Genomic DNA, 141,063 nt, shown 5'->3' with positions numbered 1-141,063 from the left:
AAAGTTTAATGTGTTCTATTTTCGCATAGCAAAACAAAGTTGATCACAAATTTCTTGATTGACAGGTGTCTCGTCCAATCAGTGATAAGCACGTCATTCTCAAAATATACCTACCTTTTCCGTTTTTTTCTGAATTGTCGTTGTGTTTTATGAATTATTTTGTTTTCTGAATTGTTATTTTGTTTTCTAAATTGTCGTTGTGTTTTCTGAATTGTTATTTTGTTTTTGTATTTGTGATTTGTTTTGCACCTCTCGGCCACCATATTACGAGATGTCTGTAGCCTACATACTATGTTATGATTGTACTGTACAATACAATCGTTGCTAAGTCTGCAGAACACTTTACCTCAGAGCGATCGCCCAGCAAACACAGAACATTCTAACAACGTTTTAACAACATGGCCAAAAGGTTGCTATAACTACGTTGTGTGGTGAAGGTTGTTAGAGCGTTGTCACAACGTTGACATTTAACCACCGTTGTAGGGCCATTGCTTAAAGGAGAACTCCGGTCAATTTTAACATTGAGCTAATTTTTTTGTAAATTTGGAGTGCTGTCAGTACAGAGAACAACGACAAAAATCGGTGTTGCCTACACCGTGTTATCCTCTTTTTTAAATTTGCACCCTGTTGACTTCAACGGGGCAAGTTTTAAACCTGCTATTAGCCTCTTAACATCCTTGATGTGTCATTACAAGTGCCCAGCCATGTGAGTGATTCCTTCAGAGTGAACATGGGTGAATCTGACAGGGTGCAAATTTTAAAAAGAGGATAACACGGTGTAGGCAACACAGATTTTTGTCGTTGTTCTCTGTACTGACAGCACTCCAAATTTACACAAAAATGAGCTCAATGTTAAAATTGACCGGAGTTCTCCTTTAAGGTTGTGCACTGCCAACGGTGTCTTGACAACCACTGGACTACATATGTACTTGTCACTGCCCTGAAGCGCGAAAATCAGCCTTTTAAATTTGAACCGCCGGTTGGGCTCATTGACTGTGTTGTCTCATTCTTCATCGAGCAAGGTGAGTATTGCGTTCAATTTAACGTTACCTCAGCTAAATAAGATCCCTAATTATTCAAACACAACCTACAACTTCATTTCTAATGTGACTAATGTAGCCTCGCTCGCACTGATTAGTTTTTCATTTGATTTGTCTGCTATTTAGTGTCATTCGTTTCTTTGCTCCTCTGGATTTGTTGATGTTTCCTGGACTGATTCCGGTTACCGACCTTTGTCAACGGGCTTTCGACTACTGTCTGCCATGTACAGAACCCGGTTTTGCTTATTAAATGTTCTGATCTTTGCTTTTTATGTTTTATTTATTATACTTAGAAGAAATTTGTATATTCGTAAACATTTTTTTTCTTTATTTTTTTCACAAATGTATGACTTTTGGAAGTGGAATTTGATTACCATATGCAGTTTTAATAAACTTGAATTAACGTAACCTTCTGTCATTTTTACTCTTCAAACTTGCAGGTGTTGATTATAATTAGGCTAATTTACTGATATCCCCATTAAATAATAATAAGGATAAACAATATTTTAAAAAAACTATATAATTATCTAACATCTGACTAATTAAAAATTAACCTCAAAACATAAAATGCTAAATGGGGGATATCTATAGGCCTATATCTAGCATAAAAACAAAAAATTGTCAGAAGGTCATCTCTCAGTTGCTGAATGTCGCGCAACAACATTATGGAAGGCGAACGGGGTCCAAAGTCTTTTTTTTTTTTACTGATATCTTAAGTGCTAGAGTAAATTAATAAATGTTACATTGTAAATTAAGTAAATGCTATATTCCATATTATAAATTATAATTTATTTATATGGGTTATTGAATGTTTGTTTAAAGTTATTGGCCTATCATTTTCAAAAGCATATAACGTACACAGCATAGGATATATTTATAACTGAACACACACACACACACACACACACACACACATAACTTTATTCACTTTCACATAATGATGTTTTTGTAATTTGATGTTCAACCCAAAACCTTTTATTATCTTTTTTCTTTTTTTTTTTTTCTTTTTTTGTCAGAGCTGTTGTGTAAACAAATTAAAATAAAAGTCAAATAAGACAGCAGGTTAAACTACAGTGGGTACGGAAAGTATTCAGACCCCTTTACATTTTTCACTCTTTGTTATATTCAAGTTCATTTAAGTCATTTAAGGTCTTTTTTTTTCCTCATTATTGTACACACAGCACCCCACATTGACAGGAAAACACAGAATTGTTGACATTTTTGCACATTTATTAAAAAAGAAAAACTGAAATATCACATGGTCCTAAGTATTCAGACCCTTTGCTGTGACACTCATATATTTAACTGCTGTCCATTTCTTCTGATCATCCTTGAGATGGTTCTACACCTTCATTTGAGTCCAGCTGTGTTTGATTATACTGATTGGACTTGATTAGGAAAGCCACACACCTGTCTATATAAGACCTTACAGCTCACAGTGCATGTCAGAGCAAATGAGAATCATGAGGTCAAAGGAACTGCCTGAAGAGCTCAGAGACAGAATTGTGGCAAGGCACAGATCTGGCCAAGGTTACAAAAACATTTCTGCTGCACTTAAGGTTCCTAAGAGCACAGTGGCCTCCATAATCCTTAAATAGAAGACGTTTGGGACGACCAGAACCCTTCCTAGAGCTGGCCGTCCGGCCAAACTGAGCTATCGGGGGAGAAGAGCCTTGGTGAGAGAGGTGAAGAAGAACCCAAAGATCACTGTGGCTGAGCTCCAGAGATGCAGTCGGGAGATGGGAGAAAGTTGTAGTAAGTCAACCATCACTGCAGCCATCCACCAGTCGGGGCTTTATGGCAGAGTGGCCCGACGGAAGCCTCTCCTCAGTGCAAGACACATGAAAGCACACCTGAAGGACTCCAAGATGGTGATAAATAAGATTCTCTGGTCTGATGAGACCAAGATAGAACTTTCTGGCCTTAATTCTAAGCGGTATGTGTGGAGAAAACCAGGCACTGCTCATCACCTGTCCAATACAGTCTCAACAGTGAAGCATGGTGGTGGCAGCATCATGCTGTGGGGGTGTTTTTCAGCTGCAGGGACAGGACGACTGGTTGCAATCGAGGGAAAGATGAATGCGGCCAAGTACAGGGATATCCTGGACGAAAACCTTCTCCAGAGTGCTCTGGACCTCAGACTGGGCCGAAGGTTCACCTTCCAACAAGACAATGACCCTAAGCACACAGCTAAAATAACAAAGGAGTGGCTTCACAACAAGTGACTGTTCTTGAATGGCCCAGCCAGAGCCCTGACTTAAACCCAATTGAGCATCTCTGGAGAGACCTGAAAATGGCTGTCCACCAACGTTTACCATCCAACCTGACAGAACTGGAGAGGATCTGCAAGGAGGAATGGCAGAGGATACCTAAATCCAGGTGTGAAAAACTTGTTGCATCTTTCCCAAAAAGACTCATGGCTGTATTAGATCAAAAGGGTGCTTCTACTAAATACTGAGCAAAGGGTCTGAATACTTAGGGCCATGTGACATTTCAGTTTTTCTTTTTTAATAAAAGTGCAAAAATGTCAACAATTCTGTGTTTTTCTGTCAATATGGGGTGCTGTGTGTACAATAATGAGGGAAAAAAATGAACTTAAATGATTTTAGCAAATAGTATGAGTGAGTTTAATTTGTTGATTGATCGATCGTTAATGTATATTTAATGCACTGCACTGCTGTGGTTAATATAACAACACTCTCCCAAGTCCCAACAGCATAATATTACTTTTAAATCTTTTAAGACCAATTCCTAGTCAAATTAGAATCATATCTTAGTTTTATATAACACTTGTGATGGTATTTTCTACAGATATGCTCAGACGTGCAGTCTACATTAGAGCGGAAGCACTAGGAACGCCCACAAGCGACTTCACTGTACAGAGACTAGCGACATGCAGTGACAAAATAGCTGGCGGTGTGAACGGGGCTTCAGAGCCATAAGCTGTTGGCTTTTCTACCTTGAGAAAGAACGTTAAACGAACAACTTAAAAGGGCATGACAAATCATGACATAACACTGACATCACTCACAACGTACCAATGCATTATCCCTCATGAACAAATATAACAGGCTTGTTTGAGATGAGCAAAATCTGCGCAGAACCGATCACCGGTGATCACCGCGAGATGCATGCCGGTTAGAAATGTGTCCGACTGCGCTGCCCTACTAAGGCAAAAGACCTTAACTCACCAGAGTGTGAAACTGAGAAAAATGACTTTAAAGTTATCTTAATGTCCTGGCAATTGAGTTATAGGTATAATATTGTAATTTTCACATGTTGTAGTGTATACCTTTATTAACCCATCTACAAAAAAATGTTGAACTCAAATTTGACCTTTGACCCTTTTTCGGAAGTTACTGTATTCTGCCTTAGCATTGGCCACAAAATGACAATTGGTCATACCAAGGCAAAAGACCTTAACTTCTATTTTATAGCCAATGTTATGCTTAAAATGTAAGCAATATTAAAATTGGACTCACTATGATAAAAAATGGCTTTACATGTATCAACAAGAAGTTAAAGTAGTGAGAGTTGGAAAAGTATGAATGGTTTTAATTAACATGAATTTCATAAAACAAAGTTGATTAACATCACTAAAGTATAAAAGATGTGGAACATGCAACGTTTTTAAAAAAAAAAACTGACTCTAAAACTGAAGAGTGTGTGTGTGTGTGTGTGTGTGTGTGTGTGTGAGAGAGAGAGAGTTCGATCGCGCCCGCGCCTCTCTCTCTCTCTCTTTCTCACGCATGCACGCACGCACGCACGCACACACACACACACACTTCAGTTTTAGAGTCGGTAGCAAGTTTTAAAAACTCGTGGTGGATGTAATGGATTTGCCTTCTCGTCGGTTGTTTGACATGGATTTTAACCAAGGTTCAACAAAAGGTAGGCTCTAAATTATTCCTGTTGCTGGTGTATAATGGGTGTCATTGCGGCTCCAACCAACCAACTCGCGTAGTTTTAAGTCAGTGGACTGTCATTGGCAGGCGAGAGCTAGCTAGAAGCATATTTTATTTCAGTTGTACATGTAGCTTTGTATTACGGGCTGTGAATTAAGATATCATACAAGCCTGCTCTATTCAGCGCTTGTTACTGGATAAATTGTTGATTATGGCTCGAAAAGTGTTTGTGTCTAGTTTGTGAAGTAGTATCGCTAGCTTAAGGCTACCACTAGCTCTTATTGGATGTTAAAGATTCAAAGCCATCTGCACCATCATTTTCCCCCGAGAGTATGCCATTCTTCAAACCTAACAAAAGCAATCACTGTGAAAAATTTACGTGTGTGTCTGAGGTGATTTAATTGCTACATCATAACCCTGTAACTCCAGCGCGGCAATACTTTGATGGTCGGTTAGAAGGCAGAGTGTCGTAACTTCACAGCAGTGCACCCGTAACTTCATTCGAGTGTTCAGGAGCAGCGAGAAACGAAGGCATAAAGCCGTAACTGACGTTACGGGCTTCTACCATAGTTTCCCCTTGGCTTTTTGAAGTTACGGCAAAAACATAATCTTATTCCACCCAAAAAACAATCGAATTGAAACTTGATGTTTGTCTACATGATAAAACTTATGTTTATTGTCCTAAAAATTACAATAACTCATTTTCGCCAAAAATTGAAGTTACGACCTTTTGCCTTAGTGCGGCAGTGCGGTCCACCTTGCTCTGATGTCATGCTGACGTATGTCAAAAATCTCTCGCGAGCGCAAGGCGCACGTGTCGGATTCTGCCGTCAGGCGCAGTTGCTCTCAACCGACTGCGCTGATCAAAAGCATGATGGGAAACAACTTGCTGATGACACAGCTTAATGCTCATTGGTTTAAACAACAGTGATGTGATGCTCTCTTTTAAAATGTTTGATTTTAAAACTCTAAAATATGTTTTATGTGTATACGTACGTTATGTGTGAATATTCCAAAACTATCTGAGAGCGCGATCTCTATGGGTTATGCAATGTAATTTATAAATATATATATATATATGTATATGTATATGTATATATAAACACATATGTCTGTAGCCTATTAAAGAAAACATGATTGATAAACATGTATTTGGAATGGAATTAAATAACAAGTAGCCTCCCTACTTTGGATGTCTTGTTCATTATATTTATTTTCATATAAAAGCAACAGAACTTAAATTACACACTGTGCACGAGCGTGAATCCTGTGAATCCCGCGATATTCATCTTTGATCTCGCATGCAGGTCAGGTGTCAGATCCACTGCGAGAAGAGAGAACTGTCCTGGATGACAGAAATGTCAAGGATACTTCCTTGGCAGGACTGGTCCTTCCAAGTCACTTCCTTCAGAGGCTAGGTGAGGCTCCTCTTTAGCATTCGGAGAACACATAAATGGAACAGGCTAGCAAGTGCACGTCAGTGCGTCATTACGTCAGTGAAAATGAAAAACAGAGCGTTGCTATGGACGCAGTTCTGTTCACTCAGGCAATATAATAGTTTTTAAATCAATGAACTCCTTTTTAATCATATTGATTATTTGACTGTTAAGTGTGTTTAAACAGTGCGGGTCAATTTGACCCATAACATAATGGATGTACTTTTACAACAATTGTTTAGAACACGTAAAACTGTGCCGCGTTATCACAACAATGAATTCGACATACAGTAACATCTATGATAACCAACTTAGTATTAAACCTTACTTTTCTTGCGGTTAATTCATTTTAATGAAATAAAAGTGTGATGAGGTTCAAGAGTCAGGAAGGAAGAAGACAGGGATCGGCATGACTGGGACTCGTACTTTATTAAAATAAAACAAAACAAACAAAAGTCGCACACAACGCACATTCACCGTGGCAACCGCGATGGCACACAGTTCAAAAATGAGAGCTCGGATCCACCGGTTTTCTTTCTCTGCGTCCAATTTTCTCTCCAGTCTCTCTCTCGTTACAGCTCGCGGCTTATAAGCGGTCTCTCCACGCCGATCACTGCAATAAGACACAGGTGTTCGTCATTTGCACTTGACCTACTTGCCTCCCGCTCGTCTCTTCTCTCTCCCATTACAGACCGCGCTGAACCACGCCCCCCTCGCCACAAAAAGCATGTCATTATAAAAATAAAACTTAACCTCATCCATGAACATGATTTTTTGATTCATGATTCTGATTTACATCCACGGTGGAGTTTAAAACGACAGTTCCCATCATTCCACGCTCCTTCACATCGTCATCAAGCTACGCCGTTGTTGTTGTTTGGAATGTAGCGCCCTCTAGCGGCAAAAAATTATTGCATATTGTACCTTTAAAGAGAGACAGCCTTTTTTACACATAAATTTGTGAACTTCTGTTAGTGAAAATCTGTTAGTAAACTTTAAAATGTGTAAAGTGATACAGGGATTGTTACAATTTTTAGCCTATAGTTGACCATGTCAAATGTAATAGATCATGATTAATCTCACATAGCAGTGCAGAATAAGTAATGAAGAAATTATAAGAACTCTTAACAAAATCTTGCTTGTGTGGGAGCCATTCATTTTACATTCTTTCTGGCGCACCCTGTATTCACATATCTCATGATGGTGTTTATCTGGATCTAATTCACAGCAATGATATGACTCACAGAAACTTAATTTTGAGAAATCATTAATCAGAATGGCATTCCCTTACACTCAGACAGTGAGGCTTCTGGCTTTTCCTCATAGATCTGAAGCACTCAGACCTAACCGTGACCTCTCCTGACTCCTTGTTTGAAACTGTGATTAACATAGAGGTTAGGGTATTGCATTTCAGAAACACAAAATATTCATGACGTTAACCTATCACTCTGCTAACATTATTAACATTGCTTCCTCACTGTAATAACTTTTGGCTAGTAAAGAGCCAAGGAGCTAGCATGTATAATTTTTTTGTAAACTCAAAACAGAGGCTTGTTAACTTACCTTCGTAGTTGTTTATATAGCTGGACACATACAGTTTAAAACCTTTGTCCATTTTTGATGTTGGTGTCTTCGATGTGGCCTGGATGATCCGATGTACATCATTTGCCGTCATACTCGGCAGGTCCTGCAGCGATCGCGTAAAAAACGACATAGCTACAGCAAACGTTAACGTGAACCGGAAGTACTAAAGCTGGCTGAGGAGTCCGGAAGCATCAGAACGGAAGTGCGTGGCATTTAGCCTATTAAACGCAATACTCACGTATCCTCCTTGCTCGATGAAGAATGAGACAACACAATGGGCCCAACGGGCGGTTGAAATTTAAAAGGCTGATTTTCGCGCTTCAGGGCAGTGACAAGTACATATGTAGTCTAGTGGTTGTCAAGACACCATTGGCACAACCTTAAGCAATGGCCCTACAACGGTAGTTTAATGTCAACGTTGTGACAACGCTCTAACAACCTTCACCACACAACGTAGTTATAGCAACCTTTTGGCCATGTTGTTAAAACGTTGTTAGAAGGTTGGATACGTTGTGCCAACATTCTGTGTTTGCTGGGTAAGCTCTAACCTGTTAACATGCTCTAACCTGTGCAGTGCAAAATATGAAAAGACAATGCAGAAAAGCAGAGCGCATGTGGCGGAAGACAAAACTTGTAGTCCATTATAACATCTACAAAGACAGCCTTCATGCTTTCAATATGGAACTAGGCAAAGCTAGACAGACTTTCTTCTCAAATATTATAAACAGCAATTTAAACAACACACGCACTCTTTTTGCTACTGTAGAGAGACTGACAAACCCCCCAAGCCAGATTCCCAGTGAAATGCTCTCAGACAGCAAGTGCAGTGAGTTTGCCTCTTTCTTCTCTGAGAAAATCAACAATATCAGAAAGGTGATCAGCACATCCTTGAGTTGCACTGGGGTCAGACAGATCAGACCACCTGAGAAAGTAGTTACTATGTCTGACTTCAAAGAAATTGATGGCACAATTTTGGACCGTACAGCACCTTAAAACATCAACATGTGCTCTTGACACACTTCCCACATCATTTTTCAAAAGTGTGTTTAACAGTTTAGAAGCAGATCTTCTAGACGTGGTAAATACCTCACTTCTCTCTGGGAGTTTTCCAAACTCCCTGAAAACTGCAGTTGTCAAGCCCCTCCTGAAAAAGAGCAATCTGGATAAGACCATATTAAGCAACTATAGACCGATCTCAAATCTTCCTTTCATAGGCAAGATCATTGAAAAAGTTGTCTTCAATCAGCTGAATAAATTCTTATGCTCGAATGGATACTTTGACAATTTTCAATCTGGTTTCCGACCACATCACAGCACAGAGACAGCGCTCATAAAGATAATAAATGATATTCGCTTAAATACTGATTCAGGCAAATTATCGGTGCTGGTACTACTCGACCTCAGTGCTGCATTTGACACTGTTGATCATAACATACTTCTGGACAGGCTGGAAAACTGGGTGGGGCTTTCTGGGATAGTCCTAAAATGGTTCAGGTCATACTTAGATGGGAGAGGTTATTATGTGAGTATAGGAGACCATAGGTCTGAGTGGACATCCATGACATGCGGAGTCCCTCAAGGCTCAATTCTTGCGCCACTCCTGTTCAACCTGTATATGCTTCCAATGAGCCAAATAATGAGAAAGAACCAAATTGCTTACCACAGTTATGCAGACGACACACAGATTTACTTAGCCCTATCGCCTAACGACTACAGCCCCATTGACTCCCTGTACCAGTGCATTGATGAAGTCAACAGTTGGATGTGTCAAAACTTTCTTCAATTAAACAAAGACAAAACTGAAGTCATTGCGTTTGGAAACAAAGATGAAGTTCTCAAGGTGAACGCATACCTTCACTCTAGGGGTCAAACAACTAAAAATCAAGTCAGGAATCTTGGTGTGACACTAGAGTCAGACCTTAGTTTCAGTAGTCATATCAAAGCGATAACAAAATCAGCATACTATCATCTAAAAAATATTGCAAGAATTAGATGCTTTGTTTCCAGACAAGACTTAGAGAAACTTGTTCATGCTTTCATCACCAGCAGGGTGGATTACTGTAATGGACTCCTCACTGGCCTTCCCAAAAAGACCATAAGACAGTTGCAGCTCATACAGAACGCTGCCGCCAGGATTCTGAGCAGAACCAGAAAATATGAACACATCACACCAGTCCTCAGGTCTTTACACTGGCTCCCAGTTAGATTTAGGATTGATTTTAAAGTATTATTACTGGTATATAAATCATTCAATGGCCTAGGACCTCAATACATTGCAGATATGCTCACTGAATATAAACCCAACAGATCACTCAGATCATTAGGATCATATCAGCTAGAAATACCAAGGGTTCACTCTAAGCATGGCGAGTCCGCTTTTAGCTATTATGCTGGAACGCTTCCAGAAGAGATCAGATGTGCTCCTACTGTAGTCACATTCAAATCCAGACTCAAAACACATCTGTTTAGCTATGCATTTAATGAATGAGCACTGTGCCAATGTTCGTCCGACTGTTTGAACTGTACTGTATTTTCTGTATAAACTGTTTTAATTATTCTTATTCTTTTTATTATTTTAATTTCTTCTATGTAAAGCACTTTGAATTGCCACTGTGTATGAAATGTGCTATATAAATAAACTTGCCTTGCCTTGCCTAACCTGTTTTACACAGGTGAATGTCTTTGGGTTTGGAGATACAAGTAATGGAACCTGGCATCATTACTTTGCCAAATCTCACACACTCACTTTAAAGGCGGCCCTCATAAAGGAGACATTGAAAACAAAACAATGCATCAACTTCAGCACAGAAACAAGATTTCAATATATAAAGGGTATTGATAAAGAAAACTGTTCTTACATTTAATGAAGGATTTGAGGATGGATTAAGTACTAAGATTGCAACACAAATTAGGGTAAGTGTACCCATTAAGCCCACCAAAATCTAAGTCTAGGTTTTTTTCATAGATATTGACATAGTTTATAAGAAAAATTATTTGTTAAAATGCAAGATTAATCTCTCATTTGAAATTGTATTAATTAGTTGATAAACATTTTCGAATATAAAATTAAGATAATTTAGGAATAAAGTCAGAAGTCTGGCATGGGCTTAATTGGTACTTTTGGCACCATTTAAGCCCGCATGTGTTCCAAATAAGCCCACATCATCATTGATTCACAAAATATAAAAAAATGTAATGATTTTAAAGAAGTAAAACATCAATATATTTATTTAGTGACAGGGAAGTATTAAAAAAAATAATTTTGCTAATGTTTGATTAGAGCCCTGGGTATGATGGGTTGGTGTTAGTGGCCGGTGGTCTGGAGCTTTAAGTCGGCTTGACTGGAGTTGTAGCTGGAGTCAAGCTGGAAGTTTGACCGGGTGTATCTCGGGAGCCAAGCCGAGTAAGGGCTCCATACTCTGGGCTTAGGGGGGCCTCCTAGTGGGCACCCCACACAGGGAGTCTGGAGCCTTAAGCCGGCTTGGCTCCCGAGTTATGCCTGGTAAAAGGTGGAAGTTAAACATGGTGTATCTCGGGAAGGAAGCTGAGTTGGGGCTCCAGACTCTGGGGTTTCAGAGGGTCTCCTAGTGGGCCCCCCACACCGGGAGTATGCAGCCTTAGGTCGGCTTGACTCCGAGGACTGTGGAGAATATAGGGTCCCTCTGGGAGCTCTCCATGCCCGGAATATCAAGCCTTAACTCAGCTTGGCTCCCGAATTATGCCCAGTTATACATAAAGGACTTTAGGACAAAACGGGCTCTATCTCATTTGAATGAATGTGTGTAATTTGTGTGTAAGTAAGGTAAGGGTAAAAGGTTGGTAAGATAAAAGCACACAAAGACACGTTATCATTAAACACTTTCAGAAAATGAATCAGTTTGCAATTAGAGGGATTCCTCACTGAAACACATAAGGTGGGCTTAAATGGTTACACAGTGAGTAATGGTGAAAAAAGACAATGTTTTCCTTTAAAAATGTAAGATATGTTTACAAATACATGCATGGAGCTTAAATATACTGTGGACTAAGTATCATAGTAATTTTCATTGTGCCCACATTGAGAAATGTTAAGTTTTTTTCATTCAAGGTTAGCTTGTGTTGGCTCTAGTTTGCATGCGTTTTGTGGCACTGTACCATTTAAGCCCATCTTTAAAAAAAGTTAATTTATAAAAGAAATCTTCTCTACAAAACAATTTATGATGTATTTATTAGTAAATTAATGTAAAATGAATCACAAAACATTTATTGTTTGCAGTTCACATGCTTAATTCTTTGGCAGTCTATCTTTCTGTAAGGCTAATGGTTTGACCTAGAGATTAGCTTTGAACGCAAGCTAATAAAACTCATCTTTCAATTTAAAAGAAAATGATATAAAATGATGAAGTACTATTTGTTCATACACAAAAAACAATACATTTATCTCTTATTTTACATAATATCAATGTAATTTCCAAAGAAATGGCTGAAAATTGCAGAAATGTGTTGATTTCTGAAGGGTACAGAAACACCAAAGTTTTGGGGTGACTTTGTGTGAGGTCCCCTGAGACAGCATGCACATGGTTGGGGCTAACTCAACATTGCCAAATGTGATTGGTATGCAATAAAAAATGTCAGGGAAGTAACAAATCACTGGATTGGTTAAAATAATAAGCAGCATAAAATATTATTTTCTCTTTTTTTTATTTGACTTCAGAGTTGAAAGTGGGCTTAAAGGGTACATGGGCTTAATGGGTACACTTACCCTAATGTTAAAATAAATAAATAAATTTCAATGTCTTTAATATAAATGTTGGCTTACAATGGCAATGTTTTGAGAGCTGTAGAATGTCCTACTCTTTATTGTACTTACTGTACACATTGTAAACATATATGTTGTTAATGTACTAATATATAAGACATCTGGAATGTTAAAGTTTATGTGGATCACTATCTTGTATTATAAAAAATAAATAAATAAAATTAAAAGGTTGAGACTTGGCATGCATGCATTTTGCGGAAGAACATTGTTTTGTTTGTGCTTAGGCTTGCATAAGGGCGGATGAATCCGGTTTTCCTATTGCTCATAAAACATTCCCTATAGGCTTAAGAGATATAACCAGTTTAGATGGAAAGGATCTCAAGGTGACTAGCTGAAGATGTTACTGTAGCTTTACCCATTAATAGACACGGTACTAACTTGGGAATAAATTCCAGCACAGCGCTACAAATAACCCTTCACAATGCTTTAAAATGAATTCTGTTAGATTGTAACTGAGTCCACTGAGGATGAGTTGTGTAGAATCCAATTGCAGTTTTATTAAAGCAGGCTAAATGTGAATGAATACAACATAAACAGAACAAAACAATGACCTGAACAAACTTGAAACTTGGCTTGAGTGTAAACTTGACAGCATAAACTCATGGAACCGCAGTTACACAAACAAAAGGCTCGTTTGAGATCAGTCAATCAATGCATTTATAAAGCACAATAAAAACAACAGTGGTTGACCATTGTGCTGAATAATATCATTTAAAAGAAAACTAAAAGACATAAACAATATGTCACTAAGACACAAACATACAATTGATGATTGGACAAAATCTGCGATGAACTAAATCTTTGCAGAACCGATCACCGATGATCAACGCGAGATGCATGCTGGTTAAAAATGTGTCCGAGTGTGGTCTGACTGACTGACTGACTATTCTGCGAAAGCGAGGCGGCCATGTCGGATATTGCAGTCAGGAGCAGTTGCTCTTCACCGACTGCGCTGATCAAAAGCACGATGGGAAACGATTTGCTGACGACACTATTCACAAATAATTTATACACATAAAAAAACATGATATCAGAGTTTTAAAATACAACATTTTAAAAGAGAACAATACATCACAGTCGCATTAAGCTGTGTCGTCAGGAAGTTGTTTCCCACCGTGCTTTTGATCAGCGCAGTCGGTAGAGAGCAACTTTCTTTTTTGGCTTTTCTGGCACACATCAGCATGACATCAGAGCAAGGCGACACACACTCTGACACATTTCTAACCAGCATGCATTTCGCGGTGATAGGCTCTGAAAGTGCTGAAAGGTGACGCAGCGCCTGAAAATAGGTCTAATAGGTTAGACAAACTTAGTCCCGGTCACGTTGGAAGAAGTTACCGAGCTGGTGACTATTTTTAGGCGCTGCGTCATATCATTACGCCTGCTGCACCCATGGTACGGCCGCACAGTTCCTTGATTATTACGCCGGAATGAGAGTAGTTCCTAGCCATATAGGCTTAGAAAATCGCAACTTTTCATTTTCCGTCGATCTTAGTACACGGTTTAACTACAGAAGAGTCAAGTTTTAAATAGGAAAAATATTGAAACTCTTTGGTCATTTTGAAAGAAATGCTACTGGACTCGTCTGAATCAATGATCTATGCTAAGCTATGCTAAAAGTGGTACCGTCAGACCCGGAGTTCGGCTGAATGGATTCTAAAACGGTAAAACTCAACTGTTTAACTCTGGGGGAGTTGTAAAATGAGCATATTTCCGAAAAAAGTGGAGTATCCCTTTAAGAAAAGCCTTCCAGTACACTGTAACGGATTTCTGTAATTTGAACAGTATTTTACTGTAATATGTACAGTAAGATACTGTAATATATATATACAGTATGTTACTGTAAACAGCAAAGGATTATGGGAAAATATAGGGTTACTACTGTAATTCTTCCCTGCTGTAAATCAATTTACAGTAGTGAACTTGCCCGCGAAAAACTGACCAATGGCAAGAGAGATTTCTTTTCAAGTGTTTTTTTGAGGGGTGAAGTGGCAATGCACTGACAAAAGATCATGTAACTCACTAAAAAGGTTAGTATATTATTTCTATTTTATGTAAAACAAACATTTTCAAATGTTTTTACTCATGTTAACAGCAAACTAACATGATTTATCGTTTTGTTTTCGTCTGAATGGTTTTAGTGCCTTTTTTTCCTGACTGTCGTCAGAATGGTTTTGGTGCCTTGTTACTGCCTTTTTTCCTGACTGTCGGCCGGGTCGCTGTCACGGTGATAATATTAACTGGTGAATAAGTTAAGTTCACCTATATTAGCCGAAATATTCTTTAGTTAAAACGATAAAAAAAATATGTTTGTGTGTTCCTCTGCCTCTTTAACGCAAGTTAGCTCATCAGGCGGGCGGAGTCGTCGACTGTAATAACGTTAACCGCAGCGAATTAACGTGAAATAGCCTAAAGTTACTGAGGTAAAGTGAGATAGACGAAACCCTTGTTTAAGTGCGGGTTTTAAACAATATTTTCACGTAATGTTGTATGCTTTGATTTATTTTCAGGTTTGTGATCTGGATAATGCCATCTGCAATCTGCAACGATGGAGTGTGTTGGAGCCTTTTCATTGCCGTCATTGTGATAACATCAACTGGTAAGTAATGTTATGGTTAACTTCACCTAAATTAGCCGAAGTAAACTTATTAAACAGAGAAGCATAATAACTTTGGTATGTTTTGTCTCTTCTTTCACAATTTTTTGTCAGATGTACAACGTAAATAGGCTACTGAGTAAAACTAAGTTAAAGGGATAGTACAGCTTAAACAGAAAATTATGTCATCATTTACTCGCCCACAAGGTGTTCTAAACCTGCATGAAGTTCTTTCTTCTGAACATAAAATAAGATATTTTGAAGATTGTTGGTAATGGAATAGTTGCTGGTCCCCATGGACTTAAAAAAAAATAATAATAATGGACTTAAAAAAAAAAAGAACACATGAATGTCAATGGGGACCAGTAAGTGTTTGGTTACTCGTGTTCTTTAAAATATCTTCTTTTGTATACAGCACAATAAATACATTAATAGAGCTTATGAACAAGTTGAGGGTGAGTAAATGGTGACAGAATTTACAATTTTTAGTAAACTAACCCTTTATCCAACACCATTGTTAATTTCATCTTTTGTTTTATTTTCAAGTTTGTGGTCTGAATTATGTCGTCTGCAATGTCGGAGGTGTATTTTGGAGTCTTTTTTTGTGATTGCCTTCGTAACGGTTATAACATCTACAGGTGAGTAAGATGACATCAACTAAATTAGCTGAAGTATGCGTTAGTTAAGCAGGCAAACATAATATAACTGCCGATGAAACCAAAGGAAGGGGAGAAAACAGTGGTTTACCAGGCAGCAGAGTTAAACCATCCCTCAGTTTCTGTTCTTTATTTTGAATTTGCAGGAGCCATTCCCTCCGGACTGGACAACACTGCTGACGCTCTCCAGTAATACACAGAACGGGTTGACGTTGAAGGAGGAGGAGGAGGAAAGGGTTAGCAATATACCATTATCAATATAGCAAAGTTTTGCTAACTAATATTTTTAATGTTGTTTAATTGATTAAAAACTATAAACACCATACAACATCATATCTTACCTCATCTTCACCCCACATGTTATTGTTGTTAGTGATAAGGTCTGTTATTGTATTTTAGTTTTTTCTGTAAACTATAACACTAAAAGGCTGCTGTGACTTTGTCTGTTTCAGGAGAGTCTGCTCTCTAAGCAAAAACATGGTTGCTGACAATGAAGGGCAGAATCATCAATCAGCTGTCTATTTTGTCGAATGCAGAATTGGGTAAACCAATATATATATATATATATATATATATATATATATATATATATATATATATATATACGTATATATATATATATATATATATATATTACATTACATTTACATGCATGAAGACACTTTTATCTAAAGCAACTAGCATTGTATTTAAGTTTAATTTAAGTTATCCATTCCCTGGAAATCTAAGCTACAGTGTTACGGCCCTTAGGCCGTGTGTGTGTGTGTATGTATGCCAGGTGTACTGCTGCTTGTCTGTCCTCTGCAGGTCCTGTGTGCACACCTGTTTCCAGTTGGCAATCAATTAGTGTGCACACCTGTTGGCAATAAGCAGGAGAGCGGGGAGCTGGTAAAAAGGGAAGAGAACAGGCAGACTGATGTTGAGGCGTGTGGAGAGCAGACGTCTATGTACCTACAGCTTACCGGAGCTGGGTGATGCTGCAATGGCTTCGTGGAGTTTCTGCAGTAGCGTGTATTAAGTCTGACCCTTGTGCTGGGCTTTACTCTCTCAGTGGAGAGAGGGTGGTAAATACTAATGTGTTTGTTTCTTTTTTTTTTGTAGTTGTGTTGTAGTTGTTGTTTTTTTTGAGACTTACCTTTTTGTATCTGTTGTACCTTTTGGTTAATTAATGTTGTAAATAAACACCATACTTACTGATGAATTGGTCTCCTTTGTTCCCTCAACCCGAAATGGTTTTATTATTGTCACCAACCTCCTCCTCCTCTGGACTTTCCACTGGAGGTTCGTAACATACAGGAATGTATTGAAAAATAATGAAGCTTTAATGATTTTAATGTAATGGATTATGAGGTAATACCATCCCTGTAGGTGCATTCAGAATCAAATGTAGTGCTTTTATTAACGTCAAAGTACATGCTGCATCAAGTTTGAGAGTTAGGGAAAATTCTGCCAACACCGGTCTGAAAAAATAATATATTTTTCCCTGCTTGTGCTTGCAGGTTCATTCTGAGAATCAACCCTGATGGCACCAAACACCAAAGGCACAGATCAGATGGAAATCTGGAAAGGTCCAAAGAAAAGCATCAGCCTGAAACCCTCAGTGTTTCTCATCAGAGAGCTTGTCAACTTTGACTGTCAAAATTACTGAAAAGTAATAACACAAACTGACTTTGACTGTATTTTATTATTTTAAGGCCTGTTTTGCTTTTCAGTGTGAGTAAACACTGCCATGTTTTTGCCATGCTACAGATACAAATGGTCCCTAGGAGATTAATTCTTTGGACTTTGGTGATGTTGCCTTTTTTTTCTTCAGCTAGTGGCTCCTAAAGGTCAAGATTTGTAATTTGTACTTCTAAAACAAAATGTTCAACGATTAAAAAGAATATTATAAGGACAAATGTTCATGAGTTATTGTGATTTTTGGGGGGTGGGGTAAACATACATTTTAAAAAAATAAAATAAACTCAATACTAATACTGTAAATGAAAAATACAGTAATAATACTGTAAATGCAAGTACAGTAAATGGTACAGCATACTGTAAGTGAAAATACAGTAATAATACTGTAAACATTTTTACAGTAAATTACTGGCATCCAGCTGCCAGTAAGTTACTGTAAAATTTACAGCAACCTCTTTACAGTGTAGCCTAAGCCAGCTACATAGAATAAAGCGTATCTGTTCAACAGAGATTTAATTTGAGGTCAGAAAAATTGAAACAGAAATTTTGGCACAGTTTAAAATCAGACCCAGACCCTTTGAAAACTTTTTTCATCAACCATCCTCCGTTGACGTCATTCCAAAGAGCAAAGAATTGAAAGAACTCTGCAGGGCTGATGTATGCATAACTCCAGTCAAAGCATCAATCACATGCGATCCCTCCTGGTAACTACAAGTGTGGAAATCATACCCAATGTCAATACTGAGGTTGTAAATGAGGTTGAAATATTTCTCACACCCTAGAACAAGCAAAAATATATTTATAAAAAGTATCATCACCTGTAATGTCATTTATGCTATATGTTGCCCATGAGGACTGTTGTAAGTTGGTGAAACATCAAGAGAATTGAGAATCGTATGTCATACAAGACGTTAGTAACCTGGTAGCACAACATTTTAAAGAGCTTTTGTTTTGGCATTGAACAAGTTCGTTCATTAGGCCGGGGAGGAGATAATGATGTGAATCGTAGATCCAGGGAAGCGTTTTAATTTTTTACTTTAGACACAATGTCTACCCAAAGGCAGAGAGACCAGATTTCTCATGGTGGAATACGGGATGGGATGGACAGCCCCATTGTAAACATTGTAACATGTTTTCAGTAAACCTAATGAAATGTTTTGACAATCTCAGTCAGTACACTTCTTGTGATGCTTGGTTTTAATAACCACAATTTTCAGTGTTTAACCCTCTGGGGACCAAGCTGTTTTTGGGGTCCTTGAGATGTTCTGACATGCCTTGACATTTGTGCTTTTTTCAGTTATTTATAAACATGTTAATGGCAAAGGTGTAAATTCACTCTATATAGCACAAACAGGGCTACCATAATATGCGAGCAACGTGTATGTAGATGTTTGTATTTTTAAGAGAATAATGTTTATGCGTGGTTATTGGAAAAAATTAAAATGAAAGTTGCTGAATTAAGACCACAAATCACATATTAAATATGTGTCCACAAGACTTTTGACTAATGGATGTTGTCCCTTTGAGTTCTAGCTTCAAAATGATGTTAAAATAGTCTTGCTTTATCGTTCACAAAAAAATATATACATTGATTTAAATGGTGTAAAACAGGTTTTGCTTGGAAAGCCAATATGCGAGGGGGAGGAGTAGTTTACACCTGAGATTACAATGTCCCACCCATTATGCGTAATGACTCTGCATAATTAGCCATTCATTCAGGTGTGACACTGACTGAGCCACATGCAAGGACAAAATATGTATTTAGAAGAAGACTTATATATATATAACGTTAGATATGAGCAGAAATTGCTAAACAAAAGCTTATTTGATGTGGCAGTATATTCTACAGTAGCCTAAAAACTGTACCCAGATCTAGTCAACAAGTGACTTTTTATGAAATATTAGGGCATATAAATGCTAATTTGCAGTTTAATACGTTGCTTATACAAATACATTTTATTTCAACATATTCCAGTCGATTTTTACTCATCTCAGTAGGCTATAGCAAAGCAGTTTATTCTTTCACACACAGACGCGCGATTCATATTTAGGCTAAACAGTCTTTACAAATATGTACCCTTCATTCATCTCACAGAAAGGCGAGTCATATTATAGAAATGCGATTCATCTTTTTGCGGTTTGCATAGGCCTACACTAACGTTATTCCATAATGTTATTCCACACTTGAGAAAAGAAAACAGCCTACCTCACTCCTCAGCGGGATCTGCTCCTCATATCAGGAGATATTGCTCCTCATATCAGCACTGTTCTGAGAAATCTTTTCTCCATAAGGTAGGCTATATTATGCCTCACTCGATCGCGACGCGCTTTGTTTACAGCTGATGTGGGCGTTCTCAGAATTTGCGTTTGAATAGCACGCGCTCTCCGGGGAGTGGTCACATTACTTTTGAATGGCTCGTAATGAGGTCGACTGGAGTCGCTCTCTTTTTATACAGATTACAGAAGCTGAGAATATTTGTTTTTTATATAAATTACTTCATTTAAAGTCCCTGTAAAGGCAATTCTACAAAAAAATTCTAAACACATTATAAGTGCTAGAAATGTATTGCTAAAACATGTTACAAAGACTGAGAACTGTGAAGTACTAAATTGTGTAGTTAGACCGTTTAACAGTTTTTCACCCTTGCTGTGAGCCGGATTTTTTGGGCGGGGCTAAAACGGGGGCTCGATGACGCACTGCGACCCCCTGAGCTTGATTGGGCCCCTACTTGATGACGCACGGAGTCACTAAGCCTATCGCTCAATCGCGAGTTACTATCAGACAGCCTACAGTTTGCTAGCTACTATGCCCACGGCTCTGGCTATGCCTTCGTCATGTAAATGCGTATTCCCTGGATGCAATCACTTAGAAAACAGATCGGTGTCCTTATTTAAATTTCCGAAAAATGATCATATCAAGAGGAGGTGGATTTATCTTGTGAAGAGCTAACGTTACCTTGATGGAGAGTTGATGATCACCACCACACCCGCCTCTGTAGAGATCAGGATAGTTTACTTTCGTTGGAGACAACTGGAATTCACTGATAATCCGCTGTTACTGGTGAATGGGGCCGAACCGACTATCTCCCGCTGTCCGCTTCGGCCTTCATCCTCCCGTCGCGCCGACATGCACGAGCTGTGCGCGAGTCATATTTCCCGCGAGTGGGCGTGGTTTCAGCGCAGCCAGCGGACACGCCCCCAGCGTTTGAGAGCTGACACTACTGCTAATTTTTTCGAGATTTTGATAGCTTATTTTATTTACTTGGCGGCTTTTTTAATCATTGAAATTGGGCTGGGTGGCTAATAACACATTTTTCGGTGGTATGACAAACTCAGAACACATACTTAATTTTGACTTTACAGGGACTTTAAAAGATGCGATCTCAAGCTTTATGCCCGTGGGTCTGTTTGCCTGTTTGACTGAATTTTTATTGACTGGAGTTATAGATCATTTTCGAACGCGTTTCAAATGGGAGTTTACTGACAGAGAGAAGGCAGAAATCGCATCATGTTAATTTTTCTTTATTTGTCAAAAAGCAAAACACTTTATTTTTATTGTGAGTATACAGAAAAAAAATAGAAACTGAACAGGATCGATTGATGTATTACACGAAAATGAAAGATCAAAATTAACAGAGCATTTAGTGTTTATTTTCATTGCTAAAAAAAAAAACAGCAAAACGCGCGGGCGCGTTTTTGGTTCCCTGAGGGTTAATAAACACAGATTGTGTTTTAGTAAACACAGATTTACACAGGCATATAAACGTCTAAAAATAGCTGTTTTATCTATGAAACAGCAATACATCAGGAGCAAGGTCAGTTCAGAGGAACAAGGCGGGGCTCACTCCAGTCACCCTGGGCTTGGAAACAGCAGATGCGACAACTCAACGGGACTCCTGTCAGCAGGTATGTTCGAATCGCATTTGTGTTCCTTTCAAACAAATAAAACCACAGAATCACGCCTTGTTTGGCCAAACGTTAATTTAACAATACATATTTGTTCCTTCATTGTTGCGGTAAAAGCACCCGTCTTTGATTTGTCTCAAACTGATCCGTACATTTGTTGCAGTAACGAACGGCTGCATTATTTTGGACTCAAACCCTTAACTAGAACTAATTATAGCGGCATCGAGATTGCAATTGCTTTAATAAAACGGTTATAAAAAAATATTAAACTATCGTTAAAATATTAAATTGTCATTAAACATTAAATTAATTTATTACACAAATGAGTGTCATTTTCTGACATAGTGGCTAATTGTGTCATTCTGTGATATTGTCTGGATGCATATAGGACAAAGGCTTATTATAAAGCAGATTGGTGTATCTGTATTTATATAGCTCAGCTATTTAAAGGAATGACAACAGCATTCCACAACTTAAACAGTGGTGATTGGCAAGTTGGCCTAAGAGCACAGTGATGATTGCTTAATGTTTTGTGTCTTGTTGGGCTTTTATCTTTTACCAGCCTATATATGTGTGTCACGTTTCAGTTTGTGTGTGGACTTTCTGTTTTTTTTATTTTTGATCAGTTTCTGTGTTCATTTGTTCTGTTTCCCGCCACTCTTTTGTTTCTATGGTTACTATCATTATGAGTTAATTTGTCCCAGCTGTGTCTGATTAATGATCTCGTTTATGTTTGCTATTTAAGATGCACCCTTGCTTTCAGTCTTTGTCTGGTTTCCGTTGTGTTAATGTGTGTTTTCCCTGCCTGTCAGCTTGTTCCAGACTGTTCACAATGGAAGTCAATCAATCAATCAATCAATCAATCAATCAATCAATCAATCAATCAATCAATCAAAACTAACTTTAGCTGGACAATAACTTTAGAGCTGTTGTAAAGCATAAACAATCTGTTACGGTAATTTCCTATTATCACTGTAAAGCTGCTTTGAAACAATCCATATTGTTAAAAGCGCTATATAAATGAAGGTGACTTGACTTGACTCCAGAGAGTTATTAAGTTTGCATCTTTGATCGGAGTCTTGTCTGTTCCTGAGAGAACCACAGTATGACAATAAGCAGGACTTGCAAAATTCGTAGTCAAGCTACCAATTTTGCAAGGTAAAAGACAAAAGCCCGCAGTGGCCAGACGTTCTGGGGCTCCAGTAGGGCTACCAAAATGCATCACAAAATCATTCCCATTAATTGTGGGTAGGTTGTGGGTGGATGAGAGAGAAATCATTAATGTGCTGCTTCTAATAAAGGCACCTAACTCTCATTTCACGGTAAAACGAAACGAACGTGCGTCACTCTTTTCTTTTAGTTTTCAATAACAACATCTACTTTGGCCCTGTTCCAAATGGCACCTTAAACGCTCGCGGTCTTCCTCTGAGTCCGCACTTTCGTGACGTAAAGCCACTTTGACTGTCGGGAAGAAGTCTGCTGTAGGGCTCACATCAGTGCAGGGTCGGCAAAAGTGCGCATCGAGGGCGCACATCGACCGCAAAGGGGGTGCTCACAAGCAGAGGCGAACCAACACTGAGTGTGGGCCCCAGGCAAAATTAATCAATGAGGCCCTTTTTTTTATATATATGTATTTTATATATGTTTTATATAATATATGTATTTTATATATGTTTTATATAATATATAAGATTTTTTTGTAAATATATCTTCATTGCCTAGAGATATTATTATACAAAATTCAAAAAGTAGTCAAAACAGAACATCTAACAGAACATAAGTTGTTTATTTTTTACAACATTGTGTGCTTATTTTTTTTAATTAACGAAATGTCAATCTTCATCTTTATAACAGAAGATACAACATACAAAAATACAATAATTTTCCAGATACAGTAAATCTTCAAATGTGTAACAGATTGTCACCTTAAAAACAGTCCACAATTTGCGTGGTGGAACAAGCAATGCTATTTAGAAATATATAGTTAGCATCTTAATTTAATATTTGTTTTATTGTTTTATTAGTTCATTAATTGTTTACTCAAGTTTAATGTAAAGAGCTGGATACTTATTACTAATGAAATAATGTAAACTATAGTAAATGTATAGTTTAAAAGTGGACATTTCAAGCTTTATATAGATATATTTCTCATGTATGTGAGGCTAGTAGCCAATACGCTGTTTCTGTTTATTTTTGAGATGCACTCCAATTCACAGTCCATGAAAGCGTGCCCTGATTGTTTTATTTTATTTTACAAATTAAAGCACAAAGTTTTCTTGTTATTGTGAGTTAACACAAATAAAAGTAGTTGCGACTGATGCATTATTCTTTTATGTATGGCCAGAAACTGAATATTTTAAGTTGTTTCCACTGTTTATAGGAAAATGAAAGTAATCGCGTCGGCGCCTCCATGTCACGCAGTGCGCGCTCCACACTCCGCACAAACACTTGGATATGCGCCTAATAATAGCGAACATTTAAGGTTAGAGCGAGCGGCCATGCTCAATGGATACGTCCTTAAAGGCACGTGCACACATTTGAGCACCTACCCTTTTTATTCCTGGAGAGAAAGTGCCCTTTTTTCTGGGGTGCAGAAACAAATATATTTATTGAAGAATAGTATATATAAATATCAGGTCAGGAGTTCTGAAGCGCTCCCCAACCCCCGACCCCCCCCCCCCCCCCCCCCCCCCTCCCCCTGCGCAGCGGCGCAGATCGGCACACATCATACACACACACACACACACCTGCAGGCAGCAGCAGCCACTCCCAGCAGTGTTTTTCTTGGCTTGTGCTGAGGTGAGTGGCGCTGGCGATGAACAAAAGATTAATTTTGTTCGAGGCACTGGTCGACTCGAGGCTCGAATTTACTGCTGATTAGCCAAAGACAAATATAGTTAACCTGTGTTTTGCTAGCATGCATGCCTCATGAGCTACTAGACTAGCTAATGTGTAAGGGATAATCGCTATACTGTACATTGTCCCGCTTATTACATGGCTACCTAGCAAATAAATTATTAATTTGACACAAAATATTGATTTAAAAGGGAGTTTATTGATTCAAATCCGATTGTATTGCTTCCGCTAAAGAAAATAGTACGCTCCGTCTCTACGGTTAGAATCCTGTGAGTCCATAGCAACGCTCTGTTTTTCATGGCAACGGTCTGTTATACTCATAGACAGTGGTTATACTACGCACAGCGGTCTGTTATCAAGAAAATAACACACCGCATTCTACATTGGAATTCAACCAAGCCATGTAATAAAATAAGTTAGTAATAAAATAAGCATATATCACCTCCAGGTGATATACTAAGCCACAGAATATTTTTAAGAGTGTAGTAGGTTTAAAACAAACTCCATCTAAATGTGGATTTTGAAGGTTTTATTTGATGATACAGTCCTCCCTCAAATGTGAAACTAAGTACATGTCAGTCACCATCAGTTATTGTGTATGTGTGTGTGTGTGTTTACATGCATAGCAATAATAATATTAATGTATTTGATTAAAACATTAAGGCAATTCAGTATTCTGATGCTTGGTTGTGTGAAGCTAAAACCTAGTGAATACTAAGGAGACCATGGTTTCTGTGTGAACTGATTATTTTGTAGACATCTTTTGAAAATGAAACAATTGCGTGAGTTTGAGGAAGATAAAATTAATTAACTTTTTAAATACATTTTTTAAAAAGGAAGTCAGAGTTGCGTTAATATATACTTTTTTGTAAAAAAAAAAGAAAAAAAAGTAATTATGAGAAGTGCCCTTTATTTCACTTGAGCCCCTGCCCCTCAAAATGTCTGTGCACGTCCCTGCGTCCTTTTCATGTTTAACAAATCAAATCATGCATTTGCTAAATACCGCGAGTAAGCGCTGCTCCAGTTTGAAAAAGGCTGCTGAGGCGAGACGTTAAAAGCATAACCAGGGAACGAGAGAGGGGCCCCACTAAGGGGGATGCGGAGATGTTGCTGCATCTTTATATTAACATTCCTGATTGTTTGAATGATCAGCCCTCGGGGGCCCCCTTGAAATGCGGGGCCCCAGGCAATTGCCTGGCTTGCCTGCCCTATTGCGACGCCTCTGCTCACAAGCACCCTTCTGAAATCTGAAATGACTAAATGGGACATATGATCTCATGGACTTAACGGACACACGCATGCGTCAGCCATTGTAAGTCCACAAGACCGAAAGTGCATATGAAGGCTGGATCACAAATGTCCACTTCATGTGGACTCGCGTTCTTGTGGCCTTAAATTGTGCGTGCTGGTCAGTAGGGCTGGGTATCGATTCAGATGTTACAATTCGATTCGATTTCGATTCACAAGCTCTCAATTCGATTCGATTCTCGATTCGATTTTCGATTTCGATTCTCGATTCGATTTTTCGATTTCGATTGTAAATTAGATTTCGATTCGACTCAATGAATATTTAATACAAATCCTATATTTATTAAAAAAAGAAAAAGAAAAGAAAAGTGAACATAAGTTTTCAAGTGTTTAATTAATACAAATAAATTAAGAGCTACAAACCTGTATATTAAACTCTTTTTATTTTAGGTACAATTGGGTACAGTTAAAACAGAACCCAACTCTATATTTCAAATGCATACAATGAATAGACAGGATTTTGATGCAAGATGAAAAATTGATGCTGAAAATTGGACAAGTCAGAACAGTCGCATGTCTTTATCAAACAGGTTAACAATCCTCATATAAACCCATATAAAAACATTGCATATAATTTTTATCTGTGCCCTTTCTGTCTAACAGCAAGGCCATATACAGAAATTGAATAAAGTTATATAACAGTCTGCGGTGCATTAATTATAAATTATATATAGACTAATCAAAGTTACAAAAGTTCTTTAGTCAAGAGCAGTGAGTGTTTTTGTCTGTTCCCTTTGTTCTTTGATTAACTTTAACGGCAGAGATAATTAGTGGCTACTGTGTACTGTCCCTTTAAGACCAGCCGCTGTTCTCAGAGACGCGGCTCTCACACACGCCTCGTTCTCTCAAGAGTCATAACTCTTCACGTTCATCATAAGACTGCTCTTATGTTATGAAAATACTCAACAAAAAGACATTTTGGCATAATTGTGTGTGTTATTGTTCGTTCAAGAGCGAAAGATAACTCTATTCTTCTGGGCTGTCTTGTGCGCACGCACGATATCATCGCAAGTTGTTCTGTGTCGCAGTCAGGACATTCACAGGCAGCGAGCTCTTTTTTGTCTTGTCGCGCATGAATGGTTTAAAAGCGTTTGCATGAATAATATCTAGTGTTACATGAATAGCTACATGTAACACTAGCCAAAGGATGACAAAAAAATAACAGATGCTGCATTAATTGTGTTAAAAGCCCAAATTTGTTTATTTCATATAAAATCGCAGCATTTTGCGTCATATTTGCTTATAGGCTTGACATCGCGATTGCGATATGATTAAACGTTCAGCACTAGTTGAGGTTATTTTATGATTTAGATAAAACTAACATAAAATCTCACAGCATTAGCTATAAAACGGAGTTTGCAAGCCTATGAACAGTGAAGGAAACCTACTTGGGTAATATATTAAATAAAGATGGAAAAAAAGCGATTCTTGGCGTTTGAGAATCGATTTTGAATCGACCACATTTTAAAAAACGATTAATCGAAAAATCGATTTTTTTGCCCAGCCCTACTGGTCAGTAGGCTTGGGCGGTATTCGAATTTTGAAACCGTCAAACCGCCTCCCTATTTTACCGGGGTATACGGTATTACCGTGACTAATTAAAAATTATGACATAATGGGCTCAGACGGCATCACCAAACTGTTGGCTTGTGCCTACACCGTTCAGAAACTGAATGCCAGATCGGGCAAAAAAACAACAACAAAAAAATCAAGCCCAACCCTTGCACGTTGTGTCTGAGTCAGGCCGACGGCATTAACTGTTATTATGAGCCGGAGCCCACCATTATTCAACATAATATCTGTGTGCGTGCAACAAGCAAGAAGTGCCTTTGTAATCCGGTGACGCGTGTCCATTGATTTTTATTAATAAAACTTTTCTGCAAAGATGGAAGTTGACGATCACCATCTCTGTAGTGAACGCGCCAATAGAGAGAAATGCACATCATTACACAATCAGAGAGTGGCCTTTTTCTTTTCGTTTTGAATTGTTTCGTTTAAAGAAATTGATGATCGGCATCTCCGTAGTGAACGCTATAGAGAGAAATGCACATCATGGATTACAGAGAGTAGGCTAGTCTATTTATTTTCGTTTTGAATGGTTTCGTTTACTGAAATTGACGATCGCATCTCGGTATGAACGCGAAAGAAATGCACATCGTGGATTACTTAGCCTAATCAGTGAGTAGCCTATTTCTTTCGTTTTGAGTTTCGTTTAAAGAAACTGATGATCGCCATGTCCGTATGAATGCGCCTAGAGAGAAATGCACACCATTGATTAATCAGACTATATTTCTTTTCGTTTTGAATGGTTTCGTTTACTGAAATTGACGATCGCATCTCCGTATGAACGCGCCTAGAGAGAAATGCACATCGTGGATTACTTAGCCTAATCAGTGAGTAGCCTATTTCTTTCGTTTTGAATTGTTTCGTTTAAAGAAATTGACGATCGCCATCTCTGTAGTGAACGCTATAGAGAGAAATGCACACCATTGATTAATCAGACTATATTTCTTTTCGTTTTGAATTGTTTCGTTTAATGAAATTGACGATCGCATCTCTGTATGAACGAGAGAAATGCACATCATGGATTACTTAGCCTAATCAGTGAGTTGCCTATTTCTTTCGTTTTTAATTGTTTCGTTGAAAGAAATTTCAAGCTTTATTTATTTGTCATGTCTGTGAGGCACAGCCTTTTTTATGAGATTTCAATGCAAGTGACAGCGGCATGCCCATCATGTCATGATTATATTAAATCCAGGCAATTGGTTGATGAAAATTGTATAAAAATTTAGATACAATTTATACAAAACGAAATTCGTTTTAAAGAGGCCTTTTACAAAACTAAATTTATTGAAGTGGTCAAATCGTCTGACTCCCGATGCATCCCATCTTATTTGTGCTGTTCACTTTTCATAATCAACAAAGATGGAAAAAATAACATTATAATATTTTAACAAATACGAAACTTAATGCGCTTATGTATCCTGGCAGCAGTGAGTGGGCGGTTGTTTCGGAGATGCGACGTTAGAGGTGTTTACATCTCTCGCGGTCACCTTTTTATTGCACAATTTACAAATTGCCTCGTCAGTATTTACCGCCTCTCCCTCTTCTCATTCGGTTGGAACCAGAAATATTGCCAAACTGCAACCACACATAAGCATTTTTTAGGCAATAAATAAATTATATATATTATAGGCTATATAAGTGCCGGGAATGACGGTATTGAAACTGATACCGGTGCTATTTTAAGATCCCGCGGTATCCGATATTACCGTAATACCGCCCAACCCTACTCGTCAGGTGTACGAGTGTGTAACACCGTAGGGTGTCCCATTCGACATTTCAGCGCTCAGAAGTGTGCTCGCGAGCGCCGCCTTTGTGCCCTCGATGCGGACTTCGGCAAAGCCTGCACTTTCGCACAGTCCACACGAGTTACCTACCCAGGAATCATTGCAACCGCCCAATCAGATAAATGAGGAGTTTTGTGGCTGTTTGACTTTCGGTGGCATGATGTCATCAAGCCTGTCCCAAAACACACTCTCGCGTGCCCTCGAGGCCAGCGCCCCTTAGGTCTGCACTTGCTGATGTCACTAAGTGTGAACTCGAAGGAGGTCCACAAGGCCGGAGTGTGCCATTTGGGATCCAGCCATTGTGTGCCATTTGGGACAGGGCCAATCTCTTCAGGGAAAACCAATCAAGGAAAGCATATGCCTGGAGCACCTCCTACTAGTGGTCATTATGTAAAACACAAAGGAAAAAAATCCTTAGATGTTGCTTAATAACTTAACAGCTTTAACTAAAAACATACACGAGCTTAGCAGAATTTTTTCTGATAAAAGTGTTTTCCAACATAATGATGGAAATATTAATGCATTTAAAGCATAAATTTCCGTCAGGCACTAATTTGCAGACTCTCAAGCTACGCAGTTGCGGGGTCCACTTGTTTAAGCAGCAATGAGGGGGAAATCTTACAATTTCAGAAAAGAGGATTAAAAACAGAACACAAAGGAAGGAAAGAAAAGTACCATACGTGGGAGCATTTTACTCAAATAGTTAACCAGGATCAATCAAGTGTGATATGTAAAGTGTTGCATATGACAATAAATTATTAAAGCCTATATCCAGCCTTTGCTTTTGCTGAGCGTATTTAATGTTGCAGTGAGGGGAAACAGTGACGATGTAAGATTGTGTTTAGGTGTGGGTCGGGTGCTGATATCAAGCCTAAATCAGTGAAAATCATATGTTCGGGTTTTTAACAGCGGATTCAGGTGACGTTAATCTGCACATCTTTAGTTGTGTTTACTTCTCTTCTTCCGTCTGCATCCACCTCTCCTTCTATTCTTCTGATGTTTGGGAAAGACAATTGGTGCTGCTGCCACTCCTTGTAATTTTACTTAATTTACTGTTGCTTAGTGATCGAGGCTGCATCCGAAATCGCATATTCTCTTTGAGTAGGTACTTATTTTGAAGAAGTAATTATTTCACAGCCCCTAAAAAAGTATGTTCTATATAGTATGAGTGTGTGTAGTATGAATGTAATCTGGACATACTACATTCGCCATGCTCTCATCATCACGTGACCTATACTGGTGACAGTTCTGATCGCTTGGCCTCATAGTAAAGTGTCCATCGTATGCACACTTCAAAATCTTGCAGGAAGTAGGTCATCCAGGTATTTTTTGCCAACTCTTTTATGAGTACTGTAAATTCGGACACACGCCTACTACAGTATGAAAGTATGCGATTTCAGATGCAGCCTGAGATTGCATGGGCAGTGGAGAAAAACACTTTTTTTTCCTTTTTTTTAATGTTTTCGACTCCTATTCAATTTTCTACATAAAAGAAGGTTGTTGTTTTCCGGGTTAGGTTAATTAAATTCATTTCGGGGCACCAAAATATGAAGAGTGCCTGCCCGAAGGCCCACCAGGGATTTTGATATTTTGCAAGCCCTGCTATGCCATGCAACCCACAAAAATAACTTCTTCTTTTTTTTCATCAGGAGAGTAGAGGAGCAAAGATGGGCATGTTACTGCATTATAGGTGGTCCTATATGACAGCTGTCATGTGTGATCATAATCTGCATGCTCCTGGTGTTCCAAACCCCCGTGGATGAGTTCTCTACAGGCATATGTGCATGTAAAGACTGTGTCAGAGAGCAGACTCACAGTGCTTGGTTCAATGAACTCTATGATCTCTCTATTCAACCACTGCTCACCCGGGAAAATTACGTGCTCAGTGAAGATATCTTCGAGTATTGGAAGGTATTGATCTTACATTTCTTTAAGCCTTGCGCAGTGATGAATTAAATAACTGTAAAATGACATTGAATCTTTTCCAAAAGCTGGCAGGATGCTATGTAGGCAGCGTTTTAAGACAGCACAGTTGTGCTCACAACAAAGTTGTTCCAAAACACGGGCAGCATGATTATGTTCCCTTTTGATACATTTTTTTGCTCATATTATTGCATAAGATGTCTCAGAATGCATTATGATGAGCTCAATGAAAGAAATCCATGCAAGATGGTGGATTAATCCGTTTTGTTAGTCATTAAGTTTACTGTTTACCCCATATTTGCGTGTGCTATGTATTTTTATTCTTATGAGTATCATGTCATTCCCTTGGCAACATGTTCACTGCAAATTCTATTGAATTAATTTAAGTAAAGTTTCTCATGCTCTTCAGCTCACTATAGGTTTTGGAACAGAAGTTCAGTGCAAGTGTGTCAACATTTGTTGATTACTAGTTTTTCTGTGAACCTCAAAATACTAAAACCTCTTACATTGAAGTCTATTTTGCATGACGTTTCAGGGCCTTCAGAAAGATAAGAACAAAAGGAACTACACAGTAGTGGTGGAGAAGATGTTTTCTCTCTTCCCAGATAAAACACAATACTTCTACACAATCTACCCTGAGAGCGCTGTAGACGTGGACAAATCAACTTACCTGGTGCTTTCCCCATTCAAGATTCTGGATATGGAGTGGCTCATCAGTGCCTTCACCACTAAGAACATCACAAGGTGAGAAACAGATAATTGAGCAATGTTTAAAGGGTTTACCAGATTATTAAAATGTTCTTCACAAAAAATAAAAAAAATAAAAATGTAAGAACTGTTTACCGAAACTTTCTTTTTAAACCTCAAAATGGTTATTTATCATTGCTGCAAAAAAAAAAAACTTTTGGAAGCTTTATTATTAGGAGAGTAACTGAGTTCTACTTGTATTGATACCCCAAAAGTGAAGTATGACATGTTCTTGGATCTACAACCTTGCTGGTCCTGGAACAACATTTATGTCAACCAATCATAATTTGGCTTTGGGTTGAGTTTGGGACTTGACTGATATTTAATCGATCTTTTGTTTCCCACTGATGGTGGCTGTATTAAAATTGGTGTGTGTAATTTATGCACCACCATCATCTTTAGCATTCCCACTCATCTCTTTGTCAGTGGCTTGTTTGAAAACCTTGTCATTATTTTTGCTATTGTAATGCTGCTATTGGTGCAGAAATTACAAAGTCAGAGTTAGAGTTGGGGATAAGGTTAGATCTAACCTAACTCTCATTTGCATGTATTGAAGACCAAGGATATGGTTCGAAAGAAGGTTTCTATGCACAAAGTCACATCCATTAAGGATCAAACACTGGAGGGTGTGCAATCTTACAAATACTTGGGGACAATCATTGATTTGAAGTTGAGTTTTGAAGCCAACTGTGAAGCTGTGTGTAAAAAGGGGCATCAACGTTTGTTCTTTTAAAGGAAACTTCAAAATGACAAAACACTGTTGATTCTGTTTTATCGTACTTTTATCAAATCAATTTGGTAAATTTTTCTTTTGGTGTCCTGGTACGGAAATTTATCTTTAAAGAGCTGGACCTCTATTAACCAAATTTTAAAATGGTCCAGTAGGTTGACTGGGGAGCCGCTACTTAACCCTGCTTCACTGTATGCCAGGCAGGTACAGCGAAAGGGTGTTTGCATTTTAAGTGACAGGCGTCATCCCCTGTATTGTGAGTTCCAGCACCTTCCGTCTAATTGATGGTTTAGAGTACCGCAGTGTACAACAAAACTGTATAAGAACAGCTTTGTCCCTTTAGTGATTAATCATATGAATAGTATAAGATGAAGTAATAGGTTTATTATAATGTTTTAGTGGTAAGTGTTGTTTTTATTGTTGTCTATTGTATTGTCTATGATATGTATGAGAAACAGCCTGAACTTGTTCTTAGACCTTGTTGCTCAGGCTCACTGAAACTTGATTTACCTATGGGTATAAAATAAAGGAATCTGGATGTGAATATATGTTTATTTGATATGTTGTACCAGGACAGCAAAAGATAACCAACAAATTCATGTTTTAATGGTACCTTATTATTTCTTGTATGTCATTTTGCCCTTTTTTCTTGTCTTTAGAACTTACAAAAAAGTCAGGCCGAGCATAAATGCCAACAGACATAAGGTGAGTGATGTTTTGACATTTTTAACATACTGATAAGGAGCTCAGATTATTGTGTCGGTCATGCGACATTTGGAAGGTTCACTGTAGAATCTGAACTGCACTGTTTTGTCATCTGGATAAAGGAGACCATAGGGGAGACTGACTTAACATACCAACTTGAGGCACGTCAAAGAATTTTTGGAATTTAGGGGAGCGAAGCTTATTTGTTTCAGGTTTTCACAAAACTGGTTTAGACTAGGGATGTCAGTTTACACAATTGACAAGGGTCTGCATGGGGCTACATTATTCTCAACTATTGATCTTCAAAGTGTGTACTATTAGGTCATGTTACACCCTGACATCAGACACTTATTGTCAGAGTTCTTCTGGTCGGAATAAGCAAATATTAGCTTTTCTGAAGTCAAACAGTTATTAGTTGACTTATTATAAGTTGATCAGTTATTAGTCCTGTTTTGGCCCTTTCTAACCCTGATCTGCCTACACTCATCTCGACTGACGCATCTGATTATGGCCTCAGGGTCGTTTTCTCACGCATACACCCTGATAACTCTGAACGCACCATGGCTATCGCGTCAAGAACTCTCACCCAGGCCAAACGCAAATATTTGATGGTAGAAAAGGAAGCCCTTGCATGCGTTTGGGCTGTCGAGAAATGGAGGACATCCTTGTGGGGTTGGACATTCAAATTGCGTACAGACCATCAGGCATTAACCACTCTACTCACCACTAAAAAAGAAGACTGCGCAGGAATGCGTATCGCGCACTGGGCTGCACGCTTGCTGTTTACCCTCAAGGTCTGATTATCTGGTTCAGGTGTGTTTAATTGGGGTTGGAGCTAAACTCTGCAGGTCAGTGGCCCTCCAGGACTGAGTTTGGACACCCCTGCTCTAACCTGTACTAAGATAACATGTACTAAGTAGAACGCAGAAGTAGTTGTGCAAGTAGTCTATTGAATGAGCAGTGTGAAACGTGAATAAAGATAACCCAGGATTCCGTTTACCCGGGGTTTAGAATGAACTATTTCAAGTGTGAAAAGGCCTAATAGTGATTAGCGTGTGTTGTTCTCGTAGGTGATGATTCTACATCCTGCTTTCATTAAGTATGTCCATGAGACATGGTTGCTGAAAAGGGGCAAATATCCATCCACTGGCTTCCTCGCTATTGTATTTGCCCTGCACATCTGTGACCAGGTAATTTTTATTATTTTTAATTTTTCTACATTTTATTATTGTATGGAAATTTTAGCCTTCGTTTTTGTACAGGTTTCTACATTTGGGTTTGGTGCTGACCAATATGGAAACTGGTATCACTACTTTGAGAATACCTCACATAAAATCCGTACCGGCGCACATAGTGGCAGCTTTGAGTTTGACACCATGATGCAACTGTACTTGGAAAACAAAATTATAATTTAAATAACAAGAGGCGAACAAATTTGTCGTGCGAAGCTGCTTTTGCAAATATGCTAAATGCAATACCGTGTCTTTAAAGCACACACCTCACTGTCATACCACCTCAAATTCACTGCTTAGGCAACCTTTGAATGTTTAGTCACGGTGTTTAGTCCTTTTGTGAAGGTGTACGGTTAACACATTTTGTTTTTGATGGTATCTTCATGAATGTACATCTTAACATGTGCCAAAGTTGTGATTAATATGTTTATGCCAAATTATGTTTTATGGTTATAGCTTGTGTTGTATATATATTGTATGTAAATGAAAGTAGAGAAGTCAAGATGTTAAGAACAATCTGCATTTTTAATATTTGATAGGAATTGTTACGTTTGTCCTTTTTTTTTTTTTTTTTTTTTTACTTTTAAAAACTTTTGTTGGAAATGATTTCAGATTATACACTATAATTATAGATTTAAACTTGAAAGAGTTTTAGATTTGAAAGAAATCCTTGCGTGACAATGTGGCATACCAAAGATGTCAACCTGAAAACATTCAAAGCAGGTTTTTCTGAAGGGTGTGGAAGACCGCTCTTCAAACAGACAGCAGCTTGTTGACAGGGAATTAAGTATAAGTATGTGTAACAGGTACACTGAATTTTTTTATCGCAAGTGGTTGCAGTCAATTGATTTTATCTACATTTAAACAAATGCATTAAGTTGAACTTAATCAATTTTATTTAGTTTCATTAGTATAAAACATTTTATAATTCCACCCCTGTTTAATTGTTACTTCTAAATTGTGTAATTCTTATTTATTTATTTTGAGTGTTAAAAATTATCCAGCTTAATCTACTAGTTAAACATATACTGTATTCAATTGACAGTATGAGAGGTTGTTAAACGTCTTTCAAATACACACAGAAATGACTTTGTTTTAATCTTATCTTTAATGATTGCCATTAAAAAAAATAGCGAACATGTTTCATAACAGTTGTTAAATGATAAAACTCACATTGTACAATTGGCCACACAAATATCTAGCATATCAACATTGCCCTAATGTGGCAATAGGCCACAGTACATTTGTTTGTGAATCCTTAAAACAAGTGCTAAAACTGCACTAATGTTAAAAACAGAAGTGCTGAGTTTCATAACATCGCACATTCATATAAGAAAATGAAAAAAAAAATGCACAAGTGGGATTAGGCCACAATACATTTGTTTGTGAATCCCTAATACAACAGTACGAAAACTGCACTAATGTTAAAAACAGAAGTGCTGACTTAAAGGAGAACTCCGGTCAATTTTAACATTGAGCTCATTTATTTGTACATTTGGAGTGCTGTCAATACAGAGAACAACGACAAAAATCGGTGTTGCCTACACCGAGTTATTCTATTTTTAAAATTTGCACCCTGTTGACTTCAGTGGGGCAAGTTTTAAACCTGCTATTTGCCTCTTAACATCCTTGATGTGTCATTACAAGTGCCCAGCCATGTGAGTGATTCCTTAAGAGTGAACACGGGTGAATCTGACAGGGTGCAAATTTTAGCTGAGAGGATTAGTCAGGGTGAATCTGACTGCAGTAGATGTGAAAGATATGTATAAAAATGATGTTATTTAAGCCAGCGCAAATACCTGTGTTTACATCCTGTTTTCGGTTGAAGTCCAAAGTAGTCGATTGCCGAGTTCACGCGCGTGATCATAGGTAACTAAACCTATGCGCGTGAACTCGGCAATGAAAACGAAAAGCTTTTCCGTTTTTTCTGAATTGTCGTTGTGTTTTCTGAATTATTTTGTTTTCTGAATTGTTATTTTGTTTTCTGAATTATTTTGTTTTCTAAATTGTCATTGTGTTTTCTGAATTATTTAGTTTTCTGAATTGTTATTTTGTTTTCTGAATTGTTATTTTGTTTTTGTAATTGTGATTTGTTTTGCACCTCTCGGCCACCGTATTACGAGATGTCTGTAGCCTACATACTATGTTATGATTGTACTGTACAATACAATCGTTGCTAAGTCTGCAGAACACTTTACCTCAGAGCAAACACAGAACATTGGCACAATGTACCCAACCTTCTAACAACGTTTTAACAACATGGCCAAAAGGTTGCTATAACTACGTTGTGTGGTGAAGGTTGTTAGAGCGTTGTCACAACGTTGACATTTAACCACCGTTGTAGGGCCATTGCTTAAAGGCGAACTCCGGTCAATTTTAACATTGAGCTAATTTTTTTGTAAATTTGGAGTGCTGTCAGTACAGAGAACAACGTCAAATATCAGTGTTGCCTACACCGTGTTATCCTCTTTTTAAAATTTGCACCCTGTTGACTTCAATGGGGCAAGTTTTAAACCTGCTATTAGCCTCTTAACATCCTTGATGATGTGTCATTACAAGTGCCCAGCCATGTGAGTGATTCCTTCAGAGTGAACACGGGTGAATCTGACAGGGTGCAAATTTTAAAAAGAGGATAACACGGTGTAGGCAACACAGATTTTTGTCGTTGTTCTCTGTACTGACAGCACTCCAAATTTACACAAAAATTAGCTCAATGTTAAAATTGACCGGAGTTCTCCTTTAAGGTTGTGCACTGCCAACGGTGTCTTGACAACCACTGAACTACATATGTACTTACCGGTACTTAATATTTTGATTTCATAGGTCGAACGTTTAACTTCCCGTCATCGCGCATGCGCAGTCTGTCTCGCTGTACGTTACTTGGGGTTTCCTCCTCCAACCACGCTATCGAAGGGACTGGATTTCATCTGATTGCGGTAAGTTTTCTTTAAGCTTTATGAATGAAAATAGGCTATAAATTGCACACATATGTTGATAAAATATAGTATTATGTTAAAAGATATATTTCGTGGTGACGATAAGTTTCTATTGTTAGAGATTATCCACGTAGCACATTGCTACTTAACGTGCTAACGTTACCCAGACTAACGTTAGAGTGAGGAAACATGCTTGAAAAAGAAGGACAAGGACGTGCATGGTGTTTAAAAGATGTTAAAAATGTTAAGCTCAGTAAGTCGTGAATAAAGACTTAAAAAATGCGGTGCTTGCGCTGATTGAGAGACAGAAAGCCGCTTCTCTCGGACTCGGACAGAATCTGAGTGCGAATTCAGCTATCTTTCGTGGCGTATTGCGATTTAATAATGACATACACATACAATTATGTCAATAACAAAAAACAAAACAAAAAAAGTATTCAAGTAAACACAGTCGGCAATGTCTTAAGTGAACATAACCAATTTGGTGAAACCTAGATGTTTCAGTATTAGATCCATGAGCTCTTAAAGTGACCGCAGTCCGTTCAATTTAATTTCAAGTTTATTTGTCACGTATACAAATTTCAGTTACAATTTGTACATGCTTAGGTTGAGGCTCAGTCATTCTACAGTAGTGCAATATAATTAAATACAATACAATTTAGAGGAAAAATTTAATAATAGAAGCCTATGCAAAACTAATGTGTTATGTTAAAAATATGTATGTTAGCTTTGCATATCAAATAATAGAATGGGTAGTATGTGTCTGGTATGTTTTAAAGTGAATAGGATAAAAATATTGTGTATCCTTAAATATTAGGCTGCTTAATCCTCAATTAACAAAAGACAAAATCGCTGTAAATACAGTGAAACATATGCATTGATTCTTTTTCACATTTGATTATTCATTTTCTGTATTATTTTTGCTACATGTTAAATTAACTACTAACTGTAACTGATTTTTTTGTTGTTGTTTTGTTTAATAAAATTATGTATCTTTGTTCTGTTGAATTTGTCCTTTTTAGACTAAAGAACATCAGTACAGTGACAAGATCCTTGGATGTGCTAAAACAGTGGCCTTTATTTTTTAAAAGATCAGGTGAGTTGAACTGAATTTACTTACTGTTTCAACAATGTTTTTTTTTTTTTTTTCAGGGTCTCTGCTGAGTATTACAGTATCACACAAACTGATCCGAAGAGCACCTTTTTCTCTTAGTTAAATGAATACACATCTAGTTGTACAGAGCAAGTGGTGGAGATGAAGATCCTCACTTGATCATCAAGTAATTATTTTGCATGTGATCATATCTCTCTGGTTAAAGGCTGAATGGTGCCATCTCTTTTTCAAGGTAATTCCCATGCTTCACTTTGTATATAACTTTTTCCGTATTTGTTGTTCTGTCTTTCAGACACAGAAACTCCAATGTGCTTCCTCAAAGAAAGTCTACAACTCTTAAAGGTCTGCCTTTGTTTATGAGGGAAAAGTCTGGAAACATCCTGAAGACTTGCCTGGTAAGAAGATCATCAGCATATACACTCACACCTGATATATTTCACCTATTTACCAGATGCTGTTAAGAGATAGGTTTTGTGTGATATACAAAACTTATCATCAACAGACAAAGTCATGGTAAAAATTACTTTATTAAATAATTGTAGTTGAAACTTTCTCAGTGATCAGTTTGACTTCATCTGATAGCACAAATTCAACAAGCTGTTATTTTACCAAAGCAAAGACAGTGGAAAATTACTGCTTCACAACACTGTCCGGAGACATTCCCTCTGATATCTAACCTGTTAAAACAATACAGTGCACAATCATAAGGTTAAACAGTAATGTAGCAATAGCAGAGTAAATAAAATTAATATAATATGAAAGAATATGAATATAGGAGATATAAACAAGAAAAGGCAGCATGAAAGTAATCCATGTGACTCTAGTGATTTAAACCAATCTTCACTGATGCAATATGACCAGTTTTGGGTGATGAACAGAATGTGTGCCTTAATACATGTACGATTTTGGGTGACCTAAAATAACTAAACTAAAACTAAAAAAAAGCATTAAATCAGAATGGCCGTGGATTCTGCTGTGGACGAATGCCACAGGCAATCACATCAATGCTGATATGGCATTGTTTGGAGTTGGGAAAATGTTTTCCGTTTATCAGTTTTAGCTCTATGGCTGAATTTGAACATGCTTAAAAAACATGACCACCTTTACTTTTCAAGTGAAGTTACATGAGCATACCTTTAGGAACACTCTGTGGTCTAACATAATTCAATACAATAAAAAAATGACCCTAATTTTATGCTGATTTATTTTCTACTGCAGGACACAGAGCCATAAGACATTCACAAGGGGAGAAGATGAGGACCTTAACTATCGTTGAAGATGATGTTGCCACTATCCACTCAAACCCAAATATAAGGTGCCTCTCTGTAGTACTATAAGAGCAGTTTGGGCCAGATAATGTGCAAGACCTTTGCCACAGTTGTTACTCTCCTCTTTGGCTTGATTTATGGCCCCAATGTTAACAATTCTAAAGCATTAAAATACACCAGTAGTAACTGGTTAAGAAAAAAATTGTTTAGTTTGTTTAGAAAAAAAAAAAACTTTTATTTATCTTGACCTAAAGTGCTCCGCAAGGCTGATTTTTTTTTTTTTTTTGCATAGTCCTTCAAAAGATTGTCCAAGTAGCTGCAATCCATATGGATAATTGTAAGGTTGAGCATTTATTTATTCCAGTTTGTACTCTAATTTTGTGCATAGTGTTTTTTTTTTTTTTTTATATAAATCTTGAAGAGTGGAATAGAACTTCATCACCTTAAAATATGTGTACCTAATGCAAATAGAAAATGTGTTGTTTTGCAGAATATTTGTCAATAAATAAGTTCTGTAATGATAGCAATGTCTTTTGTATTGTGTTGTATTTACAGTATGGTTTACTCCCTGCATTTGGATTCTTAATGTGAAGGCTGTACAAGTATCTGGGTGAGATATTTGAAAAAGTTGAATCAACTTAAAAAAGTAAAAAAGTTGAATCAACTTAAAAAAGTTAAAAATTGAATCAACTTAAAAAAGTGAAGCAACCAGCTGCAAAGCTTTTTTGAGTTTACTGAACTTCAGGACCTCTGTAGTTGTGCTTACTCGTTTCTTTGAGTTGGACTGGTAGTTGGATGAACTTCAACCACTGAAGTTGAGTAAACTCAAAAATGCTTTGCAGCTGGTTGCTTCACTTTTTTAAGTTTACTCAACTTTTTATTTTTTACAGTGTATATTCATTTAATTTTTGTTTTCTTTATTTTATTCCACAAATGTATGACTTTTGGAAGTGGAATTTGATTACCATATGCAGTTTTAATAAAGTTGAATTAACGTAACCTTCTGTCATTTTTACTCTTCAAACTTGCAGGTGTTGATTATAATTAGGCTAATTTACTGATATCCCCATTAAATAATAATAAGGATAAACAATATAAAAAAAAAACTATATAATTATCTAACATCTGACTAATTAAAAATTAACCTCAAAACATAAAATGCTAAATGGGGGATATCTATAGGCCTATCTAGCATAAAAACAAAAAATTGTCAGAAGGTCATCTCTCAGTTGCTGAATGTCGCGCAACAACATTATGGAAGGCGAACGGGGCCCAAAGTCTTTTTTTTTTTTTACTGATATCTTAAGTGCTAGAGTAAATTAATAAATGTTACATTGTAAATTAAGTAAATGCTATATTCCATATTATAAATTATAATTTATTTATGTGGGTTATTGAATGTTTGTTTAAAGTTATTGGCCTATTATTTTCAAAAGCATATAACGTACACAGCATAGGATATATTCATAACTGAACACACACACACACATAACTTTATTCACTTTCACATAATATGTTTTTGTAATTTGGTGTTCAACTCAAAACCTTTTATTATCTTTTTTTTTTTTTTTGTCAGAGCTGGACGGAAAGTACGGAAAGTATTCAGACCCCCTTACATTTTTCACTCTTTGTTATATTCAAGGTCATTTAAGTCATTTAAGTTCATTTTTTCCCTCATTATTGTACACACAGCACCCCACATTGACAGAAAAACACATAATTGTTGACATTTTTGCACATTTATTAAAAAAGAAAAACTGAAATATCACATGGTCCTAAGTATTCAGACCCTTTGCTGTGACATGCATATATTTAACTCAGGTGCTGTCCATTTCTTCTGATCATCCTTGAGATGGTTCTACACCTTCATTTGAGTCCAGCTGTGTTTGATTATACTGATTGGACTTGATTAGGAAAGCCACACACCTGTCTATATGTGACCTGATCCAGCAAAATTAGTCACAGTGACCCAAATTTCAAAACTTATATTTTGGTATTAATGGAAAGAGGAGACCATAAGCTTTCAAATGATATCCTAGTCAAAGTCATACCTTGAATGGTTGTAAATATATACACATTTGAATTATGGTCGTCTGCCCTTTTTTTTCCAATTGTAAAACCTGAGAAAATCGCTTTTAAAGTTTTTTGCCCGTTTTTTGTTGATATCTTTCAAAATCCATTGCATTTAAAGGGATGAACTATTTATTGTACAGCTTAATTTGACCAAAGACATTAATATATGCTATTATGCCAGGCTGAAGCTCAAATTATTTTAAAGTTTTTATTTGAATAAATAATTTAAAAGGCACTTTTACAAACATTTACTAAAATCAGAAAGATTGAACAGAGGTGCTACAGTTTTGCTTGAGAGAGGGTGTGTGTGTGTGTGTGTGTGTCTGTCTGTGTGTGTGAGAGAGAGAGAGAGAAAGTGAGAGAGGCAGAGAGACAAGGAAACAGAGAACAAATAATGTTAGCCTATGCAATCATATCTTTGTGTAGGCTAGTTGACAATAACAGTGTAACATATTCATAACGGATATACCAACAGTTAAATATTGGGTTAAAATAAATCAAACACATTGTAATGGATTCTCCTTGCAGATAAATACACTCACAGAATAATTGCACTCACTCACATCTATACACGATAAATTAGGGTGACCATATTCCAGGTCATATCCGGCCGGGATTTCGAGATCGCCCAAAATATCCGCGATTCGGCTTTTGCTTTCTCGTCGCCATTCATTTTGTTTACATGTACACCTTTTGATTCAGTAGTACTGAATTAATTCCGATTGGTTAATCTGAATGTAGTGTTTACATGAACGCTAAACAAGTGATCGGTTGATGTGCGTGTAAGCATTGCTAAGAAAATTCCTGTGTTTTCGTCTCGATCGGGATCCGTGTGAATCAGAATGCATGACCTGCAAAGCTGGCACGTACGTGTCAGTGTCAAATAACGTAATAATGTAAACATAATGAATGGTGACTGTAGAAAGCAAAAGACGAATCCCGAGCATTTTGGGCGATCTCGAAATCCTGGCCAGATATGTCCGGGTAAAACAGGACGTATGGTCACCCTAGATAAATACCACAGGGCTGTCGCTGTCATCAGAGGATGGATGACACGTCTCCAGATTCAAAACAATCACTGACTAGCCTTAGCCACTCTTGATGACCAGCAGCAGAGCTTAGGTTAGAAGCCTCCAGTGAGTTCAACGTTTTTGGCGACTTTGCTCTCTTTTGACAGCGACATTTCTCAAATTAATAATATTTAATCTTTCTGAGGAGATCTGCTAGCTTGTTTACACAGAGCGCCGCGAGTCTGACAGGAGGATGGCTGGACCAATCGCGTGCCGGTCAGTCGAAATGGGGCTTCCCATTGACAAATGATCAGCGTTTGTGTACATTTCTAAGCTTTTTGATTGGTTCTATACAACGTGTAACACCATATTTGGAGAGCAGAGACGTTTCAGGGGATACCCGGGAAATGCTCAGAGGTGACAAGAGGAGTTGAGAAAAGCAATATTCATTTCCAGCGAATTTAGTAAAACTTTGTAAACTTTAATAGTCATTTAAATACCTTTACTCAATTATCTGGACTACGAAACTTTAGGAGATTATTTTTGAATGTCTGTTCTTTGAAATTTAGCACAAAAAAATAAATAAAATAAAAAATATTATTTCATTGTTTTTCCACATAAACGGCCCATATCTTAAAATGGAACGTTGCGACTTCCGACTCATTTCGCCAGATCGGGTCACATATAAGACCTTACAGCTCACAGTGCATGTCAGAGCAAATGAGAATCATGAGGTCAAAGGAACTGCCTGAAGAGCTCAGAGACAGAATTGTGGCAAGGCACAGATCTGGCCAAGGTTACAAAAAAATGTCTGCTGCACTTAAGGTTCCTAAGAGCACAGTGGCCTCCATAATCCTTAAATGGAAGACATTTGGGACGACCAGAACTCTTCCTAGAGCTGGCCGTCCGGCCAAACTGAGCTATCGGGGGAGAAGAGCCTTGGTGAGAGAGGTGAAGAAGAACCCAAAGATCACTGTGGCTGAGCTCCAGAGATGCAGTCGGGAGATGGGAGAAAGTTGTAGTAAGTCAACCATCACTGCAGCCATCCACCAGTCGGGGCTTTATGGCAGAGTGGCCCGACGGAAGCCTCTCCTCAGTGCAAGACACATGAAAGCACACCTGAAGGACTCCAAGATGGTGATAAATAAGATTCTCTGGTCTGATGAGACCAAGATAGAACTTTTTGGCCTTAATTCTAAGCGGTATGTGTGGAGAAAACCAGGCACTGCTCATCACCTGTCCAATACAGTCTCAACAGTGAAGCATGGTGGTGGCAGCATCATGCTGTGGGGGTGTTTTTCAGCTGCAGGGACGGGACGACTGGTTGCAATCGAGGGAAAGATGAATACGGCCAAGTACAGGGATATCCTGGACGAAAACCTTCTCCAGAGTGCTCTGGACCTCAGACTGGGCCGAAGGTTCACCTTCCAACAAGACAATGACCCTAAGCACACAGCTAAAATAACGAAGGAGTGGCTTCACAACAACTCCGTGACTGTTCTTGAATGGCCCAGCCAGAGCCCTGACTTAAACCCAATTGAGCATCTCTGGAGAGACCTGAAAATGGCTGTCCACCAACGTTTACCATCCAACCTGACAGAACTGGAGAGGATCTGCAAGGAGGAATGGCAGAGGATACCCAAATCCAGGTGTGAAAAACTTGTTGCATCTTTCCCAAAAAGACTCATGGCTGTATTAGATCAAAAGGGTGCTTCTACTAAATACTGAGCAAAGGGTCTGAATACTTAGGGCCATGTGACATTTCAGTTTTTCTTTTTTAATAAATGTGCAAAAATGTCAACAATTCTGTGTTTCTGTCAATATGGGGTGCTGTGTGTACAATAATGAGGGAAAAAAATGAACTTAAATGATTTTAGCAAATGGCTGCAATATAACAAAGAGTGAAAATTTTAAGGGGGTCTGAATTCTTTCCGTACCCACTGTATGTCCTCAGAATAAGAGTAATGTGAGAAAGCCCTAACCACGCCCCCTAAGTCGTTGATGTTGTGCAGGGCTCGACCAGGTGTGGACATGCAAAATCGGCAGCTGAGTTGCAAATCAGGCCGGCTGGTCTGTTGTCCAACAATGTATATGTTTTTTCTCAGTGCGTAGATGATTACGGACCACACATACATTTGTGAATCAACGTTTACAAATTCCCTTTGAATAAATAAGTTGAACAGGATTCCCTCTAGTGTTTCTCTTACCGGAAACACACACACCACCATCTTGACTCCATTAATCCTGAACCCCTGAGCGTCCCAGTCGCTTGTATAAGTAAAGTGTCTGTTTTATCAGTAAAAGCCAATAGCCAACTGGATAGAAACAAACTTCTTAAAATTCATTTTCACTTTGTGAATCACAAGTGGTGATAAACGTTTCTAAAGTCTAAAAACTGTAACTGTTTTAAACACAAATGGAGACATGAGTTCTGCAATGACCCTATAGTTTGTTTGTGCTGTTCTGTCTCTGTTTACTGTAAACTTCGTCTTGGATGCTGCAGGCTGATGAGTGCTATAATGAAATTAGTACATCATATTTAAAATATGTTTTGTATTACAAGCTCGACATTTACGCTTGTCCGGGCCAAGTGGATTTTTTGAAGGGGCAAGTGAAAGAGAATTTTACTTGCCCGACCGGACAAATAGCCTGATTAAAACGTCAATAACAAAAAATCCTATTCTGCAGACATTTAGTGTATGTGGCGACTGATAGTGAATACAATAGCCTAATATAATATATAATGTAGGCTACTGATGATAACAAGGTTGTGCGAGCCTAATTTGGAACCAAATTAAACATTCAAAATGTGGAGTTTTTATAACATATGATAAAGTTAAGCAACATCACACGACCAAGAGTGCTGAATACCATCACGATTGAAAATGTGACAATGATGTGAAGTATGATTTCATATTACAGTTCAATAAACAAGTAATTCATATTAAGTCAGTTGAATTTTAGACAAAACATTGGCATTTTTTGTTCTATTTCAGCAGCGAAAATAGTTCCACAGCGCATCTCAAAGGAAAACTCAACCTTGTTTCATTACCGAATGATTCAATGTTTTGAACGAATCAGTTGAGTCAAAGATTCAATGAATTCCTATTCATTTACAACCGCCTCATCCCTGAATGAATCAGCCGTTTGAATGAATCGTTTGAATAAATTACTCAATGACTCACTCATTAAGACGGTCGCTTGCCGGCTCCTACTGGCGGATTATAAATATTATTTCTAAACACAAATAATATTTCTTATTTGTAGGCTATATTCAAAACATATTTAAAATAACCTTATTACATTATTTAATGCAGTTTAATTTGATTGGTAACAGCCCTTTAGCATCTTATTATTCTATTTGAATTTTTAGATCAAATTTAAGAATTTTAAATGAAAGATGAAGCATATTTTTAAAACAATTAGGGAAAAAATGCCCTTTTTAAAGGTTAAAATATAATTAATATGCCGATTTATATATGTTAAAGCTGACTGAACAGTGATGAGAATACTGATTCGGAGTCAATTATATTTACAACACACACACACACACACACACACACAAAAATATATATATATAATTTCTGGACAAACAAATGTTTTTACCCGGACAAGTGAATGACCGACCGAAGGACAATCAAATGAAAAGGCTTAATGTTGAGCCTTAATGTTGGTGGACAGGGTTTACATTAAGACAGGAGTATGCCTTAATCTAGTTAATCGTGCATTTCTTTTCTTTTATTCCACAGCTGATGTGTGCAGTTTTTTATTGTATGCATTAAAATAATTTTCTCTTGTTTTGTTTTTTAATTGCAGTCTTTTTCTTCTGCCATTCATGCTTATCAGCTCCATGCAATCTTAAGCTTTTCTTGGTTCAGCTGCACGCAGTCTGAAATTTTTTTTTGGCAGTTTGCTAAAATAAAAGCCATTCTAAAGCCCCGTTCACACCGCCAGCGTCACACAGCGACAAAGCGACACAATCCCATTCATTCCAATGGAGCGCTGGCGACTTCCGGCGACACGAGTCGACCGGTGACACTTCCGGCGACCGGTGATGTTCCACCTTCACGATACGTTTCACGCATGCGCGTAATTACGTACGTTAAATAACAAACGGGTTCCTATGGACGTATTTTGTTATTCTGTGCCGTGATGAAGACAGAAATATTATGTCGGTGCCTGTAACAGTTTTATACACTGCTGTCACGTTAATTGAGCTGTTTCTGGATGAAGGCAGACTGCTGACAGTGAGTCGTGTTGACAGAGTTCAGGGAAAACTTCCTAATGTCAAGTTTAAAATGAATAAGCGCTTAAGGTGCGTGACAAAAACACGCGCACTTCAGTTAGTGCGATTCAAGTGTTTACATGGTTAAAAACGGCGTACGCCACCTGTTTTAATACGATTATAGTTGATGCGATTATGAGCTTATCACATTATTAAGTATTGTGTTTACATGAAGTAGCCTAAAGCATAATCGCAATATTGCTAAAATCCCATTATACGCATGCGTAGAACGGATCGTGTACCGACAGTGACCGTTGGCGACAGAATGTGGGCGTGTGACGTGTCAAGAGACAAGTGACAAAAGTTGAAAAATGTCAACTTTATGCAAATGAGAAGCGATTTTCGCGAGCGACAACCAATAGGAAAGAAGACTTTTCAGTGGAGCTCACGTCACCATCTCGAGTGCAGGCAAGACTGGAGCTGGAGCTGGAGGGCGATTTCACTGTTATGATTTGACTGTAACCACATACATGGATATAATAAAATGATGCATGGAAAAGAAATATACATTTATATTACATTAGTTTTCAGCACTGCTGCAGTTCATTTTACAGTTTCCCCTGCATTATGTGGATTATAAGGGACAAGAAAATTGATTATTTGTCAAATTCGAATGACGTTTTAGTAACTGTTGACAGTATGAGTGAGTTTAATTTGTTGATTGATCAATCGTTAATGTAGTTACATATTTAATGCACTGCACTGCTGTGGTTAACATAACAACACTCTCCCAACAGCATAATATTACTTTTAAATCTTTTAAGACCAATTCCTAGTCAAATTAGAATCATATCTTAGTTTTATATAACACTTGTGATGGTATTTTCTACAGATATGCTCAGACGTGCAGTCTACATTAGAGCGACAGCACTAGGAACGCCCACAAGCGACTTCACTGTACAGAGACTAGCGACATGCAGCGACAAAATCGCTGGCGGTGTGAACGGGGCTTCAGAGCCATAAGCTGTTGGCTTTTCTACCTTGAGAAAGAACGTTAAACGAACAACTTAAAATGGCATGACAAATCATGACATAAGACTGACATCACTCACAATGTACCAATGCATTATCCCTCATGAACAAATATAACGTCTGATGTTTGCATACGTGTATACCAGAATACCATTACGACGTCCTTCATGAATAAACATGATGTCTGATGTTTGTATACATATATACCAACGTACCGTCATGTCACATATGCAAATGTAGTCTCAAATACAACAATTTCATTGGCTGCTGTGCGTGTTGTCGCGTTAACACGGACAAACGGTGCGTGTTGATGCGGTCAGAAATCACGCGTTTCGTTTAAAGACTTTAGGCCCCGATCGCCTGCCATACAACGTTGCTACTGTAACAGCCCTGTTGTGTCTTACAATTCTACGTTGTTACAATGTTGCGAGCATGTAGACAGCGACTTTGCCATAGCAGAAATGCAACGTTTCACAGACGTTGCCACAACGTAAATGTGTTTGCTGGGTCACTTGCACTGCATTCCCTAATTAGGAAGGAGGAAACCCCAAGGAAACGGGGCGTTAGAGCAGGGGTGAGCTGGGAGTCGCCAGTCAATTGCGTCATATCCGCGTTACCCTCGGTTTCCGCTCGTACTGCGTGGAGTCCTTGACAAATGCGGAAGTTGTAGTTGTAGCGTCTATCAAGCAACAAACGTTAGCTTGTTTCGTGCAGTTGTTATGGAACACATTTATTCTTTACCGACCGGTTCTGTCGACAAAGCATGCTTAATTTTATATTTTCCAAATGTAGCATTCGGTAATAGTTATGTTTATGTAAGGGAAGTATTATTGCTTTAGATTTGTGTTTAGTTTATTGACATTGTTTATCACGTCTGGTGTTTATGGCCATGTAAATAAATATAGCATGTGTTATACATGAAGATTAATCAGTATTTTGCCAAATGATGTGGGTATGTTCGAATGTACTTTTACAACAATTGTTTAGAACACGTAAAACTGCGCCGCGTTATCACGACAATGAATTCGACATACAGTAACATCTATGATAACCAATTTAGTATTAAACCTTACTTTTCTTGCGGTTAATTCATTTTAATGAAATAAAAGTGTGATGAGGTTCAAGAGTCAGGAAGGAAGAAGACAGGGATCGGCGTGACTGGGACTCGTACTTTATTAAAATAAAACAAAACAAACAAAAGTCGCACACAACGCACATTCACCGTGGCAACCGCGATGGCACACAGTTCAAAAATGAGAGCTCGGATCCACCGGTTTTCTTTCTCTGCGTCCAATTTTCTCTCCAGTCTCTCTCTCGTTACAGCTCGCGGCTTATAAGCGGTCTCTCCACGCTGATCACTGCAATAAGACACAGGTGTTCGTCATTTGCACTTGACCTACTTGCCTCCTGCTCGTCTCTTCTCTCTCCCATTACAGACCGTGCTGAACCACGCCCCCCTCGCCACAAAAAGCATGTCATTATAAAAATAAAACTTAACCTCATCCATGAACAGGATTTTTTGATTCCCGTCTGACTGATTTACATCCACGGTGGAGTTTAAAACGACAGTTCCCATCATTCCACGCTCCTTCACATCGTCATCAAGCTACGCCGTTGTTGTTGTTTGGAATGTAGCGCCCTCTAGCGGCAAAAAATTATTGCATATTGTACCTTTAAAGAGAGACAGCCTTTTTTACACATAAATTTGTGAACTTCTGTTAGTGAAAATCTGTTAGTGAACTTTAAAATGTTTAAAGTGATACAGGGATTGTTAAAAAATTTTGCCTATAGTTGACCATGTCAAATGTAATAGATCATGATTAATCTCACTTTACTCATTTTAAAATAGCAGTGCAGAATAAGTAATGAAGAAATTATAAGAACTCTTAACAAAATCTTGCTTGTGTGGGAGCCATTCATTTTACATTCTTTCTGGCGCACCCTGTATTCATATTTCACATATCTCATGATGGTGTTTATCTGGATCTAATTCACAGCAATGATATGACTCACAGAAACTTAATTTTGAGAAATCATTAATCAGAATGGCATTCCCTTACACTCAGACAGTGAGGCATCTGGCTTTTCCTCATAGATCTGAAGCACTCAGACCTAACCGTGACCTCTCCTGACTCCTTGTTTGAAACTGTGATTAACATAGATGTTAGGGTATTGCATTTCAGAAACACAAAATATTCATGACGTTAACCTATCACTCTGCTAACATTATTAACATTGCTTCCTCACTGTGATAACTTTTGGCTAGTAAAGAGCCAAGGAGCTAGCATGTATCATTTTTTTGTAAACTCAAAACAGAGGCTTGTTAACTTACCTTCGTAGTTGTTTATATAGCTGGACACATACAGTTTAAAACCTTTGTCCTTTTTTGATGTTGGTGTCTTCGATGTGGCCTGGATGATCCGATGTACATCGTTTGCCGTCATACTCGGCAGGTCCTGCAGCGATCGCGTAAAAAACGACATAGCTACAGCAAACGTTAACGTGAACCGGAAGTACTAAAGCTGGCTGAGGAGTCCGGAAGCATCAGAACGGAAGTGCGTGGCATTTAGCCTATTAAACGCAATACTCACGTATCCTCCTTGCTTGATGAAGAATGAGACAACACAATGGGCCCAACGGGCGGTTGAAATTTAAAAGGCTGATTTTTGCGCTTCAGGGCAGTGACAAGTACATATGTAGTCTAGTGGTTGTCAAGACACCATTGGCACAACCTTAAACAATGGCCCTACAACGGTAGTTTAATGTCAATGTTGTGACAACGCTCTAACAACCTTCACCACACAACGTAGTTATAGCAACCTTTTGGCCATGTTGTTAAAACGTTGTTAGAAGGTTGGATACGTTGTGCCAACGTTCTGTGTTTGCTGGGCAAGCTCTAACCTGTTTTACACAGGTGAATGTCTTTGGGTTTGGAGATACAAGTAATGGAACCTGGCATCATTACTTTGCCAAATCTCACACACTCACTTTAAAGGCGGCCCTCATAAAGGAGACATTGAAAACAAAACAATGCATCAACTTCAGCACAGAAACAAGATTTCAATATATAAAGGGTATTGATAAAGAAAACTGTTCTTACATTTAATGAAGGATTTGAGGATGGATTAAGTACTGAGATTGCAACACAAATTAATGTTAAAATAAATAAATAAATTTCAATGTCTTTAATATAAATGTTGGCTTACAATGGCAATGTTTTGAGAGCTGTAGAATGTCCTACTCTTTATTGTACTTACTGTACACATTGTAAACATATATGTTGTTAATGTACTAATATATAAGACATCTGGAATGTTAAAGTTTATGTGGATCACTATCTTGTATTCTAAAAAATAAATAAATAAAATTAAAAGGTTGAGACTTGGCATGCATGCATTTTGCGGAAGAACATTGTTTTGTTTGTGCTTAGGCTTTGCATAAGGGCGGATGAATCCGGTTTTCCTATTGCTCATAAAACATTCCCTATAGGCTTAAGAGATATAACCAGTTTAGATGGAAAGGATCTCAAGGTGACTAGCTGAAGATGTTACTGTAGCTTTACCCATTAATAGACACGGTACTAATTTGGGAATAAATTCCAGCACAGCGCTACAAATAACCCTTCACAATGCTTTAAAATGAATTCTGTTAGATTGTAACTGAGTCCACTGAGGATGAGTTGTGTAGAATCCAATTGCAGTTTTATTAAAGCAGGCTAAATGTGAATGAATACAACATAAACAGAACAAAACAATGACTTGAACAAACTTGAAACTTGGCTTGAGTGTAAACTTGACAGCATAAACTCATGGAACCGCAGTTACACAAACAAAAGGCTCGTTTGAGATCAGTCAATCAATGCATTTATAAAGCACAATAAAAACAACAGTGGTTGACCATTGTGCTGAATAATATCATTTAAAAGAAAACTAGAAGACATAAAACAATATGTCAATAAGACACAAGCACACAATTGATGTTTAGACAAAATCTGCGATGAATTAAATCTTTGCAGAACCGATCACCGATGATCAACGCGAGATGCATGCTGGTTAAAAATGTGTTCGAGTGTGGTCTGACTGACTGACTGACTATTCTGCGAAAGCGAGGCAGCCATGTCGGATATTGCAGTCAGGAGCAGTTGGATCGACTGCGCTGATCAAAAGCACGATGGGAAACGATTTGCTGACGACACTATTCACAAATAATTTATACACATAAAAAAACATGATATCAGAGTTTTAAAATACAACATTTTAAAAGAGAACAACACATCACAGTCGCATTAAGCTGTGTCGTCAGGGAGTTGTTTCCCACCGTGCTTTTGATCAGCGCAGTCGGTAGAGAGCAACTTTCTTTTTTGGCTTTTCTGGCACACATCAGCATGACATCAGAGCAAGGCGACACACACTCTGACACATTTCTAACCAGCATGCATTTCGCGGTGATAGGTTCTGCGCAGATTTTGCTCATCTTAAACTCTGATATTGATAACATCACACATGAGACTAGGGCTGAATCCAAAATCGCCCCCTATACCCTCAAAAAGCGCATTATTTGAGGGGACAGCCATTTGTGGTGTCCGAAACCATAGTGGACGTTGTGGAGTGCACTCATTCTATCCCACATTGCACCGCAATTACGAGTGTACAGCCGATGTACACACAACAACTGTCCAAATTCACTCGCTCCTTTTCATTCACTCCTTCAAGTGACCCATATTAGTGGACTAACGTAGGGAATAGTGATTTCGGATTCAGCCTAGGAAAGCACATGACAGGATAAGGGAATCCCAATGCAAAATCAGGAAACAAAGGAACCATGCCACAAAATAAAATACATATTAGTTAACTATTAACTCTAGAGAGCAGCATGTTTATTATATTTTACTTGCAATATTTTACAAGTTGAAACTTTGGATTTGTTTATGTTGTTGTCACTAAGTCAGGTCAATCATTAAGAACAGACCTTTTTAGGGGGAGATTTAATTTGAGGTCAGAAAAATTGAAACAGAAATGTCATACCCAATGTCAATACACTAGGAGGTTGAAATATTTCTCACACCCTAGAACAAGCAAAAATATATTTATAAAAAGTATCATCACCTGTAATGTCATTTATGCTATGTTGCCCATGTGGACTGTTGTAAGTTGGTGAAACATCAAGAGAATTGAGAATCGTATTTCATACAAGACGTTAGTAACCTGGTAGCACAACATTTTAAAGAGCTTTTGTTTTGGCATTGAACAAGTTCGTTCATTAGGCCGGGGAGGAGATAATGATGTGAATCGTAGATCCAGAGAAACTATTTAGATTTTTACTTTAGACACAATGTCTACCCAAAGGTAGAGAGACCAGATTTCTCATGGTGGAATACGGGATGGGATGGACAGCCACTAGTTGTTCTTGATGTCTGATGAAGGCCTTAACAAATAATGTTTTTATTAACAAAGTTCGGGAGGAACACGTTCAAACTATCTATCAGTTCATCACGTCATTCCAACCAGCAAAAAGTAATCAACATGTCTACCCAATCAACATTCAACCAATTTGGCCTAAAAAGCCAAATACGCATACTTTTACACTATTGTAAGCTCGCACTCGATCGGCCCAAAGCCGGCATCCGACCAGCACGGAAGGTCTAGCGTGTTACTGTCTTTTCTCGAGGCAAATGGTCACACACTCCTAAAAGGTGCAACCTCTGAATGCAAATTAATTTTGTTAGCACATGTTTCCATGTGAAAGAGGTCTGGCTATTTAATTGAAATGCAGCAGGGAATTCGGGGCCTTCTGTACCTCAGATGAGCCCATGATGTTGAAGGACCTCAAAGAATTCAGCATCATGTATTGCATCTTCTCTCTATTCCAGAGCATTTGATGTTTTGTATCAATTATCTTTGAATTGATTATGAAATTGGCATGATACATTTACCTGACATAATAAATTGTTACATTTGATTATTCTAACTGACTTTATTTTCATTGAAGAGTTAAACGGAATAGTCAAACATTTGCTCATAATTAATGATCCACAGATATCATTAAAACCTTTTCATTTATGGAGTCAGATGAAATAACGAGAGAATACATATTCAAATGTATTACATTTAATCAGAAAATACTTTGCCTCGAGAAAAGATAGTAAGACGTTAAGACCTTCCGCGCTGGTCGGATGCCGGCTTTGGGCCGAGTGCGAGCTTACACTATCTAATTATTTGTGTCACATTATAAGTGTGAACTCGTGAAAGTTCAAGTGTTGCACCTTTTCTTCAATTAAGAAAATTAAAAATTAAAAAAGTTATTATTATAACGTCATGATTATAAAACTGCCTTATATGCAATTGTGTCAGTTCATTTTAACCTATAGGCCTAATAATAGCCTAATGGATAATAGAATAAATTAGTTGAGAGAGATTTTTGAGAAAAATGTACATGTATCTGATATATATCCAAAATGAATCCATATTGAATCGAATCGCAAGATAATGCATCGAAATAGAATAAAATCATGAAAACCCAGCCCTGATAAAAAACACAGTACGCCTACCAGTCATGGTAAACGTAACATGTTTTCAGTAAACCTAATGAAATGTTTTGACAATCTCAGTCAGTACACTTCTTGTGATGCTTGGTTTTAACAACCACAATTTTCAGGATCCACTTTTCTGAATTAGGGTTGTGCTGCAATAAACACAGATTTACACAGGCATATAAACGTGTAAAAATAGCTGTTTTATCTATGAAACAGCAATGCGAGGGAAATGACTCACGAGCAAAGGTCAGTTCAGAGGAACTAGGTGGGGCTCACTCCAGTCACCCTGGGCTTGGAAGCAGCAGATGCGACAACTCAACGGGACTCCTGTCAGCAGGTATGTTCAAATCGCGTTTGTGTTCCTTTCAAACAAATAAAACCACAGAATCACGCCTTGTTTGGCCAAACGTTAATTTAACAATACATATTTGTTCCTTCATTGTTGCGGTAAAAGCAGATGGATGAGTCTCCATTGACTTTGACCGTCTCCATTGACTTTGCATTGCGAGAGGCTGCCTCCTTGTCATTTCTTGCTTCTAACAAAAGACAGAAAAATGCCTAAAAGCTGCTATGTGACAAGGTGTACAGCAAACAAGCTAAGAAACCCAGAAATACATTTTCAAACTTTTCATAAGCTGTCGACCCCAAAAAACGAGCGTTTGAGGACATAAAAGTGGATACAGGCTGGAACAAATGGGTAAACGTGTGCAGTAAGTTAACATTTGGTCACTGGTGAGTCAAATATCCAAATGTCAGTTTTATATATTATATTTCTGTAAGATAAACTATCCTGTGTTGCCGATCCTGTGTCTCCTCCAGCGGGCGTATGTTAGTTCTCAGAGTAATGAGACACGTGACGCTCTGTCTCAACTGCCTGTATCCACTTTTATGTCCTAAACGCTCGTTTTTTGGGGTCGAGAGCTAATAAAAACTTATTTCTGGGTTTTTTAGCTTGTTTGCTGTACACCTTGTCACACAGCAGCTTATAGGCATTTTTCTGTCTTTTGTTAGAAGCAAGAAATGACAAGGAGGCAGCCTCTCGTAATGCAAAGTCAATGGAGACGGTTGGATTGTTTCCCCCCCAGTGTGGCCATGGCCTAAATACGCTCTGTCTCTATATGCGTTCTTGTCTGTACTTGTGTTCTTGTGGACTTGTGAAACGTCATCAGTCGCTGCCCAAGTACTGTTCCAATTCAAAGTTCACATCTAGCCAAGTCCAGTTCAAATCCCCGGATGTGTTCTTGATCCGCCCCTTTTACCGAGGATGCATCGAGAGGTGACTTGTGCGGACTTGCCACTTGGAAATATTATAAGGAAACATGGAATTAGTTTCCATTGTTATGCTGATGACACTCAAATATATATTTCGTCACGGCCAGATGAAAACGCTAAATTATCCAAATTGACAGAGTGTGTTAACGATATAAAAGATTGGATGACGCGTAATTTTCTTTTATTAAATCCAGACAAAACAGAGGTACTACTTATCGGTTCAAAAAACCACCCGCAAAACCTCTCGCAATACAACTTTAATATAGTAGGATGTCCTGTTACTTTATCCTCTACAGGAAAAGACCTGGGTGTTATACTCGATTGCAACCTGTCTTTCGAAAATCATATTTCCTATGTTACAAAAACCGCCTTTTTCCACCTTAGAAACATTGCTAAGCTACATAATATGCTATCAGTTTCTGATGCAGAAACGTTAGTTCATGCATTCATGACCTCGAGACTAGATTACTGTAATGCTTTATTAGCCGGTTGTCCTGCATCCTCAATAAATAAGCTACAGTTAGTCCAGAATGCCGCCGCTAGAGTTCTTACTAGATCAAGAAAATATGATCATATAACACCGATTTTATCATCACTGCATTGGTTACCTATAAAGTTCCGTATTAATTACAAGGTATTGCTACTGACTTATAAAGCCCTAAACGGCTTAGCTCCAGTCTATTTAACGGATCTTCTATCGCCCTATAATTCATCGCGCTCTTTAAGATCACTTAATTCAAGGCTTTTGGTCATACCTAGGATATCCAGAACCACCAAAGGAGGGAGAGCATTTTCACATTTAGCTCCAAAACTCTGGAATAGCCTTCCTGATAGTGTTCGTTGCTCAGACTCGCTCTCCCAGTTTAAAACTAGATTAAAGTCGCATCTCTTCAGCCAGGCATTCATATAATATTTTTAATCTTACAGTTCAAATTACAATCCGGCCTCTAGTTAATAAACGCCAGAGGAGAACTGGCCCCCGACTGAGCCTGGGTTCTCCCAAGGTTTTTTTTTCTCCATTGGGTCACCTGATGGAGTTTTAGGACACCATTAGGTCATTTGATGGAGTTTTTCGGTTCCTTGCCACTGTTGCCTTTGGCTTGCTCAGTTGGGGATATTCTGGGGATATTTAATCTGATTTTATCAATCAATAAATTCCACTAGAAACAAACCTTGTTGTATTATTTTAATTTAATACTGTGAAGCTGCTTTGATACAATCTGTATTGTGAAAAGCGCTATACAAATATACTTGACTTGACTTGACTTGAGACAGCCAGGTATCCCATAATGCATCTCACACCAACCAGCAACATGTATACCCATCTCACCAGCAAGCGTCAATAGCAGAGGAGAAACCCAGCGTAATTTAAATTGTGTCTAAAAATACTGCTGTTATTGTGTCACGAAATGTAGTTTTAAGAGTATTTCAGGCGAAAATTTAGTTGTTTAAAGCTCAAATCTTTGGTTTATTTATAAAGATAGCACCTATTTGAAAATTTGATCTGACGTTTTCGGAGTTGTGAGATCCAGGCAATCGGACGCTTGGCGCTCATGTACCCCGCCGAGAACAGCCTTTCCTCGGCTAGTGCTGCTGACGTTTGCCGCTGGCTCGGATGTCTCTAGTCTAGTGGTTTAACATGAGATATACATCGTCTTGTGTATATCTAGCGGGCGATTTATTTATTTTATTTGTCTAATTAATTTATAATTTGTTCCCTGGCAAAACATTTTGGCTGAGGGCAAAGTGAAGTTTCATAGCTTTATATACACTGTAAAAAATTTGTAACACTCCCAAATCAAAAATTTCAATTGACCGATAACATCTAAATTTTTCAATTGGCCCAAGTGAAATTCTGTAAATTCTTAAATTAAATGTACAGATTTTCACTTGGGCCAATTGAAAAATGTAGATGTTATCGGTCAATTGAAATTTTTGATTTGGGAGTGTTACAAATTTTTTACAGTGTATTTAGTCTATTTAACTTTACGTTGTAGCCTAGAGAGCTGACTTATGTTTGACTGAATCGTTTGCTAGCTTCTTATAGCCTACCTTTTAGGCTACTTATACTTTTATAATGGCTATTATTGATCATTAAAACTGACATTTAACAAAAAAGGTTATGTCATTTTATTTTATATATATAAAGCATATAAAATATTTTATTATACATGTTGCCTACATTCTTCACTGTATGTAGGCTATATATAATAAAATAAAGTGACACAACCCTGTCTCTTTTTGCTAAATGTCAGTTTTAATGATCAATATTATGTTTTTTATGTAGCCTATCATATTTTTAAAATGAAAACAAAAAGAGTCAGGGTTGTGTTTTATATTTCGTGTTGTTATACATATATGCAGTGAAGATAATCAATTGCATTGCCTGAACCACATTTGTGTGGCCATTAATATGTTTAAGATTTTTTTAAATGAAAATGAAAAGAGGTGGTTTATAACATATTTTGTTTTATTGTGGCCTAAAGAGATAACCGGAGTAGCCAGAGCGAGTTGAGTGATGCTATCAAGTACGCCGCTGTTCCATTTGCAGAATTATCGGACTTGCGTCCTCCCGTCCTCGGGAGTTCGTTCTCCTGAGTCGAACTTGTCAAGTCCGAACTACTAAGGACTGAAGTCCGAAGTTTGCGTACTTGGTATTGAGAAACGGCCAGTGTCATTCTGTCATAGTGGCTAATTCTGTCATTCTGTGATATTGTCTGGATGCATATAGGACAAAGGCTTATTATAAAGCAGATTGGTGTATCTGTATTTATATAGCTCAGCTATTTAAAGGAATGACAACCGCATTCCACAACTTAAACAGTGGTGATTGGCAAGTTGGCCTAAGAGCACAGTGATGATTGCTTAAAGGAGAACTCCGGTCAATTTTAACATTGAGCTCATTTTTTTGTACATTTGGAGTGCTGTCAGTACAGAGAACAACGACAAAAATCGGTGTTGCCTACACCGTGTTATCCTCTTTTTAAAATTTGCACCCTGTTGACTTCAATGGGGCAAGTTTTAAACCTGCTTTTAGGCTCTTAACATCCTTGATGTGTCATTACAAGTGCACAGGTCATGTGAGTGATTCCTTCGGAGTGAACGCGAGTGAATCTGACTGCAGTAGATGTTAAAGATATTAATAAAAATTATGTTTATTCAGCCAGCGCACATACCTGTATTTACATCCTGTTTTCGGTCGAAGTCCACAGTAGTCGATTGTCGAGTTCACGCGCGTGATCATACGTACTAAACCTATGCGCGTGAACTCGACAGTGCGCTATTTATTAATATCTTTCACATCTACTGCAGTCAGATTCACTCGCGTTCACTCCGAAGGAATCACTCACATGACCTGTGCACTTGTAATGACACATCAAGGATGTTAAGAGGCTAAAAGCAGGTTTAAAACTTGCCCCATTGAAGTCAACAGGGTGCAAATTTTAAAAAGAGGATAACTCGGTGTAGGCAACACCGATTTTTGTCGTTGTTCTCTGTACTGACAGCACTCCAAATGTACAAAAAAATGAGCTCAATGTTAAAATTGACCGGAGTTCTCCTTTAATGTTTTGTGTCTTGTTGGGCTTTTATCTTTTACCAGCCTATATATGTGTCACGTTTCAGTTTGTGTGTGGACTTTCAGGGTTTTTTTTTTAATCAGTTTCTGTGTTCATTTGTTCTGTTTCCTGCCACTCTTTTGTTTCTATGGTTACTGTCATTATGAGTTAATTTGTCCCAGCTGTGTCTGATTAATGATCTCGTTTATGTTTGCTATTTAAGATGCACCCTTGCTTTCAGTCTTTGTCTGGTTTCCGTTGTGTTAATGTGTGTTTTCCCTGCCTGTCAGCTTGTTCCAGACTGTTCACAATGGAAGTCAATCAATCAATCAATCAATCAATCAATCAATCAATCAATCAAAACTAACTTTAGCTGGACAATAACTTTAGAGCTGTTGTAAAGCATAAACAATCTGTTACGGTAATTTCCTATTATCACTGTAAAGCTGCTTTGAAACAATCCATATTGTTATAAGCGCTATATAAATGAAGGTGACTTGACTCCAGAGAGTTATTAAGTTTGCATCTTTGATCGGAGTCTTGTCTGTTCCTGAGAGAACCACAGTATGACAATATGCAGGACTTGCAAAATTCGTAGTCAAGCTACCAATTTTGCAAGGTAAAAGATAAAAGCCCAAAGTAGCCAGACGTTCTGGGGCTCCAGGTGGGCTACCAAAATGCATCACAAAATCATTCCCATTAATTGTGGGTAGGTTGTGGGTGGATGAGAGAGAAATCATTAATGTGCTGCTTCTAATAAGGCAAGGCAAGGCAAGGCAAGGCAAGTTTATTTATATAGCACATTTCATACACAATGGCAATTCAAAGTGCTTTACATAGAAGAAATTAAAATAATAAAAGAAATAAGAATAATTAAAACAGTTTAGAAAAAATAAATAAAATACAGTACACTACAGTACAAACAGTCGGACGAACAGTGGCACAGTGCTCATTCAGTAAATGCAAAGCTAAACAGAAGTGTTTTGAGTTTGGATTTGAATGTGACTACTGTAGGAGCACGTCTGATCTCCTCTGGAAGCTGGTTCCAGCTGTGGCTGGCATAATAGCTAAAAGCAGACTCACCATGCTTAGAGTGAATCCTTGGTATTTCTAGCTGATATGATTCTAATGATCTGAGTGATCTGTTGGGTTTATATTCATCTGCAATATATTGAGGTCCTAGGCCATTGAATGATTTATATACCAGTAATAATACTTTAAAATCAATCCTAAATCTAACTGGGAGCCAGTGTAAAGACCTGAGGACTGGTGTGATGTGTTCATATTTTCTGGTTCTGCTCAGAATCCTGGCGGCAGCGTTCTGTATGAGCTGCAACTGTCTTATGGTCTTTTTGGGAAGGCCAGTGAGGAGTCCATTACAATAATCCACCCTGCTGGTGATGAAAGCATGCACAAGTTTCTCTAAGTCTTGTCTGGAAACAAAGCATCTTATTCTTGCAATATTTTTCAGATGATAGTATGCTGATTTAGTTATAGCTTTGACATGACTACTGAAACTAAGGTCTGACTCTAGTGTCACACCAAGATTCCTGACTTGATGTTTAGTTGTTTGACCCCTGGAGTGAAGGTATGCGTTCACCTTGAGAACTTCATCTTTGTTTCCAAACGCAATGACTTCAGTTTTGTCTTTGTTTAACTGAAGAAAGTTTTGACACATCCAACTGTTGACTTCATCAATGCATTGGCACAGGGAGTCAATGGGGCTGTAATCGTTAGGCGATAGGGCTAAGTAGAGCTGTGTGTCGTCTGCATAGCTGTGGTAAGCAATTTGGTTCTTTCTCATTATTTGGCTCATTGGGAGCATATACAGGTTGAACAGGAGTGGTGCAAGAATTGAGCCTTGAGGGACTCCGCATGTCATGGATGTCCACTCAGACTTATGATCTCCTATACTCACATAATAACCTCTCCCATCTAAGTATGACCTGAACCATTTTAGGACGATCCCAGAAATCCCCACCCAGTTTTCCAGCCTGTCAAGAAGTATGTTATGATCGACAGTGTCAAATGCAGCACTGAGGTCGAGTAGTACCAGCACTGATAATTTGCCAAAATCAGTATTTAAGCGAATATCGTTTATTATCTTTATGAGCGCTGTCTCTGTGCTGTGGTGCGGTCGGAAACCAGATTGAAAATTGTCAAAGGATCCATTCAAGCTCAAGAATTTGTTCAGCTGATTGAAGACAACTTTTTCAATGATCTTGCCTATGAAAGGAAGATTTGAGATCGGCCTATAGTTGCTTAATATGGTCTTATCCAGATTGCTCTTTTTCAGGAGGGGCTTGACAACTGCAGTTTTCAGGGAGTTTGGAAAACTCCCAGAGAGAAGTGAGGCATTTACCACTTCTAGAAGATCTGCTTCTAAACTGTTTAACACACTTTTGAAAAATGATGTGGGAAGTGTGTCAAGAGCGCAGGTTGATGTTTTAAGGTGCTGTACGGTTTCTTCCAAAATTTTGCCATCAATTTCTTTGAAATCAGACATCGTAACTACTTTCTCAGGTGGATTGATCTGTCTGACCCCAGCGTAACTCAAGGATGTGCTGATCACCTTTCTGATATTATTGATTTTCTCAGAGAAGAAAGAAGCAAACTCACTGCACTTGTTGTCTGAGAGCATTTCACTGGGAATCTGGCTTGGGGGGTTTGTCAGTCTCTCTACAGTTGCAAAAAGAGTGCGTGTGTTGTTTAAATTGCTGTTTATAATATTTGAGAAGAAAGTCTGTCTAGCTTTGCCTAGTTCCATATTGAAAGCATGAAGGCTGTCTTTGTAGATGTTATAATGGACTACAAGTTTTGTCTTCCGCCACATGCGCTCTGCTTTTCTGCATTGTCTTTTCATATTTTGCACTGCTGTTGAGTTTCTCCAAGGTGCTTTTTGTCTGCCACTCTTCTTCCTGACTTTCACAGGAGCAATATCATCAATTACACCTTTAACTTTTGAGTTAAAAGAATCAAGGAAAAAATCAACAGAGTCTGCAGATATGCTTGGTGTTAAAGATATAGCCTTCATAAATAGGACACCAGTGTTCTCATTTAAGCATCTCTTCTTGACAGACACAGATCTCGCTTCAGTGGCAGGAGAGATCAATATATCAAAGAAAATACAGAAATGATCAGACAGTGCTACATCCTTAATAACAATCGATGAAATGTTTAGACCCTTACTGATAAGTAAATCTAGAGTGTGTCCACGATTGTGTGTGGGTCCATGTACATGCTGAGTCAGATCAAAAGTTTTTAAAACAGTTTTGATTTCTTTTGCCATATTGTTTTCTGCATTGTCTATGTGGATGTTAAAATCTCCAGCAATGGCAAAACAGTCAAACTCTGAGGTAATTGTTGATAACAGTTCTGTAAAGTCCTCAGCGAAGGCTGGAGAGTATTTTGGAGGCCTGTAAATAATGATAAGTAAAATGCGTGGAGCACCTTTTAACACAATACCCAGATATTCGAAAGACGGGTAATTCCCAAATGATATTTGCTTACATTGATAGATATCTTTAAAGAGAGCAGCTAGACCCCCACCTCTCTTAACAGCTCTGCAGGCACTCATAAAAGTAAAGTTGGGAGGGGCTGCTTCATTGAGGATTGTTGCACTGTAGCTGTCTTCTAGCCAGGTTTCATTTAGAAGCATAAAATCTAGGTTGTTTGTGGTTATTAAGTCGTTGACTAGAAGTGATTTATTTTTAAGTGAACGAATGTTTAAAAGTGCTAACTTAACAGTCGTACTTTTTGTCCCCACATCAATCTTACTTTCACATGTAATAGGCACCAGATTAGTTGGGTTTGCTGTACGGCTATTGAAGGCCTTAGACTTTCTATCTTGTAATAGAACAGCAATAGAGAAAGATACAGGCACACTGGGTTCCCGCTTGTTCTGTAAACATTTGAGAAAGTTACTGTTATCAGAGCGGGCACCCGACACATATCACTGAGAGCTGGTATCAGTTGTTTTTGGTTCACCTCGAGCAGATGCAGGAGGGTGTGGGCCCTGGCGTTGTGGCAGAGGCCGAAGAGCTCTCACAGGAGGGCGAGGGCGAGCTGGGCCCGCAGGCTTTGGTGGCAGCGGTGCCTGTCGTTTTTTGGTTGGTATCTGGGGGCTTGCAGCAAAAGAGTGGGATAGTTTGGTTCCAGCATGCACCAGTTCTTCCATTCTCTGTGAGAAGCACAGTAGTGGCGATGCTGGGGAGAGAGAAAAGGTGTCTGGTGAAAGGGGCTGTTGCTCTGGTGTTATAGGAGGCTGTGATATGCTGTCCTGGCTTCCCTGGCTGTTTTGCAGGAAGTCGTCCTTGGGTGCTGAATCTTGAAGCAGTTCTAATGTGTCTGTCTGTGGTGAGCTCTGTGGGCACGGTTCAGCTGAGATTGAGTCCGTGAGCAGAGGTTGTTGTGGCGGAGTGGTGTTATCATTGTCCTTGTGTGATATGTCAACCGCATGTCCATTTTGCTGCTGAAGTGAAGTCCTGTGGTCATTCATACTGTGTCCAGGTGTGTGTGTGCCATTCAGATTGAGTGGATTGGCACACATTGCAGAAGGATGATTGAGGGAGAAGTAGAAATTGTCCTTTAACACTCTTGAACCAAGTTTGTTTGGGTGACGGCCATCCCGATGAAAAAGTTGTCTCTGACTCCAGAAAAGATTGAAATTGTCAATGAAGTTTACTCCTTTTATATTGCAGGTTTTTTGCAGCCATGTATTAAGCCCAAGCAACCGTGAAAACCTGTTTGTTCCTCTTGCTGGGAGTGGTCCACTGATGAATGTTTGAACTTTCAGTCTTTTAAGTGTTTCAAAAAGTTCATTGAAATCCTTCTTAAGGAGTTCTGACTGCTCTTTATGAATATCATTCTTCCCCACATGAATTATGAGTCGATTTGCAGTCTTATGTTTCATCAGAATGTTCTGAAGTTCCCTGTTTATATCAGAAGTTGTTGCTTGTGTAAGGCAGCACGTAGTTGTATCCTTGCCACTAATGTTTCTGATTATCGAGTCCCCCACTATCAGAGTCCTGGGCTCGGCTGCGCTCTGAGCTGAGTGCCGCTGTCTGCTCGACCTTGAGCACCAGTTAGCATCAGTGTTAGCTACTGGCCCATTCAGTCTGTGTTCGATCACATTCATCACATTTGGGGATTCCTCATTTACATTCATTAGTACTTCAAATCTGTTCTCAAGATGTATAGGCAGTGGTAGGAGACCAGTGTTTGCAGTCCTTGTCAGAGCTGTATCTGGGGTAGAGCATGCTACTGCGGCAATATGTGAGGCTCGTGACAATCTGATGTCTCGAGTGCCTTTGGGTCTCACTCCCTGTTTGTGCCATCGATTAGTAAGTCGATCGGCTTGTTTCTCTACCTGTCGAGGAGCACTAGTTTCATGGGACTCACCGGCTGTATGCTGAGGGTGTCCATGACGAAGCTCTGTTGTGTGCTCCGTCTGGTTTGGTGGTCCCGTAAGTAATTTTGTTTCAAGAACTGCAATCCTTTGTAAAAGTCTGTGGCAGTTAGTGCAGCAAGTAGATTCTTGAACCTGAAGAGGCATTTTCTCTCTTATCCTTATGAATGCAGGCAGTTGTGTTTTCCTTTCCCGGAATGTAAGCTGGTCGGGTAAAAGAATTCTGCGTTTTTGTAGTAATCCAAACTTTGTTCTCTGAGCACTGTGCTGTTTGTTGAAGTTAAAATTAGGTGATAAAAGGAACTAAAATATAAAAATATAGGAGATAAAATGTAAAAGCGATAGAGCAAAGCGCGGAGCAGTAAGCAAGAGCGTCCGAACAGTAGCTGAGCAGGAAGTAATAAAGGCACCGAACTCTCATTTCACGGTAAAACTAAACGAACGTGCGCCACTCTTTTCTTTTAGTTTTCAATAACAACGTCTACTTTGGCCCTGTCCCAAATGGCACCTTAAACGCTCGCGGTCTTCCTCTGAGTCCGCACTTTCGCGACGTAAAGCCACTTTCACTGTCGGGAAGAAGTCTGCTGTAGGGCTCACATCAGTGCAGGGTCGGCAAAAGTGCGCATCGAGGGCGCACATCTACCGCAAAGGGGGTGCTCACAAGCAGAGGCGAACCAACACTGAGTGTGGGCCCCAGGCAAAATTAATCAATGAGGCCCTTTTTTTATATATACTGTATATATGTATTTTATATATGTTTTATATAATATATAAGATTTTTTTGTTAATATATCTTCATTGCCTAGAGATATTATTATACAAAATTCAAAAAGTAGTCAAAACAGAACATCTAACAGAACATAAGTTGTTTATTTTTTACAACATTGTGTGCTTATTTTTTTAATTAACGAAATCTTTATAACAGAAGATACAACATACAAAAATACAACAATTTTCAAGATACAGTAAATCTTCAAATGTGTAACAGATTGTCACCTTAAAAACAGTCATTTGTGTGGTGGAACAAGCAATGCTATTTAGAAATATATAGTTAGCATAATTTAATATTTGTTTTATTGTTTTATTAGTTCATTAACTAATTGTTTACTCAAGTTTAATGTAAAGAGCTGGATACTTATTACTAATGAAATAATGTCAACTATAGTAAATGCATTGTTTAAAAGTGGACATTTCAAGCTTTATATAGATATATTTCTCATGTATACGAGGCTAGTAGCCAATACGCTGTTTCTGTTTATTTTTGAGATGCACTCCAATTCACAGTCCATGAAAGCGCGCCCTGATTGTTTTATTTTATTTTACAAATTAAAGCACAAAGTTTTCTTGTTATTGTGAGTTTACACAAATAAAAGTAGTTGCGACTGATGCATTATGTACAAAAGGCCCGGATGCCCTTAAATGGCTTGGATGATTCTGACCAATCACAGCGCTACTTATTGTAGCGTCACCTGGGCTGAAGCGGAAACCGCGTTAGAGAGAAGATGCAACGCATGTGAGAGTGTTAAGTTCGGGTAGCTTCATTGTAGTTCATCTATAGTAGTTTGATTACGATTCAGTGAAGTTTATATGGAGTTGCTGTGTGCGTGCATGTCAAAACCACACATGTAAACTCAACCAGCTCTTCAGTAAACAAGTTAAACTTGGACCCTGTTTGGTGTGTCTCTTCAATTAATTCAACTTACGCAGTTCTGACCGACTGCCTGCTGTGTTTCACATCCATCTAAATTAATCTACATTCGAACCTCTTCATTTTAATGGTCCTTCGAGCCGGATAGTGAATTACAGTAGAGAGATGACATCCCATTCTAGACGACAAATAAGACTACCTGCACATCTAGCAGATTACCAAGTTTCTGATTCAGCACATATGAAGAGAGCACTACCTTTGTTTCCGCCCACGGTTGATAGCGTCTCACGATCATCTTCTCCAGAGAGTCAGTCACCGTACGCAGATGATCTACTACTACGAGATGAATGGCCAGATCCAACTGGACATGCGTCGCAAGAGTATGATCAGCTCCGCCTCCAAAACCAGCAGCTGTTTGATATTAAATCTATGTGGACTGAGATGAAAAGAGACAACAATGAGCTACGCAATCACATTTTACCTGAGATTCTGTCCACAATGCGAGGGCTCCAGGCAGAGAATGCTACACTAAAGCGGGAGATTCAGCAGATAGCCACAGGAAGAGAGACTCCTCGTCGACCAGTAACGCCAGTTCCAGCCCCTCGCACTCATGTGCCACCGTCCGTCCATAGACAGAGAGATTCTGCAGTGTATGCTGGTGAGCTTCCTCTAGACCGATCGGTCCAGTGTGAGCAGCTGACAAACGAGATGGAAGACTTAACGTTTTCATCCAGGCCAGAGCACCCATTTGCTGAAGAGAGTCGTTGTGCCCCCCCACAGATGTCCTACACCAACACAGCCCAGCCGGTAACAGCTGTAAAATATGAGGATGAGACGCTTAGTCCCAGACATAGTCGTCGCCAGAGTGATAGAGACTTCTGTCTGCCTCCATGCCCAGAATTGGTGCCTAGAGCGGAGATGCAGCACGTCCAGGAGCAGATATATCGAGGCCCTAAGCCTACCATCCCCAGTCTGACAGCAGCTGATCCTAGACAGTTCTCAAGATTACGGATGGCACTAGAGAACCTTCTGCCAGTGAATGCGAGTGAACGCTTTAAGTATCAGATCCTGACTGATCATTTAGAGCTAGAAGAGGCCCTACTAGTAGCAGATTCCTACTGTAATTCTGTGAGACCATATACAGACACTATGCAAGCTCTTGTGAAGATGTATGGTCAACCCCACAAGCTTGTGCTGCGGAATATCGCGGAAGTACTAGAAGGTCCCAATCTTAAGCCGGGTGACGTTAAAGCATTCAAGTTCTTCGCCCTCCGTGTACGCTCATTAGTGAGTATGTTGGAACAATTGGGGTCTGAGGGAGCATCTGAATTAGAATGCGGTTCACACGTGTCTAGACTCCAAGGCAAGCTCCCTCACGAGCTCCAGATCAGCTTTAAGAGGTATGTCCATCCTTCTAGGATCACAGTCCCCACTCTTATCGACTTTGCGGACTGGTTAGAGTATGAGCTCCAGGTCCAAGATGACACTGCCAAGACCGTTACATATGTTCCACCCTTAACTACTAAGAAGCGAGAAGGTCGTCACGACTCCAAGCTTCCTGGGAGATCTACGAGTTTCCTACTGGGTACAGAGAAACCTGCTGCAGACAGTGAACGCAGAGTGTTCGCTCCAGAGTCCCGGCCCAGCTCTGCCAGGTACCAAGAGAAGTTACGTGCCTACTGCCCTTATTGTGATAATGCCAATCATTTTCTGAATGGATGACACAACTTCAAAGAGTTGACTAGGGACCAGAAGGAGGCCTGGATTCGTAAGAATAATAGATGTTGGAGATGCGGCCGCAATCATCACGCTTCCAGATGCACACTGAAAGCCTTGTGCAAGACCTGCAACAGAAAACACCTCCTTATATTGCATGATCTGAACGAGAGAGCTGTGACCGCCAGTACAGCGCCCAAACCCCCAGAAAACTCCTGTCTTGTGAGTACTACGAAAGACATCTTGTACGTTGACCGTTCTGTCAGTAGCCGTAGAGTCATGCTGAAAGTGAGTAAGGTAATCATCACGAACGGAGATGCATCGTTAGAGACGTACGCAGTGCTCGACGACGGGTCTGAGAGGACTATTCTCCTTCAAGCAGCCGCACAGCAATTGAACCTCAGAGGACAACCAGAAGACCTGATACTGAGAACAGTGAGACAGGATCAGCAGGTGCTTCATGGGGCGGCTGTCTCCTTCACAGTATCATCTGTGTCTCATCCCCACAAGAAATACCTCATCCAACATGCCTTTACAGCTGAGAGACTAGGTCTTGCTGAACACACATACTCGGTGGCTTCCTTAAAGAAGAGATACAGACATCTAACTGGCCTCCCGTTGCAGCAGATGGATAAAGTGCAGCCAATGTTGCTGATCGGATCAGATTGCCCCCACCTCATCACGCCCATTGAACCAGTCCGGTTAGGCCCACCAGGTGGACCCGCAGCAGTCAAGACCCGCCTGGGATGGACTCTTCAAGGTCCTACGCATGAGATTCGTCACGAGATTAACACGCACCAGTGTTTCTTCACCTCTGTCCTCCCCAACGCAGACCTGTTTGCTCACGTTGAGAGATTATGGCAGATGGATGTGATTCCCTACCGCAGCGAAAAGGTAGTGACGAGATCCAAGCTAGACCAAGAAGCCATCAGACTCTTGCAGGAAAAGACGGTCCGAGTGGAGGTAGAAGGGACGATGCGGTATGCTACACCACTGCTTCGGAGGCAGAGCATGCCACAGCTGACCATGACCAAAGAAGCTGTTCTCCCTCAACTCAGGAGTGTTGAAAGGAGACTGCTTAAGAACCCAGACCAGGCTTTGGCCTACCAGGCTGAGATAACTAGGCTGAAGGAGGCAGGTTACATAGCCAAGCTGGAACCGAGAGAAGTTGCGAGCTCCACAGAGTCATGGTACATCCCCCACCATATGGTGCAGCATAATAACAAGAACCGGGTCGTCTATAACTGCTCCTTCCAATATAAAGGTCACAGCCTAAATGAGTTTCTTCTTCCAGGACCTACGCTAAGCTCATCACTGCTAGCAGTTCTGCTCCGCTTCCGCGAGCATCAGGTAGCCATAAGCAGTGATATTCGAGGCATGTTTCACCAGGTGAGGCTACTCCCTGATGACATGCCCTTACTCAGATTCCTGTGGCGTGACCTGAAGCCGGAGCAACCCCCTAATGTGTACCAATGGCAAGTTCTCCCCTTTGGTACCACATGCAGTCCCTGCTGTGCCACTTACGCCCTTCAGAGGCACGTCATAGACCACAGCCAGTCTGGAGACCCAGTCAGAGAGGTAATTGAAAAATCATTCTATGTTGATAATTGTTTACATAGTCTTCATTCCCCTCGAGAGGCCAGAGACCTAGTTGATCAACTATGTTCTCTCTTAACCGCCGGAGGCTTTGAGCTTCGACAATGGGCCAGCAATTGCCCGTCCGTGGTTACTCACCTCCCTTCTGAGTCGAGATCCGATACCTGTGACCTCTGGCTTAGTCAAGGCCAACAAGACGTCCACGAGTCTACGCTCGGATTACATTGGCACTGTCAGTCCGACACTCTACGTTACAAGCACAGAGCTAGCCGCTGCTCCACTGTGACAATGCGCAACATCTACCATGTACTGGCTAGCCAATATGACCCCCTCGGTTATATTATCCCTTACACCACCCAGGCGAAGATATTAGTACAGCGATTATGGGATAAAAGGCGCGACTGGGATGATCCGCAATTACCTGAGGAACTCCTTACTTCATGGTCTGAGTGGGAGAAGGAGTTAAGTGGATTAGAGAAGATATCTCTACCCCGATGCTATGCCAGCTCACAGATGGATCACTCGTCATGTAGATACGACGTCCACGTTTTCTGTGACGCATCGGAGCAGGCATACGGTTCGGTGGCTTATCTACGGATAGAAGACAAAAAAGGTCAGGTAGAAGTCATCTTTATAGCCGCCAGATCCCGCGTTGCGCCCCGCAAGCAACAATCTATACCCCGCTTAGAGCTGTGTGCCGCGCTTACTGGAGCGCAGCTTTCCCAACTCCTGACTACAGAGCTTACAATTCCTATTCACTCCACCACGCTCTGGTCAGACTCTACCACCGTGCTCACATGGCTGACATCCAGCTCCTGTCGTTACAAGGTGTTCGTAGGAACACGGGTGGCAGAGATACAAGAGATAACAGCTTCGGCCACCTGGTGCTATGTCAGATCTGCAGACAATCCAGCGGATGACATCACGCTAGGCAAGCCTCTTTGTGACCTTGCTACAGGGAGCCGGTGGAGCCAGGGACCAGCCTTCCTCAAGCTGCCACCAGATAGGTGGCCCGGACAGCCCCCTCTATCGTTTGAAGAGCCAAACAGTGAATTAAGACAGTCTGCCTTCTCCGGGTTAGTGACCACAACTGCACCCCCACTTAAGCCACCGCACTACAACACGCTGTCAGAGTACCTGAAAGCCTATGGGCAGGAGCTTCACGGGGCGGCCTACACCTCCAGTTCTGACCTCCAAAGAGACGTTCAACAAGCAGTCCTTCGCCAAGCTCAATCAGAGTCCTTTCCCGATGAGCTGAAGCTTCTGAAGTCAGGCAAACCAGTGTTAGCCACAAGCAGGCTGGTCTCACTCTCCCCTGAGCTCGACGCTGCTGCTGGACTGATTCGTGTTGGAGGCCGTCTTCGTCACTGTGAGGTACTAGAAGCGGAGGCTATTCATCCAGTTGTCCTAGACCCTCGACATCCGACCACAGAGCTAATCATCAAGGATTATGACGAGAGGCTGCATCACCCCGGTGCAGAGAGACTGTTCGCCGAGATCAGAAGGACATACTGGATTATTAGAGGCCGTGAAGCTGTCCGCCGACACCAGCGCCAGTGTGTAGAGTGTAGAAAATGGAGAGGCCGCCCAGAAGTCCCCTTTATGGCCGACCTACCCCTTACCAGGCAGAGATACTTCCGTCCAGCCTTTTACTCAACTGGCATGGACTGTTTCGGCCCCTTCTTAGTTCAAATCGGCCGCCGTAACGAGAAGAGGTGGGGCATAGTCTTTAAGTGTATGACCACCAGGGCAGTCCATCTCGACCTTCTAACCAGTATTGATTCTGATTCGTTCCTGATGTCCCTACGACGGTTCATTGCACGACGAGGGAAACCGTATGAGTTATTGAGCGACCAAGGCACCAACTTTAAGGGAGGAGAACGTGAATTAAATGAGTCTTTCGCCAACCTCCAAGAGGAGCTACAGAGTCACCTCGCCAGCCAGCAGATAAAGTTTGTTTACAACCCGCCAGGCGCCCCTCACTTCGGCGGTTGCTGGGAGAGGGAGATCCGCTCGATTAAGACAGCCCTCAGAGTGACCATCGGGGCTCAGACTGTTACTGAAGAAGTTTTGAGAACAGTTCTGGTTGAGGTTGAAGGTATTCTCAACTCAAAGCCCCTTGGGTATACCTCATCTGACGTAGCTGACCCTGATCCAATCATCCCGTACTGCTTTCTGATTGGCCGTAGAGACGCATCCTTACCTCAAGTAGTCTACCAAGAGTCCGAGATTCTGAGTCGCAGACGCTGGCGCCACAGCCAACTGCTTGCAGAACACTTTTGGAGACATTTTCTCAAGTATTACTCACCCGGTCTCCAAGCTCGCCAGAAGTGGAAGACAGAGAAAAGGTCATTAGAGAGCGGGAACGTGGTCATGATTGTCGATCCTCAACTTCCTCGTGCCCTCTGGCCAGTAGGCAGAATCACCCAGGTGTTCCCAGGCGCAGATGGGCGGGTCCGAACAGCCAATGTAGATGTCAAGGGTAAGACCTACACGCGAGTCGTGGCTCGCCTCATCCAGCTTCCGGCCCTACCTGAGGATGACTAGGCCCAGATATAGACCTTTGTGAGATGATCGAATTCAGTTCTTGAATTCGGGGGCGGCTGTACAAAAGGCCCGCATGCCCTTAAATGGCTTGGATGATTCTGACCAATCACAGCGCTACTTATTGTAGCGTCACCTGGGCTTAAGCGGAAACCGCGTTAGAGAGAAAATGCAACGCATGTGAGAGTGTTAAGTTCGGGTAGCTTCATTGTAGTTCATCTATAGTAGTTTGATTACGATTCAGTGAAGTTTATATGGAGTTGCTGTGTGCGTGCATGTCAAAACCACACATGTAAACTCAACCAGCTCTTCAGTAAACAAGTTAAACTTGGACCCTGTTTGGTGTGTCTCTTCAATTAATTCAACTTACGCAGTTCTGACCGACTGCCTGCTGTGTTTCACATCCATCTAAATTAATCTACATTCGAACCTCTTCATTTTACATTATTCTTTTCTGTATGGCCAGAAACTGAATATTTTAAGTTGTTTCCACTGTTTATAGGAAAATGAAAGTAATCGCGTCTGCGCCTCCATGTCACGCAGTGCGCGCTCCACACTCCGCACAAACACTTGGATATGCGCCTAATAATAGTGAACATTTAAGGTTAGAGCGAGCGGCCATGCCCAATGGATACGTCCTTTCAGGCACGTGCACACATAGACATCAAAGGGGGAATGAGCACCTGCCCTTTTTATTCCTGGAGAGAAAGTGCCCTTTTTTCTGGGGTGCTTTTTTTATTTTTGAAAAATAATATATATTCCTGTTTGCGCACAGCTTCCCTGTCAAACAAATATATTTATTGAAGAATAGTATATCTAAATATCAGGTCAGGAGTTCTGAAGCGCTCCCTCTCCCTCTCTCTCTCCCCCCCTGGGTCTCTGCGCAGCGGCGCACATCGGCACACATCACACACACACACACACACACACACACACCTGCAGGCAGCAGCAGCCACTCCCAGCAGTGTTTTTCTTGGCTTGTGCTGAGGTGAGTGGCGCTGGCGATATGGTGATATGCTTGAGTTATTTTGTTTATCCTATTTACCTGCATTGCCCTGTCAATTAGATGCAAATGTGCGTATTTTAACTAGTTGATGCCTAATTTGCATACAGAACGTCCCCAGTTAATGACTTACATCAAGAGTCTTTCCCCCTGAAATTTAGAAATCTAAATTGATGAATTTAGAAGAAATCTACAGATGCAAACAGATGGAGGATACACTCTAAAAAATTTAGTAAATCTGAGTAACTGCATCTGGTACATTTATAAATAAAACTGAGTAGAAATAAGTTAACATTAAACATTCAAAATAACAATATTTATAAATTAACTTTTTTATTTATGAGTAATTTAACTTTTTTTATTTCCTCTAAACCTTTATAAAATAGTATTCCATACAACCACAAATACATACATGACATTGGCTTTTATTGAATTTTTACTCAATTATTTTGGTAAGTTTAATTTAAACAATCAAGTAAGATTTTCAGAGATTTTATTCTTTATTTATATTAAGTTAATAAAGTTAAATATTTCTGTAATATTTACTAAGCCACAGAATATTTTTAAGAGTGTAGTAGGTTTAAAACAAACTCCATCTAAATGTGGATTTTAAAGGTTTTATTTGATGATACAGTCCTCCCTCAAATGTGAAACTAAGTCCATGTCAGTCACCATCAGTTATTGTGTATGTGTGTGTGTGTGTTTACATGCATAGCAATAATAAAATTAATGTATTTGATTAAAACATTAAGGCAATTCAGTATTCTGATGCTTGGTTGTGTGAAGCTAAAACCTAGTGAATACTAAGGAGACCATGGTTTCTGTGTGAACTGATTATTTTGTAGACATCTTTTGAAAATGAAACAATTGCGTGAGTTTGAGGAAGATAAAATTAATTAACTTTTTTAATTAATTTTTTAAAAAGGAAGTCAGAGTTGCGTTAATATATATACTTTTTTGTTTAAAAAAAGAAAAGAAAAATGTAATTATGAGAAGTGCCCCTCAAAATGTCTGTGCACGTCCCTGCGTCCTTTTCATGTTTAACAAATCAAATCATGCATTTGCTAAATACCGCGAGTAAACGCTGCTCCAGTTTGAAAAAGGCTGCTGAGGCGAGACGTTAAAAGCATAACCAGGTAACGAGAGAGGGGCCCCACTAAGGGGGATGCGGAGATGTTGCTGCATCTTTATATTAACATTCCTGATTGTTTGAATGATCAGCCCTCGGGGGCCCCCTTGAAATACGGGGCCCCAGGCAATTGCCTGGCTTCCCTGCCCTATTGCGACGCCTCTGCTCACAAGCACCCTTCTGAAATCTGAAATGACTAAATTGGGACATATGATCTCATGGACTTAACGGACACGCGCATGCGTCAGCCATTTTAAGTCCACAAGACCGAAAGTGCATATGAAGGCTGGATCCCAAATGTCCACTTCACGCGTTCTTGTGGCCTTAAATTGTGCGTGCTCGTCAGGTGTACGAGTGTGTAACACCGTAGGGTGTCCCATTCGACATTTCAGCGCTCAGAAGTGTGCTCATGAGCGCCGTCTTTGTGCCCTCGATGCGGACTTCGGCGAAGCCTGCACTTTTGCACAGTCCACACGAGTTACCTACCCAGGAATCATTGCAACCGCCCAATCAGATAAATGAGGAGTTTTGTGGCTGTTTGACTTTCGGTGGCATGATGTCATCAAGCCTGTCCCAAAACACACTCTCGCGTCCCCTCGAGGCCAGCGCCCCTTAGGTCTGCACTTCCTGATGTCACTAAGTGTGAACTCGAAGGAGGTCCACAAGGCCGGAGTGTGCCATTTGGGATCCAGCCATTGTGTGCCATTTGGGACAGGGACAATCTCTTCAGGGAAAACCAATCAAGGAAAGCATATGCCTGGAGCACCTCCTACTAGTGGTCATTATGTAAAACACAAAGGAAAAAAATCCTTAGATGTTGCTTAATAACTTAACAGCTTTAACTAAAAACATACACAAGCTTAGCAGAATTTTTTCTGCTAAAAGTGTTTTCCAACATAATGATGGAAATATTAATGCGTTTAAAGCATATTTTTTTGTCAGGCACTAATTTGCAGACTCTCAAGCTACGCAGTTGCGGGGTCCACTTGTTTAAGCAGCAATGGATGGAAATCTTACAATTTTAGAAAAGAGGATTAAAAACAACACAAAGGAAGGAAAGAAAGAAAAGTACCATACGTGGGAGCATTTTACTGAAATAGTTAACCAGGATCAATCAAGTGTGATATGTAAAGTGTTGCATATGACAATAAATTATTAAAGCCTATATCCAGCCTTTGCTTTTGCTGAGCGTATTTAATGTTGCAGTGAGGGGAAACAGTGACGATGTAAGATTGTGTTTAGGTGTGGGTCGGGTGCTGATATCAAGCCTAAATCAGTGAAAATCATATGTTCGGGTTTTTAACAGCGGATTCAGGTGACGTTAATCTGCACATCTTTAGTTGTGTTTACTTCTCTTCTTCCGTCTGCATCCACCTCTCCTTCTATTCTTCTGATGTTTGGGAAAGACAATTGGTGCTGCTGCCACTCCTTGTAATTTTACTTAATTTACTGTTGCTTAGTGATCGAGGCTGCATCCGAAATCGCATACTCTCTTTGAGTAGGTACTTATTTTGAAGAAGTAATTATTTCACAACCCCTAAAAAAGTATGTTCTATATAGTATGAGTGTGTGTAGTATGAATGTAATCTGGACATACTACATTCGCCATGCTCTCATCATCATGTGACCTATACTGGTGTCAGTTCTGAACGCTTGGCCTCATAGTAAAGTGTCCATCGTATGCACGCTTCAAAACCTTGCAGGAAGTAGGTCATCCAGGTATTTTTTGCCAACTCTTTTATGAGTACTGTAAATTCGGACACACGCCTACTACAGTATGAAAGTATGCGATTTCAGATGCAGCCTGAGATTGCATGGGCAGTGGAGAAAAACACTTCTTTTTTTTTCTTTTTTTTTACTGCTTTCGACTCCTATTCAATTTTTTACATAAAAAAGGTTGTTGTTTTTTCGGGTTAGGGTTAATTAAATTCATTTCGGGGCACCAAAATATGAAGAGTGCCTGCCCGAAGGCCCACCAGGGATTTTGATATTTTGCAAGCCCTGCTATGCCATGCAACCCACAAAAATAACTTCTTCTTTTTTTTCATCAGGAGAGTAGAGGAGCAAAGATGGGCATGTTATTGCATTATAGGTGGTCCTATATGACAGCTGTCATATGTGTGATCATAATCTGCATGCTCCTGGTGTTCCAAACCCCCGTGGATGAGTTCTCTACAGGCATATGTGCATGTAAAGACTGTGTCAGAGAGCAGACTCACAGTGCTTGGTTCAATGAACTCTATGATCTCTCTATTCAACCACTGCTCACCCGGGAAAATTACGTGCTCAGTGAAGATATCTTCAAGTATTGGAAGGTATTGATCTTACATTTCTTTAAGCCTTGCGCAGTGATGAATTAAATAACTGTAAAATGACATTGAATCTTTTCCAAAAGCTGGCGGGATGCTATGTAGGCAGCATTTTAAGACAGCACAGTTGTGCTCACAACAAAGTTGTTCCAAAACACGGGCAGCATGATTATGTTCCCTTCTGATACATTTTTTTGCTCACATTATTGCATAATATGTCCCAGAATGCATTATGATGAGCTCAATGAAAGAAATACATGCAAGATGGTGGATTAATCCGTTTTGTTAGTCATTAATTTACTATTTACCCCATATTTGCGTGTGCTATATATTTTTATTCTTATGAGTATCATGTCATTCCCTTGGCAACATGTTCACTGCAAATTCTATTGAATTAATTTAAGTAAAGTTTCTCATGCTCTTCAGCTCACTATAGGTTTTGGAACAGAAGTTCAGTGCAAGTGTGTCAACATTTGTTGATTACTAGTTTTTCTGTGAACCTCAAAATACTAAAACCTCTTACATTGAAGTCTATTTTGCATGACGTTTCAGGGCCTTCAGAAAGATAAGAACAAAAGGAACTACACAGTGGTGGTGGAGAAGATGTTTTCTCTCTTCCCAGATAAAACACAATACTTAGATGCTAGTCCAAAACGCTGCAGGACTTGTGCTGTGGTAGGAAACTCAGGGAACCTTAAAGGATCCCGTTATGGACATCTCATAGATCATCATGACTTTGTCATTAGGTAAAAAATGATATATAACCTAATTTGTTTGACTGTTTTTGTGAGACTCCTCACCTCTTGATTTCCAAGACATGATCAAAACTGTGTATTTGTTCGGTGTCACTTTTAGCCATAAACTGTAAGCTTTGCAGTCTGCAGTCATTCTTTGCCCAGTAAAGCTTCTCTTCATAAGCTAAAAAAAAACCCCACCATTTAAATGCATTTAAATTTGGTTGACGATGTCATTTTGTTTTTACATGATGATCTTTCACATGTTTCTTGACCCAGTCATGCTTTGTTAAGCCAGGATAAATAAGGGCCCAACAAAAGGTTATGAGAAGGATGTGGGTTTTAAGGCCACTCACCGGATTATCTATCCTGAGAGCGCTGTAGACGTGGACAAATCAACTTACCTGGTGCTTTCCCCATTCAAGATTCTGGATATGGAGTGGCTCATCAGTGCCTTCACCACTAAGAACATCACAAGGTGAGAAACAGATAATTGAGCAATGTTTCTCAATCTCAAATGGCTGATACACTCTTACAAATAAAGGTTCTTTGTTGGAATCTATGGTTCCATTAAGAACATTCATGGAAACTTTCCATTTCACAAAAGGTTCTTAATAGTGGAAAAGGGTTTACCAGATTATTAAAATGTTCTTCACAAAAAAAAAAAAATTGTAAAAACTGTTTACCGAAACGTTCTTTTTGGAACTCAAAATGGTTATTTATCATTGCTGCAAAAAAAAAAAAAAAAAAAAACCTTTTGGAAGCTTTATTATTAGGAGAGTAACTGAGTTCTACTTGTATTGATACCCCAAAAGTGAAGTACGACATGTTCTTGGATCTACAACCTTGCTGGTCCTGGAACAACATTTATGTCAACCAATCATAATTTGGCTTTGGGTTGAGTTTGGGACTTGACTGATATTTAATCGATCTTTTGTTTCCCACGGATGGTAGCTGTAGTTAAAATTGGTGTGTGTAATTTATGCACCACCATCATCTTTAGCATTCCCATTCATCTCTTTGGCTGTTGTGGGAACCCATAGAATGCTAACATATAGCTTTCTTCAGGTATTATAAACCTCCTTAATTTGAACAATGGCAGTTTTTAGGCCTTGTTTGAAAACCTTGTCATTATTTTTGCTATTGTAATGCTGCTATTGGTGCAGAAATTGGGGATAAGTTTAGATCTAACCTAACCCTCATTTGCATGTATTGAAGACCAAGGATATGGTTCGAAAGAAGGTTTCTATGCACAAAGTCACATCCATTAAGGATCAAACACTGGAGGGTGTGCAATCTTACAAATACTTGGGGACAATCATTGATTTGAAGTTGAGTTTTGAAGCCAACTGTGAAGCTGTGTGTAAAAAGGGGCATCAACGTTTGTTCTTTTAAAGGAAACTTCAAAATGACTAAACACTGTTGATTCTGTTTTATTGTACTTTTATCAAATCAATTTGGTCAAATTTTCTTTGGTGTCCTGGTACGGGAATTTATCTTTAAAGAGCTGGACCTCTATTAACCAAATTGTAAAATGGTCAATAGGTTGACTGGGGAGCCGCTACTTAACCCTGCTTCACTGTATGCCAGGCAGGTACAGCGAACGGGTGTTTACATTTTAAGTGACAGGCGTCATCCCCTGTATTGTGAGTTCCAGCACCTTCCGTCTAATTGATGGTTTAGAGTACCGCAGTGTACAACAAAACTGTATAAGAACAGCTTTGTCCCTTTAGTGATTAATCATATGAATAGTATAAGACGAAGTAATGGGTTTATTATAATGTTTTAGTGGTTAAGTGTTGTGTTTATAGTGTTGTCTATTGTATTGTCTATGATATGTATGAGAAACAGCCTGAACTTATTCACTGAAACCTAATTTACCTACGGGTATAAAATAAAGGAATCTGGACATGAATTTATGTTTATTTGATATGTTGTACCAGGACAGCAAAAGATAACCAACAAATTCATGTTTTAATGGTACCTTATTATTTCGTGTATGTCATTTTGCCCTTTTTTCTTGTCTTTAGAACTTACATAAAAGTCAGGCCGAGCATAAATGCCAACAGACATAAGGTGAGTGATGTTTTGACATTTTTAACATGCTGTTAAAGGTAGGGTAGGCAGGAATTTTCAAAAAAAAAAAAAATCCAAATTTGTTTAAACTTTCTTTATATATCAATACATAATTAAAATTTAAGTACTCTGAAAAAGAGAGTATAAAAATCGAGTGTCTGTAGTCCTCTCAGGACTGCAATAAACACAGCTACTTATTCCATTCGCTCCCACCCCCTTCCTTCTGGGCTCCTTCCAAAGCCACCCCCCAAAACACATGAACGCGCGATGCCGACGTCTGCAGCTGGAGGACGCGTTTTCCAGTGCCAAGCGGAGGAGAGGAGCGCAGTGCATGTAGTGACATCATGTCAGAATCACATGTAATAAAATACCTAACTTTATCATTATGAATATAAACAACTTTCATGGCTGTTGTTAGTACTCACTATCAAGCTAGCATATCGATACGGGTAAAGTTTAAAATATATTGAGGTTGATTCGGTAACGAGCTAGTAACATAAGGCAAAGCTAAAAACAGGTTGCTACACGTTTTACCATTACCTCTGTGATGAAGGTGAATTTCGTGTTAGATTCATAACATATACAGTGTTTTGCATGTAAGCGCTTCCACGATGAAAGCACTGTTGGCTCTGAAGAGGACAAACGTTACACTCCGGTGACAAGTAGCCTACCTTTCTACCTTACTAGTTCCTTTTTTTTGCCTTCGCTGACTTTTTATGCAGGTACTTGGGAATTGTGACTGCTCTTTCTCTGCCATTATTGTGATTCTTCCTTGCTATCCGTGCCTCTCTCCGTGCCTCTTCCCCTCTTCAAGTCAAACGGGTGCGCGCGTGCATGCAGGGGTGGTTGCCATGGTAGTGAGGGAGAGTGACAGTCCATTGTGCCGCAAACTCCTGCTTACTCGGTGTAGTGAGCTGAATATTTCCGGGAACGGTGACATGTGATGAGTGCACGCAGGGCAGCGCACGCAGTGGGGCTCGGGCACGAGACATGAAGGCATCTGATTGGTTCTTTACATTCGCACCGAGTGGCAGTGATTGGTCAGAGTTTTACTGTCCTGCAGCTGCTACAGAGGTCTGATTGTTTTCATTCCTTTTTCTGAACACATAATGTATTGACTACTCTCAGGATGGAAGAACCATTTCACCCAGTATAAAAAAAAGTGTTTCTGAACAGGATTACCTACTATAGCTTTAAGGAGCTCAGATTATTGTGTCGTTCATGCGATAGTTGAAAGGTTCACTGTAGAATCTGAACTGCATTGTTTTGTCATCTGGATAAAGGAGACCATAGGGGAGACTGACTTAACATATAACTTGAGCCACGTTAAAGAATTTTTTTACGCAAATATTTGATGGTAGAAAAGGAAGCCCTCGCATGCGTTTGGGTGGTCGAGAAATGGAGGAAATACTTGTGGGGTCCGACTTTCAAATTGCGTACAGACCATCAGGCATTAACCCCTCTACTCACCACTAAAGAAGGAGACTGCGCAGGAATGCGTATCGTGCACTGGGCTGCACACTTGCTGTTTCAATTACGAAGTGATCTACCGACCAGGCTGTCACAACTTTTGTAAGTTGCACGCACAGATACAGCGAGGCTGTACCTGTGTCATTACGTCATAGGTTAGTGATGCTCATGCATGAGGGACAACAGGGCATCATGTGCACAAAGCAGCGACTACGCGGCCTATACTGGCAGCTGCAGATAAATGAGTTGGTCACAGACTTTATCTCATCATGTCAACTGTGTCAGGCTTCAGACAAAACCGCTAAAATACATTCTGCCCCACTTCAGCCTTTGCCCTTTCCGGCTGAGTCATGGAGAAAATTAGCAATGGATATATTGGGCCCATTCAAGTTGGCTACCTGGGATTGCCACTATGCCCTTACTCTAATGGACTACCATAATAAATGGTCTGAAGTTGTGTTCGTGTCTTCAGTGAGTGCAAAGCAAGTGATTAATTTCCACACCTCTGTGTTTAGTCATCATGGGAACCCGGAGTGCATAGTTATGGGTAAAGGACCTCAATTTACAGCTGCGGAATTCTCTGCCTTTCTTGAAGCGAGGGACATCGTGCATGTAATCGCTCAATTGCTCTGTTGGCAGCTGGGTGGTATACCGGGACATCACTCATGTGCACACGCCGGTATACCACCCAGCTGCCAACAGAGCAATTGAGCGCTTCCATAGAGTGTTCAAGACTTGCATTCAGTCTGCAATAATTCAGTCAAGACCATGGAAAATGACTGTCACAGAATTTATCCACATCTATAGAGCAACTCCTCATTCCACTACTGGCATAACTCCTTTTGAATCGCCTTGATGTCAAGTGGATCTACCAGAGCCGATGTGGCTGATTGGCTTATGCAGCCACCTCAGGACCAGGTCCATTTACCCAGTTCTTGGCCTCAGCATGTGAGGTACTCTTCAAGATGGTTAAAAGGCTTTGTGCAATGAAAGACAAAAGACAACTGTTTGAATTTGAAGCCTGTTATATTGGATATTTCTTGAATTCTATTCTTAGTAGTGCCTTCTAGTAGTGCCAGGAGTAAAAAGAAATTGATTTTGGATATCTGAGTGACAGATATATGTGTTCTAATGTGAATTTCTAAGGAGAAGTGGTCTTGAGTAAAAGGGGAATTTGCTATATTGTTTTGACACTAGGTGACGGGGGTAAGAAGGGAAGTGTAAGTGAAGTGTTTGGTAGAGTAGCCTACATTGTTGTGCTGTTGCATAAGACGAATATAAATAAAATGTTTGGCTCGAGGTCATGGTGCAAAGGACCCTAGGTTGATTTTACTCTGAACCATCCCTTTAAGCACCAAATCAGCATATTAGAATGATTTCTGAAGGGTCATGTGACAATTCTGCTTTGCCATACCAGGAATAAAATATGCTTTAAAATATATTTAAACAGAAAACAGTTATTTAGTTATTTGAAATTGTAATATTTCACAATATTACTGTTTTTATCAAATAAATGCAGCCTTGGTGAGCATAAGAGACATTTTAAATCTTACTGGCCGGTAGTGTATGTGTAAAAAAAATGTGTATGTGTTTCTATACACACATTTTTTCAAGACAAATCAGTGTTTTGTTTAAATTTAAACCATTTATTTAAAGGTAATTTTATTGGTTTTTTTAGGTATTGTAGGATTTTTATAAAATTTTATATTTTCAAATTTGTTTAAACTGTCTTTATATACCAATACATAATTAAAATGTAAGTGCTCTGAAAAAGAGAGTATAAAAATCGAGTGACTGTAGACCTTTTAATCTGCAATAAACACAGCTCATTATTTCCATTCACTCCCACCCCCTCCCTTCTGAGCTCCTTCCAAAGCCACGCCCCCAAAACACATGAACGCGCGACGCCAAACGCTCAGGCTCAGCTGGAAGACACATTTATTACCTGAGACGAGTGGAGAGGAAGGAGCGCAGTACATACAGTGACATCATGTCAGAATCACATGTAATAAAATGCCTAACTTTATCACTATAAATATAAACAAATAAGATTTATTTTAGTACTCACTATCAATCTAGCATATCGATACTGGTAAAGTTTAAAATATAGGCTACTTTGTTTGATTCGGTAACGAGCTATATTTATAGCTAACGAGCTATATTTATAAGGCAAAGCTAAAAACAGGTTGCATTGATACACGTTTTTCCATTACCATCAGTTACACTGTGATGAAGGTGAATTTCGTGTTAGATTCATAACATATACGGTGTTTTGCATGTAAGAGTTTCTATGATGAAAGCATTGTTGACTCTGATGAGGACTAACGTTACAGTCCGGTGACAAGTACCTCATCGTCGGTTCGAAGACAGGTCCGGGGTTGAGGGCGAAGCAGAGGAGGTCGTTCAAGAGTGCGGGCAACCAGGGTCCGAGGAAGTAGTTTTTGCCTTGTTTGCCTTCGCTGACTGAATATGCAGGTGCTTTGAATTTTGAATGCTCTTTCTCTGCCATAATTTTACTCTTCGTAGGTTCCGCGCATCTCTTGACTTGCACTCCTCAAATCAAACGGGTGCGCGCGCATATGGGCAGATCTAGCAACAGGGGTGTAGCCATGGTTGCGAGAGTGAGTGACAGCACGAGACATGAAGGCATCTGATTGGTTCTTTACATTCGCACCGAATGGCAGTGATTGGTCAGAGTTTTTACTGTCCTACAGCTGCTACAGAGGTCTGATTTTTTTCATTCCTTTTTCTGAACACATAATGTATTGACTACTCTCAGAATGGAAGGACCATTTCACCCAGTATAAAAAAAAATGTTTCTGAACAGGATTACCTACCCTACCTTTAATTATTTCTAAATAATTTTCTCTTAAAAATCTAACTTGATTTTAGTAAGCAATTTATAATGGAAAATTGTATATTTGTAGAAATATCAACATTATATTTTCTAAAGAACACCTTGTAGTGTCATTACTGAAACACAAGGCTTGTAATGTCAAAATACACTGTAAAACAGTGAACCCTGTTACCTTAATGCCTAATTAAGTCCTAAGATAAAATTTGTTAACCTCAAGATTTATTTGTCTAATAAAATTTGTTTAAAATACTTTTAAAGAATTTTAATCAAAGGTCACTTTGCAAAGATTTTTTTTGTAGGTTGTAAATGTGACCAAAATATTCACCCTCAACAAACTGGATGCTTATAAGATTGAAAATGCCACTGAGTGCAAATGGGTTACCATAAAATCAAGAATGCATTGCAATCAAGTACTGATTCTTAGATGCTAATCTTTCTTGTTCAGTGGGTGGAAAAAAAGGCATCTTTTTCATTTTGTATTTATTTTACTTTTAAAATAAATGTAAGCTAAGTATTGAAAAACATGTTTATATGGCACTTTTCCACTGCATGGTACGGCTCGGTACGGTTCGACTCGGTGCGGAACAGTTCGGCTCGCTTCGCTTTTCCACTGCGTGGTACGACTCGACTCAGTACGGCACGGTTCGGCTCGCTTTAGCTCGGTTGCTTTTCCACTGCAGTTAGTACCGCTTCAAAGTGGGTGGGACTGATCGTTATAGTTGCCGTCTCTACTACCATGACATCATCATATTAAATGCGAATTTTTCATTCCGTGTTTCCCCATCCACTCCTCAACAACCAACGAGAGGAACGTCTGCACCTCGTCCACTGACCACGATTCAGCCATTTCTTTTTTTTTGGAAGTTTATACTCTTTTTTTTAAAGCAAATATTTTTAAAACAAGTGTTACAGCGTTGGCTGTTGTCTACTGGCTATTTAAATCTAGCGGGTTTGTGTCTCGTGTCGTAAATACAATGACGCTGGTAGAGATGATTCTGTCTGACCAATCAGTGATCTGCAGTGTTTTCACGTCACATTTTAGTAACGGTACGGTACGCTTGGAACCTCAACAGAGGTGGTACCATTTAAAGCGAGCCGAAGCGAGCCGTACCGGACCGTACCATGCAGTGGAAATGCGCCATAAGTGAGCCGTACCGAACCGAGCCGTACCGTACCATGCAGTGGAAAAGCACCAAAGCGTGCTGTACCAAACCGAGCCGTACCATACCATGCAGTGGAAAAGCACCAAAGCGTGCCGTACCGAACCGAGCCGTACCGTACCATGCAGTGGAAAAGCGCCATTAGTGTCTTAATTACTTGATTTTATTATAATTACATTAAATGATTGGTGTCATGCTGTTTTGAGCTGCTCACTATTGGCTATTCAGTGGTTGAGGGCGGCCATTTTGGGTTGACATCATTGTAGTCCTTAGTTTGCAACACTTCAGTCAGCACTTAAGAATCAGTCTTAGACTTTACTGAAAGTTGCTGTTAGCTTCTTTAGAAAAGTCCTACTTTTTTTTTACACTCAAGACAAAGCTTAAGACTATTTTTAACATTAAGATTTCTTAAAGGGGTGGTTTAATATTGATTTCACTTTTCTAACTTTAGTTAGTGTGTAATGTTGCTGTTTGAGCATATTAACAACATCTGCAACAACGCTCAAAGTTCAAAGCAAAGGAAGATATTTGCTTTTAAAGAAATCGTTTTTTTAAGGAGTCATGAACTGCATTGTTTTATTGTGTCATAATGTTTCCTGGGGCCCGTTCTTCGTACGTTGTTTAAAACATCCAAGATCAAATTACACATCCAAGATGATATCATCGTGCTAATCATGATCTGGCTAATTAGGTTCTTCGAACACACCTGCCGGATATGATTAGTGTAGCTGGATTGAGTTATCTGAGAAAATTGCGCGTTCATGCGCTGGTTTAAAAGGGGATATGTATCGATAGTAGAAAAATGTATCAGCAACGCTGCTATTGGCTGCTCAGCGTGGCCAAAGAGCGGGCTCAGTTTTTCTCCTCAGCAGAGCAAGAACTAATTGTCGAAGTTTATTCAGAATTTTTATGTTTAATCAAAACGCCAGGGAACACCTCAAAGTCTGCAAAAGCCAGGAGAGAGGGCTGGCAAAAAGTAGCAGACAGTTTAAATCCGTTAGAAGTGGCCATGTTAGATGTTTTTATCACTTAATAGCCTATTTACTTTATATTTTACATAATTACTTTGTTAATTGTAATGTCAGAGTCACCACACTAGAACATGGGAACAAATAAATGTGAAGTACAAAAATATTCCACATAATGGTAATGTTTTGTTATATTATAGTCTCTTTTATAAAAGGCACTGTTAAATAAATGTTTGTCTGATTATAAAAGCAACCAAGAAAAAGGCTGAGAAAAAAAAGAAAAGAAAAGATCTTAGTAGCCTACACTGTAAAATAATTTTTGCTGCATTAAATTAAGGCTGTATAGTCATTTCAGCTGTTAAATCTTGAGAAATTATGAATTGCTTTGACTTGTGAAAGTGAAAACTGATAAACTTATGTTAATGTAAAAATATTTTGCCATGAGTTATTGATCACATTTTTCCCCGAGTGTAGTTCATTGTAATGACATTGTGTTTTCCACTTTTGTGCACTTTTACATATATACAGCATATTTTTAACTTAAATAAACTAAACTAAACAATCAAACTCTTATTTTCTTATTTTCTAACTTATGTATAAAGAACATTTTGCTATTACTAGAGATGACTCCTGAAGTGACACCAATGTTCAATAATATCAACAATGACATATGTTTATGCATGCCCCATAAATAAATAAATAAACAGCCTTTGAGAAATGTTTTATGTTGTTGTTTTTTCGTAACAGACAAAATCAGATAACACCAAAGCATGTTAATGATAAAAGAAAAATTCTTAAGAAAATATTTGAGAAGACAAAATCAGATAACACCAAAGCCTGTTAGTGATAAGAGAAAAAATCTTAAGAAAATATTTGAGAACTTCTCAAGAATGTTTCAAGAATTGCAGGTTTTTTATTTGTTTCAGAGAACACTGGCACATTTCACTGTTTGTGTCACACTTGTCACCCCATTATGAAATGATCACCAAATCTGTGCCATTCGTTTGTGCTACATTTATGCTGGTTTGGTGTTCAAGAAATTAAACATTATTATTATTATTGTGTGTATTAAATGTGTTTTTTCTTTTCATTAAATATTTTAAAAGTAATTTATTTTAGGGTTCGTTTTGAACAATCATATCAAGCACAAGCAAACCGCCACTGGTTTGGAGCAATTTGGATGGCATGAGGTGGAGAATTAGCCTATAGGCTATTTGTTATTTACAAGAAGAGGGAATAAATATAATATTCATTTGAACCGCACAAATCAAGCACAAATGATTGTCAACGGTTTGAAACAATTTAGAAGACAGGGTGGAGAGTGGGTTTTTTCGCAATATTTAAGAAGGGTCATTTTCAAAAAAATTCTTTTAGAGATGCACTGGTCTACCAGCCATAAATCGGATACTGTTTTTGCTCTATTTTGGCCGATCACTATTCCAGACTTGCGCACAAACGGCATTGCCCAAAATGTATTTTGTTTGGAAATATTACAAAAACGGGACATTACCACAGGCCAGATACAAAACGGACGCAAGAAGAGAACACAGAGAAAATCCTGTACCAGGTACAACAAGCTCACTGTTCTCGATGTTTGACGTATAAACAAAATATTGAATTGAGGGATGGGGGTTTATATTAATGTATCTCTAAAGGGAACTGACTTTCTTTAGAAAAGTTTCGATCGCAGTTTCTTTTCCTCTTATAATGCCTGTTTATAAGCGCAGCGCTGCTTTGTGTACAGCTTTAACCAAGGAAACGCTATACATTCACCTAAAGGATTATTAGGAATACCATACTAATACTGTGTTTGACCCCCTTTCGCCTTCAGAACTGCCTTAATTCTACGTGGCATTGATTCAACAAGGTGCTGAAAGCATTCTTTAGAAATGTTGGCCCATATTGATAGGATAGCATCTTGCAGTTGATGGAGATTTGTGGGATGCACATCCAGGGCACGAAGCTCCCGTTCCACCACATCCCAAAGATGCTCTATTGGGTTGAGATCTGGTGACTGTGGGGGCCATTTTAGTACAGTGAACTCATTGTCATGTTCAAGAAACCAATTTGAAATGATTCAAGCTTTGTGACATGGTGCATTGTCCTGCTGGAAGTAGCCATCAGAGGATACATGGTGGTCATAAAGGGATGGACATGGTCAGAAACAATGCTCAGGTAGGCCGTGGCATTTAAACGATGCCCAATTGGCACTAAGGGGCCTAAAGTGTGCCAAGAAAACATCCCCCACACCATTACACCACCACCACCAGCCTGCACAGCGGTAACAAGGCATGATGGATCCATGTTCTCATTCTGTTTACGCCAAATTCTGACTCTACCATCTGAATGTCTCAACAGAAATCGAGACTCATCAGACCAGGCAACATTTTTCCAGTCTTCAACTGTCCAATTTTGGTGAGCTTGTGCAAATTGTAGCCTCTTTTTCCTATTTGTAGTGGAGATGAGTGGTACCCGGTGGGGTCTTCTGCTGTTGTAGCCCATCCGCCTCAAGGTTGTGTGTGTTGTGGCTTCACAAATGCTTTGCTGCATACCTCGGTTGTAACGAGTGGTTATTTCAGTCAAAGTTGCTCTTCTATCAGCTTGAATCAGTCGGCCCATTCTCCTCTGACCTCTAGCATCAACAAGGCATTTTCGCCCACAGGACTGCCGCATACTGGATGTTTTTCCCTTTTCACACCATTCTTTGTAAACCCTAGAAATGGTTGTGCGTGAAAATCCCAGTAACTGTGCAGATTGTGAAATACTCAGACCGGCCTGTCTGGCACCAACAACCATGCCACGCCTTTCACCGTTAAATCACCTTTCTTTCCCATTCTGACATTCAGTTTGGAGTTCAGGAGATTGTCTTGACCAGGACCACACCCCTAAATGCATTGAAGCAACTGCCATGTGAATGGTTGATTAGATAATTGCATTAATGAGAAATTGAACAGATGTTCCTAATAATCCTTAAGGTGAGTGTATTGCTCCTGTGCTGTGCCATAAGCGCCACCTACTGTCAGAGAGTGAATTTCCATTTTCATTCAGTCTGTCTGCTGTTTTTGTGTCTAATGTAGCAAAAGTTCGCATCTTTGTCTGGGCTGTGATTAAATTCAGTGGTTGCCTCTGATTTCAAATGGCTACAGATATTTTTTGTTTAAGGTCAGTTTGGCCTGTTATAGAGCAAATAAGCAATTGGCCAATTTGCTCTTTAAACTTTTTTTAACGGCACAAATCGAGCACAAATGAATTGCATGGTTCAGAGCAATTTGGACAGCGTGGGGTGTAGAGTGCCCTTATCCACCTTTTTCTGCTCAGTCTAAACAATGCGCGCTGCCATGACGACGACTCCGGTTTCCTACTTCCGTTCGTAGCGCTTGACCTGTACTAGTAGCGAGAGAATGAGTTCAAGCTCCTCGTGTGCTGTTGTTATTTGTTTTAACAATTCAAAGAAGATTTCAAACTTTTTAGAAACTGAGTGTTTCGAGCATAAGATAATGCCCATGTCCGGTTCCGTATCAGATACATTCAATAAAGTAAACGTTTAGAGTGGTTAGCGTTAAAATTGAACTTCTCTCGCTACTAGTACTGGTCAAGCGCTACGAACCGGAAGTAGGGAACCGGAGTCGTCGTTATGGCAGCGCCCATTGTTTAGAGAAGAATAAGGTGGATATATATTATATTTGTTATTTCTAAAGAAGGCAAAAAATACAATGTTCATTTTAACAGCGCAAACAGGCACAAATCAAGCAAAAATGAACGGCACCAGAGTTGAAATCACAGGGCCTTACCCGCCACTCCGCCACAATGTGCCAATCAAAATGTGACTGTGACTACTGTTTATACCTGGTATCAAGATGTGTTTTGGTCGTTTGGATCACAAGTGGACGACGCTAAATACGGGTGTAAACAGGGTCTAAAACGTTTTGAGCTTGTCTTTAGACCATTTACAGATGTAGTCGAAAACGCATTCCATGTAGTGATGTCCGTGGTTCGTGAACAAATCGTTCTTTTGAACCGGTTCTTTTTAGTGAACCGGTCGAACCAGTACACTAAATCGGATTGAATCATTCAAAAAAGTTAGCGTCTTGCGTCAGCGCTGATCCACAAGTTACTAAAGTTACTCACTTTCGGACATGCCTGACAGTCCCTCCGACTCGAAATAAACCAATATCCCGGAGTATATTTTACTTCAGTAACTCCAACAGTTCACTGAACTGAGACATGTTGTGCCGAGAGAAGTGATGAGCACGAGCAGCTGATAACTGAGCATGCGCTTACTACCGAACGTACAGGTACAGCAGTTCCCTTTCGAGAGCAGTAACTCTACATTGCGTAGCAATGCTGCGGGAACTCCTCCCTTCTCCACTTTTGTTGAAATCTTATGGGCTAACGGCAGCTTTAAACAGCTGGCCAATTGTCGTGAAGTATGCAAATACTGACAGGCTCGCGGGCAGTATAAAATGCATGGGTGTGACAATTGAGTCCGAAATCTCTTTCTTCACGCTGCCATCGTGGAAGCTGCACCAGGAGGACTTGTAATCTTTTTCTCTAAGCATCTGATGGCTTCAACTTGCCAAATTTCTGCAGGCCCCATCGACCCGCCCAACAAACATGAGTTCTACGTCGCCAGCCTGGGCCTCACCCACGCCAACGTCATCCATCGCCATCGCGCTCACCGGTCCTCTTCCGCCGCCATGGACTTCGTTTCCTTCGGAGCTGGGGGGATGACGACTCCATGTCGCTGTCAGCATCGGAGAAGGACTGGGCAGCGTCCGAACCGGACCGCCCGACCAAAAGGGCCCTTTAGACCTCCAGGAGGAGCTCGTCAGGGTCCTCGGCAAGGCTGTCATGGAGCTGGACTTGACATGGAACTCTCCGGTCGAGCCTACTAAGAGTAAGCTGGACTCGTGGTATCTCCAGTCGGGCCGCCGCCAGGCTGCTTCGAGGAAGAGGACTCTATTCTTTCCGGACGTCCACGAGCACATGGTAAAGTCGTGGTCTGCACCCCAATCAGCGCATACCCACTCTGCCACGCAGGCTATGTTTGCCCACGTGGACGGGGTGGAAGCCCACGGCTACGTGTGCATGCCCCCCGTCTAGGAGACCGCCGCGCGCACCTGTACCCGTCCTCTTCTTCTCTGAGCACGGACCTCAGCCTGCTGTCCAAGCCGTGCAGATTCACGCCCCACTAGGCCTCACGGCCTACGCATCCACGGGCGAAGCAGCATCTGCTCTTCACTCCATGGCAGAACTGCAGGTGTTCCAAACCAAACTTCTGCAGGCCCTGGATGGCGGCGTCGTGAATGCTGACGTCATCAAGGATCTGCACGCGGTGACGGACCTTGTGCTTATGGCGACCAAGCGATCCGCCCAGGCCATTGACCGCTCCATGGGTTTTATGATCGTCCTTAACAGGCACCCATGGATAACCCTAGCTGACCTGAAGGACGCGGACCGCAAGACGCTCCTTAACGCTCCAGTCACTCCCTCCGGCCTCTTTGGTGATGCCGTGGAGTCAGTCATGGAGCGTTTCTCCGAGACGCAGAAGCGCACAAAAGTGATGAGCCACGTGATACCCCGTCGCTCGCTCCAGCCCTCGTCGAGATCTCGTCTCTTCCTTGGCACCTCGCCCCGCTCAGGTACCGGCTAGACAGCCCGCCGCGGCTGCCCCGCCCCGAGGCGAATATTCACCGCAAGCAGTGGACGGGGCCTGGGAGGAAGCGTCAGGGTCAGAGGAGAAGCCCCCGCCGTGAGAAAGTCAGCACGCAGTCCTCGGCTACCAAGCCTTCATCCTGACAGATCGGTCAAGAGGAAGAGAGAGTTTGCTGGAGGCCCCGCCCCTAAGCGCCATGTTCTGCATCGTGTCCCCTGTGTTCCTGCAGGCGACAAATGCAATGTTTGTGTAAATGCTGTATCTGTTTGAGTGAGTTCCACAATAAAAACACGTATCCCTTCACAAAAAGAGCTTTTTCCTCCTCTTACACCCAACACTGTGTCACTCGCCCTGCCCCAGAGCAGCGCAGAGTCGCAGTCCATAACTATAATGGCTTCTCAAGGCTGCGAGAGTGCCAATATCCCCCTGTCATGCACGACCCCGCTCATGCCCGATCGGCTGCCAGCCTATCCTCCTCGAGCCGTTTCAGCTAATTGAATGTATTTTTATCCACCGGGATGATAGAATTAACATCATTACGTGAGGACGTAGAAGAACTGGCGAACCGGTTTTTTTAACCAGTTCATTGAAACGAACTGTCCAAAAGAACCGGTTCGCGGAAAAGAACCGGACTTCCCATCACTAATTCCACGGGATTGCTTTCAAATGCTCATGTGATTGAATGTGTTTGAACAACCACAAAAGACCTAATGACCTAACATGTAAACATAAAAAAAAAGCGTGCTAGCCAGAGGGGATTTAAACTTTTGTCGGCTGAAGACCCAATATTATTTACAGTCAGCAATGTTATATCAGCATTGAAATAACACTCAGCAATGTGTTATATGAGGACGTGCAATGCTAGAGCCTTTAAACAGGTCACGTGCTACATCTGTCCAGTCAGTAACACTGACACCGCAAATATGCAAATAAAGACTTTAACCCCGGGTTTAGGAATGTGCAGTGTGAAACAGCATCTTATAAATACCCAGGATTAACTGTTATGTAAGGGATAATGTACATCCAGGATGAGCCTGCGTTATTTGCTTTGAGCGGTTGTTATCTGGGAATAATTTACCTTTTTAGTGACAAGTGACATTTTTCAATGTCAATCTTTTTACTATTTGCATATGTTTATGCCCAAAATGCTTAATTAGTATTCAAAGTAGTTGACTGTCATTCTCCAAGCAATCCTTTTTATTAGTCAAATTCGTTTAAAAATGTAAACTCAACAGGTATAAATATAAGTAAGAGAAAAACACTGTAAATGAGAAGACGAGCATATAGGACTGCTGCAGGTTAGTGGATAAATATATTCAGCCTATTTATTATTCAGAATGCACAATTGGAAAGAAAATATATTTATAGTGTAACGACTGAGACAAATCAGACACAAGTATTTGTTATAGTTTAACAAATAATATTTAAAACTCACTCTGGGATCTGTGGTCCCATCCCCCCAACAAGGGCAAGAAGGTCTTAGTTACCATGACCACGATCAGATAAGCTGGTTTTATTGCTGTTAAAAATGTGGTCACGTGGTCAAGACAGAGACAATGGGGAAGACAGAAACAGCCTTTAATACAGACTTTGCTGCATTAATCATAGACGAACTGATCTATGAATAAACATGCATCCCAGAAACCGTGTGAATGATTTACTGTCTTGTATTTTATGTATATTATGTATTTGATACTACAGTATGTATTTTATTATACAACCAACGGTCAATGTAACCCCAATGTAATCTCCTATCAAATTAATCCTCATTTTATGACTCACACTTTAATGTACATCACCTTCTAGTAGAATGCAGTGTGTGTTTGTTATATCTAGCTGAGCATTAATGGACACAAACGGGAATGGCAGATGTCTAACCACACTTGAGATAGCTCATAAATCCTCCCCACAGAGGAATCTCCTGCTTGGAAATTCCGTTTCTTATTGGTTGAGCCAGCCCTGAAAGGGTGGACCTTTCTCAGGCTTTAAAGGAGTCATAACCTAGTCTTAATTTGGATACCTACTGCTGTATTATAGTCTTTCATGCCCTTCTAAAAAAGAAAAGTGGGAAAAAAATAAAAACAGAGCTCCTAAAACCTTTATTTCTGAAGGCATTATTGTCTCGCGAGATCTGATGCGATGTTTTGGCTGTCATTGACGGTCATTTTAATAATGCAAATGAGGGGCGCGTTGATTGGTTGCAGGAAGGAGGGGGGTTGACACCGCAGGTAACTTCAGCATCATTACAAACTGACATCATGGCGCAAGTTGTCAATGAACCCGACCTGGCCGCGACCTACGGAATTCAACCGTATATGTTTGAGCCAGACTCTGAACCTGAGCTGGAAAGGGAAGATGTGGAGTCGATGGAAGGACGTCTACATCAAGATGTCTCTGAATAGTAAAGACAATCATTTTGACTAACGAGCTAAAACATTTGTTGCTAATTTCTCCCAAATAGGTTTACCTTTTATTTAATGTAGATTACATTAACGGAGATGTAGTCGAATTTTTTTATCAGCTTACAGTGGTTATTGAGATCAACGTTTGCTATCATGTGGTGTTTTTGCCTTGTTTCACGTTCTGGTTTTTTAGACATTTAATATTTTTCTTCTACAGACATGTAACGTGATGTTTTTCTATAAGTTTCTTATTACTTGACTGTTTGTTTTATTTATCTATCCTCATCTATTCTATAAAAAAAATCAATACAATGATATGGCTAGCATTCGTAGAGTCCATTCCCCGTGTTTACCTCGAAGCTAACGTTACATACAATAGCCGCATTAGTAGTTAGCTGCTGTTTGTTACACACAGTAGAGCAATAAAAACAGTCTTACCGTTTCAATTTCAGGCAAGTCCCGGATGGTTGGAATGGCACCTTTTTTCAAACGGAGCTTCGTGGCCAACTTCGCCTGATATTGGCCCAAATTTGTGAATGATTCCGGCGTAAAATGTTTAGCGCAGACACCGAACAATAAGCCAGTTGAAAGTGTTGCTGGGACAGCGTCATTAAAAATGAATTTTATCCACTGGTCCCTGATAGTTTGGTCCGTTTTTGGTATAGAAAACACATTTGCATGTTGTTTCTGGCAGTCAACCACAGAGCAACTCACGTGTGCACTCGGTTTCTCCATCTTTCGTGACTGAACTGAATATGAGGGGGAGAGGGGAAGGGCGGGCTTCCTGCTGCGGTGTCCATATCCTGCCCCGTCTTGACGTCAAGACGGGGCTGAAATCAAAATCTCGTTTTTTAGTGCGCGTGCACGTGGGCTATTTTACAAACCCTGAGGTAAACAAACGCTTCACTTTTAAATATCGGCTTCCCGGCCAGTGTATAATCATTATGCAATCATAACATACATTGATTCTCGTGGAAAAGTGAAATTTGCAGGTTATGACTCCTTTAAATGGTCGCTACACAACCTCTTCTTCTGGCCTTCACTGCTGCTTCTTCAGGTTGATGTCTGTGGGGACCCCCACCAGGGTGCCAGATACACTTTTTTCTTAGAATAAATGAATAATCAGAAGGGTTTGTTGGACGAACTGATTAATTGATTGTAATATTAATTTAGCTACATCAAGTTAGTCCAATTAACTGACCAAAATATGAATAATTAATCATAACAAGTTATGAGTTATTATTAATATTTCCCCTTTGAGCTAACTCGTTACAATAGGAACATTTCAGCAGGGTCAAGATAATTAATACAGAGATCATTATTCGTTGTTTTAATCAATTGGCATCCATAAAACATAGTGATAATCCGCATTCTCATGTATGTAGGTGCACTGAACGCTCTAACCGGAAACTCCCAATATGTACTAAGTAGAATACGGAAGTAGTTGTGCAAGTAGCCCATTGAATGAGCAGTGTGAAACGTGAATAAAGATAACCCAGGATTCCATTTACCCGGGGTTTAGAATGAACTATTTCAAGTGTGAAAAGGCCTAATGGTGATTAGCGTGTGTTGTTCTCGTAGGTGATGATTCTACATCCTGCTTTCATTAAGTATGTCCATGAGACATGGTTGCTGAAAAGGGGCAAATATCCATCCACTGGCTTCCTCGCTATTGTATTTGCCCTGCACATCTGTGACCAGGTAATTTAAGTTTACCTTTCATTTAAGTTTTTGGTTACATTTTATTATTGTATGGAAATTTTAGCCTTCTTTTTTGTACAGGTTTCTACATTTGGGTTTGGTGCTGACCAATATGGAAACTGGTATCACTACTTTGAGAATACCTCACATAAAATCCGTACCGGCGCACATAGTGGCAGCTTTGAGTTTGACACCATGATGCAACTGTACTTGGAAAACAAAATTCAGGTGTTCAGAGGGAAATAACAAGAGGCGAACAAATTTGTTATGCAAAGCGGCTTTTGCACCTATAGGCAAAATGCAATACTGTGTCTTTAAAGCACATACCTCACTGTCATGTGGATCTTCATGAATGTACATCTTAACAATGTGTCAAGTTGTGATTAATATGTTTATGCAAAATTATGTTTTATGGTTGTAACTTGTGTTGTATATATATTGTATGTAAATGAAAGTAGAGAAGTCAAGATGTTAAGAGCAATCTGCATTTTTTATATTTGATATAGGAATTGTTACGTTTGTCCTTTTTTTTTCTTTTCTTTTTTTACTTTTAAAAAACTTTTAAAAAACTTTTGTAGGAAATTATTTTAGATTATACACTATAATTACATTTTAACTTTTTATTAATATTTTTGTTTTTAGCAATTCAATGATTTGAAAGAAATCCTTGCGTGACAATGTGACATACCAAAGAGGTCAACCTGAAAACATTCAAAGCAGGTTTTTATGAAGGGTGTGGAAAACCGCTCTTCAAACAGACAGCAACTGGTTGAGTATAATGACAGAGTATAAAAATGTGTAACCGGCACACTGAAAAAAATTATTCGTTGAAATGAATAAAAAAATTTATCGTAAGTGGTTGCAATCAATTGATTTTTATCTACATTTAAACAAATGCATTAAGTTGAACTTAATCAATTTTATTTAGTTACGTTAGTATAACAAATTTGTAATTCAATTTAAGTTACTTCAACTTAAATTATTGATTTCTCATTTATTTATTTTGACTGTTCAAAATGATCCAGCTTAATCTACTAGTTAAATACATACCGCAGTATTTAATTGACAGTATGAGAGGTTGTTAAACGTCTTTCAAATACACACAGAAATGACTTTGTTTTAATCTTATCTTTAATGACTGAAATAAAAAAAAAAAATAGCGAACATGTTTAATAACAGTCAGTTTCTTTGTGGGTACAACACCCTTTCTGTAGAAATGTTAAAACTCACATTGTAAAATTGGCCACATAAATATCCAGCATATCAACATTGCCCTAATGTGGCAATAGGCCACAGTAAAAAAAATTGTGAATCCTTAAAACAAGTGCTAAAACTGCACTAATGTTAAAAACAGAAGTGCTGAGTTTCATAACATTGCACATTCAATATAAGAAATAATAATAATAATAATAATAATAATAATTCACAGGTGGGATTAGGCCACAGTACATTTCTTTGTGAATCCCTAATACAACAGTGTTAAAACTGCACTAATGTTAAAAACAGAAGTGCTGACTTAAATAACATTGCACGTAAAAAAACAACAACAACATAAAAACAGCAACAGGCAACAGTACATTTGTTTGTGAATCATTAAAAAATTAATGCTAAAACTGCTAAAAACAAAGTGTTTACATTTCATACAACAAATTGCAATTTGAATGGTAGTTTCAATGGTAGTTTTTGAATGTTACTTTTGAACTATAAATATAGAGGTCTTAAAAGGAAATAAAGTGCAAGGTGCAGGCCGTGACATCTGAACAAATTTCATGATAAGCCGCGTCGCGTCTAGGACAACTCGAGGTATCACACACCAGACGCGCACTTTCTCAGTTTATGGCCAGCAATATTGTTATGTTTAAGGACATTATGGAATTAAGATAATATCTGTACTATGATTGTTCTGTACAATTAAATACAATCGTTGCTAAGTCTGCAGTCTGAACACTTTACCTCTAACACTTTACGATCGTTAACTGAATGAATTGAGAATATCACCGGAAAATCCAATAACATCAGCAATTTTCATTCAAGCAGCTGATTTCTGTAAATTAATGTAGAACTAAATGTGTATGTCAGCACAGAATGAAGTCAGTATACATTAACGACGATTTGAGACAAATGTAAAAATGTAAATGTAATATAAAACTATGTAAATGGCGCTCTGTGGCGCGGCAGGATTTTGAACAAGGTCCTGAGCCGTTACTGGGCGCCGCCGGTGTGTGTACACTCATAGAGAATAATGTGTTCGAATTTTAAAGGGTCATATAATGCCATTTTTGTACAAGCTAATATGATTCCTTAGGGTCTAAATTAAAAGTTTGTAATATACTTTATTAGTATTGTAAGAAAACACTCATTTTACCTGGTCAAAAACAGCTCTGTTTTCAGCATGCCGTTTAAGTGCATGTCTTTAAATGATAATGAGCTTTGCTCACCCCGTCCCTCTGTTCTGTGGGCGTTTTGCCACAACAGCACAGGTGGAGTGTTGCCTTGACAACAGTTGAGGGTAACGTTATGTTTTGAAGAATGGCAGCGGGAGTCTCTGAGGACACTGTGCAACCGTATCAATTTGAACCTGAGTTGGAAAACAGGACGTTTCTGAATGGTTGGTTAACGTAATGTCACTTTGATCTATCTTTGTATGTACTGGCTGGGTAGAGTAGTGAGGTACGAACGCTATGTGTTTACTGATGTATAAGTTAGTTCATTGACAGATTGATGTTACAGCTAATGATCATGAAAAACCTTTTTTCGGTAAATGTAGGCTTGTCCGTGATGCGTAACGTTATCTATGCAGTGTTAGGTACAACTGTCAGGGCTGAAGCACTAACATTTTACTGATCTGTTTAAAAAATAAGCAGTCTGTGAGACTATGACAGTCATTAGATTAGGCACATAAACAACACATACTCAGACAGGAGCTAATACCTTTTTCAATGTTCTCGTTTATAAAGCAGTCTGGTGAAATGATTCGCACAAACATGACAACATTGCTGTTGATCGTGGGGAATATTCCCTTCGAAAACAAAACTCAGCCACTGCGTCTTCAGCGGTTCGGATTTAGGAACATCAAAATGACTGCTGTGTTCCTTATTACACCCAAGAACAGAACACTAGACGCCATTCTGCTCATAGACAGTGCTCCAGCGTATCAACAATGACGGTGCTCCCCCTTTACACTGTTTTTCAGTCCTAGAATTTTAGGGGTGAGTCTTTCAGAATCCATCTGCATAAGGACTTTCTGAAGAAATGCATAGTTCAAATTTAAATTAAGCCCATAGGCTTGTGTAACAGATTTGATCTCCTCAAGAATCATTACTCCGTCAACAACAACTCCAATATCATCATAGTCTCCAAGAACTCCTTCCTTTTTTGCCCATGGTGATGTTTGTCAGGTCAGTCAAGAAGTCATCTCTTTGACTGTCCTATATTTAAATAAAAATAAACTGTTATTAGACATTCTTTTTTGATTCATAACTGTTTGTCAAGTCTATACAATCAAAGGTAGGCTATTTTTACATTAACTTTTTACACAACAGACAACTGATGGACTCATACACAGCTATTAAAAAGGGTGCAAACATTAACTGATGCCAAGAAGGAAAGTTGATTCATCAAGAGTCATTTTTTAATTTATATATATATATATATATATATATATATATATATATATATATATATATATATATATATATATATATATATATATATACACACAGACCCTTTCCAAAAAATTAGAATATCATGGAAAAGTTTATTTATTTCCATAATTCCATTCAAAACGTTAAACTTCCATAGATTATAGATTCAGGGCCCACAACTTAAACGATTTCAAGTATTTAGTTGTTTATTTGTACATAATTTGGGCTTCCAGCTCATAAAACCCACGAAAACAGGATTGCAAAAAATTTGAATATTACATGAAATCACACAGTAATTACACAGTGATACCATGGTCATTGAACCAGGTTTTGGTTATTTTGGCAGTGTGGGCAGGTGCAAATCCTGGAAAATGAAGTCAGCTAAAAACAGCTGCTTTATGAATGAATCAACCCCAATCCTCACCCCAAACACCAAACATTTTCAGTAATACCTATCTTTACACTTAATTATCATCATTTTAAGCGTGTTAAGGCCTCATTATACTTCTGCGTCGGACATACGCCGGAGCCTATACGCCGTAGGCAACGTGTTGGTTTTAATTTATACTTCTGTGTCGTTGTCCGCGTTGATGCGCACCTGGGGAGCATGAAACCCCGAGGGAGGGGTTCTGGCAGACCAATCACAGCGCTTGTGTCCGCGTAGAATTGACGCGTTGTTACATTTTTGGAGAGGTGCACGTCAGGGTACGCCGAAGGGTACGCGCGCTACACACAGCCTACGACGTAGCTACGGCGGCAGTTCGACGCAGAAGTATAAAACAGGCTTAAGTCATAATTTTTCTTGTAACATTCCCATCTCATTAACTCTTTCAATATCAGTTCCTTCAATTGCTATTCTTACATTTTCATTCTTTTTACAATTACCAAAAATCATGTATTTTGTTTTCTCCCAATTTAAACATAATTTGTTTTTGTCAAACCATTTCTTAACTTTTCCCATTTCTGAATTTATATTTTCTGTAATTTCTGACAGATTATTTCCAGAATAAAAAATGTTGGTATCATCGGCAAACATCAAAAACTGTAATACTTTAGATACTTCGCAGAGGTCATTAATGAACAAAATAAAAAGTAATGGGCCTAAAACGGACCCTTGTGGAACTCCACATATTATATCTTTTAACTCAGATCTTTGACCATTAATTTGAACAAACTGCTGTCGATTGTTGAGATAACTTTTGAGCCATTGATGAGCTGGACCCCTAATGCCATAGTTGTATGATTTTGACAATAGCAGACTGTGATTTATGGTGTTGAATGCTTTGCTTAAGTCGATGAAACACTGTGTGTTGCTTATTTTCAGTTGCAGATGTAATTTTTTCTATGAGTTCAATTAATGCCAAAGCTGTTGATCTTTTTGCTCTAAAGCCATATTGTTTTTCAGTAATTATTATACGTTTTTCTAAAAAAATATTTAGTTTTTGAGCAAACCACTTTGCGCAAGCGTATTTGCGTCCACTATACGTGGGCAAGCGCGTCCTTGCTCTTTGATGAAAATGTTCTGCAACGAGCGTTGTCTTCTGAGGCGAAGAGGTCGACCTCTGCCTCGCCGAAAGATGCTCTATAATAGCTGAACCATCTGAAAACGGTCTCAGGGGGGTAAGTGCTGCGTCCATACACTTTGTAAATGTACGAGGTGCTAGCGACTGGCCGAACGGTAGTGAGAAAAACCAATCCGGCTTTTCAAACCAAAGCGGCCTGAGGCCGCCATCCTTCTTTGGAACAAGGAAGTAGCCTCCTTGCCCCTTTAAGGAAAAAGCCCAAGGCTGTAAAAAGACTGTAAAAGCCCAACTCGCTTTGTGAAAGGGGAAATGGTTCGACAGCTCCCTTTTCTAACAGTTTCGACACTTCGGTGCGAAGAACTTGGGCAACGTCCTTTCTCACTTTCGTTTCGACCACAGCTGAAAAGCGTGGGGTTCTGCGAGCAAACTGTAGTGAGTAGCCTTGTTTTATTATGTTCAACACCCATTCTGATATACTGGGGATAGTCTCCCAGGCCTTGGCCCGTATAGCTAGGGGTTTAATAAAGACTGGAGACGGGCTGCTGTGAGATAGAGACCCGGCCGTCCAGCCATCTTGTGCTTTTAATGCTGTGTGAACAGCGCTCATGTGCAGGGGCGCGCGCTTTACAGCGGGCGCACCCTTTATCACATCTCCAGCGCGAGCTGGGGGGGAAACTGATGTGGGAACAATTTTTATGTGAAGGGGTGCGTACTTTACAGTGGGCACACAATCTACATTTATTATCTCTCCCGTGCTGGCTGGGGGGAGAGTTAATACTGTGTTGGTAGTGTTTGTGTGTAGGGGTGCATACTTCATAGTGGGCACACGCACTACATTTATTAAACTTCCAGCGTGAGCTGGGGGAAAGCTTGAAACTGTGGGAACTGTGCTTGTGTGTAGGGGTGCGTACTTTATAGTGGGCACGTGACCTACATATGACACAGACAGAAAAGAGCTATTTTCGTGCTGCGTTTGTTTGCAGGTGTGCGTGTTTTGTAACAGACCCATTGACTGCAGTATCGACATTTCCAGCCGCCTGAAAAGAGGGGACTGGGGAATGTTTGAGAAGCTTTTGGGAGATTGGTCCGGCCTCTGCGAGACTCCCTTTTCCTTCCTGTGGCTAGGAAGGCTTGCGAGGCTCAGGGTCCAACACAATCCTTGGTCGGAGTCCCCACCTCTCAGGGAACTTCTGGCGCTTTGCAGAGTGAGAGCAGTCCCTAAAAGCCTCCGGTTCAGGTCCAGACTCGCCCATTGAGCGGAGAAGTTTAGCCTGAAACACCTGGAGGACAGCCATGGTGTGAAGTGCCGAAGCAGCTTGGCCAGCGGCGGCATATGCGTGGCCAGCGAGAGCTGAAGTGGTGCGGCAAGGCTTTGATGGATGTGACGCTTTGGCCTTCCATCCTGTAGCGGTGGGCGGGCAGAGGTGAGCGGCCACCGCCTCCTCGAGGGGAGGAATCGCCTCGTAGCCTTTCTCCGTCGCGCCGTCCACAGAGGAGAGCGTTGAGGAAAAGGAAGGCTTTAAGCGAGCTGAGTGCGGCGCTTTCCACGACTTAGTCAGCTCGTTGTGCACTTCTGGGAAGAAGGGGGTGGGTCTCTGCTGAGGGGCCCGCCGGCGACAGGAAGCCGGCGTCCTCAGATCTGCGAAGCAGCTGCTTATTCCGCCGAAGGCTCTTCGACGGCGGCGAGAAGGCTTCTATCCGGAGATAAGCAAAGTGGTGATTTCGCTGAAGGAGATAAAATCTGAGGTCCTTTGCAGAGAATGGGTGCTTTATAGCCTTAGGCCACGCCCATTCTGGCGGGCTCTGACGTGCTCTGACAATTGGTTCACGCAGGTTCGTGCAGTTGCCACGGCACAGCCAATGACTGTACTCTCCGTTCATCTGTGTATGCTGTGCAGCTGCACTGTGTTTTAAAGATTTGGCTTCAATATTCTCGAGAAAAGGAGTTTTCCCATAGCGTAAGCTAGCCTTACACAATACGAGAGACCTCTCGAAAGGGAACATCGGTTAATGGAAACGCCGTCATTTCGCAATAGTTTTTTTAGAAAAAATCGCTTTTGCGCAAATCTGTAATGGAAACGTGCCTATTGTTGTTGACTGACAAAGAACAAGGAAGCACAATCTCTTCCTCATTGCTATAAAACCATTATAAACCCGCTTAGAGGCCTTTCACACAGAACACGTTTTCCATTCCATTGTTTTTCTATGTATACAAACGCTAAATTGACCTGTTTTAGGCCGTGTGTTCACCGAAGTGTTTTTCAGCCACTGAAAAACATCTGGTGCTCAGCTAAAGACGCCCAGCTGCAGGCGCTTGAGTGCTTCAGCAGTTTTTTTTTTTTTTTTTTTTTTTGCTAGCACTGCCCTCCACCAAAACAAATTGCTATAGAACAGATAATAAATTATTAAGATAAAATATTACCCGTCCAAAACTATTTATATCTCATGTGTAACCACCAAAGACACATTAGAAGCTGCGGCAGATTCTTGAAGGACTGTTCTCAGCGGGTACGGCCAATGAAGGCCTGGAGCTCAGAAAACGTTGAAGGAATTTTTAAAGGAGCTATCTTTACAAACAAACACCATATTTGAAGTTTATAAAGTAACATTTTTACCTAAAAATATCTTAAAAGTACATTCCGTGACATAAAATTGGGAATATGTGTAAAATTACGCGTGCGTCACTGTGAAAATTGTCTGTGGAAGACGTGTTCTGAACCTGAGCAATTTATATTCTTTGTACAATCAACAAACAGTTTATTGTAATAAATAGGGATACATAATATGAAATATTACTAACTGTGCAAATCGATGGAATGATAAAATTCTTCAACTCACTCACACTGCATGAAGCTGTCTGGAAACGGTGGCAAAGAAAGAATCTGTGCATTTACACATGCGCAGAAAACCAACTTATTTTTTTTAACGGACTTTAGTTAATTCACATAGCTTGGTTCAAAACGCATGTAATTCCCATAAAACCAATGAATTTTTTGATTTATTAAAATCAACAACTAATTTTAAATTATTTAAATAAGCAAAATTTCATTATGCTTAATTTAATTGGGGCCATAATCATTTTTTCAGTAGTGCTTTGCTTTTTTTGCTTTTCCTTTTACTTTGCAGGAAAATTTAAAATGAATGTAAAATGAAATTAAATAACAATAAACAATACAATTGTATAAAACAATGGAATTGTCTCTTTCTCTTTCCCTTTAAGAAATGTAGGTTTTGAGTTCCTTTGTGGTTACTTGATCTAATTATATCTATTCGTATTATATTTATTTATGTTTTTGTACATTAATTTGTTTTTAATAGACTTAAATTCAATTTTAGTTTTTCTAGCGTTGTAATTTTTCATAGTTTTTTGGAGCTTTGTTTCTTATTAATTTGGTTGAATTAGAACCTTTCACCCAGAAAAGAAAATACAATTCAAATAACAGATTACTTTAAGGAAAATAACAATTTAACTGAAAATAATACAAAAACTTGACAGTAATTCACTGTAGATAAACAGTTCTCAGTCCATGGAACAATTGAGTGTTTGTGTGCAAAACAAATAGTCCTTTGAATCCAACGATGAATCCGACAAATGTGAAAGTCTCTTGGTATGGTGTAATCCAAAAATGTCTGTAGTGCAACAATCAGTGTACGATACTCAGTGTTGAGGTAATTGCTGAGAAATACCACTAAGGATGAATTCCACTTGTGATATCAGATAAGGCACTGATCACTCCACGGATCACAGGATTTCTTGTCTCTTTTAGGACTTTTCAGCTGGGAGGCTCGCCATCTCAGGATCACAGCTTATTCCAGAATCTCAAAAAACCTGATCTGTTTATACAAAGAGCGCCATAAACATAATAGACAATTAGTATGACTTTTAAACTCAATATATCTTTCATATATTACCTCAACTAGGTGAAAAATCCTATTTGAGCACTTTTTTTTTATTTTCAAGTGATCCTGAAGATGTTAATTGGTTGCTTCAGGTGTGTTTGATTAGGGTTGGAGATGAACTGTGCAGGACAGTCGATCGGCAGGAGCAGGATTAGGCACCCCTGACCTAACCTAACCTGAGAAAGGAATTGCACGAGGCTTGAAAAACTAGTCTGCGGATAGATGCAGAGGTGTTTTCCTCAAGATAATAACTCTGAAGTATTATTTCCTGGAGCATCTGGATTTGTGCCATTTGTATTCTCATTAAACCATGAGTTCTTTGTCACTGGCGCATATCCAGCCTGCATGCTACAAAATATTTTTGCATACAGTATTTCTATAAAATGCATTAAAAGTGTTTTTGTATAAGTACTTACATTCACTGCTTTTGTTAACAATATTCTATTCATTTTTGTTACATGTTTTTGAATACCCTACACCAGGGGCCGTATGTATAAAGCCATACGGCCAATAAAGCCATTTCAGCTGGGAACTGAGTCGTGGCAGCATGTATTTCATGTGCTAAGAGAAACCACACAGACTGTGTTGCTGGGCGTGCTAAGCTACAACTGTGGGACATCTCAGTTTCTCTCCTTACCAGCAAAGATTTTGTTCCACTGTGCTGCAATGTGTCGCTGGCCACCGCTATGAACTTGCCACCCCTCAGTGAGTCAGTTGTGGCAGTTAAAGTGTGTACACCCAACGCAGCCCATTTGGCGACTGACTTTGATGGCTATCTGGAACCCAACGTGGCGGATTCTTCCGGTCTAGTGGTTGCTCACATAGTTGCCATGGTTCACAACGGACTGACAAAAGCTTGGGTTTCATTTCATTGAAACAAGGTATGCACCTGGGTGAGTTTTACACAGTTGATGAATGAGTCACCTATTTCTGAATCTGAGAGAGCTGCGCTTTCAGCATTGCTGTTGGAATACAATGACATCTTCAGCTCCTCCAAATGGAATCCCAGTAGATGTACACTAAAACATCACATCAGAACTGGTGAGCAGACTCTTATCAAAACAGCGTGCATATCGTGCATCCCCTGAAAAACTTGCTGAGATAGAGAAACCTGTTGTGGCTGGCCTGTTAGAATATGGAGTCATTGAGGAGAGCTGTAGTCCCTGGGCGTCACCAGTTGTTTTGGTAAAAAAGAAGTGTGGCACATGGCGTTTTGTGTAGACTACAGGCGATTAAACAGTGTGACACAGTGGCACATCTGCATGGTATATCTCGATGACATTTTAATTTATAACAAAACATTTGAAGAACACCTGTCTAGCCTGAAAGAGGTGTTTTCAAGAATCCAATCTACTGGTTTGAGACTAAATCCAGGCAAATGTCACCTTGCCAGAGATCACATGGTCTTTCTTGGCCATGTCGTTTCTCGAACCGGTCTTCAACCTGATCCAAAGAACACAGAGAAAGTCTTGAACTGGCCAATTCCCCGTTCGCCTTCTGAGGTGAGAGCCTTTGTGGGACTGTGTTCCTACTACAGATGATTCGTCAAGGATTTTTCTAAACTCGCTGCTCCACTAAACCATCTCGTCTGGAAAAATGTGCCCTTTGTGTGGAATGCTGAGTGCGACAAATCATTTAACCTTTTGAAAAGTGTGTTGTCATCCGATCCTGTAGTGGTATTGCCTGACTTCAGTGTGCCTTTTAAAATCTACATTGATGCATCCAACCGGACCGTCGGTGCAGTTCTTGCCCAGGAAAGAGATGGACTTGAACATGTGGTCGCATACTCCAGCCGGGCATTGAATTCCACACAAAGGCGTTGGTCCACCTTTGATCGTGAGTTGTGGGCTATTGTGTGGGCAGTTAGGGAATTCAAGCATTACATTGGACTTGCCTCATTTACCATTATCACAGACCATCGACCACTCTTGGCACTTCGACGTATGTCCATTGATGATGATCCAACAGGAAGAAGAGGGAGGTGGATTCTGGAGCTTGATCCATTGAATTGGATCATTGTACACAAAGATGGAAAAAAACATAAGAATGCGGATGTGCTTTCTCGCCGCCCTGAGACACCTGGCCCTGACGAGGCAGAGGCCAGTGTTACTGGAAGTGAATGTGGTGAGTTCTAATTAAACAGATGACATTCCATGTTCCTCTGAAGTCACTGATTTTAGAGTTCTCAACGGGCCTGAAAATAACAACCCGACCCGACCCGGCCCGTGGCTTTTAAAGCCCGGACCCGATGTAACCCGACACATCAACATGAATTATCTGCCCGAACCCGGCCCGCGGCCCGACGCCGCGTCGGATTTTTTTTTTCTCATACACGTATTATCATGACCAGCAGACGGAAATTCAAATCAACCTTTAATGTTAACGCCTTTTAACAATACAAACAACTGAAACAATAAACTTTAAATATATAAATAGGCTGTAGTAGCGACGGTGAATTCACCTGAGGCAAGTTTACTTTTCACCAACTCCATCTTCTTCTCCAGGCTAAAGGCGTGCACGCAGCGGCGTCAGGTCTGCCCCCGCCCCTCTCCGTGATGCGCTTGCACGCAGCAGCCAGACTTTCTTTACGGTGAACAGCAGCGATGATTAATAAATGTTTTTTTTTTTTTTTTTTTCACTGACTGGAAAAGATTAAGCCCGAGGTCCGACCCGACCCGAGTCATTTGATTATATTTTCGACCCGAACCCGGCCCGAACCCGCGGGTCCAGTCGGGTTTGTCGGGCCGACCCGACCCGTTGAGAACTCTAACTGATTTGGCAGGAGATGCAACTGCTGTCAACTCAGATGACAATTCAGACTGCATGTCTTCCATTAATGTTTTGTCACACAGCTTATCAGACATTAGGGCAATGCAGCATGCTGACCCTGATATTAAGACTGTGTTGAGTTGGATGCAATCACAAAGACCATCCAGGAGAAAACTTCAAGAAGCTTCTCAGTACTTACGGAAGCTTTGGACTGAATTCAACCGTCTTTCTATAATTGATGGACTGTTATGCCGCTCAGTTTTCTGTCCCCTCACAAGTGGCCCTGTAGTGCAAATGGTTGTACCTCTGCTCTAATATCGGATATTCTTTTGCAGCTGCATGGGGCCCCAGCTTCTGCCCATTTCTCTTCAGAGCGTGTGAGGGGACGGGCAAGACAATTTTGTTACTGGCCTTCTACAGGAACATCAAAGCATGGTGTAAGCAGTGCAAGGGATGTCATACACGAAGCGGTCCGGTTCCAGCCCTCTGTGCACCAATGTTCCCCCCAGCAAACACAAAACACTGGCACAACGTACCCAACCTTCTAACAGTGTTTTAACAACATGGCCAAAAGGTTGCTATAACTACTTTGTGTGGTGAAGGTTGTTAAAGCGTTGTCACAATGTTGACATTAAACCACCATTCAGGGCCATTGCTTAAGGTTGTGCCTAGGGTGTCTGGACAACCACTGGATGACATGTGTACTCGTCACTGCCCTGAAGTGCGAAAATCAGCCTTTTAAATTTCAACTGCAGTTGGGCTCACTGTGCTGTCTTGTCTCATTCTTCATCGAGCAAGGAGGATACGCACGTGTCCACTACAGCGGCAAAACTCCGCTCAGTGCCGCTGGCAACGCTGTAACGTCTCCGCTTTGGGGTGTGTCTGTTGCGAGTGTGTTTAATCTAAGTTTTTTTCAACACACGGACAGTATAATCATCAGCGATGTACGTGATTACATTTAGAAATAGACAAGCTTTGTTTCCAAATGCACCAAGCAAAGATCCTTTCAATTTTAGAAACTTTTATAAACCCAGCCAATATAATCACAATGAACACATCCAAATTAAAATCTTTAACATATATATAACGACTACAAAGCGTCTAATTTGTAAACAAAATGATTTACGCACTAAATCCAGCATAAACTCCGGCATAATTTGCATATTTTTATACTCTCAAAACAGACGTCACATCCCGAACCTCACAGCAATTGGCTGCCGACCGCGTTTTTCGCTTGATATTTGCATAAAGTCAAGAACTGCCCAACCTTTTGACGCTCTCGGTCGCTCTCAACGCTTTCTCCGGTCCGCTGTCAATCCCAAAATGCACTGCTCGAGCGTGAAGCTTGACTTCCATAGGAATGAATTGAAAACGCTCACTCCGCTCCGCTCGCACCGTGCCAGTGGACACGCACCGCTAGGCCGTTAACATAGTCGACGCGAGCGACGCGCTCCCTTTCATAGTCAAAACAGTGGACGCAAGCAGACGCAAGCGTCACGGGCGATGCATGAAATGCAATACACCGCTCACGCAACAGTAGTAGTAGAAGTCATAGTAGAGTCATAGTTCTGAACGCACGTCTATTTCGCTTCAAACGCTCGCTTTCGCTTTGGACGCGCGAATGGATTCAAAATATTCAAGCGTCGAACTAGACGCGATAGACGCGAATTTGACGCTCTATTCGCGTTTTGGACGCAGCTTAATAACAGGCTCCGATGTCAAGATTGCAATGCTGGAATGTGTGTGTGTGTGCATTTTGTTCATACAGGACATCATTCAAAACTGCAAAGTGTTTAGCCTACTTATATTTATGTAAAACACAACATTGTGCTTTTGTCAAACTGTAACCTACAACTGTCACCCAACCAAAATCACACACACACATTGTAAACGAGATGTATGCGCATAAGCTCGCATAATTTTTTCTCTTCGCCCGCCATTGTATTCAAACCTTCTTCTGTAAACATAATGTACTTGAATTAATGTACAATACTTGCAATTTCTCCCCGGCCGACAACGCATAGTATTGCGTGCATCAGCGCGTCGCGTATCAAAAACTAGGACGACACATTTGGCTACGCATCGATGCATAATGGCGGCCGAAGCGTAGCGACGCGTAGCCTTGTGGACGCGTATGCGTACCGATGCGTTGACTATGTAACGGCCCTAAAGCCTGTTTTATACTTCTGCGTCGAACTCACGCCGTAGCTACGTCGTAGGCAGTGTGTAGCGCGCGTACCCTTCAGCGTACCCTGACGTGCACCTCTCCAAAAATGTAACAACGCGTCAACTCTACGCGGACGCAAGTGCTGTGATTGGTCTGCTAGGACCCCTCCCTCGGGTTTCACATGCTCCCTCTGCAAGTGTAATTGCGTGTCAACGCGGACAATGACGCAGAAGTATAAATGAAAACCAACGCGTTGTCTACAGCGTAGAGGCTTCGGCGTAGGTCCGACGCAGAAGTATAAAACAGGCTTAAGACTTTATGAAGTTCATGGTATTACACACTCCTGTACAGTTGGTGGCGGTATAATACAAAAGTAGTAATCTGCCAAAAAACAAGAAGAAGAAGAAGAAGGCCGCTCTCACGAGCCACGCCACACATCACTCACGCAGTGAAAAATACATCGCGGAGCAAAGCCTGTCAATCAATCAAACCCGATGGGCAGCAGGGCAGGGTGAATAGAAACGTCACGTTTGAATTTGGCATACCAATCATGCATTCTATATTTAACTTGTGAACAACCGACCTGCTGCTGCACGTAGGCCTATCAGGTGATCGCTGCCTGCGCCTTAATAGAATATACGCATCCACCAATCAATCGCCTCCACTCTTCACTTCATTCTAGTCTTTTCAGAAAATTGTCACGCAAAGAACAGTATTCGTCTTCAATAGGTAAAAATATCATCTGTTCAAAAAAAAATAATGTGGGAGTGGGGCTCAAAAAAGGAAACATTTTAAAGACAAACAGCAGAGGAAACATGAGATAGCCTATTCATGAGATAAATTCCCAAGCTATCGGGTTATTTTGCTAAAGCTGATGATCACGGAGTGGTGGAAGTTGTGAAACAGCAAGTAGGCCGGGCACATGCGGAGCAGATAAAAACAAAGCGTCATCGACCCCACCAATTTTCAGTTAGTTTGATTATTAACTTGATGGATGTATTATATTGCTTTTGGTGTTTTTATCAAACTCCATATTCACATAAAGGGCTGGGAATAATATAACCCGGTAGAAATATGTCAATCGCTGCGCCATCATGATTCATGATGTAAGCTTATCATTTAAACACGTTTTTAAGCATCGTGGTTTAAATACAAATTATTTTAAACCGCTCAGGCACATTAGCCTAAGCAGCAGGGGAGAATTAATTTTGGTAAATGCTCGTTTTGAGACCATGTTGAACTTGAGACGGTTTTGCAATTTGCACAGCGCACTTGAGTTTAGACCCCGAGGTCTTAAAGTGACAGCAGCTGCTAATAAAGCTGTCATTGCCATTTGTGTCAATAATGTTAATCAAACATCAGAAAGAAAGTAATTTACTGCCCTTGACTGAATCACTTTTGTAAAATAAATAAGAATGAATGTATATTGAATTTATAGTGAAAACTATGTATTGTACATTTGATTAGTAACTCATAGCCCTGGGGCCCAGTGAACTCTTAATGAGGCCCTGGATAGGCCCATTAAATAATAATAAGGATAAACAATATTTCAAAAGTATATAATTATCTGACTAATTAAAAAATAACCTCAAAACATAACTTGCTAAATGGGGGATATCTATAGGCCTATCAAGCATACAAAAATTAATTGTCAGAACGTCGTCTCGCAGTTGCTGAATGTTGCGCAACAACGTTGCTACAGCCCTGTCACGTCTTACATTTCTACGTTGTTACAATGTTACAAGCACGTAGACAGCGACGTTGCCATGGTAGAAATGCAACGTGCCACAGACGTTGCCACAACGTAAATGTGTTTGCTGGGCCACTGGTAGTAGTGGCTTTACGACATGACTTGAATGCACCATAAGGATGCATTCCTGTCACCTTTCACACATGTGCACTTCAATAAGCCGACAGAAAGCAGGTGAATGTGTTTACATACCGGGGCGAAAACGGAGTAAGAGGCAAAAAACTACCTGTGTCGACCGGTTTATGCTTAAGCCGTTTATGACCTTACCTCAGTAAAAGAAACATTGATATGAGTGATTACCCGGATTTAGACCTACCTTTATTGTATTTATATAAATCGTTCACAGGCATATTTGCTTTATGTATTTCTCGGCGTCGAAATCAGGCACATATAGATGTCAGGACACACGATTCCTGGCTGAATTCCAATATCCATGGATCACTGAATCTTTGGTAAATTGTAAGGAACACTATAGGCCTATCGAGTCCAACCTTTAGTTTAAACTGATAATTTGTTTTAATCACGTTTTCGCAGTTTATCAATGTATTTAAAGGTCCCGTTTTCCCTGTGTTTTTGAAGCTTTGATTGTGTTTACAGTGTGCAATATAACGTGTTCATGTTTCGCATGTAAAAAAAACACAGTATTTTTCACACAATTTACTTATCTGTATACCGCTGTTTTCACTGTCCTAAAAACGGGCTGATGACTTCCTTGTTCTATGAAGTCCCTCCTTCAGAAAGACGTAACGAGTTCTGATTGTGCCAGCGGTTCCTGTGTTGTGATTCGACAGCAGCTTAGCACACATTGCCCGGAAAGGTCACGCCTCTTACCATAACATGGAGATGCATGCGCTTAGTGAAGTGAAGATAATGGGTAGACGCTCAGTCTAGGTGCTAATTCAGGGTTGATCACCAGGTTCACTCAGGAGTGTCGGCCAGAACACCACTTAAGGCCAAATATTCCAGAGTATGAAATGACGAGCTGAGAGATATTCTTGAGAATATCTGAGAGTTCTTATTATTCTGTTTATTCTTTCCTCTTTCTTGTGTCAGTAATTTTCAGTGTGTAATCTGAGTGTGGTTTCTATACAGAGAGAAACAAAATACAAATGAATAAAGGAAACATATGCATACACATAATTTCTCCTTAAGCACTAATATACATTACAATATACACTCACCTAAAGGATTATTAGGAACACCTGTTCAATTTCTCATTAATGCAATTATCTAATCAACCAATCACATGGCAGTTGCTTCAATGCATTTAGGGGTGTGGTCCTGGTCAAGACAATCTCCTGAACTCCAAACTGAATGTCAGAATGGGAAAGAAAGGTGATTTAAGCAATTTTGAGCGTGGCATGGTTGTTGGTGCCAGACGGGCCGGTCTGAGTATTTCACAATCTGCTCAGTTACTGGGATTTTCACGCACAACCATTTCTAGGGTTTACAAAGAATGGTGTGAAAAGGGAAAAACATCCAGTATGCGGCAGTCCTGTGGGCGAAAATGCCTTGTTGATGCTAGAGGTCAGAGGAGAATGGGCCGACTGATTCAAGCTGATAGAAGAGCAACTTTGACTGAAATAACCACTCGTTACAACCGAGGTATGCAGCAAAGCATTTGTGAAGCCACAACACGCACAACCTTGAGGCGGATGGGCTACAACAGCAGAAGACCCCACCGGGTACCACTCATCTCCACTACAAATAGGAAAAAGAGGCTACAATTTGCACGAGCTCACCAAAATTGGACAGTTGAAGACTGGAAAAATGTTGCCTGGTCTGATGAGTCTCGATTTCTGTTGAGACATTCAGATGGTAGAGTCAGAATTTGGCGTAAACAGAATGAGAACATGGATCCATCATGCCTTGTTACCACTGTGCAGGCTGGTGGTGGTGGTGTAATGGTGTGGGGGATGTTTTCTTGGCACACTTTAGGCCCCTTAGTGCCAATTGGGCATCGTTTAAATGCCACGGCCTACCTGAGCATTGTTTCTGACCATGTCCATCCCTTTATGACCACCATGTACCCATCCTCTGATGGCTACTTCCAGCAGGACAATGCACCATGTCACAAAGCTTGAATCATTTCAAATTGGTTTCTTGAACATGACAATGAGTTCACTGTACTGAAATGGCCCCCACAGTCACCAGATCTCAACCCAATAGAGCATCTTTGGGATGTGGTGGAACGGGAGCTTCGTGCCCTGGATGTGCATCCCACAAATCTCCATCAACTGCAAGATGCTATCCTATCAATATGGGCCAACATTTCTAAAGAATGCTTTCAGCACCTTGTTGAATCAATGCCACGTAGAATTAAGGCAGTTCTGAAGGCGAAAGGGGGTCAAACACGGTATTAGTATGGTGTTCCTAATAATCCTTTAGGTGAGTGTAAATAAACAATAGTCAGAATATGACTATATATATATCTTAAACTCTAAAATGTAGGCAGAGAAAGATTCAAACACTTACATGGGATTCTCAGATTTTCTATGCATTAAGTCACCAATAACGAACTTTCTGTCATCTATGATATAGCTATTCAATAGCCTAGATAGCCTATAATGGTCCAGATAATAATATTTAACACAACTTACTTCAGATTTTACTCAACCACAAAGTACTGATAAGTAGTAAAGTATAAATCAGGTGGACCGAAGTAACGTCCGAACGCGAATATAATTAACACAACGCTCGCGTAGCGACCCTTAAACTCCTAACTCTCATCCATATCAAATAACAGAAATAACAGCTAACAAAGAAATGCAATATCACGAGTAATACAGCAGAAATACTTACTTTTCTCATTCACGCACACTCCGAGGAAAATGTCGCTCACAATGAGAATCCAACTGACTGCCGATCTCTATCGTACTGCGTACTTTGACAACCGACCGACTATCTTTCATACTGCATACTAACTGCGTGACGTCACATACAATATACAAACCAGCGCGCGCGTCCGCTATCCTATTACAAGCACTGAATAAACGGCAGTAAACGTAAAACATAACTCACAATATGGTCAACTGTACTAAATAATAACTTTGGGCCTTTTCTACACTTAGTGTTATTGTAAACGTCCCTGGGAAGGCCAAACAAAGGTGATTTGACTCCGGGATGAAAATAACAGCGTCTCGACGACATGGCGACAAACACACTCTACAAACGCAACTCTTCCTCTTCTCCGTGGGAGCGCAACAAGACCACGCCCCCTTTTTTGTGTATTCCTGTGGGCGGAGGTTAGTCAAAAAACTCAGTTTCAGTCAATCTCATGTTAATCTTGAGTACCTATAGAGTAGTATTACATCCTTCATATCTCCAAAAAGTCTTTAGTTTTATTATATTTATAAAAGAAAGATAGGCTGTACCGAGTCTTTCCGGAAAAAAACGAGCGGCTGGAGGCGTGCCGTGTGGGCGGAGCGCCGATAGCTAACAACACACAGGCATTTGAAACAGTTTTACTCACCTCCTGCAGTTCCAACGCACGACCGTGAACCTTTATCGTTGGGACTGCTCCATCCTTAAGCATTAGACGATCTGCAAATCCGGCGTCGAACTGGGCCTTGTTTATAAAACCTATGCAGCGTTGCCGATGATTTCCTGTTGAAGCGCGTTGATGTGCGCGGTCTCGCTCTCCTCTGGTCGACGTGTGCGCGGGCGCGCTTTTCCGAGAGAAATGCTCATATAAGGAGTTCCACTCTCGTCTACGTCATTAGATCCACGATCGAAAAAAACCAGCCGAAACTTGTACCAACCCGGAAGTAAGATTTTCGGCACAGAAATTCTCCGTTATTCGTCCAAAATATTTTTTTTAAACTTTGGCCATGTTTAGCATGAGAATCCATCTCTTTAACACTGTAAACAACTTTGAATACATGAAACACCATTGTACCCCCACACATTGTATACGTTTAACGTTGTATTGTCGTGACTCTTCATCTTAAGAAGACCGACTAGCTAAAGTAACGTACTAACTACTGTAGTAAGACTAAGTTATGCCATTTGTGTCACGTCACAGAAACAACAAGCCAACGCGACATTGCTATTAGCACTAACTTACTCAGAGATTTTTTTTTAATCAGCGGCAGTAAGTTAGTTGTACTGTGAGTACACGACAGTTTTGTCACTGGAACAGTAATTTATATGTGTGTGCGTTTTGTCACATTTTTACAGAGCGTGTCCCGCGCAAATTTGGATATTTATCAGTGAGGACGAAACTGACTGACTCCACTAGTGCTAACCGTCATTCACACGGCAAAAACTAAAGAAATAGGTAACGTTAATACAAGCTGACATACTCTTTTATTTATTATGTTGTGAGTAAACCACAGATTCGTAAGTGGAAAATTAATATTTTTTGTATTTTCTCATTTTAGCGTAAACAAACGTGTCCCGCGCAATTTTGGATATTGTGAGGAGACTAGCAGCTAGCAGCTATAACGTTATCGTCCACCGACCGACATTTACCCGGCAAAAACTAAGTGAGTAAACTTAAGTTTTTTCAGTGGAAGATTAATTAATTTCTGTGTGTTTTCTCACATTTTTGCTTAGACAAAAGTGTCCCGAGCCATTTTGGATCATTATCAGTGATTGAGACTACCATCCACCGCCCGTCATTCACATGGCAACAACTGCAGAAATAGGTAATACAAGCTGCCTTATTTCTTTATTTATTATGCTGTGAGTAACGTAAACCAATTTTTTGACAGTGGAAAACTAATTAATAATATTTTGTGTTTTTTCTCACATTTTGGCATAGACAAATGTGTCCCTTGGGCAATTTTGGACATCGGTGAGGAGACTATCAACCACCGACCGTCATTCATACGAAAAAAAAAAAAAAGGTAATACAAGCTGACATATTTCCTCATTTATAATGATGAGTAAACTACAGTTTTGTCAGTGTAAGAGTAATTCATATTTTTGTGTTTTCTCACGTATTTGCATAGACAAACGTGTTCTGTGCAATTTAGGGTCTATATTAGTGAGGAGACTGACTGACTATCCTCCACATCGACCGTCATTCACGTGGCAAAAATGAAAGAAAAAGGTACTACAAACTGACCTATTCTATTTATTATGCTGTGAGTAAATTACATTTTTGTCAGTGGAAAATGTATTAATATATATATATATATTTTTTTTTTTTCACAGTTCAAAATAGACAAACGTGGACTGCGCATTTTTGGATCTATTTCAGTAAGAAGACTGACTGACTATCCTCCAGTGACTGTCATTCACATGGCAAAAACTAAAGAAAAAGGTAATTTCCCAGGGAAAGCAAGAACTGAGAACTGATAAGAATGTAAAATGTGCACCTTGAAATGCAATGTAAGTCATTTTGGATAGAAGCGTCTGCCAAATGTGTAAATGTAATGTAATACAAGCTGAGATATAAAGGGTATGCACTGACATCACTTTCCTGCCGGAACACGCCCCCCTAGTCAGACTGAGTGGCTAAAGAGCTGCAGCGTGACTGGAGTTAACAGGGAAACTGAGAAAACTCGAGTAAAACAAAGGATTATCAGTTTAAATTAAATGTTGGACTGGATATAGTGTTCCTAACAACTTATCAAAGATCCAGTTATCCATGGATATTGACATGTAGTCAGGAATCCTGTTTTCGGACATTTTATATGTGCCTGGTTTCGACGATTATTTCAGTTATTTAATTCAATTTACAATTATTCAGAATATACGATGGTAAATATTTAACTGATGAGTTGTCAATACAATATATAACAATACAATATATATGGTATGATTTTACCCCTAAATTCAGCATAGTCTGACAGTCTGTAAAAATAAAACCTTGGCTTTCTTGTCAAATCTAGTTGTACTGTCAATCTCAAAGCTCTTTTCCATTTTAGATGTGCTTTGTGTGTTTTTATAGTGAAAACAAATGCTGCCGCTCAGTCTTTTTGCCACTTAGCCAATGGTGACGTCAACGCATAACCTCTATTCTAGCATTTATGCTGTGAGTAAACCAGTTTTGTCAGTGGAAGATTAATGTTTTTTTTGTTTGTTTGTTTATTCACAGTTCGCCAGACAGAAGTCATGTGCAGTTTTGTATTTTGGACAGTGAGGAGACTGACTGACCATCTTTCACAACATTCATCACTGAGAACCTTTTGTAAAATAAATTATTTTTCAATAAATACTATTAATAACTGCATCCTTTTCTTTGACCATTTCTTTATACCAGGGTTCCTCAAACTCGGTCCTGGAGGGCCGCTGTCCTGCAGAGTTTAGCTCCAACACTGATCAAACACACCTGAGCAAGCTAATCAATGTCTTCAGGATCTCTAGAAACTCACAGCTAGGTGTGTTTGATCAGGGTTGGAGCTAAACTGTGCAGGACAGTGGCCCTCCAGGACCGAGTTTGAGGAACACTGCTTTATACCAATGTTTTTCCTTTGTCTTATAAAACTTTATTAATTTGAGTTTAATCAACTTAAATCATTTACGGCAATCGGTTTCCTAAAACCATTTGAGTAGCTATATAGTTGTTATGACTTGATTAGATTTATTAAATGAACTCAAACCAGTTAGTTTAAATGGTTTAAATTACTTTAAAAGTTTAATGGAATGAACTTAAAATATTCAAGTTACATATACTCAAAATGAATGACTAAACGAACACTAAATTATGAGTGAATATGACTCAATATATATAAGTTCACAATACTCATATGTATTTATTTTTAAACTTAAATGGTTTGCCGCAATTAGTTTCCTCAATCGGTTTGAGTTGAGTTAACTTGTTGGGTTTTACAGTGCACAAATCTACTTTAGTATGTGGGGGCAGAGTTTCATAACTCTTACGCATAAGAATGTGTAACTTTTATTCTCTCCGCCATGTCTTGGAGACGCTGTGTTTTTTGTTGCAAAAGCCAAACTACTTTATTTGGCCTTCCAAAAGAGGGCACAATTAGAAAACAGCTGTTAAGCTTTATAACACAGTTCCAGAACAGTAAACCAAATATATTCGACTGTGTGCTGCGCATTTTTCGGAGGACTGTTTTCAAAACCAGAGAGAGTACAAGGCCGGCTGTGCACAAAGGTTGATTCTAAAAAAGAGGGGCTTTGCAAGTACAGTCTGGCGCGTCTGACTCACAGACACAGCCTGTAAGTATGTTTTCATATTTTACGAATTTGCTGCTTACTATTCAAACGCGAGTTTTGAGCAGTATAGAGTAGCACTTGTTTGTCGTTTCTTCGATCACAAATGCAGACATTTTGTAATCTCCGGTCACGTTTCCTTTTACGGTCTATTTTGGACTTTTTCGACGACGAGGACTCCTTATTCTGTGACTCAGCATATGTATACATTTTAAATAATAAAATAGCGTTATTATTTATAACGCTCCATTATAAATAATATAACGCTATATATAATTATAAATAACCGTACAGTGCAGCCTTTTAATCTTGCCGGGGCAGTGACAAGCGCCTCTCACTGCTCTGCTCCTCCGTTTCTGCTGGTTTCAGTCACGTAACGTGACTGTCTGGCTCTGAACGAAAACGCGTTGTGGAAACGCATTGGCCTAGTACCTTTTGTCCCTCTCTGCTATTATAGTTTTTCAAGATGGCGGAACTACATGGAAGCCTCCGTGGACCACCCGTCCCATAAATTCTTCGCTTACGAGGATAAGTCAGATCATTGGCAGAGGTATTTGTACACCATTGAGGACATATTTAAGAATAAAAATATTGATTTTAGATTATAAAATACCTAAAAAAACTACACATTGTCCCTTTAATTTTACTCTTATTCCTAAACTTAAAAATAAGTGTGATTCATAAAGGTTCCTAAGTGTTAAGATTAGGTCTCAGCTCCTAAATTATTTAAGAGTGCTGGAGAGGTACTAACCTAGTCAGGCGTAACAAGATGGCAGCAGAGAGAAAGAGGCCGCTCACTTTTCAACGAAAATATGATGTAGGCTATTGGAGTTAAATGAGTTGATCAAATGATAAAAGTTTGATCATCAATGTGTTCTTTTTGTAACTGACCTTTAAGAAATTTTATAGCAATGAAATTCAAGTAATAGGCCTAATTACATTTTTGGCGACTGGAAAAATGCAGCAGTGCACCATGATGACTTGAGCTCATCAGTCCACATGCAGGGCCTTCTTAGTAGTGATAAAAGTGATGCAGAGGTTTTTTGTTTTGTTTTTAGTGACCCTACAAGTTTGCTTAAACTATCAAATTATGTATTATATGTATTATATTTTTAAATATGAGGGAAGAATAAAACACTAAACTTAATGAAGGTATATATCTGACAAAATTATTTCAAGTCAAGATATGAAGTCATTATTTCGAAATATCTTGTTATTTCGCCATAATATCTCGTTATTTCGACATAAGGGGACATGCATTAAGCCATTTAGCGTTCTTATAATGGTTTGCTATGGGAGGAAAATGCTTAACGTGAAATTAAACGCGTTGCGTTCATATTCTGGACTTTTCCGATTTTTTTAAGTATACTTTATGATTTTAGTATCGTAATGATTAATAAATGCACGCACAATTATCCGTGAACTTGATAAATGTTGCAGATATGTTTTACTATCCACAAACAAATTGCTTTCAACTTAAGTGTGCAAAGTTCAGAATTCAACAAATGTGCAGCAATTTGTACAAACAGAGACATTTTTGTGAATAAAATGTTTTATTTTGTATTAGTGATCATAATTTGCACATGCAACAAAGATGGTGTACAGGTGACGCGTGCATTTATTGACGTCTTGTCTGAGTCAATGACATTTTAGTGTTTTCGGCAATGCTTAACGTGTAATTAAACGCGTTGAGTTTATATTCTGGGCTCATCAGATTTTTTTATTAGTATGATTTTTACTGTGTTTGGTCTGTTAATAACACTGTCCGTCACTACGGTGACGCATTGCCACATAGTGTAAATAAGAAATAATGAGATATTATGTCGAAATAACGAGATATTTATGTCGAAATAACGAGATATTATGTCAAAATAACAACTTAATATCTCAAAATAACGAGATAAGTTTTCTTTTTTTCTTTTTCTTTTTACCTTGCAGGTCAGGGCTTCCGTAGAATAAAACACTAAACTTAGTGAAGGTATTTTTTCTGACAAAATGATTTCAAGTCAAGTCACCTTTATTTCTACAGTGGGGGAGAACCGGGGCTAAGTTAACGCGGGACGAAAGTAACAAAGCGATTTTCTCAGAGCCCTGACTATATTAGCATTTCAACCTATGACAGCACGTTTAGTACGCAACCCTTGAAGGAGCTGCCAAATATCACGTGATTTCGTCATCGTTTCCCGTGGTTAAGTCCAGTAAGCAGTTTTCGAGTTCGATAAGTAAATTACTGAAGCGGTACTTTTTTTCTAATTACAAGTTGTGTTTTTCGTTTCATGTCACACAGTAATGATCAATCTAATGATCAATCTACAGGTTATTAATGGCTGTAACACATCCTGAAGTTTGCCTTGTCAGAGTTTTTCAGTATAAAAGTAAATCGGTTTAAATGTCAGGAGTTCCTGTCGGGACGAAAGTAACACTTGTTACTTTTGTCCCGCTATAGTGAAAAAAAGTGTTTCTTTTGTCACGCTGCTAATGTGGTGACTTTCTCTGTGTTGCAGCATTTATTAAAACATGTTTATGTCATATTATACCAACAGAATATGGCAAGAGTGAGGGTCAGTAAGACAGATAGAGGTCTGATTCAGCCAGATGTTTATGAGAGGGCGTTCACATTTAAATCAGCTGATTTCTGTGTGACCATTTTTTTCACTCAATCTGTTTCCATTTACCCTAGTCACATTTAGGTTTTAGCCATACCTTATAGCTTTTCCACCTCCACCTATGAATTTTAGGTGGGTTTCCATCCTGATGTTTTTATGCAGATTTAAAATTTATGCATAAAACAGCTTGATGGAAACATGACTATTGTTACATTATGTTGAGAATTTATATTATGGTAATTTTATTTAATTTTCATATTGTTCATGTTGAAAACACATTTTATAAAATAGATTGACATTGCCAATAAATAAAAAAATTCTAAACAATTCAAGTTTGTGCTGTTGGGTTATTTGAAACATTGATGAAATTGAAATTTAAAATGAAAATGTAAATTAACATTTTTTTTTTTGCAAATATAAAGGCCAAAATATGTTTGCAGTTACATGTTAACAAGGTCATATACTCAGGTATATTTAGGCTAATAACCCCCCCCCAAAAAAAACAAGAGTAACACAAAAAATCTAGCTTGTATATTGTTGTGTTACTTTTGACCCACCAGTGTGTTACTTTCGTCCCAACTGACGGGGTCGAAAGTAACATGAGCAGTCCTAAGTTCAAAGTGAAATTATACTGAAGTCCTTCTACATTTTTACAAAATACCAACTGGTATTGATAGACCACACTTGTGAGTGACTGACCACAGCAAAAATATATCTCTGTCTAAAACATCATCTTTTCAAATTATGTTTTTCTGAAAAATGGTACTTTCGCCCCTGCTCTCCCCTGCTTTTTACAATACAGTAAAAAAAAAAGTGATAACTGGAAAATAATGCAACAAAAGTTAGTTTTGGCTGTACAGCAGCTCTAGAAGGAAATAGTGTCATTTTCCAGCTTAAAGGGATAGTTCACTTTGAAATTAATTTTTGATATGTTTTAGCTTTACCTCAAGGGCATCCAAGATGTAGGTGTCTTTGTTTCCGCAGTAGTTTCAATTTTGATATTTTTAGGTCAAACCGTTCTTGTCTGTCAGTCATATAATGCATGTCGATGGTCACTGGCTCAAAACACAAGCACAGAGTCCAAATTAAAACAATTCCCCATCGTCCAAATGAAACAATTCCCCATCATAAGTACACATTGATGGCCTAAGACACGAAACGAGCGGTTTGTGTGAGAAAACGAACAGTATTTATATCGTTGTTATCTCTTGAAAACAGCACACGTCCAAATGATCTGACGGCGCGGGCGGGTATAGATATATACATAGATGTCGCCTTGGCTACTGCAGTTCATTGGAACGAAACCGTAGCCAAGCGACATCTAGTGTATATATCTATACCCGCCCGCGCCGGCAGATCATTTGGACGTGTGCTGTTTTCAAGAGATAACAACGATATAAATACTGTTCGTTTTCTCACACAAACCGCTCGTTTCGTGTCTTAGGCCATCAATGTGTACTTATGATGGGGAATTGTTTCATTTGGACGTGGGGAATTGTTTTAATTTGGACTCTGTGCTTGTGTTTTGAGCCAGTGACCATAGACCTGCATTATATGACTGACAGACAAGAACGGTTTGACCTAAAAATATCAAAATTGAAACTACTGCGGAAACAAAGACACCTACATCTTGGATGCCCTTGAGGTAAGCTAAAACATATCAAAAATTAATTTCAAAGTGAACTATCCCTTTAAGTAATTTCAATGTTGATTCATTTCCATTGTAAAAATCATTTAGTTATCTATTCAGTTCATTTATATACAGCCGCTCTGGAGAAAATATTGATGTCATCGTCCAGCTCAGTTCAGTTCTCAAACAATGGTGTCAATGCAGGCAGATCAATAATACTGTTAAATATTAAATGATTAAAAAGGGCAAACTACAGCTACAGGTTTTAGAAAAACTAAAAAAGCTCACAGGGTAAAAAACAAACAAAATAAAACATACATTGTCTGCAAGGTAGTCAGTTATTAATGTTTCATTGTCCTCTCTTGTTTTTTCATGTGTTATTAATTTCTTTGTATGACAGCCTGGCTAAAAATTATGTCTGTACAATTCGGCATGTTTCATTGTGTTATCACAAATAAAACAATTGACAAGCACAACTACACAATATGCAACAAAATCTTTAACGCATTTTTAATACTATTTGAATAAAGGGTGAATCTGTGAATTTTTCTTTGCCTCGCTTTTGGCCACTACTGTATGGCAGTTCATTGACTTTCCAACTGATCTTCAAATCTTGCACTAAAATCAAGCCACTTTTATGAGGATAGCAAGCTTCCCTGGAGTTGTTGGAGCCGCTGATGGAACTCATGTTTGCATCATTACTCCAACTGTAAATGAGGAGACATATATCAATAGAAAAGGATTCCACAGCATCAATACTAATTTGTGATAATTTTGCACAATGCAAAGCAAAAAAAATAAAAATAATTAAAATATTAAAGTTTCAGTGTCTTAATTAAATTATTTTATTATAATCACATTAAATGATTGGTGTCATGCTTCAGTGACCTCACCCTTGCAGGCTCACTGTTGGCTATTCAGTGGAGATGGTCCTCACTGCAGAACACGAAATCCAGGGGGAGGAGTTGGATCCAGATCCAACTCCTCCCACCTTACATATACCTAAACCTACCCATCTCCACCCCCTGATCACAAAACTCACCCCTAAACCTACCCATTTCCACCCCCTGATCCCTAAACCCACCCCTAAACCTACCAATCTCCACCCCTTAGATCTGGATCCAACTCTGCCCCCTGGATCTTGTGTACTGCAGTGAGGTGCTACCAAGCGGGAAGGAAGTCGACCGGAAGTTGAAGCCGGCCACATGCCACCATCTTGTAGCAGAACTTCACCTGCTGTTAGCATTCCATTGACTCCCATTCATTTTGGCGTCACTTTGACAGCGAATAACTTTACATCTGAGGCGTTTGAAGACTCCATTTGTCCATTATTTATTTCTAAAGAAACACGACAATGTATAAAATGCTCCATTACCTTGTATCTTACGTTACGGCCCCGTAGAAGCAGTTTTTGTAAAAGTAGGCTAACGATTGCGTCATAACCACGCGACTCTCTGTCACACAGTAGAGAGATTACCGTATGGACAGGAGGAGAAGTTCGCGGGCAATCGGGGGGACGTGGAGGCAAAATGACAAATTAATAATTTGTCAGAATACGTCGTCAAGCTCTGTTTGAGTCTGCGCGTCAGGAACGGAAGTCCTAAAAAAAATCGCTAAAAATGGGCTTCACTTGTCTCAATTGAGTTCCAATGAGATGGCTCTGTCCACTTCTTATACTGTCTATGGGTGCTACTGATTCAGTGGTTGAGGTCGGCCATTTTGGGTTGACATCACTGTAGTCCTTAGTTCACAGCACATATATATATCAGTCTTAGCCTTTGCTGAAAGTTGCTTTTTGCTTCTTTATAAAAGTCTCCTACTCTTAGAGAAGTCCTACTTTTTACCAAGGATTATTTGACACTTAAGTCAAAGCTAAAGTCTATTCTTAAGAGCATTTTTTTGAGGTTTTATACATACGGGCCCTGAACTCTGCAGGTAGGTAGATCTCCAAGAACAGTATTGGACACATTCTAAATTGGTTTACATCTACATTAATCCGGACACATTAGAAAACGCTCTCCATCCACACTAGCATTTTCCTAAAATTTCTCATCCACACTGAAACGTCGGAAAACGCTAAATTCACCTTACTGCGCATGCGTAAACCCTCACAAAAGCTCAAGGAGATGATGATACTATTGAATTCTTTTTTTTTTTTTTTTTTTTTGATATTTTTATTGAAAAATATGGCACATTGAAAAATACAAAACAATGAGGTAGAGATGACACAACAATAAAGCCATACTTAGCTATTTTTTCCTTTTTTTTTAAACGTACAATATGTAAAAAAAAAAAAAAAAAAAAAAAAAAAAAAAAAAAAAAAAACGAGTACACAAAGCAAACGAAGTGCAAAGTTCAAAACATACAGGCATTCACAAGTTCACAAAAGCAGAAATAAATAAATAAATAAAACCAATAACTGATAAACAACAATAAGGGAGGGGGAGGGGAGGGGGGTGTTCCATCAATCAGGGGGAAAAGAGGGAAGAGATTTAAAGAAAGTTAAAAAGGGCTGCCATTTACTGTAAAACTTGTTGGAATTACCTCTCAGAGAATATTTAATCTTTTCTAATTTCAGAAAAAACATAACATCCCTTAGCCATTGAGCGCTGGAAGGGGCTTTTGTAGATTTCCAGTGGAGAAGGAGATGTCGTCTCGCCAGTAAAGATGTGAAAGCAAAGATGTCTAATTGCTTTGATGTAAATCTAGTATAATCCTCTGGGCATCCGAATATGGCAATATGGGGAGAGATAGTTAAATTCGTCACAAGTATTTCAGAGATAATATCAAAGTACCTCTGCCAGAAAGAAAAAACTAACGGGCAAGAATAAAACATATGCGTTAGATTGCAGGGAGAGGTATGGCATTTGTCACAGCTGTCGGTGACAGTGGGAAAAATTTGTGACAGGCGTGCCTTGGAGAAATGGATCCTGTACAATACTTTGAATTGTATCAAAGTTAGACGGGCACAGGTTGAGCTAGAGTGGATTTTGTTGAGGGCAACGTCCCACCATGTGTCATGCAACTCCAACCCAAGTTCACCCTCCCAGGCAGCCTTAACTTTGGTGATGGATGAGGTATCATGATTCAGAAGTTTGTTATAGATTTCTGAAATGAAAGACTTCTGAGGGGGGTCTGGAGAGAGAAATTCTTCCCACACTTGGAGAGGGGGTGATGAGGGAAAGGCCGGGAACAAGGATTTGGCACAGTGCCTGATTTGGAAATAGCGGAAAAGGTGAGATGGCGGGAGTTGAAATTCACTAGACAAATCTGCAAAGCTACGGAAAGTACCATCTCTATAGAAATCTTTAAAAGTTTTCAGGCCTTTGTCATACCATGTAGAAAACGTGGGATCAGATAGGGCAGGTTGAAACAAATGATTTTTTAGCAAAGGAGCTGAAATAGATGGAGAAGTAGATTTAAGATACCTTCTAAGTTGGAACCAAATTTTTAGAGTGGAAATTACCACTGGGTTATCTGTAAAGCCAGAGAAGTTGGTAGGGATAGAGGAGGTGAGCAAAGCCGGCAAAGAGGATGAGCTGCATGAATCTATCTCTAACTTGCACCATGGGGGATGCGTGGATTTGGACCAAAATGAGATCTTATGAATATGTGTTGCCCAGTAGTATAATTGGATATTTGGGAGAGAGAGTCCGGCATTAAGTTTACATCTCTGAAGAATTGATTTACTTATTCTGGATGCCTTTCCACACCATAAAAAGCTAGATATATCCTGATCAATAGTTTTAAAAAAGCGCTTAGATAGGAATAGAGGGAGACATTGGAATAGAAACAAGAACTTGGGTAAAATGTTCATTTTAACTGTGTTGATCCTACCTATAAGCGATAATGGCAAGCCCCTCCATCTTTGAAAGTCAGACTTAATTTTAGACATTAAAGGGGAGAAATTGGCAGAAAAAAGGGAGGTTAGCTTTCTGGTTACATTAACTCCTAAATACTTAAAACCTAAGGGGCTCAATTTGAAGGGGATATCAGACTGACTCAGTTGACAGGCTAGAGCGTTAACAGGATAACATTCGCTTTTGGAGATATTAACTTTGTAACCTGAAAAAGAACCAAATTTCTGAATAAAGGACAAAATTAATGGTATAGAGCGGCCGGGGTCGGAGACATATAACAACAAGTCGTCCGCGTAAAGAGAAAGTTTAAATTCCATTCCAAAACGTGATATACCAGAAAAAATGGAGGAGGATCTCAAATAGATTGACAAAGGCTCTATTGCCAGCGCAAAGAGTAAAGGAGATAATGGACAACCCTGTCGGGTGCCTCGAGATAAAGGAAAATAAGCAGATTGGACGCCATTGGTGGAGATACTAGCTTGTGGAGATGTATAGAGAAGGCGTACCCATGAAATAAATGAATCACCCAACCCGAATTTATTTAGTACGGCAAGCAGGAAGTTCCATTCGACCCTGTCGAATGCCTTCTCAGCGTCAACTGAAATGACCACTTCAGGGGTTATAGTAGAATTTTTCGAGTATATTATATTTAAAAGGGTGCGGACGTTGTAAAATAACTGACGGCCCTTAATAAAGCTAGTTTGCTCTTCTGAAATCATGGCCGGAAGAAATCTTTCCAAGCGGCTGGCCAGAGCCTTAGCAAGGATTTTTGCATCCACGTTTAGTAAAGACAAGGGCCTGTAAGAACCACAGAGGTTGGGATCCTTGTCTTTCTTTAACAGCAGACTTATGGAGGCTCGTCTTAAAGTAAGAGGGAGAGAGCCAACCTGCAGAGATTCCTTATATACAGAAAGCAATATCGGGGTCAATTTAGATTGAAATCTTTTAAAAAATTCCACTGGGAATCCATCCGGGCCAGGAGCTTTAGAATTCTGCATGTTGTTTATAGCAGTGTTGATTTCATCAACTGATAGCGGCAGATCAAGATCTTTGGTAACATGTGGGCTAATAGTAGGAAAGTCGAGACTATCTAAAAAAGCACCCATGTCAGAAGCGTCAGATGAGGACTCGGACTTATACAGAGAAGAATAGAATGAGCAGAATACAGAGTTAATGGAATTAGGGTCAGTATGCAGTGTGCCTGAGGGATCCTTGATTTGAAGAATCATATGTGAGGCAGCCTGGCGACGCAACTGATGGGCCAGGAGCCGGCTTGCCTTATCGCCATGCTCATAATATGTGGAACGCGAGCGCAAAAGAAGGCGCTCTGCCTCAGTAGTCGTAACGAGGTCAAATTCAGTTTGTAAATCAACACGGTCTTTGAGCAGTTTAGGGGAGGGGCAAGTGGCTAGTTGTTGATCTAATTTGTCCAATCTAGTTGAAAGCTCTTGAAGTTTGGCTATTCGAGTTTTATTTAAATGTGCAGAGTAGGAAATTATTTGACCTCGCAAGTATGCTTTGAGTGATTCCCATAGCAGTGAACAAGAAATAGGATCAGCCTTGTTTTGATTGATCATGATAAAATCATCAATTGAAGATACAATAAAAGAGTTAAATTTATCATCTGATAAGAGCAGAGTATTTAACCTCCATGGTGAGGAGTATCGGGATTGCGGAGAAAGCTGAATATCTAAAGAGAGCGGGGCATGGTCAGAGATAACTATAGGATGATATTTAATCGTTGACACCTTGGAGATAAGTTTAGCATCAATGAAAAAATAATCAATCCGAGAGAAGGATTTATGCATATGTGAAAAAAAAGAATACTCCTTGATGGTAGGGTTGTAGAATCTCCAGGGATCAATGCAACCATTCTTGGCCAGATACTATTGAATTCTGGCAGGATTATTTTATTTAGCAAAATACAATGTGAAAACAGTGTTTTCAAATTTATCCACTTTGTAGTGCGTTTTCAAAATGCTTTGTTTTTGTTAAAAGAACACTCCTAAGATAGATATGGTATAAGACTTGAAAAAACATGTCTGTGGTTAGATGCAGAGGTGTTTTAATTTAGATAATAACTCCTGTGCTATCTGGATCTCTGCCATTTGAATGAGTAGAGCTATGAGTCATTTTCAATCTCATCCCTTTCACACAGTCACTGGTGCATATCCAGCCTGCATGGCACAAAATATTCAATATTTCTTTAAAATGCATTAAAGTGTTTTTGTACAAGTACTCGCATTCACTGCTTTTGTTAACAATATTTTATTTGTTTTTGTAACAGGTTTTTGAATACCCTTCACCAGGTGTGCCCAATTCTGTTCCTGGAGATCTACCATCCTGCAAAGTTCAGCTCCAACCCTGATCAATCACAATTGAATCAGCTAATTAAGACATTCAGGAGCACTTGATAATTACTGACAGGTGAGTTGGATCAGGGTTAGATCTGAACTCAGGTAGGTAGATCTCCAAGAACAGTATTGGGCACATTCTAAATTGGTTTAGGCTACATTAATCCGGAAATATTTAAAAACACTCGCACATCATTATATGTTTGACGCAATTGCTCTCAGGTTTTGCCGCTGGACTAGCCTGGGAAAACCCAGACAAACTTCCGGCAAATTTAGATTTGCTCTGCAAGTAGTCTGGCAAAGAGCCCATTCAAGCCGATTTCTAATCCGTCCAAATCGAGGCACCAATCAGAAACGTTGAGGCGGGCTTTACACGATGACGATCGCTCTGATTGGTTTTAGGTCTATCCAATTGCGCCCAGAGGCATTTGAGCGACGTCCATTGGTGAAGCGCACCAACTTTTAAATGCATTATTATATTCAAATTGCAAATGAGGACAGTCTCCATGAAAGACCCACTGGCAGATGAACGTGCTACTACATTTCTCTCCGAAACGGTAGGAAATTAAATTAGATTTAATAGAGGATTTTAACTGTGACAAGATGATTGACAGGGCATTTTAAGTGACAGGATGCACGCGACAGATCCGTCCGATAAAGATGACGAAGTAGTATGTCCCAAAGCTTGCCTACTTTTTTGCTACACATTCAAAAGTAAATACCTTTTCTTCATAAAAAGAGTACATACTTTTATGGCGTAGTGTAACTTAGGCGAATTGGGACGCAGCATATGGCTTTACACGATGATGATCGCTCTGATTGGTTTTAGGTCTATCCAACTGCGCCCAGAGGCATTTGAGCGACGTCCGTTGGTGACGCCCCTTTGCAAATGAGTTATTAATGAAGCTTTGCCAGACCATAACTCAGTTACTACTGAGAATGGTCTGGTTTTAACCAGGCTACCGCTGGACAGAAAATGCAAGTGAATTTTCTGTCTTCTAAGAGTGCGCCAAGCAACATATTTTAGCAACTTTGTGAAAGTAAATAGCACATAACAGGCATATTACCAGCATAATTTAATCATCGTTTTCAAATATCTCCGTTTTCACAGTCCACACTACAATGTGAAAACAGAGTGTTTTCAAAAAGCTTTGTTTTCGTTAATAAAAACGCTGTCTCAGTTTGGACGGAAGGCCAAAACTAAGAAAAAAAGAAGTGTTTTCTATGTGCCTTAAGGCCTGTTCACACCCAGGACGATAACTATAAAGACAACGATAAATATATAGTTCTAAAAATCTTTCTCAACATTAAAGAATAGCAGAGTCCACCCCACAGCTATAACGACAATGGCACAGAGAAACAATATCGTTGGAATCTCTTTCAGATCAATTTTATTTTGTGAGATGTGAGATCTTGCCCTGAATCTCACAAACATAAAGGAGTTGTTTTTTTGTTTTGTTTTACCATTCAGCAATTCTTATTGCATTTTGTTTTCATATACAACTTCCAAAGCCCCAATAACATTTCAATTTATATTATAAATGTGTAAGGATTGTTTTATTTAATTTTACATAAAGGCCATAACAAAATAAATTACGTTCCAACTGCAATTAGGCCTACATTACAACCTCTAAACTATCTCTAAACTATCATGCCCTATCAAGTTAGCCTCTCACTTGCCCCAGGTTGCTCCAGACGAAAAGGTGATTGAGCTCTTTTCACCCTGTCATCACTAGAGCCCTGTTCATAGCAAACAATGAATGTATTTCAGCATAATTTACCATGTAGAGCTTTATAGGTTACTTTGTCTAAAACCAGTCCATTAACACGTGTTAACACATTTTGTAAATGTAGCCTACCCTAGGTTGGCTGAAATTAATCTACCATAAGAGTCTGCTTGGGGTCTTGTCTACACATATCTTTAGTGTTGAAGTTTTCCTTTAAAATCACTTGCTGGATGGCAGTTACAACACTGTAAAAATGATATGATCAATAAGTTATGACAACATATGTTTTTACATTTCTTTAATTTGTCAAAATAAGTTAAAGTTAAACAAGATTCAACTATTTTTTTAAAGGGATAGTTGTTGTTTACTCGCCCTTATATTGTTACAAACTTTCTTTCTTCTGTTGAACACAAAAGAAGATTTTTTTAAAGAATGTTGGTAACCAGACGGTTGACGGCACCCATTGACTTCCGTAGTATTTTTTGGGCGGCTGAACTATCCTTTTAAGTCAGTTTAATGTAATTTAAGTTGAAATGACTGAAACATCCAAGTTGATTGTACTTAAAAATAGAAGGCAGCGACTGTGAACACAACACAAGGGACATATTTCAGTAACCCTTTTCACGTTTTAACTAACAGTGACGTTTAAGTTTTATATTTCACCAAGAACTAAACCTTGACATCATAAGTTAAATGCTGACGACGACAATCTACAGTGACAGTCGAAGTAACCTGAGATGGATCTTCGGGGGATGTGTCACGGATATCTTAACCTGCAGCATTTGAACTTGGGTTAGAGTTGATCAGTCCAATTCATGAACGAATCATTTTCAGAGCGAGTCTGTTACTTGTAAAAAGTCAATAAGATCATGAATTTGGTGGGCTGAATTTGTGAAGCTTATCAGTCCGAACGATTCGTGAACAAATCATTTAAGAGTGTTTTTGTGAATAGGATCAGCGAATGATTGGAAGTGTATAATGAATAATAGGCCATAATTCAGTCTGAATAATAACTCACTGTGTTCCTCAAAGACGACATACATCGTTAGGCTATATTTAACAGAAATTCATTCATCTCGTGATACATGACAAAGGCTGTGAGGAAATCGTGGTGACAGCTGGTCAGCAGGTAAAACTTTACACATTTAAATAGTGACTCAAGAAAGACAAATATTTAAAATCAGATAATGTGAGACCGTGAGAATGTGAGAACATTCGCCAAATACGAGATAGCATCTGTGACTTATTAGAGCTTCCACATTACTTTGACTTTATTGACTGCCATATTGGCAGTGAATAGGCCATAACACCTTTAACTTTTATAAACCAGAAAGAAAGAGAAAGCCAACCTATGAACAATCTTCTGTCTTTATGGGGGCATTTTATGCTTTTAATATGTTCATATTAACAGTTGTATTACTGAACAATTACAAACACAAACAATAATACAGACACAGGCACAATAAATATCGTTTACTTCAGTTAACATTTCACCCAAGAAGACACAGTGTGCATCTGCTATGAATTTTTAATTTACATGTGTTTCACTCTACCAAAACATTTCTAAAATTAAGGCTCACCAAAGCAGTCACATCAATGATATTATAAAAAGTGATTCCTGAAATTTGGCTCGCCCATTTTGTTTTTGTCAGTCATTAAAACGAGAAAAACAGCTACATTTAACAATCAAATGCTACAATGCAATCAAACCTGTGGACTCACTATATTGTTTCTAGAGGAATTGTAAATCACTCCTGAAGCCACGTTATTATGTACAGAGTTCAAAATACATGTAAGGAAGACAGATGGTAATCACAACAACACAGAAACACACATGTCACAGATCCTTTATGTTCAAATGCCATTATGACTGCACAAAAAGATTCTTTAAAAGCAGCCTCACAAAAAGATGATATACTGTACATAGACGCTTTAGACCAGTGGTTCTCAACCTTTTTTGGGCCAGCGCCCCCTATCCATTATCTAGGTCCCTTACCGCCATTACATTTAAAAACATTTTGGCAGTTTTTTTTTTCTTTATCCATTTGAAAATCTTGTTAAATATGCTATTATAAACTCGTAGGGGCAACAAATGAACTTCCGACTCTCTCCCATGCCACTCAAAGGTCAGATGTGAGATCTTGCCCTGAATCTCACAAACATAAAGGAGTTTTTTTTTTTTTTTTTTTTACCATTCAGAAATTCTTATTGCATTTTGTTTTCATATACAACTTCCAAAGCCCCGATAAAGTTTCAATTATATTATAAATATGTAAGGATTGTTTTATGTAATTTTACATAAAGGCCATAACAAAATAAATTACGTTCCAACTGCAATTACATTACAATCTCTAAACTATCATGCCCTATCAAGTTTGCCTCTCACTTGCCCCAGGTTGCTCCAGACGAAAAGGTGATTGAGCTCTTTTCACCCTGTCATCACTAGAGCCCTGTTCATAGCAAACAATGAATGTATTTCAGCATAATTTACTGTGTAGAGCTTTATAGGTTACTTTGTCTAAAACCACAGTCCATTAACACGTGTTAACACGTTTTGTAAATGTAGCCTACCCTAGGTTGGTTGAAATTAATCTACCATAAGAGTCTGCTTGGGGTCTTGTCTACACATATCTTTAGTGTTGCAGTTTTCCTTTAAAATCACTTCCTGGATGACAGTTACAACACTGTAAAAATGATGTGATCAATAAGTTATGACAACATATGTTTTTACATTTCTTTAATTAGTCAAAAATAAGTTAAAGTTATACAAGATTCATCTATTTTTTTAAAGGGATAGTTGTTGTTTACTCGCCCTTATATTGTTACAAACCTGTATAACATTCTTTCTTCTGTTGAACACAAAAGAAGACTGTTTAAAGAATGTTGGTAACCAGACGGTTGACGGCACCCATTGACTTCCGTAGTATTTTTTGGGCGGCTGAACTATCCTTTTAAGTCAGTTTAATGTAATTTAAGTTGAAATGACTGAAACATCCAAGTTGATTGTACTTAAAAATAGAAGGCAGCGACTGTGAACACAACACAAGGGACATATTTCAGTAACCCTTTTCACGTTTTAACTAACAGTGACGTTTAAGTTTTATATTTCACCAAGAAATAAACCTTGACATCATAAGTTAAATACTGACGACGACAATCTACAGTGACAGTCGAAGTAACCTGAGATGGATCTTCGGGGGATGTGTCACGGATATCTTAACCTGCAGCATTTGAACTTGGGTTAGAGTTGATCAGTCCAATTCATGAACGAATCATTTTCAGAGCGAGTCTGTTACTTGTAAAAAGTCAATAAGATCATGAATTTGGTGGGCTGAATTTGAGAAGCTTATCAGTCCGAACGATTCGTGAACAAATCATTTCAGAGTGTTTTTGTGAATAGGATCAGCGAATGATTGGAAGTGTATAATGAATAATAGGCCATAATTCAGTCTGAATAATAACTCACTGTGTTCCTCAAAGACGACATACATCGTTATATTTAACAGAAATTCATTCATCTCGTGATACATGACAAAGGCTGTGAGGAAATCGTGGTGACAGCTGGTCAGCAGGTAAAACTTTACACATTTAAATAGTGACTCAAGAAAGACAAATATTTAAAATCAGATAATGTGAGACCGTGAGAATGTGAGAACATTCGCCAAATACGAGATAGCATCTGTGACTTATTAGAGCTTCCACATTACTTTGACTTTATTGACTGCCATATTGGCAGTGAATAGGCCATAACACCTTTAACTTTTATAAACCAGAAAGAAAGAGAAAGCCAACCTATGAACAATCTTCTGTCTTTATGGGGGCATTTTATGCTTTTAATATGTTCATATTAACAGTTGTATTACTGAACAATTACAAACACAAACAATAATACAGACACAGGCACAATAAATATCGTTTACTTCAGTTAACATTTCACCCAAGAAGACACAGTGTGCATCTGCTATGAATTTTTAATTTACATGTGTTTCACTCTACCAAAACATTTCTAAAATTAAGGCTCACCAAAGCAGTCACATCAATGATATTATAAAAAGTGATTCCTGAAATTTGGCTCGCCCATTTTGTTTTTGTCAGTCATTAAAACGAGAAAAACAGCTACATTTAACAATCACATGCTACAATGCAATCAAACCTGTGGACTCACTATATTGTTTCTAGAGGAATTCTAAATCACTCCTGAAGCCACGTTATTATGTACAGAGTTCAAAATACATGTAAGGAAGACAGATGGTAATCACAACAACACAGAAACACACATGTCACAGATCCTTTATGTTCAAATGCCATTATGACTGCACAAAAAGATTCTTTAAAAACAGCCTCACAAAAAGATGATATACTGTACATAGACGCTTTAGACCAGTGGTTCTCAACCTTTTTTGGGCCAGCGCCCCCTATCCATTATCCAGGTCCCTTACATTTAAAAACATTTTGGCAGTTTTTTTCTTTTTTCTTTATCCATTTGAAAATCTTATTAAATGTGCTATTATAAACTCGTAGGGGCAACAAATGAACTTCCGACTCTCTCCCATGCCACTCAAAGTGGATATAAGATGGGCTGTCATTGGACAGTAAAAAATGACAGTAGACTATACGGTCATTAAAGCGGTAATGTTTGCACTTAGGTTTTATTACGCATTTAGGAGAGTATTGCAAGAAGCTTCTTATATTAACCTTACTTTCGAAAAAAATTAATACAATCATGATTTTTCATGAAAAATTATGTTAGAATTGTAGGCCTAAAATACCTTGGTATCAGCTTGTTTTCAGTAGGCTATAATTAATACAATTACAATTAACTTGGTTTGTCATGATTAATTTGTGTTCATAATCAGTAAAAAAAAAAAAAAAAAAAAAAAAAAAAACCGAAATAAATAAATAATCTTCTATCAAGAATACACACATATGAACAATTAATGATTTTTTAACAATGAATTAATCAAATTCATCGCTGGATTGAATGGGAACATGATTTATTGAAAATATTTGAAAATATATAAGTTGTTCTTAAGTCAATACTTTTTTAATGGCTTGTCAACTTTCCATTCCTCCGGTGCATGATTCTAGCCACCACCACCGTATTGTTGTCAGCGCGAAACACATTTTTGAGCACGTGAATGCTGAATCTTGTCAGCTCTGGATTCTAGTCAGTGCTTGAGCGCTGGTCTATGACTGGGAAAATAATAGAGTCGTTGCAAAAGAAACGATACATTGCTTACATGTCGTATTAAACCGGCAGATTTTGGAATGTTGTAGGCAATTATTTTGCAAGTAATTACGTTTAATCTTATCTTGCCTGGATCTTTGGTTTGGTGTAAACTCGTGAATGGAAAAATCTTGCTTCCAAGGCCCCCGTTGTTCTCTCAACTTAGATGTTGATGCATATGTGGCAGTCATGGTAATGCACATACAATGTAATTTGATACTTAGAAAGACCATGCAACACTATGGCAAACACAATAAAGCTCACTCTGCATAAACAGACAAAACAATAACATATCCATGGGCATAAATTTGACGCCATTATGTCCAGGTTTTTATATATATATTCATAGAAACCAAACTTTTAAATACACTAATATTACTCCAGTGTGAATAAATAACCTTTACATATTTACATGCAAAAACAGAAAAACTATTTATAAGTTGTATAATATTAAGAAGTTAGAATATGTATGTGACAATTTATGTGAAACTCCTAAGATCATTGTTTTCCAATTGATGTTTCATGTGAAAAAAAAAATCAGCATCAAAAATGAAAGAAAAAAAAAGTGAAAATTCAACAATACTTCACAGAAATGCATAATTTCACAGAATTGTAAGGGACATACTGTACACATGAAACCATTCTGTTCAGTAAATACATTCATTGCTCAATATTAATATATTTATTTACCTTCTGATATAATATATTGTATTATTTTTATTTATCTCTAATTGTTCCACTTTCTCTGTTAACAAGGACAATATGCTCTTGGCAGGCCATTGGAAATAAGAAACTTGTTCTTAACTGATTTGCCTGGTTAAATACAGGTACATAAATTATAAATAAATATTCATAAATAATTCTCTTTTGAAAATGCAGGCTTTTGCAGCTCATTTATGGTTTTATTTTTAAACTCTCCACTATGAATGCCTCTGAAGTGAGTCAAGATGCCGTCAAAATAGTGATGTCAGTGTCCGTCACTTTTCGCTCCAAACACGAAAACATTTTGATATTGTGAGATTGATAAAGTAGGACATCAGTGTTTGCAATGCACCAAAAGTTAAACATTAAATGAGTGTTTGCATGGCTTGCTTGTAGTAAATGCATGGCTGATAAGCAAACAGTCGGTAACCATAACATCCAGCTCCGTGCAAATAATTAGTTAAAATTTAGCCACTTTTTACTATCTGCAAATCGAATCTTAATTTGCATATAGTAAAAGTTAAAATGAAAGTTAAAATGAACGACGGCACACCTGTATGAAACGCTTCTGGTTTTTATTAATGGTCTGTTGCATATTGTATACTTAACCTGCACTTGATCATTTATAATATGCACTACAAGTACACAACCATTCAAAAAGTCTCACTCTAATATAAGTGCTAAAGAAAAATATTAATTACATTAAAATGATAAAATGTGGAAGATGTGTGTCTGAAGACTTTTTAATAATTCTGTGAGCGTGTGAGGAAACAACTGTACCTCGTGATGTGTCTGGTGCTGAAGACGCATGTCTTCAATCTTGAAGGGCAGAAGCACCAGATGGGTGGAGTTATCCACGTCTACAGCGCTCTCAGGATACAGAATCCGGTGAGTGGTCTAACTGGTCTTAGATCCCACATCCTTCTCAAAACCTTTTGTAGGACCCTTTATGTAAGAGCATGAGATGCATTTTTAACAGTCATCTTTGGTTGTATGCATCGTCGAGATTGCAAAAGAGAAAATAACATACCTTATGACAAAGTCATGGCTGTCTATTAGTTGACCATGATGGGATGTCAGGAGGTTCCCAGAGTTTCCCACCACAGCACAGGTTCTGCAGCGTTCTGGACCAGCATCTGAGTAGTGTTCCTCATCGGGGAAGAGCGAAAACAATGTGTCCACCACATCTGTGTAGTTAGCTTTAGTGGATTCAGACTGTAGACATATGAATGTTAAAACACATGATCGGGTTTAAAGGGCACCTATTATGCCCCTTTTCACAAGATGTAAAATAAGTCTCTGATATCCCCAGAGTGTATGTGAAGTTTTAGCTCAAAATAGCCAACAGATCATTTTTCACAGTATGTTTAAATTGTTACTTTTTGAGGCTCAGAAAAATGCATGTGTATTCCTTTAAATGCAAATGAGCTGCTGCTGCCAGCCCAATTGTTGGCCTGTACTGCCACCATGTGTTCAACAATCAGAACTTCAGCTACTGGGAAATCCTTGTGCTGGAATCTCTGAACTGCTGAAAGAGTTGAGATATTTTATTAAAAATATCGGAGTAGAGATGTCTCTTTAAAATGGGTTGAAGAATAGCTGCCTGCTACTTTTTAGGAGTTTGGGTTTCCTCAGGCCTCTACAGAGCATATGTAGGCTATAGGGCAGTTTATATAATTTATTGAAAATCGTTGGTGGAACATTGTAAGATGCAAATAAAAGCTGAAAAAAAAAAAAAAAAGTTCGTATAGGTTTAAAAAGATAATTTTAAGATAAAAGATATTTAATGTCACAGACTAGTTTCTTTTTAAATGATGAAAGTTGTTGTTCACTTGTGGCATGCAGTTTAAATAAATAATTTATGATAAAGAGATTAATCTTAACCACTTTCACAAGCCTTTAAAATTATTTTAACGCTTTTTAAACTATTGAAATGGACAGTCCCGAGACTTTACTGTTGCCTGGTGTCATTTTATAGAAAAATAGCCTACATAGCCTATAGGCGTCTATGCCTATAGGCTAGTTGCACGTGGCCGCCATGTTGGTTCTCTTACGAGAGGTTCTCTATTATTGCGCAAGTTGCTTACGCTACGGGTAAAGTAATCTTTTCTCGAGATATGAAGTCAGTGCAGCAGCTAGCAGACCTAGAGCGGGCTGTCTAGCGCTCATAGGCTGCCCTGCAGCAACTGCAGCAGCCAACACTGAGCCCCGCGTGACGTCGCGCCCTCACGCGTCAGAGCCCGCCAGAATGGGAGTGGCTTAGCGTATATAATGAAGGGCTCGGGGGCTGCTACCCTGATTTTTCATCTCTTCAGCGAAGCTCTACGCATCACTGAATTCTGAGAGAAGCCGCCGCCGTGGAATCAAGCGACTAGCAAGCAGAGGAAAGCGTCTGAAGAAGCCGGTCGTCTTCAGCCATCCGTGCCTGCCGCGCTATCCGGCAACAAGTATCCTTTTCTGCTCTACTGTGTGTGTTTGCCGCTGCGACACACACTTTTTTCTGTCTAAAAGAGCGCAAGCGTTTTTCTAAAAATGCCACGCAGTTCCTGTGGCTCTTGCCGAGCCCCGCTCAGCGCCGGAGACCGCCATGTGATCTGCGCTCTCTGCCTGGGTCGAGAACATGCAGCCCTCGCTCTCTCTTCGGGAGGCTGCACCCACTGCGAAGAGCTTTCAATGTCGACCCTGCGGGCTTGACTTGAAGTGTTCGACGCTGAAGCTGTCACTCCGCCCGTCCCTGCTGGACCGCGCAGGAAGAAGCGCCGCTCCCAGAGACCGCCGGAGTCTGAGGCGGCATTAAAGAGCTCGCCGGAACCCTGCCCTTGAGCCTCTCTCTCTCCTTCTCCGCCCCCCCTTCCGGACGCGCAGCTGCCGGCTTTGGCCCTCACTGCCGCCGCCTCAGGGGACGAAGCGGAAGGAGATGCCGCCGGTGACAGCTGCTCCATCCTGGCCTCAGACAGCGAGGAATGGTCCGGTTCTCACCATTCTGCCTCCTCTTCTGTCCAGGATGCTGGCCGGACGTGGGCCGGCGTGGATGCGGAACTAATGCGCCTCCTTTCTAAGGCCGTTGACCAGCTTGGCCTTGAGTGGTCGCCGCCTAAGGAGCCCGCGCCTAACAGACTCGACGGCTGTTTTCTGCATCGCCACCGCCAAGCGCCCGCATCCAGATCTGCACCCTTCCTGCCGGAGCTCCAAGCGGAGCTCTCTAAATCTCCACTCTCATGTCTCCTCGGCGCTCTCCCAGGTTGACAGCGCCGCCGAGAAGGGGTACATCACTATCCCCCCAGTGGAGGAGGCGGTAGCAGCGCACCTTTGTCCGCCCTCTGCGGGATGGCGCTCAAAGGCTGCCCTCCCGTCCAAAGCCTGCAGCCACCACACCTCCCTGAAGGTTCTCGAGGCGAAGGTAAAGCGACTCAAATTTGGCCTTACTCGTAGCCCAGCCTCCCTCATTGTGATACCATTGATAAAGACATGGGCAACTAGAGTGACTTGAATTTGATCTGAGACTGCTTGTCTTCTTGCCCTTGCCCTTCATCCTCCTTCTCCCTCCTCGGTCTCTTCCTCCATGTCTTTCTGGATCCATTGTTCCAAAACTCAAACTGATTTGGGCCCTTTTATCTTTTTTTTTTTCTTTTCTTTTCTTTTTTATCTATTGAAGGATCTTATTGATGTGTTCAATTTTGACTCTTAGTGTTTCCACCTGGGAAATTGTGTGCTAACTGAGCTGAAGCTGTGCTGACTTGAGTGAATAATATTGAATGCTAGTGCTTTCTAAATGACAACATGGTCTAGGCAATGAGAAATGAAGGGATTTGTGTGTAGAGTTTTGCAGTGACAGTTCAACAAATCTGACTCATGTGTCAAAACAGGGAATAGTGTTTATAGCTTAGTGAAATGGGTGTGCTTTTTGATAAATGGCATTATGGTTTTGAAATTTTAGTTCAAAAGCCTGGTTATAGTGTTTAAGCAATCGAGAAAACCCGTAATATGGGAAAACGTCATTATAGTAGGCCATAGAAACTGAAGAGTAATTTTTTAGTGTGTAACAAAGATAGAAACTGTTAAAGAATTAAAATTAAAGAAATGTTAACGTACCTGATATTTGAAACAAAAAAAAAAAAAAAAAAAAAAAAATTAACAATAGCAGTAAACCTGAAGAATGGGTGCCAGATGTGTGAATCCAGTGGTAGATGATCAGGTTAAATAAGGGATGAATCTAAGGAGGAGGGGTT

The 141,063-nt window shown here is 39.5% G+C and overlaps 2 protein-coding genes and 3 long non-coding RNA genes across 7 annotated transcripts; all 5 read left to right on the top strand.

The window, feature by feature from the left end:
- Positions 1-14,893: 14,893 nt before the first annotated feature.
- Positions 14,894-16,307, top strand: LOC311299435. Of its 2 annotated transcripts, XR_014629128.1 has the most exons (4): positions 14,894-15,006; positions 15,274-15,362; positions 15,906-15,997; positions 16,162-16,307. It is a non-coding gene; the product is annotated as an uncharacterized lncRNA (long non-coding RNA). The 2 variants fall into 2 exon arrangements; XR_014629129.1 differs by lacking the exon at positions 14,894-15,006 and having other exon boundaries at positions 15,178-15,362; positions 16,162-16,300.
- A 14,469-nt stretch (positions 16,308-30,776) lies between these two features.
- Positions 30,777-34,635, top strand: LOC311300138 (CMP-N-acetylneuraminate-beta-galactosamide-alpha-2,3-sialyltransferase 1-like; the record flags this gene model as incomplete). Its single annotated transcript, XM_084424271.1, has 5 exons — positions 30,777-31,026; positions 31,574-31,782; positions 33,175-33,220; positions 34,291-34,410; positions 34,483-34,635. The coding sequence occupies exons 1-5, from the start codon at positions 30,847-30,849 to the stop codon at positions 34,633-34,635; spliced, it is 708 nt and encodes a 235-aa protein (XP_084280397.1). The 5' UTR covers positions 30,777-30,846.
- Positions 34,636-37,287: 2,652 nt separating this feature from the next.
- LOC311299434 lies at positions 37,288-40,733 on the top strand. 2 transcript variants are annotated; one of them, XR_014629126.1, is made up of 6 exons: positions 37,288-37,388; positions 38,411-38,484; positions 38,541-38,668; positions 38,795-38,897; positions 39,721-39,817; positions 40,326-40,733. It is a non-coding gene; the product is annotated as an uncharacterized lncRNA (long non-coding RNA). The 2 variants fall into 2 exon arrangements; XR_014629127.1 differs by lacking the exon at positions 40,326-40,733 and having other exon boundaries at positions 39,721-40,050.
- Positions 40,734-54,935: 14,202 nt separating this feature from the next.
- On the top strand, positions 54,936-98,242 carry LOC311299432 (CMP-N-acetylneuraminate-beta-galactosamide-alpha-2,3-sialyltransferase 1-like). Its single transcript, XM_084422995.1, has 7 exons — positions 54,936-54,979; positions 76,566-76,829; positions 77,376-77,569; positions 77,856-78,035; positions 79,588-79,633; positions 95,728-95,847; positions 95,929-98,242. The coding sequence occupies exons 2-7, from the start codon at positions 76,584-76,586 to the stop codon at positions 96,091-96,093; spliced, it is 951 nt and encodes a 316-aa protein (XP_084279121.1). The 5' UTR covers positions 54,936-54,979; positions 76,566-76,583; the 3' UTR covers positions 96,094-98,242.
- Positions 98,243-115,769: 17,527 nt separating this feature from the next.
- Positions 115,770-116,450, top strand: LOC311299436. The gene is made up of 3 exons (XR_014629130.1): positions 115,770-115,879; positions 115,983-116,249; positions 116,366-116,450. It is a non-coding gene; the product is annotated as an uncharacterized lncRNA (long non-coding RNA).
- Positions 116,451-141,063: the final 24,613 nt, after the last annotated feature.

The sequence above is a fragment of the Rutilus rutilus genome, assembly GCF_951802725.1.
Source record: "Rutilus rutilus genome assembly, chromosome: 11".
Taxonomy (NCBI): Eukaryota; Metazoa; Chordata; class Actinopteri; order Cypriniformes; family Leuciscidae; genus Rutilus; species Rutilus rutilus.
Note: the sequence above shows the minus strand (reverse complement) of the source record. Positions and strands in the feature narration are given on the sequence as shown.

Bases quoted from the DNA above. Each gene is read 5' to 3' on its own strand.
- LOC311299432 (XM_084422995.1), top strand. From the start codon at position 76,584: ATGGGCATGTTATTGCATTATAGGTGGTCCTATATGACAGCTGTCATA. The intron at 76,830-77,375 runs GTATTGATCTTA...ATGACGTTTCAG, and splicing joins ATATCTTCAAGTATTGGAAG to GGCCTTCAGAAAGATAAGAA. The intron at 78,036-79,587 runs GTGAGAAACAGA...TCTTGTCTTTAG, and splicing joins ACCACTAAGAACATCACAAG to AACTTACATAAAAGTCAGGC.